We start from the raw sequence: 138,957 nt of genomic DNA, 5'->3' as shown, positions 1-138,957 counted from the left end.
GTTGTTTACATAAATGGTAACCCCACGCATACCACTCTGCAAACTGCTTCTCACTTTACAAACCGTCGTGGAGACCTAACCCCACTTGTTCCTACAGATCTGCATTATTCCTCCAAGGTATGAACGTACAGCGTAGTTACCTGTTCTACTGATGGACACTGAGTTCGTAACCCACTATCGCTTTCACAGAAACCCCAGCCAGCCCTCCTCGTGCACGCGGGAAGGTGTTTCTGGGGGGCAGACGGTTCAAGCAGAAACGTTCAGTCACAGCCACTTTGAAGGGTGATTTGGCAAAGGGCAGCAGAACGAAAGTGGCACATATCTATGATCTACAATTTCTACTTTTAATCAACTTTAATTAAAAAAGGAAAAAAAAAACCCAGAATTATCTGGCGGTCCAGTGGTGAGGACGTGGTGCTTCCACTGCAGGGGACACAGGTTCAGTCTCTGGTCAGGGAACTAACATCCCACAGGCCTCAAGGTGCAGTGAAAAAAAAAGAAATTCTGAGGATCAAAGCAGCGGGATGCTAATTTGAATGGCTCCTCCTCCATCTCCCTCCCAAACTGGGCAGCTGGAAATATCTGTGTGCAAACAGCCTTTTGTACTGGATTTTTTTTCTCAAGACATAATCCTAAAGAGAGCATCATTAGGACGTCCCTGACAGTCCGGTGGTTAGGACTCTGTGCTCCCAATGCAGGGGGCACCGGTTCGATCCCTGGTTGGGGCACTAAGACCCCGCATGCTGCCCGTCACGGCCACAAGCATCACTAGACAAGTGGTGAGTGCGGTGTCACAAACGGTGGCCGGCACGATCACACCACCCCAGCCGTCAAAGCCTATGGTCGCTCACCGCGAACCCAGTTTGGGACAAATCTCTTAACCCCAGTTTCCTGGTTTTAAACCTGGGGACTGAAGTCCCGACTGCAAAAAGATCAGCGAGATTCTCTACACCGGCAAACTGTACAGTGTTTGATGAGTCGCCGGCATGCATGTGAGCGTTTCCTCTGCGCTGTCCCAGTCAGAGAGCCAGGAGCGTCGTCTGTTCACTGCACGATGCTTCCTTTCTTTAGACACGGGTGTAGATTCTTTGCATCTTCTGGATAAAAACTGTTTTACTGATCAGTCATGCCCCCCCCCCCCCCATTATACGGATCCATTTTCAATTGTAGTCGTATGGGTTTTCACTATAAAATTTAAGTTTATGTTATCAAACCCATTAATTGCATCATGACTGTGATTTTCTGTTCAAGAATCTCAGAAGTGAATTGCATCTCAGATTTTTTTTAAACGTTCTTCCTTGACTCATGTGAAGTTTACTGTGACTCATCTTTCTCTGACTGTGTGTTTATTCCCACAGCATTAATCACGTAATGGCTCCATTTTCCATAATTCTGTTTTGTCCAGTGGGTTACGTATTGTCACACAATGAACAAGAAGGGTCTGCACGTGCTTTAAGGCCCTAACTCTGCTCCTGCTTTGATTCCTTCTTAAATCAGCATCGTGGGTTGGGCCCGAGGTGTCCTCTGAGGTGTGGCGGGGCAAGTCCCCGCCGTGACTGCCTTCTCCTGCTGTGTGTTTTTGCCCTTGCAATCAGCTTGCTCAGCCCGCCTCCTGCTCCCACTAAGAGCCCCCGCGCTGTCGTCGTGTAAGCCCCACCGCTCCACGGAGGAGGGTTTTAGGAAGGCCTTCCGCGCGCCTGTTACTACTTCTGAGTGCCTCAGAGAGAAGGCACGTCTCTAAGGGCTGTTTTGAAGATAAGATTTCAGCGGACAGATGAGCTGCGCTGCTGGAGATTATACTCACCCAGCCAGTATCAGGCCTTTTGTCTGCCAGAGTCCGAACAAAATCTGGGCCCTGTGGTAAGCAGATTGGGAGATGAAGACAAGGTGCGCTGGGCCTCCCCCGCCGGGGATGCCTGCATCTGGCACCGCGTCCGGGGCCCCGCACTTACTCGGGACGCGTCCAGAAGCTGCTCAATCTGCCGGTCCTTTCTGCTGTTTTCCTCTTCGAGGCGCCGGAGCTTCGTTCTCATCAGATCCACATCACTCTTTTGCATGTTTAACGACTGAAGGAAAGAAGGAACACACACACACACACACACACACCCCGTGCACAGACATCCGGGTGAAACACGCAGATGGAGAGGAGTGTTAAAAGCTGTCTGGCTCCCGAGCAGGGCGCTGTGTGTGCAGAGGGTGAGGACGGTCTGGACGTTACCGTGGACGTTACTGGGGCTGGGGGGCAGACACCCCGTTAGGTGCAGGGCGACCCAGGCAACCAGGAACCCCGCCCCCTAGAATGCCAACAGCGCCCCTGCCGCAGACGAACGCTGCTCCACAGATGACGCGGCCGGTGGCAGCTCTGGGGGCGCCGTGGGAGTGGTCTTCACGTCACAAACTGTCACAGGCTAACATCTACTCAAGACTCATCCTCACCTAAGGCTCAGCTGGCCAGAGCGCTGGTGCCCACACGTTTATCTGTGGGTGGATTTCCCACCCATCTGCGGTGAGTTTAGAAGGAAGACTATCAATTTTTCATAAAACTAAGTTTATTCACTTTTTACAACTATCCTGTATTTTGAAATGATGTCCTTCCTATTACGCCAGACACGTGTGGCCCTTTGAGGCAACGCTCACGGGAGGGGACTTCTAACAGCCTCACTTGAGGAAACTTTCTCCTGGTCTGTGGAACCCCATGGCTGGGAAAGTGTCAGGTTAACTCAGCGCATGTGAGCCTCGTCCAAAATGCCTACGGGGTCAGCCAGCACTGGAGCTGACCGGCTTCCAGCACAGCCTGCACCCGAATTAGCCAATCGTCTCGGAGACGTCCTGTCAAGGGGCTCTGAGCGTCAGAACAGACCCGGCCCGGCCGCTGGAGAGACAGTCGGGCGTCCGCCCACTGCGGGCAGCCGGGAAAGCTAGCCAGCGGCTGCAGCCGGCGAGAGAGATGCCTGGCCCTCGGGGCCCATTTCGTGAATTAGTCAGTTAACGCCCAGTCACTGGGAAAGATGAGAAACCCGATAACAGGAATTCTGCTCCCAGGAATACCCGCCCTGCTCAGCACAGCTAAGACCCCTGCGCTGACGCTCTCTCGTGGGTTACTGCCTCGAACCTTCACAACACCCCATGAAGCTGCACTTACGACCCTCCCCATTTCCAACAGGAAATTGAGACTCGCTTGCCAGAGAAAAACCACCCCATGCCCCTGCCCCCGGGGCAGCGGACTGCTGAAGATAAACCCTCCGCTCGGAAGGGAAGAGGAGGCCTGAGCGCTTGGAATCAGGCAGTGTGATTCCACCCAGGAGGAACCCAAGCAGCACTTCTGGCCCCAAGAAGGCTCCCCCGAGTGTCGCCGCGAGGACTCAGGGCTCTCAGTAACCTCTCCCGGTGAGGACTCTGCAGCTCCCACAAGAGGGCTGCCGTGTACGGGGACCCTCGCCCGGCGCCCCTCGGACAAGGTGGCTTCCAGGCTTGCGTGTGTTCTGGGCATGCCGGCCGCCAACACCCTGCCTGACCTCGTGACGGACAGGTCCCGGCTTTACTGGCAGTCGGGGGGAGGGAGGCAGCAGACTGTGAACAGGCGTCATGGACAGAAAGCGGCCCCACGAGTCTCCGGGCGGCACCAGGAGCCGTGCGGGGCACAGAGACGGCCGAGGCGTAGAGGGGACGAGGACACCGCTCATCTCGGGGCAGTCTGCGCTCCGGGGAGAGGCAGCGTGGGTTATGCAAACGGAGCCGCGGCCCCGGGAGGCAGACGACCTTCATGAACATTCTGGTTCTTCTACTGGTAAACCCTGGATAGACTACGAAGCTCTCTGAGCCTCAAGGCAATCACCTCTCTCATGGGGCGCATGTAGAGACAGAGCCACTGAGAGCAGGCCCGTGAAATGCCATGAATGCCAAAGGAAAACGCAAACGGGAAGTTACTGATCACAATGACAGCCAAAGACTCATCCTCACGCCAGGGCTCGGGGCACAAAAGGCCCTGAGCTGACCTCGTCCCCCGGGGAGACGCAGAGCTCTCTGGCTGACGGCTGTCCAGGCCCCTTCGCCACTGGCGGGTGGCCCTCCGGGAGCCAGCATCTCCCAGCTGCTCAGGCGCCCGGCCAGGGCTTAAACTCGGTGTCCCCCCCTACAACCCCTGCTCTTCCCATGGGACACACCCCGGCTCAGGTGCCGCCCCTGCCCGCGTTACCAAGGGCTCTCCCCACTTGACAGCCGCAGAGGACGGGCGGGAACTCTACCTTCTTCAGCTCAATGATCTCGTCATACATGTCCTCCTTCTCTCGGTAGATGAGGGTCCCCGGAACGTAACCTGCAGGGAGACACACAGCCTCTGAAAAGAAGGAACGCTAGACTATACCTTAAGGGAAACCTGGAGGTTAATAAAATTATCCTTTTTAAAAAAAAAAAAAAGAATAAAAAAGAGCAAATATATTTCAACATTTTTAACCTGATCATGGTCTTTCCCCAGAAGTAAGAAAACCCAAACAGGTATTGATCTGGAAAGAAGCAGCAAAAGAAAACTACAAGGAAAAGACTTATTTACACTCAGGATTAAAGGAGAGCTGTTGTTGCTAAGTTGCTAAGTCGTGTCCAGCTCTTTTGCGATCCCAAGGACTGTAGCCCGCCAGGCTCCTCTGTCCATGGGATTCTCCAAGTGAGAATACTGGAGTGGGCTGCCATGCCCTCCTCCAGGGGACCTTCCTGGTCGAACCTGGGCCTCCCGCGCTGGCAGGCAGGCTCTCTACCACTGAGCCGCCAGGGAAGCCCATGTGTTCATCTATAAAAGGATCAAAGGAGGGAGTCGGAAAGAAGAGCCGTGTCTTGAGACGTGACGCAGCAAACAAACTAACAGTCACAAACACACAGCCGCATCACCGTGCGGATGCTGCGCCCGCCCGGCGTCCGACGCTGCACAGGGCCCGCCGCTCTCTGGTTCAGTGCGGTCCCTAACGGGGACGGGACTCTAAAGCACGTAAGCCTGGAGCGGCAATGCCGGCCGGCAGAGCTGCGGGGACCATCCCAGGCGCCGGGACAAGGCTTCTCGGGGCTTCCCACGGGGCCGATGGGAAGGCAGGGGGTGCTGGGGAGGCGGCGTGTGGACTCGGGCAGGACAGGAGGACAGGAACGTGACACCAGCCCACCCTTCTCTGTGAGATTTGGGCTGTCTGTCATCCCTGCAGCTTTCATTCCTAAGATGGTTTATACAACCCGTTTCGCTACGACTCCAGGGAGGCACGCACCACGGAAGCCGGGGACGACGTCTCCCTCCACAGCAGGAGAGCCACCCTCCAGGAGGCAGCAGGGACCTTCAGGGTCACTGTCCTCAGGATGCTCGGCGGACGCCTGCCGGGAGGCCCACCCCTCACTCCGCAGAGCACCCCCAGTCCCCACGCCTGGCCTTGCAGCCGTCCTCAGTCGCGGCCATGTCACCGCGGCGAGCTCACCGTGGCTGGCAGAACGCCTGAGGTTTGACCTCTTCATTCTCAAGGCTTCGGTCACAAAGTCGGGGGCGCTGCTGGGGGGGTGGGTCCAGGCACGCTCCAAGGTGAGGTCTGAAGTCAGGGCTGGGGTCAGACTGCCTGGTTTGAACGTGCACGGTTTTAACGAGACAGGTGTGAGCAGACACAACAGACGGCCCTGCCTCTAGTAACCAGGCTCGGGGGGCTGAAGGAAGCTCACGGGACCCGTGGGGGGTGAGCAATGCTCAGCCACCGGCCCCAAGATCAGCAGAGCCCTCCCTGCGGCGCCTGCCCACTTCCAGGCTGTGCGTGTGCCCAGCACATCCCCTTCCAAGCTGCCGGCGTCGCCTCGAACGGCTCACACGGCTCCCAAAGCTGGGAGGAGCCGCCCTGGCCCACCACTGCCAGCCCCGCTCAGACAGGCCGAGACCCGCAGAGCAGACGTCGTGGCCACACACACGCGGAGTAAAAGCCTCAAGGCGCCGCGTCCTTGAGAAGGTCAGAAACGGTGTCGTTCAGACAAGGCATGTTCAAAGCTCTATGTCGTCAGCACCTGTGACATCCCAGGCGCTGCTCGTGAGCAGGAGGGGTCTATTTCCGAGGGGCGACTGCGTACCTTGCTTGGAGCTTCCCAGACACAGCTTCTGGGGGGTTAAGGACATCCGGCCCCCGAGAGGCATGCTCGCCACGGTCCTCAGAGATCTCCAGGAGGCCACCTTCCTCGGTTTAGAGTGATAAGGTGACTCTAGAAAGACAGCACACGGTTTTAGGGGTACAGAACACCGTGCTCCCCACAACACCTGTGCTTCAGAAAGACAAAGTATTCACAACCGCCCAGATGAACACATTCTGCCAAAAATAAGAAACACGATTATGTCTATATACTCAATTTGTTTATTAAATTTTATTATAAAGAAGTAACTGGAATTGATTTTAAAATATGAACCTAAAGTTGTACCCATATTACAGTATTTACTTTCCCATTCCCCCCACCCAGGGCATTTTTTGTCACCAAAACAAAGGAAAGGTTTTAAAATTATATTTTAATCTGGAATTTTGCTTCTTCATGTAAAATATAGATTGTGCAAATTTATGCAAAACCAAGTTGTTCATAAACCATGCTTATATTTTTTAAATACCAAAGCAATTTATATCTATAGAAGGTCCTGAGATTCTAAATCTAATACATTTAGTTTTTAAGATTTCTAAGATTTTTCCATGGCTTCAGAATTAATGGAAAATTCCCCTTTAACATTTAGGATGTGGGAATAAAGACACATTGGGCCCTGAGAGTTTCCATTCACCGGGGACCGCCGTGCTCACTCCCAGGGTATTCGGAAGGCCTTCCATTTATGCAGGTATATTAGTGATTGGAAAAAAACCCCACACACGACATTTCCCTCCTAACTGTATGAGGTTTATCAATAAATAGTGAGAATTCCACAATACGCATGCCCGTGGATAAGACTGCGAAGAAGAGGGACTCAGCTGGTGGAGACCCTGCAGGTGGCCGACGCTGCGGAAGCGGTGATCGGGGAGGGGCCGGGAACCTCGCCTCCTGGGAGCAGGGTGGAGACTGAGAACCTCAGCACGCGGGGAGCCACGAACGCTGTGGATCTGGAGTGGGCAGCTGCCGCCAAGTTGCCAAGTTGTGTCCGACTCTGAGACCACATGGACTGTAGCCTGCCAGGCTTCCCTCTCCTGGAGTTTGCTCAAATTCATGTCCACTGAGTCGGTGATGCTCTCTAACCATCTCATCTTCTGCCACCCCCTTCTCCACCTGCCCTCAACCTTTCCCAGCATCTGGTCTTTGCCCATGAGTCGGCTCTTGGTATCAGATGGCAGGTACTGGGCAGTAGAGACACATTTATGGAGTGAACAGGACAGCCCGGATTCCTGCTGTCATGGCTCGGAAATCAGACAGGCATACACCTGTTACGGGAGTGTTAGGAGCTTGGGATTGGGGGGGCCGGGGGAGGGGACACAGTGCACCCTGCAGTGAGCGGGGGTCTGGGATCAGCCCTGGTACCTGGACAGGTGTCCAGCGTGGCTGGGGGAGGGCCCGGGGGCTTGGGGGAGGGAGGCAGAGCCTCTGGGGGAAAGCACCTCTCTGGCAGTTTTGATGCTTTGGGGGTTCTGGCCATCCTAAATTATTCGAAACACAACTCTGACGTTTATAGGAATCAAGATAAAAAGCAATTTGATTATTAGTATTTTCAACACTTGAAATGCTTGACTTCCAGTAAGTAAGAATAATGAAAGATGATCTCACATTTGCCTTAGGTAGTGATGCCTTCTGGACAAAAGGATTTAAACAAAATAGTCTGAAAGAGAAGGTATAAAACACCAAGGCCCACACTTTCACTTGGCATCAATTCTCGATTTGCTCCACAGGAGGAGAGCCAGAATATTCAAAATCCAAATTGCTAGATGGTTTTTTTTAAATTAATTTTTATTAGCGCATAGCTGCCTTACACTGTTGTGTTGTTTCTGCTGCCAGCAAAGCGAATCAGCTATACTAGTGCTAAGTCACCTTGGGTGAGTCCGACTCTTTACGACCCCAGGGACTGCAGCATGCCAGGCTGCTCTGTCCATGGGATTCTCCAGGCAAGAATCCTGGAGTGAATTTCCACGCTCTCCTCCAGGGATCTTCCCACCCAGGGGTAGAATCCACCATCTCTCACGTCTCCCGCACTGGCAGGCGGGCCCTTTACCACCAGCGCCGCCTGGGAGGCCCTGGGCCGAGCCCCCTCTGCTGTGGGTCGGCTCTCACTAGGCCCAGTTTTGTTGTTTTTTTTTTTTCACTGGTCCCTGTTTTGCAAACAGCAGGGTGTTATGTCAGGCCCGACCTCCCGACTGACCCCGCCCCCCACCCTCCTCGGCATCCAAGTTTGTTCCCCGCATCCGTGTCTCCGTTTCTGCTTTGCAGTTAAGTTCGCTAGATGGTTCCTTTCTAATGCTTCTATTTATTTGTACTACAAAACATGCTTTCTTTTCTTTGCAGGAATTTATCTTTCTACGTATGTTTTTCTTGGGCTCATATGAAAGTTCGTTTGTATTCTCTGACCGTGTCATACTAAGACAGTATGTTTGACCGTATATATGTATGTAAGAGATGTAAATACATACACGAGTATATAATCAAGCCAAGCATGGCCACAGGCTTTTCGGCAGCAAAAGAAAGCTGGCCTAGGATCTGACTGGTCACAGAGACCTTGGGAAGCGTAAAATTCAGTACATCGCCCGGATGAGCTCTCTGTGTCTCAAGGAACAAACCGCGTGTTTCCCTCACTCCGGCGGCTTCGGAAGGAGAGCCCAGGAGGCCGTCAGGGTGCCCTGCGGCCGGGGGCTCAGCAGTGCAGGGAGGGCCCAGGACCTGCGCCCCGCGGGGCCTCCGCCCAGACCCGGGAGTGAGCCCCAGCACGAGATGGAGCCGGGGCAGAAGGGCGTGCCTCAGTGATCCTGAGTATTCAGAGAAGACAGACGCGGCTGAGCCTCCTCCAGGACACCTGGGAAGGAGGCCTTCAGAGAACCCCTTCCGAGGCAAGCTGGTCATACTTACTCAGGGATGTGGGTGGAGGTTTGTGGAAACTTTTCCTTTTTGCTTTCTGAAAGAAAGAAGAGATGGTTGAGCCTTCTCAGGCAGCCGGAACGGCCCCAACCACACAGCAGAGGAGTGCTCAGAATTAGGGGCACGGGGGGCGGTGGATTAAGCAGCCGACACCAAGAGGCCAAGCAGAGTTCAAGTGGGGGGCAGGGAGGCGCCCCCAGCACAGGAGTGGGCAGCCCGGGGGAGGCGCCCCGAGGACCCAGAGATGGAGGTGGGGGGACACCCACTGGTGGGACATGAGACGGGGACGTGGGGCAGCGCTGGCCCATCTGGAGGACCACTCCCCCGACAGCCCGGGCCAAACACGGAGCTGGGCCCCACCCAGGCTCGCCCCCGGGCCCCTTCCATGCCTCCACCCTCTGCTTCACTCCAGACAGGGAACCCCGCTCAGAACACTGAGATCCCAGGAGACTGGCTCGCATCCCTCTCCCTCCCAGGAGCATCTTGGCCACGTCCTGAGTGTCGGGGAGGGAACCCTCTGCAGAGGCCCCGCTCCTCAGACAGCGGACCGGACCGGGGTGCTCCCCCTGGAGTCCTCAGCGCTGCGGGGGCGGGAACGCGCTGGGCCCTCTGTCACACGTCCAGGGGGCTCTGCTCCCTCCCCTCCACGGCAGGACTGGGGGGCTGGGGGCAGGGGTGGGGGCGTGCAGGCCAAAACCAGACTGCAGGCTAAGAGCTTGTCATCAGCCTCAAACGCACTCTGCTCACAACTGACTTCTGTAGAAGTTGTAAAATTACCGTCTCAGTCGCTCAGACCCAGCTGAGGGCACCTGGAATCTGTGATCTGGCTCTGAACACACGTTTGTGGGGAGACCTGCTTTTGTGGGGAGACGCGCGGGAGTCAGGCGGGTGAGCGAAACGCCAGCCCCTCGACTGCACTCACCGTCTCAGAGTCAGAGTCAAAGGTGATTGCAGACAGACTGTCATCCCCCTGGAGGAAGAGAGGCAGACAGTGAGACGGTCGGGCGCGCTCACAAAGCGGGAACCGCTGGGCCGAGCTGCCGGGGAGAGCCCGCGTCCAGCAGGAGGGAACAGAACACTCGGTGTGGGCGGCGGCCGGGTGGTCCACCGCATCCGAAGGGACGGTGGGGACACGAAGCTCTGCTCTGCTGGCGGGGCAGCTCCAGGCCTGTCAGTCCAGCAACAGCATCGCCACAGAATCGACAGATCGTTCTTTTTTTAAAAATTTAATTGAAGTACAGTTGCTTTAAAAGATCTTTCTCCATTATAGGTTATTGCAAGATACTGAATGAGTGCCCCGTGCCATACATTTTTTTTCTGTTTTATAGACAGTTCAGTTCAGTCGCTCAGTTGTGTCCGACTCTTTGCGACCCCACAGCACGCCAGGCCTCCCTGTCCATCACCAACTCCCGGAGTCCACCCAAACCCATGTCCACTGAATCGGTGATGCCACCCAACCATCTCATCCTCTGTCGTCCCCTTCTCCTCCAGCCCCCAATCCTTCCCAGCATCAGGGTTTTTTCCAATGAGTCAGCTCTTCGCATCAGGTGGCCAAAGTATTGGAGTTTCAGCTTCAGCATCAGTCCTTCCAATAAACACCCAGGACTGATCTCCTTTAGGATGAACTGGTTGGATCTCCTTGCAGTCCAAGGGACTCTCAAGAGTCTTCTCCAACACCACAGTTCAAAAGCATCAATTCTTTGATGCTCAGCTTTCTTCACCGTCCAACTCACATCCATACATGACCACTGGAAAACCCACAGCCTTGACTAGGCGGACCTTTGTTGGCAAAGTAATGTCTCTGCTTTTTAATATACTATCCAGGTTGGTCATAACTTTCCTTCCAAGGAGTAAGCGTCTTTTAATTTCATGGCTGCAATCACCATCTGCAGTGATTTTGAAGCCCCCAAAAATAAAGTCTCACACTGTTTCCACTGTTTCCTCATCTATTTCCCATGAAGTGATGGGACCAGATGCCATGATCTTAGTTTTCTGAATGGTGAGCTTTAAGCCAACTTCTTCACTCTCCTCCTTCACGTCCATCCAGAAGCTTTTTAGTTCCTCTTCACTTTCTGCCATGAGGGTGGTGTCGTCTGCATATCTGAGGTTATTGATATTTCTCCTGGCAATCTTGATTCCAGTTTGTGCTTCTTCCAGCCCAGCGTTTCTCATGATGTACTCTGCATATAAGTTAAATAAGCAGGGTGACAATATACAGCCTTGACGTACTCTTTTTCCTATTTGGAACCAGTCTGTTGTTCCATGTCCAGTTCTAACTGGTGCTTCCTGACCTACATACAGGTTTCTCAGGAGGCAGGTCAGATGGTCTGGTATTCCCATCTCTTTAAGAATTTTCCACAGTTTATTGTGATCCACAGTCAAAGGCTTTGGTATAGTCAATAAAGCAGAAATAACTGTTTTTCTGGAACTCTCTTGCTTTTTCGATGATCCAGTGGATGTTGGCAATTTGATCTCTGGTTCCTCTGCCTTTTCTAAAACCAATTTGAACATCTGGAAGTTCACGGTTCACGTATTTCTGAAGCCTGGCTTGGAGAATTCTGAGCATTACTTTGCTAGCATGTGAGATGTGTGCAATTGAGCAGTAGTTTGAGCATTCTTTGGGACTGCCTTTGTTAGGGATTGGAATGAAAACTGATCTTTTCCAGTCCTGTGGCCACTGCTGAGTTTTCCAAATTTGCTGGCATATTGAGTGCAGCACTTTCACAGCATCATCTTTCAGGATTTGAAATAGCTCAACTGGAATTCCATCACATACACTAGCTTTGTTCACAGTGATGCTTTCTAAGGCCCACTTGACTTCACATTCCAGGATGTCTGGCTCTAGGTAAGTGATCACACCATCGTGATTATCTGGGTCGTGAAGATCTTTTTTGTACAGTTCTTCTGTGTATTCTTGCCACCTCTTCTTAATATCTTCTGCTTCTGTTAGGTCCATACCATTTCTGTCCTTTATTGTGCCCATCTTTGCATGAAATGTTCCCTTGGTATCTCTAATTTTCTTGAAGAGATCTCTAGTCTTTCCCATTCTGTTGTTTTCCTCTATTTCTTTGCATTGATCACTGAGGAAGGCTTTCTTTGCTCTTCTTTGGAACTCTGCATTCAGATGGGAATATCTTTCCTTTTCTCCTTTGCTTTCCATTCTCTTCTTTTCACAGCTATTTGTAAGGCCTCCTTAGACAGCCATTTTGCTTTTTTGCATTTCTTTTCCATGGGGATGGTCTTGATCCCTGTCTCCTGTACAATGTCACGAACCTCCATCCATAGTTCATCAGGCACTCTATCAGATCTAGTCCCATAAATCTATTTCTCACTTCCACTGTAAAATCATAAGGGATTTGATTTAGGTCATACCTAAATGGTCTAGTGGTTTTCCCTACTTTCTTCAATTTAAGTCTGAATTTGGCAATAAGGAGTTCATGAGTTATAGACGGTAGTGTCTGTTAATCTCACACTCCTAGTTTATCCCTCCCCCAGTGAACGGTTCTTGATAAAAGCATTCCATCTTTGCATCAGAGCATAAGGACCCTATAACTGCATCCTGGAGGGAGTGAATCAGCGTCACCCCGCATCACCAGTGCCTGTGTTGTCTTCGCGCACAGAGGTTCCTGCCTTCCGGTTCCAGCGATCTGACCTGGCGCAGGGAGCAGAATAAAATCTGTCCTATCATCAGAATAAAGGGAACTTGCCCAAGTGGATGATGTGTCTGTTAACACACTTAGGCTTACGTCCTGAAAAGACAGAAAGCAGAACGTTTCAAATCCATTCCCTATACTATTATTGTTGTTTAGTCGCTCAGTCGTGTCCAACTCCTTGCGACCCCAAGGACCGTAGCCCACCAGGCTCCTCTGTCCACGAGATTCTCCAGGCAAGGATACTGGAGTGGGTTGCCATTTCCTTCTCCAGGGGAGCTTCCCGACCCAGGGCTCAAACCCACGTCTCCTGCATCGGCAGGTGGATTCCGAAGTACAAACGGCAAATGACAAGCATACTGTATACACAGTGAATTCTACCCGGTGCTCTGTGGTGACCGAAACGGGAAGGACATCCAGAAAAGGGCACACGTGAACAGGTGTGGCTGACTCACTTCACCGCGCAGAAGAAAGCAACACAACAGGGGAATGGAGCCATATCCAGTAAAAACATTTGTAAAGTAGCAAATGACAGTTACAGACGGAAGTCTTCACGTAACAAACTGCAGGAGAATGATGTGGAAAACTAAGGCAGGGGCATCAGGGCGGCTGGGTGAAGGCCGCCTTAGCCCCCAGCGTCACAGCACGGGCCCGCCAGCCACCAGGGTGAGCTCTCAACAGCCCCACAGGAAAGCGACAACGCTTTCTCGTGTGAACACATGTCACAATTCTTCGTTCTGAATAAAACCTTGAAGACTTTTTAAGGGCCTGAAATTTCAACAAGGGAAGGAGGTTACCCGCGTGGTGAACAAAACCAGGTGGCCTCTGTCTCTATAGGAGGGCTCACCCACACCATCGCGTCCCCGCCGTCAGCCCCCCTCAGAGTCTGCTCCTCAGACTCTGCTCCTCCCCGTCCGCCGGTCAGAAGGAACTAAGCAAGGGAAATACTGCCAGTGTCTGCACTCGTCGAGCAGCCCAAGATCTATCCCTCCAGCAGGAGACCACGGACAGTATTGGAAAAACAAAAAACACATGAATGGTCAAGGTCAATTCATTCTTCCTCTGCAAGCAGGACCTGGGCCTGCGTGGATTCCTACAGACCGCACACAAACCTCGCGTGGGGGGACTCTGCGGGGCGGCGGCTGGCGGGCAGTGCCCCGGGGGGTCCCAAAAGGCCTGGGGCAGAAACGTGGCCCCGCGTCAGCTGTGCGATGCTGGTCGCGCCATGGACCCCTCCGCATCTCAGCTTCCTCGGTGACAAGGAGGACACGTTTTCCCGTCGGGATTTTAAAGCATTAAATCTATATTAACTAAGACACTGGGGGAAGAGACACAGTGTCCAGAACAAGATGCTGGAACATACAGGGCTTCGGTTCCTGGTGAACGGTGGGGTGGGGGGAGGCAGGGATGCCTTCACAGAGGGGGCATCTCCCAGGACGGTGCAGTGAGGAGCCTGGAAGGCCCGCTCCTCAACCAACAACCATCTAACAGAAGAAGCCACAAAGGCTATCAATCTTCATTGATTAGTGAAGATAATCAATGAATCTTGCAGTGCAGGAAATCTACTAAGTCAGGGAAGCGCCTCCAGAGTCACAGGCCCCTCGGCTCCCCAAGGACCTAAGTGATCCCAGAGCGAGGTCCTGCAGGCGGGCGGGTGCAGTCAAGACCACAGGGCTGGGTGCTGTGGGGTGTGAGCTCCTCCCCAGACATGGCAGGCTAAGACCCCCGTGTCTGTGGGGCGGGGGCTCCCTGCAGGGAGGGGCAGGAAGGAGCACCCCTCAGGGGAGACACCGCTGCCCTGCTGTGCCAGGGCCCAGGGCCCTTCTCCGGGAGAGGCAGGACGGCAGCTGTGCCCAGGGGAGTGACGGCACAGTTCCACCCGCCTGGCTCCTTTGCCAATGAAGGCAAAGTGGGGAGCGAGCCGGGGCCCCCAGCTCCAGGGTCATGGCGGCAGAAAGCTCACTGCAGAGCAGCCGCTAGTTGAAGAGCCCAGAAGCGCCTTCCTGGGGCGGCAGTCAAGCCTGAGGGTCAGGGAGGCTGGGGGCAAGGACGGGAGTGCAGCCTCGGGGCGGGCTTGGGCAGACTTGGAAGCCGCCCCCACCCGGCACCCAGGTCAACCAGCGGGTGTGAGCCCCCGTGGTGACCGAACCCCAGCGGAACAGGGGCCCCCCACCCCCGACCCGAGAGCAGACCCCAGGGAGCCAAGCTTAAACACCACTGACGGGGACTTCCCTGGCGGTCCAGGGCTGAAGACGGCGCGCTTCCCCTGCAGGGGGCACGGGTTCGACCCCTGGTTGGGGAACTAAGATCCTGTATGCTGCATGCCCGAAGCGTGGCCAAAAAAATAAAAAAGGAGTATGACGACAGACATCCCAGGAGGTCTGGAGGACCACGGCACATCCATGGCTGCACTCGGGAGAGACGGAGGGGGAAAACCACGCACGGGTTCCTGGCTGCACATGGGCAAAGATGTAAACCCCTGAACGGTGACAGCCGCCTGCACACACATGCACACACACGCACGCACACGCACGCAGGGGCACACACATGCAACGGTTAACGGCAAAGATCTGACTGACCCAGGGGGTGGAACAACCTCTGACCAACAAGTGGCCTCTGCTGACCCAAGGATAACCCCAAGGTAGTTGGGCTAAAGGACTTCAAAAGGAAAAAGTCTGAGCAGGAACAGGCTGCACAGTGTGGGGACAACAACTTCAGAGTCAGATCAGCCAGGTCCCTCCCCAGATAAACAAACTGGAGGGCGGGCGTGGGAGGAGCTGTAATGTATCATCTAAATGTCGGGGGGCGAGCTGCGGTAACATATCATCTAAATGTCGAGCTTTCAATAAAAAAACTAAGAGACAACGGAGGACCAGGAAAGTGCGACCAACATGTGGGGCAGAGCAGGCGGCAGAAGCTCCGTTCGCAGGGCCCCGCCGCGGGCTCGGCGGCCGCGGGCCTCGGAGCGGCCGCCTCTGCAAGCTCAGAGGAGGGCTGTCCTGAGGCTGGGAGGACGGTGAGGCAGGGCAACCCAGTGGTTGCGCGAGAGGTCTGGGGGGCGGGGGGCGCTAGAGCAGGTGACAGAGAACCTCGGGAGCAGGACACGCTCTGCCGATGCTCTTACCTTGTTCTGGAGCCTGGAAGCCCTTCACCGGGGACCAGGCTCAGGCTCCCCTCGCCCTGGGGCTCTGCCGGGGCCAGCGGGGCTGCTCCCCAGCACCGTACGTGCCCCCATGAAGTGCACGAGCAAGCCCAGAAGCGGCTCTGCTCCCGGCGCCTGCCCTCGAGAGGGTCTCGTCTGGTTGAGAACAGATGTCAGCTCAGCAGGGAAACCGCCAGTCAGCCGGGGCCAATGGCTGCGAGCCTCCTAGTGGAGGGCTGGGCGCTGGTCCCTCCCACGGGACTGCATTCCTGGGGACCAAGACACGCGGGCACCCGGGTGGCCTCGGAGCTGGTGTGTGTCAGGGGCTTGACAAACGCTTCTACGCCTAAGGACCTTTGGAGCAGCGGGGTTTCCAACAGCACAAGGTGAAAACAACCGAGGAAAAGCAAGGAAGTGTTATTTACTCAGTTGTGTCTGACTCTTTGCGACCCCATGGACTACATGTAGCCCACCAGGCTCCTCTGTCCAGGAGATTCTCCAGGCAAGAATACTGGAGTGGGTTGCTATTCCTTTCTCCTGGGGATCTTCCCAACCCAGGGATGGAACTCAGGTCTCCTATATTGTAGGCAGATTCTTTACTGTCTGAGCCAACAGGGAAGTCCAAAAGGAAGGAAGTGGAGAGTTAAAATACGAGTATCCTATTAGGTTAGAACTTCTTGATAAAAATGAAAGAGGAGAGTTGAAAAAGTTGGCTTAAAACTCAACATTCAGAAGATCATGGCATCTGGTCCCATCAGTTGATGGCAAATAGATGGGGAAACAATGGAAACAGTGAGAGACTTTATTTTTGGGGGGCTCCAAAATCATTGCAGATGGTGACTGTAGCCATGAAATTAAAAGACACTTGCTCTTTGGAAGAAAAGTTATGACCAACCTAGACAGCATATTAAAAAGCAGAGACATTACTTTGCCAACAAAGGTCCGTCTAGTCAAAGCTATGGTTTTTCCAGTAGTCATGTATGGATGTGAGCGTTGGACTATAAAGAAGCCTGAGTGCCAAAGAATTGATGCTTTTGAACTGTGGTGCTGGAGAAGACTCTTGAGAGTCCCTTGGCCTGCAAGGAGATCCAACCAGTCCATCCTAAAGGAAATCAGTCTTAAATATTCATTGGAAGGACTGATGCTAAAGCTGAAACTGCAATCCTTTGGCCACCTGATTCGAAGAACTGACTCATTTGAAAAGACCCTGATGCTGGGAGAGATTGAAGGCGGGAGGAGAAGGGGACAACAGAGGATGAGATGGCTGGATGGCATTACCGATTCAACGGACATGAGTTTGAGTAAGCTCCGGGAGTTGGTGATGGACAGGGAGGCCTGGCTTGCTGCAGTCCATGGGGTCGCAAAGAGTCGGACAAGACTGAGCGACTGAACTGAACTGATTAGGTTAGAGGTTTTACTTTTTAATTTTATTTTAAAAAATATTATCTTTCCATTTTTGCATGAATAATACTTGTGAAGATTTTTACACATACATTTACTTATTTTGGCTGTGCTGCAAGTCACATGGATCCTTAGTTTCCTGACCAGGGATCAAACCCGTGCCCCCTGCAGTGGAAGCTCAAGGGTCCTAACCACTGGACCGCCAGGGAATTTTCAAGTTAGAGTTTTTGTTTTTTCATTTTATTTATTTAAAAAATATTTCTTTCTTTCTTTGGCTGTGTTGGGTCTTAGTTGCAGCACACAGGATCTTTGATCTTCCTTGGGGCATGCGGAATCTTTTTAGTGGCGACACGTGGGATCTTTAGTTGTGGCATGTGAACCCTTAGTCCTGGCACTTGGAATCTAGTTCCCTGACCAGGGATTGAACCCAGACCTCTTGCATTGGGAGCGAAGAGCCTTAGCCACTGGACCCACCATGGAAGTCCCCCAAATTAAGAGTTTAAAAATTTTTTAAGTGAAGTATAATTGATTTACTATATTATAGTTTCAGGTGTACAATAAACTGATTCAGTTATATTATATACATATTTTTTTTCAGATTCTTTTCCATTATAGGTTATAAGATATTGAACGTAGTTCCTTGTGCTATACAGTCAGTCCTTGCTGTTTAGAATTCAGCTTTTTGAGATTCCATATATACGTGAGATCATACAGCATTTGTCATTATCTGTTTGATGTATTTCTCTTTCTCTTTTTTATGAGACTGACGCGCTGCCCACTGCACTAAGAAGGCTGACTCTCTTTCTCTTTTTTAAATGGAAGTACAGTTGATTTACAACGTTGCATTAGTTTTAGGTATACAACAAAGTGATTCAGTTATACATATATATATAAACTTAGTTTTTAAGATATGTTTTTGAAAACGTAGGTATGGGAAGATGCTAACAGTAAATTAAACGGCAAGAATTACAAAACAATATAAATAGGACCCCAAGTTTTAAAAGCCATATGGGAAGAAAAAATGCGTTGAAAAAATATCAGAAAGAAATATACCATGGAGAAGGAAATGGCAACCCACTCCAGTATTCTTGCCTGGAAAAGTCCATGGACAGAGGAGCCTGGCGGGCTGCAGTCCATGGGGTTACATGACTGAGCGTGTGTACACGAGGGTGGAGGGAGATGGGTTGGTAGCAATGAAGTGGTAGAACTTAAAAAAAAAAAAAAAGAAAGAAATATACCAAACATTAACTGTGGTTTTCTGTAGGCAGTTAGAGTACAGGTAATTGACTTTCTTTACTGGGCATGAATAACCTTTACAGTCACAGTATGAGGAGCTACTTTTTAAAGGTGAAGAAGCAGTAACGGAGACCAGAGCAGGCGGCAGGCCCTCCAGGGGAGGCCGGACTCGGTGCCTTGGGGGACAAGTGGCAGGAGCCCTGAGCCCCCACTTGGGGAGAGTGCCGGGCAGCCCTGCTGGGTTCTGCCATCTCCTCCCAGAGAAGGAAGCAACCGTGAGTCAAGTGCCCTCTGCCTGGAGCCCTCCAAACCCTTCCCACTGTGGCAGGAGTGAATTCAGACCGGGACCACTGCCTGCAAGGCTCTCCGCGGTCAGGTCCACGGCTCCCTTCCATCCACACAGGTCGCCCAGTGAGATCCCAGCAAGCTCTCTTTCGTGCCCTGGAACCCTGCACTTTCCCACCTCAGGACCTTTGCACCTGCTGGCCCCCGCGTCTCAGATCTTCACCCGGCTGCCTCCTTCTCATCGGGGACATCAGGGCACTCCAACTTCTCAGGGGCTGCTCCTGGCACCCAACCTAAAGCAGCCCACCACCCCGCCTCCCTTACATGGGCTGTTTTATTTTCTACAGGGCACTTTCTGACTTGATGGACACAATCCGTTTTGGGTTTTTTTTCCTTGCCTTGTTTTCCCTCACCCCCACCCCGGGTTCCGTCACCCCGCCACCGGAATGCAGTGTATTCACCCACAGTGGTATCTACAGTTGATGGCTGACGCCCCAGAAACACCGGGTGAAGGAAGAGTTGAGAACACGCTCGCTCTGACCCGGGGGAGCCACCCTGGGCGGGCGGCACCTCCTCCGGGAAACCTGCCCTGATCGGCGCCTGGGGTTCCTCCTTCACGCCCGGCACGGCTCGGGTCCCTCGCCCCGTCCGAGGCCCCCAGCCCGGGAATCGCCGGGTGGGCGGGCACTTACGCAGTGAGCTCCGTCACCCCGGCGGGCCGCGATCGCAGGCTCCGCTCAGGCCCGGCTTCGCAGGCGCCGAGCGGCGAGGGCGCAGCGTCCGGGAGGGCTTCCTGGAAGCGGCGGCCAGGGCAAGGACGAGTGGGGAACTAGAGGCGGCTGGAGGCTGGGCGAGGGGCGGCGGCCAGAGGTCCGCTCTTATGCGGTAACAATAATGGCTGCGGTCACCGGCGGCCGCTGGCCCTGCGCCCCTTCCCTCCGGCCCGCGCCTCGTCATGGGAGGCATCGAGGGCCCTCCCCGCCCCCGCCGTCCGCGCTTACCGTCTCCGAGGCCGGCTCCGCGGTGCCCAGCGACATGGCGGCGGCGCTGCCCGATCGCCCCCGGGTGCGGGGGGCGCGGCCGTCCGATTCTGGGGCTCCGCAGGCCACCCGGCTGCCCGCAGCCTCTCCGCCGACCCGCGCGCCCGCCGCGACCCCGCTTCCATGGCAACGGCGCCAGCCCGCCGAGCCCCGGATGTGGCGAGCCCGGCCGACTCTACCTGCACCCGGGGACACCCTCTGGCCGACCGGCTGCGCGCCCAGAGTGTGGGGCGGAGAGCGGGGCGGAGCTGGAACAGCATTCTGCCGCCGAGGCGGCACCGCGACCCTGCGCGCTAGTCACCAGAGCTGGTTATTAATAAATATTTAGTAGGTTAACGCTGAGAGGGACAGGGAGCCTGTGCCGTGTCCACAACCTGCTAGCTCTGAACGCCTGGCATTGAGAAAACCATCTTCCTAATCTCGGATCTTAGGCTCAAGGGTTATGATGTAAAAAAAAAAAAAAAAGAAAAAGTCACTCAGTCGTGTCTGACTCTTTGCAACCCCATGGACTATACAGTCCATGGAATTCTCCAGGCCAGAATACTGGAGGGGGTAGCCTTTCCCTTTTCAGGTGATCTTCCCAAACCAGGGATCAAACCCAGGTCTCCCACATGGCAGGTGGATTCTTTACCAGCTGAGCTACAAGGGAAGTCCAAGAATACTGGAGTGGGTAGCCTAAATCCTATGATGTAGTCACAGGACCAAAAAAAAAAAAAAGAAAAGAAAAGAAAGAAAGAAAGAGAAAGATCTTAGGCTCAAGGGTTATAATGCAGTCACAGGACAAGAAAAAAAAAAGAACAGAGTTTGCACTCACCGTATTCAGTGTGAATCATGAAGATCTTTGGGTGCGTTGGGCTGCAAGTTTCATTTAAACAATTAGCAAACATAATCTGCCCTTTCTCTTCTTACAGGCCTCCAAGGGCATTTACTCTGTCCCCCTGCCCTGCTGTATTTTTCCAGCCCCCTGACCTTTATTATCTACAAGAACTCCCCTTGTCTAGAATGCAAGCTCTCTGGGGCAAGGCCTTGTTTTGCTCCTGACTGTATCATCGTCCCTTGGAACAGTATCTGGCACACAACAGGTGATTAATCAGTAGGTATTTGGTGACCGGTGAGTGACAACTTCTCTGGGTTTGTGTCCTCTAATATAAAGGGAAGGAAAGAGCTTTTGTGAAGACCAGAGTGCCCAATGCTTTTGAACTGTGGTGTTGGAGAAGACTCTGGAGAGACCCTTGGACTGCAAGGAGATCCAGCCAGTCCATCCTAAAGGAGGTCAGTCCTGGGTGTTCATTGGAAGGACTGATGCTGGGAAAGACTGAAGGCGGGAGGAGAAGGGGACGACAGAGGAGATGGTTGGATGGCATCACTGACTCGATGGACGTGAGTTTCAGTAAACTCCGGGAGTTGGTGATGGACAGGGAGGCCTGACGTGCTGCAGTCCGTGGGGTCGCAAAGAGTCGGACACGACTGAGCGACGGAACTGAACTGAACTGAACCGAACCAAAAGTGCTTACAGCAGCTGCGGGTTCCAGAGTGTGCGCAGTGTGACACAGATGAAGGAGTCCGCACACTGGGCATGTGGTGTGGTAGGATGATGACGCTGGTGGGGCAGGGACAGTGTGTGCATTCTGAATTTAGTCAGGATGAAACCCCTCTGTGAATGGAGGAAGGTGTGCCTGCTGCGCGGCTAGCTTTTGGCTTCGGTGGCCCGCCCAGACACGTGGGCCTTTGGGCGGTGAGGCCACGCCCCTCACGTACAGCCACGCCCCTTCCGCCGAAAGCCACGCCTTCCAGGCGCAAAGAGTGCTGGGTTCCGGTGCACACACCTCTGAGCGCTCTGGTCGGGTGACGGGTCCGGGCAACGGGCTTGGCGGCGGCTTGTCCCGCTCCTCCTGAGCCCGTTCCCTGAGCTTGGGCCTTTGGGGCTCTCAGAGTGGCCTCCAGGGGCGTCCTCCCCGTCCTCGCCTCCTCCAGTCCCGGCAGGTCGCGCGGCCCGGGGTGGGGCCTGCGGCGGCTGAGGGAAGCGAAGCGGGTGAGGTGCGCACCCGGGGAGGGGTCGCGGTCACTGTGGAGGGCCCGGCGGGGTCGAGGTTAGGGGCCAGGGCCTCCCGGGCCGGAGAACCGCCTGGGGCCCGCGTGCGCGCCCCTGGACTGGGCCCCAGCACCACAGCAGCCGCCGGCCTGGCGTCCTCCGTGGGGTCCACAGGGAGGGCGCCTTTCTCAAGAACTTAGCCTGGCCAGGGATGACAGACGGACGCCCCAGGCTTGCTCTAGACCCCGGCAGACAGAGTCACTGTACACCCCCATCCTCCGCGAGAGCCCTCCCTGACCACAGGACCGACGGGCTCCCGGGCCCCCTCCCAGGCTAGACTCGCAGGTGCGCTTGCAGTCCCGGGAGGAACCGGCAGTGGGCAGAGCGCCTTCCCCTCCGCACACTGCTGGCTGCAGGGTTTTCACACTGACCCTGGGAGGGACTGACAGACAGACACCTCCCAGCTGGACTGAGACCCCGACAGCTCTGACTGACTAACCCGCTCAGCCTCCTACACGTGGCTGGCCCCAGAGCGCGCATGCGCCCCTGGCTCTGACAGGCCTGCAGCCTAGATCAATTTCAGGGTCATTTCCTCCCACCAGAGTCCAGAGTTGGCTGCCTTTGAGCTCCTGAGGCCGCATGGTTTACTCCATACTCCCGTCTCCACCGCCAGACTCGAGGGCTCCAGTTTGCTCTTGACAACCTCCAATCTCACCCCAGCTGAGGCTTCACCGCTGTCCTGGCAGCTGGGAGTTTCCCTCTGAAGAGTGATCACCTGGCCTGAGGTGAAAGTCCTGGGGCCTGGTGGGGCTGGGGGCTGCCTGTGACTCGGCGGGTGGGGTCTAGCCCTGCCTGACATCTCTGCAGGAACCCCAGCCCCATCATGGACCCAGAGTGCGCCCGGCTCCTCCCGGCTCTCTGTGCCATCCTGGCAGACCCCAGGCAGCCCGTGGCAGATGACACTTGTTTGGAGAAGCTGCTGGACTGGTTTAAAGCAGTCACTGAAGCAGGTAGGCTGAGGGCGGCTGCCGACTCTCCCCGGAGGCCAGAGGGTGCAGGGCTCCCCTGTGCTAGGTAGAGGCCCGTCTGTCCGGGGTCGTTCCCCTACATCTTAGAGATCCTCCCTTGCTTTTCATGATATTTCCTCACCCACAAATTAGGGTTAGGGTTAGAGTATATAGGCTTCCCTGGTGGCTCAGTAAAGTCCACCGGCCAATGCAGGAGACTCGGGTTCAATCCCTGGGTCAGAAAAATCCCCTGGAGAAGGAAATGGCAACCCACTCCAGTATTCTTGCCTGGAGAAGCCCAGGGACAGAGGAGCCTGGCAGGCTACAGTCCATGGGGTCACAAAGTCAGAAACGACTTAGTGACTAAACAGCAATAGGTGTGTGTGCACGCACACACACACACACACACACACACACACACACACACACACACACACACACACACTCTTTTTCAGAGTGTTTTCCATTATAGTTTATTACAAGATGTTGAATGTAATTCCCTGTGCTATACAGTAGGCCCTTGTTGTTTATTTTAAATATAGTAGTTTGTATCTGCTAATCTCAAACTCCTAATTTGTCCCCTCACCTTCCCCTTTGGGAACCATACGTTTGTTTTCTTTGTCTATGAATCTGTTTCTCTTTTGCAAATAAGTTAACCTGTATCATTTTTTTAGATGCCCCATGTAAGTGATATCAGACGATATTTGTCTGACTCACTTCACTTAGGACAACAATCTCTAGGCCCATCCATGTTGCTGCAGATGGCATTGTTTCGTTCCTTCTGTGATGAGTAGTATTCCATTGTGTGTATGCAGTGGAACCAGATCTTCTGTGTCTGTTCATCTGTTGATGGATGTTTCGGTTGCTTCCATGTCTTGGTTGTGAGTACTTCTGCTGTGGTGTGTAGACACTTCAGGTGCCGTGTCTGGAGGAGAACGCCTGTGCCCTGTGTGTCTTGCTTTAGTGCTCTCCATTTAAGAGAAAATTACCCACTGGAGAGGTGAAGATTGTCTGCTGCTCTTATTTGTGTCTTTTTTTCATAATCAGTGGGACAGAACATCTTTTCAGGTTTGCTGGCCGTTTGTATTTCCTGTCCAAGCCCCTTGCCTGTTGTTGAGGTGTCGTTGAATTAGAGTAACGAATCCTTTGAAGCAGTTGTTGCAGATGCTTCCTCCCGGTCGGACTGCTGAGCCTGACAGCCTGAGAGAGGGGGACTGGGAGTTGCCAGGAGGACGGTCCCTTTTGGAGGCAGGCACGGTGCCCTGGTAACGTGCTTGCCGGCTGGGCCTGTCCCCAGGGTCCAGTCTCCTGTTACTGCAGGAAAACCCCTGCCTGGTGGAGCTGCTCATCCATGTGCTGAAGCCCCAGGACCTGAGTTCCAGGATCCTGTCCTTCGCACTCCGCCTCGCAGGGACGTTTGCAGCCCAGGAGAACTGCTTCCAGTACCTTCAGGTACGCCTGGGCTCTCCCCCCTGTGTAACCCACTTTCTCCTGCAGCTGCACAGAGCCGGTGGCTGTCATGACCTCTGGTCTCTGAAACTCGCTTTGCCCCCGTACCTTGACGTGCTCCACGGGGTTTTCATTCCTGCATAGAGTCCTCCTTTGAAAAACTCACCAGGAACGGATTGGGGTGATGGGTGAACTTTTTGGAATCAGACAGAGCTGGGGTTGGGCCTCTGCAGCCTTCGTGGGCACCCCTCAGTTCAGCAGTGCAAGCTCCCGGGGCCTCGCCCACCCCAGCTAACTGTGGGGCAGACTTTCCAGGGTGTTCTGTACCGAAGCCTGTTGTAGGAAATGACTTCATGTCTGATCATCCTTCCGTACATACCTCAGCGTTTCCAGAATCACGTCCAGGTTATCCTGAGAGCCCCGGCCAGTAATCAGGTCAGGAGCCTTCACCTCTGTCTCCGGGCGAGGAGACAGCGATGGCTCGGTAGAGGAACCCCACAGAACCGGCAGGGCCCACAGCGGGCCCTGAGGAGTCAGGCTGGTGGCGTGGTCTGTCACACCATCTGCTTCTCCGAAAACAAATGCTCAGTCCCAATCATGTGGATATCCCCAGCTTCTCTGACTTCCTGGGTGCGCCCCGGTTCCCATCTCTTCTTCTCCACATCCTCTTTTTCCTTCCCATGGCCAACCGTGGCTGTGGAGGCTTCACAGTCCAGGGGCTGCCCTTCTCTCTGCTGGCGGGCCCCTGCACACGGGGACAAGGGACACGGCAGGTTTGGGCCCTGAGTTGCAGAGGGAGCTTGCCCTCTGCCCTGGGCCCCTGGCACTGGCTTGGGCTCCTGTTCGCTTTTCAGCTGCCCTTTCACAGAACCCCAGGGCGTCTAGCAGCCCCCAGGGCTGCTTGTCAGCGAGATGCTCAACACGGGCCCCATTGGGGCAGGGGGCATATGGACAGACGACGTGAGGCTGGGGGCTGGGCATTGGTGCCCTCCCACTGGCTGCAGGCTGCCCCCAGGAGTGCTGTAACTGGGAGGGCTATCTAGATGACGGGTGATCCCACAGAGGGCCTCCCTGTGGGCTGCCACCAGCAGCGGCGCCCTGTAAGGCCATCGTGGGGTCAGACTTATCCCCCAGTGACTGAAAGAGCGTCTCTTCGGCCCGGGGATCCCTCACCCGGAGTCTGGGATGATTAGAAGGATCCCGTCCCTCGAGGGTGGGGAACAGCATTTTATTGTCAAGATAGACAAGGCTCTGAGCAAGTCACGAGCCCAGGGAGGGGCTCCAGGGGAAAGAGGCAGCCCCCGAGTTTCCCACTCACCGCGCTGGGCCCCGTGGGGAACAGGAATCTCGGGCACATGGCGGGGGTCAGGGCGGCGTGCTGTTGTGCTGCAGGTGGGCACCCATGTGCGGAGGGGCAGTGAGTGGGGAGTCAGGCAGTGTCTGCTGCAGGCGTGGGGGGGGCAGGGGCCAGCTTCAGGGCCCGCGGGCCCGCAGCTGGGTCGGAAGGGCTTTGAGCAGGTGTACGTGCGGGGCAAGCCTGACACATGGGGTGTGCTGGGGAGTCTGGGGTGGGGGACATCTGGAGGAGGGCACCTGCCCCGCGTGCCAAGTGCAGAGCCTAGTGGGCTGTGGAGACCTGCGGGGGTCTTCGGGCACAGGATGTCGTGGTCAGAGGGATCCTTTGGCATTTCTGCCAGTGGGTATTGCGGGAGGGTCTTCTGGAGCGGTCTGTGACAGGATCGGAGCCTGAGTGTGACACCCAGCCCTTCCTTCCCAAGTTCTCTCCCCGGAAGGCCGAGCTGGCCTCACTCGGCTCCTTCCTCCTCTGCTTCCAGCAGGGGGAGCTGCTGCCTGGGCTCTTCGGGGAGCAGGGCCCCCTCGGGGCAGCGGCCTGGGCGGCCCCCACCGTGCGCAGCGGCTGGATTCAGGGCCTGCGCTCCCTGGCGCAGCACCCCAGCGCCCTGCTCTTCCTCGCCGACTCGGGTGAGTGCCCCGCCCACCCCGCCCGCACCTCTGCCCGCCCCGTCCCGCGCGGTGTGAGCCTCGCTGGGTTCTTCCTCTGAACAGGAGAGCGGCCATGGTGTCACAGGGCTGTTGAGAGGAACACTTGGTGTGATCACGTGTTGGGGGCCCCCTCTAGGCTGTGCGGTGTGCTCTGGTTTATGGGTCAGACTCAGCAGCTGGGGTGGCTCTGAGGCTGGTTAGAAGGCTCCAAAGTGGCCAGGGTTCTCAAGCCCCCGCCCCGTGAACCCCCAGCGGGTTCCAGCCTCCGAGCAGGGGAGGCTGGGCCTCCCACCCTGCCTCCCCAGTGGGTGGGATTCAGGCTCTGAGTCCCAGTGCTGGAGGCCCCTCGGCATCTCCAGCGTCCCTGCTGCCCCACGGCCGCACTCCCAGCTGAACCCTTCTCTCCCCCCCTTGCCCCGTTGTCCCCCCCAGGTGCTGTTGACACCATCTTCTCCCTGCAGGGAGACCCCAGCCTGTTCGTGGCCTCCGCCGCCGGGCAGCTGCTGGTGCACGTCCTGGACTTGGCCATGAGCAGCCCCACCGAGGGGCGCAGTCCCGCGGAGGGGCATGGCCGCCCGCAGGCCCGGGACTGGCCGGCGTGTGCCCGGAGGATCGTGTGTCACCTCGAAGACTGCCTGTGCTCTGAGGCCGCCCCGCGGGTCATGCAGGCCCTGCACGTGCTGACCACCGCGTTCGGGCACTGCCACGGCCTCTGGACGCAGGGCCTTTGGGTGCAGCTGAGCCCCCTCGTGGCCCGCCTGCTCGAGAAGGACCCCGTGCCGGCCCCCCACGCGCTCGTGGAGCTCCTCCTCAGCGTGGCCCGGTCAGGCCCCTGGGCGCGGCTGCAGGGTGGGCGGGGCGGGGGGCCACTGCTAGTTTTCCTCGAGGTCTCTGGGCGGCCATCACACCTGGGGCCGCGGCTCGTTGGCCCCCCAAGAAGGCTGCCTTGAGTCAGGGGAACCCCTCAGGGGGTCTGAGAGCCTGCACGCCGGGAACGACCTCCTGTCTTGGGCCGGGCACGCCCAGCACCGCTGGGCCTGGTGTGGGCTGGATGGAGGGGTGATGCTGTCTTCTGGGGCCTCTGCAGCTCTTCCGTGCCCAGCTCTGACCCTGGCCTGTGGGAGACTGCAGCACAGACCCTCAGCCGCCTGAGCCCCATGCAGGCAGGGCCTCTGGCTGCGGGGATCCTGAAAGTGCAGGACTGGTAAGGGCCAGGGTTTGTGTTGTGCGGGGCAGGCAGTGAGTCAGGGGCCTCCCAGGACCCCTGCCCCTGCTGGAGTGCCAGTAAGGAGGCTTACGGGGTTGCTGTCTCCCAGTCCCTGGCTCTGCCCCCTTGCCCCAGCCTCGCTGGGGGTGTCAGGAGGGCAGCCAGGGTGCCCGGGTCGGGCAGCCTCACCCTGTTCTGTCTTCAGTCCCCAGGCGCTGAGGACCCAGGCCTTCGGTGTCCTCCTCCGGCCCCTGGCCTGTGTCCTGGAAGCCGCTGCTCAGGCCCCTGGAACACCAGGTAGGCTGTTGGGGAAGGGCGGGCGGGTGTAGGAAGGCAGAACCCTGAGCGTGTCCTTGGGGCCGGGCCAGGCCGGTGGGCATCGTGGTGCCTGGCTCACCTCCCCACCCAAGAGTGAAGCTGGCAGGGCTGTGGGCGTTGTCTCGGCAGTGACTGGCTCGCGTGCCTGCCTAGTTCTTAGGGCAGCATCTCCCCCCAGCCCCGCCCCATGGCATCATCGAGGGGGCCCCAGAGCCACTGACCCTGCAGTCGGTGGTGGTTACTGGGGCCTTGGCCGCGTGGACCATTCCTGACCCACATTGGGCACCTGGGCCTGGCACTCATGCTCCCAGACCATCTGTTCTGTGACGGGAAAGTGGGTCTCCTCGACCGCAGCTCGTCTTGTTCAGTTGCATGACGGTTTGGGGGTTAGACATGGGGACCCCGCTGTGCCCAGTAGCCCCATGTCGAGGGAGAGAGAGGCCTTCTGACCAGCATAAGCCGGCCCCGGCACAGGCTGCTGGGAGAGTGGAACTCTGCTCAAGAGCCCTGCAGACAGGTTCAGACCACATGTCACCCAGCAGGCCCACTGCTCGGAGCTGCCCACCCGGTCTCTGGTGGGACTCGGTGACCGGTGGCCTTGCGGGAGGTGCCTGCTCACCGGGACCCATGTCTGGTCGCCCGCAGGCTTGCTGGAGGGGGCCGCAGGCGACCCGATGGCCATGGACATGCTCCCGCCCTCCAAGTCGGCGTGCGTGGGTCTCCTCTGCAGCACCCTGGCCCACCTGGAGCTGCTGCAGCCCCTGGTAGGTGTGGCCCGGCCCGCGTCCACCCTGGCGGCGGGACTTGCGGCTGGCACTGACACTCTCTCCCTGCCCCAGCCCCAGCGCCCCTCGCCCTGGCCCCAGGCACCCCTGCTTGCGGCTGCGGTGACGATACTGCGGTTCTGCAACGGCTCTGCAGCCCCCAGCTCCGAGGTGGGGGGCCGCCTGTGCGCGATGCTGGTGGGCTGTGTCCGCGTCCAGCGAGCTGCCCTGGATTTCCTGGGGGTCCTGTCTCAGGGGCTGGGTAAGTGAGAACGTGTTCTCTTGCACAGCTCGGGCATTGCTCAGCGGTGTCCCGAGACCGCTGTCATCTCCTGTCTCCTCCCGGGAGAGGTGGGATTCAGCTGACTGCGGGGGTCTGTGCCCCCGTTCTCCTTGGGTGACACCTCCGGGCGGGGGAGGCCCCAGGGTGGCAGGCTGGGTGCTTTACCCATGCACGTCCGTCTCAGGCCCCCGGGAGTTGGTGACGCAGGTGTTTGCCGTCCTGCTGGAGTACCTCGTGAGCCCTGACTCCAGCCCCACGGTACGGGCGGGGCGGGCGGGGGTGGGCAGGCAGCTGCTTGGGGCTCAGCCAGGGCCGGGCGCTGGTGGAGGTTGAGGGGGGGCCGCTGGGCCGTGGGAAGCGGGAGAGGGCCCAGTCTTCCCAGGAATTCTCTGAGAGACGGAGCCTGGATCCGGCTGGGCCTAACGCGCGGGGTCCAAGCTCCCTGAGGCTCCCCGCGAGCCTCCCCGTCCTCCCAGGGCTGCCACGCTGTGAGGGGCAGGGTCAGTGGCTTGTGCGCTGAGCAGGCGGCGGGGTGGGGGGAGTTAGACGGCAGGCCTTCAGGAAAAGGCCCTGGTGGTCCCGCCTGTCCCCGGAACCAGGGGTCCCAAGGAGAGCCGCCTTCTTCTCTGTCTCGTGTTGATGCCTGTCCACCTCCTCCAGAGGCTCCTGCCTCACAGAAGCTGGGCCCAGGCCCCCTCTCCCCCTACACGCCGTCCCCATCGCACACCCAAGGGCCGGGCGGGCGCAGAGGGCGCTGGGCGGGGCGGGGGCTGGCTCACCCCTGCCCGCCCTGCCGCCCCAGGTTCTGAAGAAGGCCTTCCAGGCCACACTCCGCTGGCTACTGAGCTCAGCCATGCCCCCCGGCTGCTGTGACCTGGAGCCCCGTGCCCAGCTGGTTCTCGGAGGTAACCCCTGCCCCCTGCCCCCCGGGGAGCCGAGGGGCATGCAGCAGTGGGGCGGGGCGTGCTGGGTGGTGACGGGGGTGGGGGGTGGGGGGGGTGGGGCCACAGGCAGACGGGGTGGGGGCTGGGCGGGGGGCCAGGGGGCCGCGGGGTGGGGGCTGGGCGGGGGTCGCTGTGAGGGGCTGGGGGGCGGTAGGTGGGCCCCTCTGAGCTGTCCCCCCGCCCCAGAGCTGCTGGCTGTGCTGCAGAAGCGCCTGTGCAGCCCCTGCTGGGAGGTGAGGGACTCGGGCCTTGAGTTCCTGACCCAGATGACCAGACGCTGGGGAGGTGAGCACAGGGTTTGGGGGCCGGCCTGGCCTTGGCACCCCACCGCCCCCAGGTCGTGGGAACCTTGGGGGAGCAAGGCGGGCCCGTGGACTCGGCACTTGGTCACTGCTGCTTGTGGCTGCTTGGACCCCCAGGGCAGGCCGGCTTCAGACAGGCGCTGCTGGCCTCGGAGGTGCCCAAGCTCGCCAGCCAGCTCCTGCAGGACCCCGAGAGCTACGTCCGTGCGAGTGCAGTGGCCGCCGCAGGGCAGCTGTCCAGCCAGGGGCTGCTCGCTGCCCCCTCCAGCCCTGAGCACCCGGCCGGCCCACAGGTAGGACACCGTGGGCCCCGTGGCCCCGCGGCCCGCCCCTGGCCAGCGCCCTGAGAGCCGGGGTAATGCAGGCCTGCCACGGGTGTGGGCAGGGCCCCTGAGTCTCCCGCTCGGCCTCCTGCACCCCTGTCACTTGGATATAGTCACCCCTGTTTGACAGGTGAGATAGTGGGGGGCCCAGGGGCACATGGCCTGAAGGAGGCAGAGCAGGCCAAGCTCCAGCGCTCCCGCGGGGGTCCCTCAGGGGTCTGCCCTGCCGCACCGGCGCCCAGCCCCCCCACCCTCCTCGCACTGTCTTCTAGAAGACCCCACTCGAGGAGCTTCTGCTCGTCCTGACCACGGACTCGGAGGGGTTCCCCCGGCGGGCCGCCATGCGGGTCTTCACGGAGTGGCTGCGGGACGGCCACGTGGCCGTGGCGGAGGACCAGGAGCGGTTCGTGGCCCGAGTGCTGCAGGCGGCGAGCGGGGACCTGGACTGGGAGGTGCGTGTCCAGGGCCTGGAGCTGGCGCTGGTGTTCCTACAGCAGCTGCTGGGCACCCGCGGCCCCGGGGAGGCCCCACCTGGCGCGATGGCCCAGGCCCTGCGGGCGCTCTGCCGGGTCCAGCTCTTCGAGTTCGCCTTCCGGTCCTTGTTTGACTGTGACCGCCCTGTGGCCCAGAAGTCCTGTGACCTCCTCCTCTTCCTGAGGGCCAAGGCTGCTCCCTCCGGCAGCCCGCAGGAGGCGGGGAACAGTCCCGACGTGGCCCCCGTGGAGGCCGCCCTGCGGAGGTGGCGGGCCGGTGAACAGGGTCAGCCCCTGGGGGAGCTGGCGCCCGAGGCCGTCCTGGCCGTGCTGAGGTCCATGGACCTAGAGGCCCTTCGGGACACCCTGGCCGAGAGCAGTGACCACGTGGAGAGGAGCCCCCAGTCCCTCCTGCAGGACATGCTGGCCACCGTGGGCGTCCTGGGAGATAACGAGGCCGACTGCTACTGACCGGCTGAGTGGCGCCTCCCCGGGACCCTGTGGCCCCACGGCCCTTCCTCAGGCCCTGCCCTGCTGGGGACCCTGGTCAGGCCGGGCGCACAGGGGACCCTCGAGGGGATCCAGGACCAGGCGAGCCCAGCAAGGTCAAAGAGTCCCCATTTTGGTGTATTATTGAAGAAATGGCTTATTTTCTACACAAAATAAATGTCCTGTGACAGTACCAGTGAGTCAGCACAGTTCCGAGATGGCCCAGGGGCAGCCCCAGGCCCCGTGGGGCTCGGAGACGCAGCCGGGGAGGGCCCTCTGCGCAGGGGCCACGTGCCTCCTTGGCCTGGGGCAGGGGTTCCTCTGCTTGGATCCCACCATGCCCCAGGGACACCCAGGGTCAGAGAGCCAACAGCTCAGGCTGGAGAGTGTGGCCTTGGCCCCGGGCCCTGAGGCTAGTGACCCCAGGCCCAACCAAGCCAGGTTTTCAGTCTCTGAACCCCCCGACCTTGTAGCGGTTCAGCGCTCACTGGCCAGGCAACAGAGTCACTTGTGACATCAGCTGAGTCTAGCTCCAGGCTGGTCCTCAGGACCGGGCAGAAGGTACCCCAGCCCAGCTCTGCCATCTCTCGGCCATGTGGCCCTTGGGTGAACCTGCTTCCTCATCTGTGAAATGGGGATTTTACTGTCTGCCTCCTGGAGGTGAGTCTCGGTGTTCTAAAGCACACTGCACAGTCAAGAAGTCTCAAGAGACACTTAAAACTATTTTTAGCTGGATGAAAATGAAATTATAGCTTATAAAAATTTATGGACTGCAGCAAAGCAGTGCTCAGAGGGATATTTATAGCATTGAATACATGTATGAGACAAGAAGAAAGATCTAAGATCAATAAACTAAGCTTCCACCTTAGGAAACCAGGAAAAGAACAAATTCAACTCAAAGTAAGGACAGGAAAAGAAATAAAGTTAGAGCAGAAATCAATGAAAGCAGGAAATTAATAGAGGAAATCGTGAAACCAACAACTGGTTCTTAGAAGAAATCAAGAAAGTCAGTAAGCCTCGAGTCAGGCTTCCCTAGTGGCTCATTGGTAAAGAACCCGCCTGCCAGTGCAGGAGATGAGGGTTTGATCCCTGGGTAGGGAAGATCCCCTGGAGAAGGAAGTGCAACCCACTCCAGAATTCTTGCCTGGGAAATCCCACGGACAGAGGAGCCTGGCGGGCTGCAGTCTACGGGGTCCAGAAAGAGTCAGACACAGCTTAGCGACTAAACAACAAAGGGCTCTAGCCAGGCTAAGAAAAAAAGAAGACACAAATTACTAGTTTTAGAAGTAAAAGCGTGGGCTTCCCTGGTGGTCCAGTGACTAAGAATCTACCTTGCAATGCAAAGGACAACGGTTCCAATCCCTGGTCATGAAAGATACCGCATGCCATGGGGTAACTAAGCCTGTGCGCCCCAACCACAGAGCCTTGTGCCCTGGAGCCCCTGCTCCACAGCAAGAGAAGCCCGCAGACCGCACCAGGGACCGAAAAGTCACTGCGGTGTCGACCTAGTAGGTGAGGAAACAATGAAAACAGTGAGAAATCACTGCAGATGGTGACTGCAGCCATGAAATTAAAAGACGCTCCTTGGAAGAAAAGCTATGACCAACCTAGACAGCATATTAAAAAGCAGAGACTTTGCTTTTTATGGACTTATGCTTAAAAAGCATAAAAAGCAGAGATAGACAAAGGTCCGTCTAGTCAAAGCTATGGTTTCTCCAGGGGTCATGTATGGATGTGAGAGTTGGACTATAAAGAAACCTGAGCACCGAAGAATTGATACTTTTGAACTGTGGTGTTGGAGGAGACTCTTGAGAGTCCCTTGGACTTCAAGGAGATCCAACCAGTCCATCCTAAAGGAAGTCAGTCCTGAATATTCATTGAAAGGACTGATGCTGAAGCTGAAACTCCAATACTTTGGCCACCTGATGGGAAAAACTGACTCATTAAAAAAGACCCTGATGCTGGGGAAGATTGAAGGCGCGAGGAGAAGGGGACAACAGGATGAGATGGTTAGATGGCATCACCGACTCGATGGACGTGAGTTTGAGTAAACTCCGGAGTTGGTGATGGACAGGGAGGCCTGGCGTGCTGCAGTCCATGGGGTCGCAAAGAGTCGGACACGACTGAGCGACTGAACTGAAAACTGAACTGACGTGCAGTTACCTGGGAAGTGGTGTTTGCAAACAGGTGTCCGAAGGGAGGGAAACAGGAAACTCTGCCCCAGCCAGGCTCTGTGGATACGCCCACCTGCTCCGGATACGCCCACCTGCTCCCACACATCACAGGGCCTGGGCGGCTCACCCCGCCTCTCCTAAGTGCTGTGGGCTCCAGGGAGGCGGCAGTGGTCCTCTCCATCCCCAGGCTTGGGCACGGGGCAGTCCATGGACAGCCCACACGCTCTGGTCTGTGCTGACTGCATGAGGCCCTTGGATGAGGGTGTGTCTGTTAGCTACCGCTGTGTAACAGGCAGTCTCAGGCCGGCAACTTAAAACCACGTTTTCTTGCATCTGAAGGGTCTCGAGGCCAGCCCGGCAGGACCGCTGCTCTGGGCTTGCTCCGTGGCGGGTTGGGGGGGGTGGGCTCAGCTAGGAGGCCCCGTGTCTCCTCACCTTGCTGCAGACCAGCCCAGGCCTGTTCTCGTGCTACCGCAGGAGCCCACGGGAGAGCAGGCAGAAGCACGCCGCCCTGCGGCTGGGACCTGGCAGGGTGTCACTGTCGCCGCGGATGGCCAAGGCCAGTTACGGGGCAGGTTCCCTCCGTCACAGGTGTTGCGGCACAGAGGCTGGCGGTTCAGGCAGGGGTGCAGGGTCAGGGTCGCGTTTGCAGTTGGTCTCCCAGCGGGTGGTGGTGGTGGGGAGGAGCTCGGCTTCCTCGCCCATGTGGGCAGAGGGTGGGTGGCCAGGCCTTGGTGCTCGGGGACCACTGACCTGTGGAATGGGCCTTCAGCCAGATGCTGGGATGACAGTCCGGCCTCAGGGCACAACCACGAGCCCCCATGAGCCAGGCCCATGCCTCAGGTGGCTGTGCAGCCGGCATACGGGGTTTGTTGAACGACTGAGTGACCTTCGCCCTGGAGCGTGTAGCCCAGAAGTTCCAGAGCCACCTCCTCAGGTGCCAGCCTCAGCCAGGCTGGGGCAGGGGTGGCCTCTCCACCTCAGGGAGCGCCTGCCTTGCTTGCCAGTGGAGCTGGTGGATGCGGAGACCTCAAGGCTCGTCCCCTCCATGGAGGCCGTCTTCCCTGCTCCCAGCCGAGCTGAGATGTGTTGCCATGGAAACTGCTTGGCAAACACGCCGGCAGGCAGAGGCGGCAAACAGCAGCTCAGGCGCCTGTCGGAGTGAGGGTGGCGGGGACGGTGTGAGCAAGCATGCTCGACTGTGTGTGTGCCCGTGTGTGCGCAGTGTGAGCGCCCTGTGTGTGGAGGGGCATGTGTGCATCACGCTGGGAGTGAGTGCAAGCATGCATGCGCGTGCATGTGTGTGCCTGGAGGCCAGCATGTCCGTGTGGACATGCTCAGAGAGCCGTGCGTGGCAGGGACGCGGGGTGTGTGCAGGGGTGTGCATGCCGGGCTGCGACGCGTGGCAGCGTGCCCACCTGGGCTGAGCGCTCACTATGGGCTGGGCGTTGCACTAGCCGCTCAGGGGAACACGCAACCCCCAGCGTGCTCTCGCGGCCGAAGACAGACACTGACCAGGTAATCGTGCGTCGGTGGCAGTGCGTGTCAGGAGGGCACCTGGGAGGAAGTAGCCGTGGGGCCTGACACTTAAGTGAGGGGTGGGGGTCCTCCCTGAGAGGGGGAGGGGGCAGGGCTGCAGGCAGAGACCCAGAGGTGAGACCGGGCGGGAGAGAAGGGGCTGGGGCAGATGGGGGGCGCCGCTAGGAGTGGCGGCCAGGGCTCCGTGGCACCCCACCAGGTCGGGGCTCACCCTGACTCGGGAATCCCTGCTGGGGTTGCAGGGTGCTGGGTGCCTTGTAGGCAGAGGGACCCCAGAGGGAGAAAGAGGGTGGTGTCTGGGTCAGACAGAGCCAGCAAGCCTGGGACGTGGCGGGCTGGGTGGCCAGGACACTCACGGCTCGTGGGGAAGGCTGAGCTTCATCCTCAGGTCACAAGGAGTCCTTGAAAGGCTCTGTGGCCATGTGGCTTCATCTGGCTCTGGGTGTGTGGCTGGATGGGCCCCGGGAGGCCTGGCCTGGGGCCGGGGGCCATGAAAGGGTGTCCTGGAGGTCGACCAGATGCAGCCTGGCCTCCTCAGGCTGCCTCTGCCTTCACCTGGGACCTTCCCCTAATTGCCTTCCCCAGCCACCCCTGCCCCTCCTGTGCCTGCCTGGAGAAGCTTCTGGACCATGGGCTCTGAGGACTCAAACTGGCCACAAAGCTGGGACCCCCTTAGGCAGGGCTCCATGTGTCCAGGGCCACGGGTCCCCACAGGCCGGCCCGGGGACCCCACGGCCTCAAGGTCTTCTACTGGACGCTGGGCCTCCCGCGTCTCCCTGTGGGGCAGCGGGGCTCAGGTCATCTCTGGGGGTGGGGACACCCCAAATCCCAGGGGGTGGCCTCAGGCAGGGCCCCTGGCCAGATCCCCACACCCCGAGCCCCCTTTGTCCACCAAATATGCGCTGGGCAGCTTGCGCTGGGCAGGGGTCTCAGGTCAGAAACCATCAGAGTGTGGTTGGCGTTCTCTGCAATGCCCACATCCCGGCTGCTCCATCAGCCCTTGGACCACCCAGGTGGGGGTCGGATGTCTGCGTCCTCGGTGAGGACCTGGTGGGTGGGGGGCGCGGAAGGGAGGCCGCCGTCTGCTCTCCCGGCTGAGCAGGATGTGGCCTTGGTCCTGGGAGCCCCCGCGCCTGCCCTGCCCTGGGCACCCAGGACGGAGCTGTCGTTCTTGGGGACCAAACACAGGGGCTGAACTTGCCCAGAGCCCGCACAGGCGACATTCAGATCCGAGGGAAGCACTGCCCGGTGTCCGGAGTCCAGACTGGCCTGCCGGGACCATGTCGCCAGGCGGGGGGCGGCTTCCGAGGGAGCGCGCGTGCTCCGTCCCCTGCTCCACTTCTGTGGGGTGCCTCTGTGCCCCCCGCCCACAGGGACCTCCGATGGGCGAGGAGGTGGGGGTTGGGGGCAAGAGGCCTAGGAGGAGGGGCAGACGCAGACATGGGGTGGGGGTCTGCCCTCTGGAGGCCAAGGACCCCCACGGTCTTCCCTAGCCTTTGCTGAGTCTGTGGATGCTGGGAAGGGACCGCTGCTGCCACCAGGAGGGGCGGGGTCACTGGTGTGTGTATATGTGTATGTACATGTCTGTGTGTGTGAGTGTGTGTGTATGCATGTGTGTGAGTGTATATATGTGTGTACGTGCGTGTGTGTATGTGTATGTATGCATTTGTGTATGTGTGTATGCGTGTATGTGTGTACATGTGTGTATCTATATGTACGCATGTGTATGTGTATGTGAGTGTGTATATGTGTGTGCATGTGTGTGAGTGTATGTGTGTGTGTATATGTATGTGTGTATATGTCTGTGTGTGTGTATCTGTATAAGTGTGAATTTGTATGTGTGTATGAGTATGTCAGTGTATGTTTGTGTGTGTGTATCTGTATGTATAAGTGTGTATGTGTGAGTGTGTATCTGTAAATTTGTATGTGTGTGTGTGTACGTGTATTGTGTGTGCATGTGTGTATGTGTGTGTACGTGTATTGTGTGTGCATGTGTGTATGTGTGTGTATATGGTGTATGTGTGTGTGAGTATATGTGTGTGTCTGTGTGACTGTGTATCTGTATGTATAAGTGTATGTGTGTGAGTGTGTACATGTGTGTATGTGTGTGTACGTGTGTGTATATGGTGTATGTGTATGAGTGTGTATGCGTGTGTGTATGCATGTGTGTATGTGTGTATGTGCATTCATGTGTGTGTACGTGTGTGTACATGTGTATATGTGTGTGTGTGAGTGTCTATGCATATGTATGTGTGTGTATATGGTGTATATGTGTATGCGTGTGTGAGTGTATGTGTGAGTGTGAATGTGTGTGTATGAGTGTGTGTGTGTGTGTATGTGTGTGTGTATGTGTGTGTGAGTGTGTATGTGTATGCGTGTGTATGTGTATGCGTGTGTGTATGTGTATGCATGTGTGTGAGTGTGAGTGTGTGTGTGTGCGAGTGTGTATGTGTGTGTGTGTATGCATGTGAGTGTGTGTTGGGGTACCTGAGGTGAGACCATCCTGCAGCCCAGCTGGCCCGGCTGCTCCCTGCGGGACACGGGATTCCAGACCTGGGCACCCCGAGCGAATGCTGACCCTGAGCTCCGAGGGCGTCCTCACAGGCAGGGTGCGAGGGCTGGAGGCCCTGCCCGCTCTGCCCCGCCACACCCACGGGGACCTTCCTGGCCTGGGCTGCAGGTCAGGTCCACTCACCCTGCTTCTAATGCGGGGGACCTCTGAGTCCCCCAAGCTGCGGGGAGCCCCATCCAGCCCTGAGCTCTGGGGGGAGGTCGCAGGGCGCCCCATGTGGACTGGCACGGGGTGTGTACTCAGGAAACAGTCGCTTTAGCATGGCCACTGGGTGCTTCCCCAGGAGGCCTGGGGAAACTGAGGCCCGAGTAGGGCGCCCACCACCCGGAGGAGGTGGGTACCACATCCCTGCTCCCCATTCAGGCGGGCCTCAAGTCCCCCAGGCCCGAGGTGCTCCCCACATCCCCCGGCCTGGACCCTGACTCAGCCCCCATTGCCGCCCACCTGGACATCACCTGCCTACCCCTCCCAAACCACACCCGGAGCCCTAGTGAGACCCTCATTCCAGGTCCCTGCCCCTCACCCTCCCGGCTCTCACCTCCCCACATAGCTCCACCCCCTGGATCCCACCTGCTTTACTCCAAACCACCAAGACCCCACTCCCCAAAGGCCCTGCCTGCCCTGACGTCCAGGCCTTGGCCCGTGCTGTCCCTCTGGCCGGCAGGACCCTGTCTCAGCTCATCTTGCCCATCCCACATGGCACAAGCCCCTCAGCCCCTCCGTCCCTGTCTGTGCCCACCAACGTCCGCCTTCGCCCTTGTCTACTGCCCAGGGACAGAGGGAAGCACACGGTCCCCGCCCCCCAAAGCACAGCAGGTGTCCACGCCTTGGCCAGACGAGTGCTGTAAGGAGCCACTAAGTGCCGAGAGCATTCTGGAAGTTTTCCTGACCTTCCAACAACCATGGGAACCATCTTATTCTCCAATTCCATTCGTTTCCTACGGCGTGGTGGTAAAGAATCCTCCCGCCAATGTAAGAGACATGGGTTCAGTCCCTGGGTCAGGAAGATACCCTGGAGGAGGGCATGGCAACCCCCTTCAGTGTTCTTGCCTGGAGAATCCCGTGGACAGAGGAGCCTGGCGAGCTACCGTCTCTGGGGTTGCAGAGTCGGACACGACAGTGCGCTCACACACACGTTCCTTTCCCGAGGCCGCTGTAACGAATGACCATAAACAGGGCCACGTGGGGTCTTCCCTGGTGGTCCAGTGGTTAAGAATCTGCCTTGCAGTGCAGAGGAAGGGGCTCGATCATTGGTCAGGGAACTAAGAGCCCATGTGTCATGGGGCGACTAAGCCAGCGTGCCACAACGAGAGAGTCCATGCAGTTCAATAAAGGAGCCTCCGGGAAGCCAAATAAATGTTTGAAAAATAGCAGAAATTAATTTTCTTAAATGGAGGTCCAAAGTCAAGGCATGGGTAGGGCCTCCTTCCAGAGGCTTTGGGTAGGGGGGCGGGACCTTCCTGGCTCTTCCAGGTTCAGGCGGCTTTGGGGCCCCTGGTTCATGGCCTCATCCTTCATCTCTGCCTCTGGTGTCACTGGCCTTCTTCCCTCTGTGTCTCTCCTCTTCTGTCTCTTAGGAGGATTCCTGCCACTGGGTTTATTATTTACTTTCGTATGTTTAAACTTGTATCTTTTAAAACAATTTTATTGAAGTGTAGTTGATTTATAGTGTTCTGATTTCTGCTGTGCAGCAAATGAGCCAGTTATACATATAAATTCTTTTTCACATCCTTTCCCATCAATGGTTTATCAGAATATTGAATAGAGTTCCCCGGGCTATACAAGAGGACCTCGTTTACCATCCTGTATATAATAGTCTGCATCCGCTAATCCCGAACTCCCGCTCCTTCCCTCTCCCACTCCCACTTCCACTTGGCAACCACAAGCCTATTCTCTATGTTTGTGTGTCTGTTTTTGTTTCGTAGATAAGTTCATTTGGGCCATATTTTAGATTCCACGTATAAGTGATATCCTACGGAGTTTGACCTTCTGACTGACTGCACTTCGTATGATATGTCTGGCTGTGTCCCTGTTGCTGGGGATGGCGTTATGTCATCCTTTTCACGGCTGGGTAGTATCCCATTGTACGCATGTACCGCATCTACGGTACCTGCTCATCTGTCAACGGACACTTAGCTCTTCTCCACGTTTCATCTATTGGGAATTGTGCTGCTGTGAACATAGGGGTGCGTGTGTCTTTCTGGATTAGAGTTTCGTCTGGATCTGTTTTCGGGAGTGGGATTGCTGGATCACACGGCAACTCTTCGTTTGTTGGGGGGAAAAAGTGAAAGTTTTAGCTGCTCAGTCATGTCCGACTCTTTGCAGTCCCATCAACTGTACCCTGCCAGGTTCCTCTGTCCATGGGATTTTCCAGCCAACAATACTAGAGTGGGTTGCCATTCACTTCTCCAGGGATCTTCCCGACCCAGGGATTGAACCCTGGTCTCCTGCATTGCGGCAGATTCTTTACCATCTGAGCCACCTTTAGTTTTTTGAGGAAGCTCTGATTTCTGGCAGTTGACAGGGAAAGGTATCATGTGATAAAGCCTCCAGCAGAGCAAAATATGCAGAGTGCATTCCTTAAAAATTCTGTGTAAATGCTGAGAGAAAAATTATTTGAAGGATGTCTAACAGAAAGTTAAGAGAAGTCACCTCTTGATGGTTGGATTATGGGGTCTTTTCTGTTTCTTAAATTTTTTAGAACTTTCCAAATCTTCTACAATGGATGTCTATTGTTGTAGGATCGTTTCTTAAGGCTTAAACAAAATTCCCCAGCAATGCTGGGGATGACGGTGACACAGCCCTCAGCCTCGCGTGGGGCATTTCTCCAGAATGAGGCCGGGCAGGCGGGAGTGGGCGGGCTGCCGGGAAGTCCTGGGAGCTGGCAGTCCAGAGCCGGGGCAACATTCGCCTCAAAGGAAGCCCTTATCGTAAACATTTCCAGAGATAAAGGGCAGCGGGAGGGAGCATCTCCCCCTTGGGGCCGGGGCCAGGCTCCTCCCTGTCCGGGGGGTCCTCTCCCACCTTGGGGTGGTGGCCCCAGGCAGCTCTGGGGACTGGGCAGGGGGCCGCTGGCCACCACGATGGCCCGGAGACGGCACAGACGGCCGCCCTCACTCACGGTGCATGTCCTGCAGCCCGAGGCCCCCCCTCGGGGGCCCGCCCCCGGAGGTGGGACCCTTGTGGGGACAGAGGCTCTATGGAAGCTGGGCAAGGCGGCTCCTCGCCTCCCAAAATGCAGTGGGAAGCTTCTCCAGGAGGCCACCCAGGTTACCTGCGGATGACACGGGGTGCCCTGCCTCTCAGCCCCCAGGACAAACACCCCCGGGACCTTGTCGGGGGCCCACGGCGCGCACACTGTAAATGGGCACTGAACACAGAGCCCGGGCTGCTGGCCGGGTGCCCCCCCACCGCTGGGGCTGCTCGGCCTGCTGCCCTGCCCCCTGGGTGGGCCTGACCCTTCCCCTGCCCTCCCCTCAGGTTTTTTTTTTTTCTCAGTTTTTCATCTATAAAATGGAGACAAAAAGGATAGTTATCTCACAGACCGAGATAATACATTTAAAGCATTTAGTATAGATATTATGCCTGGCATATATATACTAAAAAAAATCATTATTACATCTTAACAGGGAGGCCGCCGGACAAGGTTCCTGGGCTGGGTGGGGGGCAGTGAGGGGCTAGGCTGTGAGTCACTGTTTGGAGCCATGGCCTAGCAGCGCTGGCTCCCTGGTGCCAGCACCTCACCTGCGCAGGCCGGGCTTACCTGTCTCACCGGGGCGCACCTGGGCAGGTCTGGCTTACCCCTCTCACCTCTGTGGCCCTAAGATCTCAGGCCCCGCCCCGCCTCCGCTGTTTCTGCAAGTGGCGGGGCGTCCCTGGCGGGCTCCACGGGCATCAGCAGAGGGCAGCGCCTGCAAGCGCACTCTGAGGCCCAGGGGCCCCTGCCAGCACCCTGCCCACTGTGGCCCGCGCGTGATGCCCCAGCGCGGCGGGAGGGGAGCGGCACCCACGGCGGCCCCTCCGTGCTGACGTCACGAGGCCTCCCTCCCCATTCCGGTGGCCCACGCGCCCTCAGCCGGGCCGGCAGCGAGGTAGGGGCGCGGCGGGAGGACCCCGCGCCGGACTGCGAGGTCAGGGCGCGGCGGGGAGCCCGAGGACCGAGAGGAGACCGCCGGGGCGGGCGGGAGCGCGCAGCGCCGGGCCCAGCCGCGCAAGCCCCGAGGACGGCCTGGCGGCGGCGGGCGCGCTCCTGCGCGGGGTCCGCGGGGCCCGCGGGAGGTGAGGCGCGGACCGGGGCGCCCAGGAGGGTTTGGCGCAGTGCTGCGCTCTGTGCTCCGCGCCTGCCTGGGAACTTTCCGGCCTGGTCCCGGCAGAGGGGAGCCGGTGGAAAGAAGGGGCTTGGGGTGCCCCTCCCGGCCTTCCCCTCCCTGGGGGAGGGCGACCCGCGGGCGGTCTTCCATCCTGGTGATGGGGGCTCACAGGCTGTGGGAGAGCCCGGGGCCAGGCACGGGAAGAGGGCACTGCCTGGCCGGCCCACGTGGGCATGGAGTGCCTCCCTGAGCCTGGGGGTGCGGGGAGAGGCCCCCTAAACCGAGCGGTGTTGGTGGGGAGGAGGCTCAGTGGCTGCTCCCCAGGAAATCAGGCAACACCTCCTGCCGGAAAAGTGGGGCATGGGGTCCCACGGAGATGCCGAACTGGGGAATGCCACCGGCCCGGAGGGGGAGGACAGGTCCTGCCCGCCCGTCACAGGGAGGAAGCCGTCAGCCTGGTGGCCAGGTGGTTGGGAGGTGGGGGCTTCCGCAGGAAGCAGGGGTCTACCGCCTAGCCGGGCCCCTGTGGTCAAAGCCCTCGGCGCCCCTTTGAGCAGGCGGGAGCCTCTGAGAAGTGTGAAACCCCAAAGCCTTTACATGGCTCCAGCGCGGGGCTGCTCGGAAGGCAGACGGTGATGAATAGCTCACTGCAGCTGCCGGGATGTTTTGCAAAGCGTATTCAGAATAGCAAGAACCAGAGCGTGCTTTCTTGCCTCTGACTCTGAGGCATTGCCTGGTTGGGGGCGGGGGGAGTGGGTGCTGGGCCGAGGGCGTTGGGGCAGACCCTCCTCTGGGAGTGGAACCAACATACGTCCTTCCCTGGCCTCTGAGCAGGACCGCGGACAGGTGAGGGGGACGTGGGCGCCCCAGGGAGAGGGGAGGCGGGCTGAGAAGTGTGGCCACCGTCCCAGTGTTAACAGGGGCCGGGCAGAGACATCCCACCGTGTTGATGGTTAAGAGTTCTGGCTCTTTCCTAAGTTTGCTGATTTGAGCATGTTACTTTTTAAAATTAAAGGTCATTGACTTGGGGTTTAAAAAAAAAAAAAAGAGTTTCAGCTCCAGTGTGAAGCATGGCTCTGAAATCGCACCTGGCCTCAGTTTCCCCATCTGAGACATGGGCACCATAACAGCACCCCCGGCGGCCCCGGGTTGTGCAGCTTGAGTGAGATGGATGCGGGCGGGGCTCAGGCATGTGGCTGGGGTCCGGTGCGACGGTGTATACAGAGGAGAGCCTTGGATGTTGCAGAGCAGGAAAGACAGCCGGTGTTTCTGGAGGTCTGCCTTCCAGAATGTTCACTGTTGCCAAGATTAACGGGGTGCAGGTAGCGGGGAGGGCGGGGAAGCACCTGCTCTGATGGGGCTCCCTCTGTTGATGCCCTGCATCTCTGCCCACGCCCAGCTTCTGCCTCTGCACGAGGGGTGGTCTTATGCAGAGATGACCCGGCAGGACTGAAGAGTCCCACGAGGGTTTCCCTTAGTGGCCCAGGAAGGGAATGTGGCCGCCCGGGGCTCTTGAGAGGAAGCGCTGTCTGGGCAGATGATGGCTGGACCTCAGAGAGAGTCGGACCCAAGTGGTGGATAGGATCTCACACACCCTGGGGCCCGACCTGGAGCCTCCTGTCCCCTGGACCCCCCAGCCCACACTGGTCCGCAGCTAAGGGGCCGTTTCTTCCAGGCTCTTCTACGTGGCTGGCGGGCCAGCGGCTCTGCCGTGGGGTGTGTTGTGGGGGTGTCTCTGGCCCATGTCAGGCCCGGTTTTCACATGTGGATGCTCCAGGCACAGGCGTGCCCACCTGGTTCTTATGGGTTGTGATCAGCTGTCCCGGGGAGAGAATTCACAGTGAACCAGTGGTTCTCAAAGTGCATTCCGGGGACCCTGCGGGGGACCCTCAGGTCAAAACCGTCTTCACGACAGTGCAGAGGTGTGTCAGATGTGCGCTGCCGATGGAGGCAGGACGCTGCGTTCCTGTATTTGACAAGGTTCTTGGTTTTAAGTTCAGACGCAGAAGATGGTTGATGTGACCGCATGAGCCAACCTTCTCGGGATCCCCCGCGGGGTGTGATGGTGTAGCCGGTTCCTGGGGAAACTCCGCTTGTGCCTCGGGTCGCTGTGGGCCACACGACCTGGCCCCCTCTGCACACCTGGGAGGGGCCTGGGCTTTACAGTGTGGGCCCAGGTCGTTCCCAGCCCTTGACCTTCTGGTGAAAAGCAGGCGGTTTCCACTTCCTGAGGCTTTGCGGAGTTCCCTGGCACCGAAGCCCCCAAGTGGGGTGTGCGGATGGTGATGGGCAGTGGGTGCTGCAGGAAAGACCCTTCAGGGGAGGTGGTCCTGCCAGGGAGGCCTGGAGTGACAGGGGCAATATTTATTGCCTTTTATTGTCTGCCTTACATCTCTATCGGAGTCTGGAGCGCCGTGTCTTATGAACTGTGCAACCCTGGGCACTTAAGTAGCCTCCCCTCTCTGAGCCTCTGTCTCCTCGCCCATAAACCGTGTGACTACTAATAGCTCCGTTTCAGGAAGCAGTGGGTTCAGAAGAGGTGTTGTGTCCAGAAGTGACCTTGGGGTTTGCAGGACGGTGGAGCTGCGAGGAGGGGTGTCCTCTGTTGGGGGCTTTCGTCCCGTTTTCACTTCTGTGGGGAGGCTGAGACGCAGACCCTCCGGGCATCTGGAAGGCTCCCGCGGCCCTCGGGAGGATTTATAGTCACTCTCATTTACAGAAAGCGTAGTTCTGAACGGCCTGTGACACCAGGGAACGGTCAGCGGTGGAGCCTCCCGCCCACTGCAGCTCGCTGCGTGTGGGTACTGGTGAGCGGAGGGTCTGGGGAGAGCCCGGAGCAGCTGTGCGGGGCCCGCGGCCCGCATCCAGAAGCCAGAACAGGTCAGTGAGGTGCATGCGGTGTCAGATGCTCTGGGCTGACCCTGGACACGAGCCGGCACCTCCTCCTCTCTGCCCGGTCCAGCCTCGCTCTGGGCAAGGGAGGCAAGTGGGACCAGGCCTGTGTGCCTGTGAGGAAATGAGGCCCAGTGGCGCTGAAGGTCTGAGGGTCAAGTTCAGGCCAGAGCCCTGCTGGCCTTCAGAGCGCTTCCTCCTCAGGGTTTCTTGAGCTCCCCTGTGTGCCCGGCCCAGAGTCCTGGACAGCCAGGAGCCCGTGGCCCACTGACCACGCCTAAAGCTTCCTGGAGTGTCATTCCCCACCCTCAGGACACAGGGGCGGAGGGCTTCCTGCAGCCCAGCTTGCAGCCCCCGGGAGTCGGGGGCTGGGGGGAGGCCAGAGCTCTGGGGGCAGCCTTGAGGCTGCCCCACGTGACCCCACCCCACACGGAGCGGGGTCAGGGCAGGGGTCCGCAGAAGGTGGCGCTCTGCAGCTTCGGGTAACAGGCACTGTGGTCCTTGAAGACGGGTGCATCCCAGTCTTACCTCTGATTCTTGTGAGCAGTGTGGCTTTGCTTGCTTGCTTGTTCAAGCTCAATTCCTCAGTGTCCAACTCTTTGCAGCCCAGTGGGCTGTAGCCCGCCAGGCGCTTCTGTCCATGGGGTTCTCCAGGCAAGAATACTGGAGTGGGTTGCCATTTCTTCCTCCACGGTATCTTCCCGACCCAGGGATTGAACCTGGGTCTCTTGCACTGGCAGATGGATTCTTTACCAGGGCGCCACTTCTGAAGCCCGTGGCTTCGGTTGCTAGTTTTAACCTTATTCTGCTTCAGTTTTACCTTCTTGAAAATGAGGGTAACTGTCCCCACTCCCCTGTCTGGAACAGAGCGGGGGATTTAGCGCTGTTGGTAATAGTTTTTATTTGCTGCCGACTAAAGAGTCGGACATGACTGAGCGACTTCACTTCACTTAGAAACTTGGTGGGCGATGGGGTTGCAAACTGGCGTGACCTTTCTGGAAAACAGTTTGGCGATACAAATTGAGAGTCCTTAAACATCCACACACAAGCATCTGCGGGAACCGCTCCTGAGGAAATGGAGACAGACTCATGCACAAATTGTGGAGTTTTTAGCCAGTCATTAAAATGACATTTTAAAAAAATAGGCTGTTTAAGGATTTGGGAAAGCACTCATCATATACTAAGTCAAGAGGATTTAAGATTGCACACACACAATTGGATGTTACATTTGTAAAATATATGTGCAAAGAGAAATACGTAACGCTGTCTACTGACAGGGATCTCAGGAAGCCTTCAGTCCTGGCTCCCTTCCCCTCATCTAAGCCAGCAAGTAACTCTGAAAAAAATACACCCCTGTGTGTAAGTATGTGTGTATATATGCACATATGTGTATAACATCCCTGGAAAAAGTCATACATATATAATTTTCCAGACAAAGATTTATAAATTATATACACACCTAGTTTTCCTCTCTATGTGAATACATGTGTATATATTTATTTGTACATATACGCACACACACGTATATGCATATACGAGTGGATACAGGTGAGTTTATTTTTTGGATCAACGCTTTAACCCGGGGTTGACAAGCTGGGTGGGCGTCCCAGGTGGCTCCGTGATAAAGAATCCATCTGCCGGTGCAGGAGGTGGAGGAGACAACCCCGGGAGGGGGGGAAGATCCCCCAGAGGAGGAGACAGCAACCCCCTCCAGGATTCCTGCCTGGAGCATCCCAGGGACAGAGGAGCCTGGCGGGCTGCAGTCCACGGGGTCGCCCAGTATGGGGCACGACTGAGCGCGCACACACAGTAAAGTGATGGCAGGCTCCTTTCTTCCTTCTTCCCACAAAAGCAAGGCGGCTGCTGCTTCTCCAGCGCGGGCTGGGAGGCCTCGCCACTGTGCTCTGTAGAGAAGGGTTTGCGGGTTTGCCTAGCTGCCTGACTTTCTAAATCAGGGATCCGCCGTTCTGGCCTCGGTCCCGATCTGTTCTCTGCGCGTCTCCTCCGGCTCGTTCTCTCCGTCACCTCCCCCTCCATCTCTGTCGGCGAGGCTCCCCCCGCCCCACCCCTGTGTCTCTGGGGAGACTCAGTCAAGCCCGGACGGCCGGGCCCTTCCTGGCCGCTCTGCAGGGTATGCGGTGGAGGGGGCGGTGTTCCAATCCACACGAAGGTGCCGGCCTGCGCCTCTGGTCTGGGGGAAACCCTCTCAGTGCGGTGACCGGTCACCGGCCTCCCCGCCGCCCGTCCCCCGGGCCTCCCCAGCGGCTCAGGGCCTCCCTCCCCCTGCGGGGGGCCCCCCTGCTGGCGTGGTGCTGGGGAACTTCCGGGGGCTCAGTGGAGCCCGTCCCTGTCCCTGCAGGTGCCGACAGGCCGGGAGGCCCAGCGCCAGGTGGAGCCGGGCCTCGCGGGTCCTCGACTCCCGGTCCGTGTGTGGGGAGCCCGTGTGGCCGCCACGCTTGGCCCCCAGGAAGGCTGCGGACGAGCCGGTGGCCGGGCCCTGGGTGGTGCATGGGCCGCCCCGGCGAGGCCAGGCCCGTCATGCTGCAGTGCCGGCCGGCCGAGGAGTTCAGCTTCGGGCCCCGGGCCCTGAAGGACGCTCTGCTGTCCACCGACCCCGCCCTGCGGCAGCTCTACACAGCCACCTTCTCCCCGGCTGAGAGGCTCTTCCTGGCCGAGGCCTACAACCCCCAGAGGACGCTCTTTGGCACACTGCTCATCCGAACGGCCTTCGACTGGCTCCTCAGCCGCCCTGAGGCCCCCGAGGACTTCCAGACCTTCCATGCCGCCCTGCCGCCCCGGAAGCAGAGCCTCGCTCGGAAGCACATTTACCTGCAGCCCATAGGTACCTGCGCCCGTGGGAACCTGCGCCCATGGGAACCTGTGCCCCCTGGGAACCTGCGGCCCATGAGAACCTGCGGCCCCTGGGTACCTGCGACCGTGGGAACCTGCGGCCCCTGGGTACCTGTGACCGTGGGAACCTGCGCCCGTGGGAACCTGCAACCCCTGGGTACCTGTGGCCGCTTTCTCGCAGGTCTCCTGGCTCCCACCCTGCGTCACTGTCCCGGGTGGGGGCTCCGAGGAGGGGGCAAGGGGCTGAGCGGGGCTGACAGTGCTGCTCTGCCCCCAGATCTGAGCGAGGGGCCGGCGGGCAGCGCACTTCTGGACCAGCTGCGGAGCTGCACGGAGGCCTTCTTCCTGGGCCTGCAGGTCAGATGCCTGCCCTCGGTGGCAGCCACCTCCATCCACTGCTCATCCCGCCCCAGTCAGGACCCCGACAGGCTCCAGCTCCACACCGGTGAGTGCGTGTGGCGCGCGCGGGCAGACCCCCGCCGCCCGGCTTGTTCCGCCGTCTTCTAGGGGCACGTGGGGCCGCTTGCAGCTGGAGTCCAGGGTGGGTGCCACCCCGAGGGGCATGTTCCTTTCTGTGTTCCGGCTGCAGCTTCAGCCCCTTCCTGGGCACAGCCTTCCCCTGCCCCCGAGGGTCTGAGTGGGGCCTGCGGAGCACTGACCGACCTTGGCCCAGCCTCTCCCTGCCCCATACGACGTCATTACGCCTGCGGCTGCTTCTGCCCCACTCGGGGGGAACCCAGCATCCACCCACTTGCCCCAGGGGCCTTGGAGACCCCAGCATCGAGATGCAGGGGGCCCAGGGGTCCGCCCTCTGCTTGGTGAACAGACCGCCCCCAGCCCCACACTGCACGGACCGCAGGGAACGAAGGGGACCCGAGAAGGCTCGGGGCAGGTGGGGCGCGGAGCTTGTGAGGGGTTGAACTCCTGTGGTCAGATTCCGTGGTTTCACGGCTGCGTTCGTTTCCTGGGGACGCGGCGATGAAGCACAGCACTGGGGGGCTTAGAACAGCAGCTCTGCATCATCTCAGGGCCTGGAGGCCAGAATCCTGGCCTGGGTCGGCGGGTCCTGCCCCCTCTGACAGCTCCAGGACCACCCCTGCCTGCTCACCCCCGGTGGTGGCTGCAGTCCCGGGGTCCCTCGCCTGAAGCTGCCTCACGGCCTCTGTGTGTCTGTCTCTCCTCATCTAATAAGGACCCGGGGCAAACTGCATCAGACTCACCCTGCTGACTTCTCCTTAACTTGATCACGTCCGCAAACCCAGGGCCCAGATAAAGTCACGTTTCAGGCACCGGGCGTGAGGACTTCCACATCATGTTCTGGGGGTCACAGCTCAACCTCTAAGAGGCATCACCGTCAGCACCACCCTGAGACCTGACATCCCTCGGTCTCTCCTCCAAGGCCTCAGCCACTCGTCCCAGGTCACCCCTGGACCTGGGCGGTCCGGACAGCGGCTGCCGGCCACGTGTAGCTGCTGAGCAGACAGACGCACACCTGCATTGACGACTCGGTGTGAAAAACAACATAAACGGTCTAAGGTTTTAGTCTTTGATATATTCAATTTTTGGATATGTTAGGTTAAAATCCCTATGCTAGAATCCATTTGATCTTTTATTTTTTAAAGGTTTATTTCATTTTTTTGGCATTGCTGGGTCTTCACTGCCGTGTGCAGGCTTTCTCTAGTCCTGGCGAGTGAGGGCTGCTCTCTCCGTGTGGAGTACGGGCTCTGGGCGCGTGGGCATCAGTATTTGCAGCACTTGGGCTTGGTAGTTGGAGCACACGGGCTCCCTTGCACTGAAGCATCCTGGATCTTGCTGGATCAGGGATCGAACCGGCGTCCCTTGTATTGCAAGGTGGATTCTTAACCGCCGGACCACCAGGGAAGCCCTGATCAACTTTTTTTTTTTTTTTTTTCCTGATCAACTTTAAAATTAGTAAAACGTTAAGTCTTAGCTACACGTTCAGCTCACACTGTTTCTAGGGACAGCGCTGGGCTAGGCCTCGCAGGACTGACAGCAGGGTCGTCTCTGTAGCTGGGGCTGCAAGCAGCCCCCTCGCAGCGCCTCCGCCGGCGTTCCCCGCTCTGTGTGTCCCGTTGCCTGGCTAACGGGTCCCAGGTTGTCAGGCCCAGCCCGCTGCTCCGTGCCCCTCTCTGGCTGTCGAGATCTGCCTCCCACGCTCAGTCCATCCCCCCGCCCAGCCCCCCGGCCTGTCCACACGAGTGTGACTCCCGCTCCTATCTCCTGGCAGCTGAACGGACTGAAGGAAAGACCCTGCTTGCGTGGCCCCCTCGAAACACGGGACTGTGAGCCCGGGGCCCTCACCTCTCCGCCTTCCTCTTCTTTCTGACTTTGCTTCTCGGGCGGAGGAAATGCAGGCAGAGGGGAACTTTCACGCCCCTTCGGCACAGCTGCTCACCCGCGGGCCTCGAGCCCCCTGTCCACGGGTGGACGCCCAGCTCCACATCACGGCCCTGCCCAAGCCCTCCGCCCACTCCCAGACAGGAGCTGCTGCTACTTATCCTGTTGACACACCACTGACCCCCTTCTCTGCCCCTTTTTATAGCCACACCTCTTGAAAAGGGTCTTTCTCTCCTTCTCCCTCCGATCACTCCGAGACCCTCTCCTAGTTGTAGACTCGCCGCCGCTCTGCCCGATGTCTCTGGGCTCCTCCATGTTCCCGCCGGTCCCGGCTCCATCCCTGGCGTCTCGTCTGTCTACACCCGCTGTGGGCAGTTACTCAGCAATAATTTAACAGCTTAAATGACACTCATTCTCTTAACAGCTCCAAGGATCAGAGTCTCCCTGAATTAAAATCAAGGTCAGCTTCATCACCCTGCAGCCCCTCCCGGTCTCTCTCTGACCTTCCTGCTGCTCCCGTGAGGACCCTGGTGCTTACATCGGGTCCAGGTGGATAATCTAGGATCACCTTCCCACTGGGAGACCTTTCATTTAATCACATCAGCCAAGTTCCTTCTGCCACATGAGGGCCACGCGCACTGGCCGCGGGGGCGAGAGGTGGCATCTCTGGGGCCATCCGTCAGCTGCACGGGGCTGCCGCGGCTCTTCCTGTGAAGCACTTTTGAGAACAGAGACCCTGAGTGCTCTCTTGTCCCCAAGGAGGCCAGGCCCCTGGCCCCTTTCACGTCGTGGAGCTTGGCTGCCCTGAGCTCTGACAGTTCCTCACGGGATGTCACTGGCATGTCTGACTTTGGGATGAGCTGGTTCCAGGCAGGGGAAGAAGGGAACACACCGGGGGCAGGGGGCACCTAGTGGCCGCCTCACTGTGTCCTTTGGCCCTGTCCCCACAGACGGCATCCTGTCCTTCCTGAAGAGCAGCAAGCCGGGGGACGCGCTGTGTGTGCTGGGCCTCACGCTGTCCGACCTGTACCCCCGCGAGGCCTGGACATTCACCTTCGGCACGTTCCTTCCGGGGCACGGTGAGCCAGCGCCCAGGGACCCTGCCCCCGCCCTGGGGCTTGGGCACAGGCCTGGGGCGCCCAGGGACGCCGGCCCCTCGCTGTGGCTCCCAGGGCCCTCCCGGGGCAGGGGTGTCTGCCCCAGGCCGCCTTCATGGGGACACCTGGCAGGGCGGGGCCTTCAGGACCTGTGCACCCTGGGGGGCGGGGCTTTGCCCGTGGGCTCTCTGAGCTGAGGCCACGCCTGGTGCCCCCGCCTCTCTGCCTTCCCCCAGAAGTGGGCGTCTGCAGCTTTGCCCGGTTCTCAGGGGAGTTCCTGCCGCGGGGGCCCAGCACGCCTGACCTGCCGGAGGTGGAGGTGGCCGCAGGTGGCTCCGAGGCGCCCCTGCAGGATGGGGGCCAGGCCGTGTGCTTCAGCGCCCTGGGGATGGTCCAGTGCTGCAAGGTGGGTGTGGAGGCCGGGGTTCCGGGTGCCGCTCGGGTGGTGGGAGAAGACGGGGGGCGGGACGGGGGAAGCGCTGGGGGCTTGGGCAAGCTCCCGGGAGAGGCTGGGAGGTGGGGTTGGACAGCAGGACATGGGTGGACGGTCAGTTATACTGTCCAGTCCGGACAATGTGGTGACCACCCATCACTTTAGGGAGTATGGACACTGAGGCCCAGAGACGCCAAGTGCTCTGTCCATGGTCACACAGCTCTCAAGAGGCGGGACTGGGACTTGAACCCTTGTCTCTCTTGTATCCAAACCTCCATTCTGCCAGGCCCCCAAAGCTGGGCCTTTCTGCCTGGAGCCTGGCGTGTCCCCCTCTCCAGGGTCCCGGGGTTCTGGTGGGCGGCGGGCTCCAGGCTGCAAGGCGGTGGCCCCGTCTCCCTCAGGTCACGTGCCACGAGCTCTGTCACCTCCTGGGCCTGGGGAACTGCCGCTGGCTCCGCTGCCTCATGCAGGGCGCGCTGCGCGTGGACGAGGCCCTGCGCCGGCCCCTGGACCTCTGCCCCATCTGCCTGCGCAAGCTGCAGCACCTGCTAGGCTTCAGGCTGGTGGACAGGTACAAGGTGAGTGGGCGGGGCCTGGGCGGGCACGAGGTGAGTGGGCGGGGAGGGTGATTATGAGTGGGCGGGGCATGGGCGGAAACAAACGTGAGTGGGCGGGGCCGGGCGGGTAGGAGGTGAGTGGGCGTGGCTAGGGCGGGTACGAAGTGAGTGGGCGGGGCTGGGTACAAGATGAGTGGGCGGGGTCTGGGCGGGTACGAAGTGAGTGGGCGGGGCTGGGTACAAGGCGAGTGGGCGGGGTCTGGGCGGGCAAGAGGTGAGTGGGCGGGGCCTGGGCGGGTACGAGGTGAGTGGGCGGGGCCTGGGGCGGGTACGCGGTGAGGGGGCAGGGCGCAGTGTGGACGCCCGCGCTGTCACTCCGGGGACTCTCGGGATCGGGCTGAGTCCTCGGCCCGGCGCCTGGCCGGGTGCTGGTGGCTGTCCCGCGGCGGAGGGGGCTCCTCTGTTTCGCAGCAACCCTAATTAGAGCCAGCCTCTACCCGGCACTGACCGCGTGCTAGACCTGTCCTAGCGCGGCTGTCCGCGGGCGGCGCCGGCCTCACCGAGGGGCCGCGCAGCATCGCTTTCTCCGTTTGGGCCTCGGCCCCTTGGGAGGAGACCGGAGTGGAGAAAGCCAGAGCAGCCGTGGAGGGGCGGGCAGCGGGTAATCCCGCCCGCCCGGGCAGGGGCCGAGCCGGCGGCCGATGCTGCCCTCTGCCGCCCGCGCGAGGAGCCGCGGGGAGCAGGGCCGGGAGGGGCCCAGGGAGCCAGGTCCATCGGCCCCACTGCAGACCCGGGGACGGGCTCAGAGTTCACAGGTCACAGGCAGGTGGCGGTTCCTTTTCTTTCTCTCCTCTTTTATTGAAGTATAGTTTATTTACAAGGTTAATTTCTGAGTCACAGAGTGATTCAGTTGTATACATATGTACACTTTTTCATATTCTTTTCCATTAGGCTTTATCCCAGGACACTGACCAGCAGGGCCTTTCTTATCCATTCTATATATAGTTGGATCTGCTGATCCCAAACCCCCATTCCTTCCCTCCCCCACCCTCTACCCCTTGGCAGTGGAAAATCTGTTCTCTGTGAGTCCGTTTCATAGATAGGCTCACTAGTGCCATATTTTAGAGTCCACATACAAGTGATATCATATGGTATCTGTCCTTTCTCTTTCTGACTTCACTTAGTGTGATAATCTAATTGCATCCATGTTGCTACAAATGGCATTCTTTTTTTAATGGCTGAGTAATATTCCACTGTATGAGTAATATTCCATTGTATATATGTGCCACATCCTTATCTTCATGAAAACCATGAATAATATGTCAGGCTTGCAAAGCTCCTGCAAGTTTGCTGTCTATAGAGCTTCTAGTCTGACATCTGCCTGGGGTCATGGGCATGGTGGGGTCTCCTCGAGTGGGTGGCTGGGTCTCCTGGCAGCTCCCTGGTGAGGGACGTGGCCGATCAGGCCGGCTCAGCCTGTGTCTCTCCCTCATAGAGACTCTATGCCTGGATACAAGCAGCGGCAGGGACACAGCCGGGCCCAGCGGCGGCGGGGGAGCCGTCCGTGTCGGAGGACACCCTGCCCTGCAGCGCAGACTCGGGGCTGTGTTGTGAGAGCGACTCGGAGCCGGGCAGCAGCCTGTCGGAGCCCCTGTCGCCTGACGCCTGGAGCCAAGCCTTCCCCGCGGGCCTCGAGCTGGAGCCCGAGGACGGGCTGGGCTCCCTGGCAGCCACAGAGGGTCCAGGGGAGGTCCTGGCAGAGCACGGCCGCTGGCTGGCGGCCTGCATCCAGGCCCTGGAGAGGGACGTGAGCGAGGGGGAGCTGGAGCAGGTGGACGGCGCTGTGGATGCGCTGGCCCCCTGGGACCTGTTCACGGGGCAGCTCCCGGCCCCCCGGCAGGACCTGCCCTGTGGCCGCGATGGCGTGGGGCTGCGCAGGGTCCTGGGGGACACGTTCTCCTCCCTCCGGAGGAAGCTGAGTGCTCGCAGGCCGTCCAGGGCCGAGTCGTCTCCCCGGCGCCAGAAGGCGGAGGACGACTAGCAGGGCCGGTGTGACCCATCCAGCGCCAGCCTGTCCCCAGACACCAGCTGCCCGGCCTCCGGGGCACCTCGGGGTGCAGGGGCAGGAGGGACAGTGTCTCGGGAAGCAGAGGGTGACGCAGCTGCACCCCCGGTCCTGACCGTGGCCTTGCAACGTGGCCGGCGGGGAGGGCGTCCCAGGCACCCGGAAGGCCGTCTTCGGGCCCTCCCGATGTAGGTGGTGGGGCAGGTGCCCGCTTCTCCTGCAGCCCGGGGTCTCCGCTACTGCAAACTCAGCTTCCAGAGCCCACACGCGGGGTCTCCACTCAGAGGGCAAGTCACAGCGGTTGTGTTTCTCTCTACCATGAGCCCCATAGAAAGGGTCCTCTGCTGTGGTCCAACTGCATCCTGACCCTTGGGACTTGCCGCAGGCATCTCCCTGAAGCTTGGGGTGGTCACCACCTCTATGGGACCATGTGCCCACAGACCTGCCGTTTCCCCTGACGACTCTTGGGTGGGGGAGGTCACAGGTGCGGCGGGACAGTGCGGCCCCGCTGGGGCCTGCAGAGGTGAGAGCAGACCACAGCTCCCTCCTCGGGACAGCTGGACGCAGGAGGGCTGGACCCCATATTCACGAGGGCAGGGGGGTTAGGGTTTTGTTCAGAACATCCATGTCTGATTTTTGGTCTAGTTCTGCCAGCTGCTGAGAGAACAAGTGATTTAGATGTTAAAACACCCACCACCCCAGTAGAAGCATCTGTCTGTCTTTAACTCTGTCAGATTTTGCTCTCGGCTTTTCGAGGCTCCTTCATGTACACACACGTTTGATATGTTTTCATGACAGATTGACCCTGTTTTCCTTCTCACACGCCCTGGGCTGTGGCTCATGAGTCCTGCAGAGATGCTTCTGGTCCTGACAGCAGGGGTCTTGTGGTGTGATGGGTAGAGGGGAGTGCTGGGGGGCCCGGAGGGCCAGGGCAGCTATCTTCCCGTCTGGGGAGAGACGAGAACGGGGCAGCTCCTACATTTTTCACAGAGCTTAGTTTGGGGAAGCCTTCCAAGAACAATGGTACAAAATACAAATACAGAATCAGGAGGGTGGTCCCACAAGCACAGAATCCCGAAGCCTCTTTGTAACCTGACCAGGCAAGTCCCAGACCAGGGAGACATAAGAGGGGTGAGACCATCGTGCAAGCAGAGCAGCAACGCCGCAGCTCTTCAGACCCCCATTCTGTTTTGCACAAGGACCTGGAGGCTCCTGATGGGGAGACAGGATGAGCCGGGCTCGCGGGAAGTGAGCTGGGGCGGACCCCGCAGACAGCACGGCACAAGAACAGTGAGCAGACCACTCACACCCGAGGGCTTAAAGCCCCAACAGCTGTCCGCTCAGGAGGCTCGGTGTGGGCAGAGAGCTGGGAAGGTGTGCCCTGGTCCTGGGCTGGAGAGTCCGGCTTGAGGATGGCCCACTTGGCGGGGCGGTGCGGGGAGCTGCCTCGTGTCAGCTGAGGGCCAGGGCTGGGGTCCCTGTGGCCTGGCGGCTGGCTGTCAAAGGCGGGACTTCCTGGTGCCCTGTGGGACAGGTGTGTCCTCTCAGGACAGCCGGGTCCAATAGGGCTCATGCCTCTTCACGGGGGAGTGGCCAGGTTCTGGAGGAGCATGGGCGGTGGGAAAACACTTGTGGAAACCTGTCGCTGTAAGCACGCACGGCCCGGATCAGCCGTCACACCCACCACACAATCTCACCTGCTTTCCTTCTGCAGGGGGTTACAGCTGGAGGGACTTCCCTAGTCTTCCACTGGTTAAGAATCCGCCTTGCAATGCAATGCCTTCTCTGGTGGCTCAGAGGGTAAAGCATCTGCCTACAATGAGGGAGACCGGGGTTCGATCCCTGGGTCGGGAAGATCCCCTGGAGAAGGAAATGGCAACCCACTCCAGCATTCTTGCCTGGAGAATTCTGGGGATGGAGGAGCCTAGTAGGCTACAGTCCATGCGGTCGCAAAGAGTCGGAAATGACTGAGCTACTTCACTTTCACTCTTTGCAATGCAGGGGACGCGGGTTTGCTCCCTGGTCGGGGAACTAAGATCCCACCTGCCACAGGGCAACTAAGCTCGAGTGCTCTAGAACCCACAACTAGAGTCTGAGTGCTGTGATGAAAACTCCCCCATGACGCAACAAATGTCCCGTGTGCCGCAGCAGAGTCCTGACGAAGCTTCACACACACAAAAATAACGACTGGAGTGACGTAAGAACACACGCGACTGATGAAGAGAGAAGAGCCTGGCTAAGACTGGGGCGGGGGCTCAGGGGGGTCATTACCAAGTTCTCAGCACCGTCTGTCAGCACCCGTGGCCTCTGGCTCCCAGCTGTGATCAGTGGCCCCATAAAGCATCCTGAGACGGGGAGGGACAAGCCACTTCCTTCTCGGCCTGCGCCAGCTGCAGACAGAGTACACTTTGAAAATAGCAGCTGGGAGGGACGTTTTGAAAATAAAAAACTTCTAGGAGCAGAGATTACAGCTTCCTTCCTCTGCTCCAGTATCAGCGCAGGTCCTGCCCCTGTGGGGAGTGGGGAGCAGCTGGGGACGGCCCCCAGGGAGTGGCTTTGGTGGGGGAGGGGCATAACCAGCCCCATCTCTTGAATCAGAGTCTTGGGTCGCCAAGTCCAGGCTTGAGACGCTGGACGGCTGGGCACCTTAACGGGCTGAGTTGAAACAGCCACAGATAATGGTTTCCGAGAAACGAGGGCCCTGGCTTTTATTTCTGCTGATGCATGAAGTCAGTGTCATCTCCTTATCTGTCAAAGGCCCTGTGAGTCAGAGGAGAGGGTCTGAGCTTTCCCACGGACCCTCTCCGAGCGTCCCCCCCCATGAGCCCAGGTGGAGGGGCTCAATGGAGCTGAAGATACGTCAGGGTCGTGACGTTACGTGCGTGTCACCGCTCCTGTGGGACACAGGGTGGGGTGTCCACACTTGCCTTCAGCAGTAGCCTCAGCTCATGCAGGCACCCTGTCCTGGTGGAGGGGGACGAGAGGGGTGGCAGGCCCCTCGTCCTTTTGGAAGCTCAGGCTCGTCATCAGGTGAGGGACCCAAGAGTCGTCTTGACCTCCCTCCTCCCCCTACCACGAGCCCCTCCGTGGTCCCCGTGATTCCAAAGCATGTTAATACCGTCCCGCAGGACGTCTGATTCAGACCTTTCTGGGAGGGAGGCAATCTCTGAAAGGGCTTAAGAAAATAAACACACAATAGCTTAGCCAAGCAGCTAATATTAAAGCAAAGATTCCAAATTTAGATCCCACCAAGTTCAAAGGAGCGGCTGTAGCATTCCAGGGGTGCACGCGCGCGCACACACACACACACACGTACACACACACATACACACATGTGCACACACACACACGTACACACACACACATACACACACACTCTACTGGCAGGGCCACAAGGAGCTGATCTCCAACGCACAGACACACACACCACCAGCGGGGCCACGAATTGCTCTGTAGGCCTGCTGGGCAGGGCCGGGTAGACCCACATCCCTTTGGGGAAAGCCAGGCAACTCGTCCCTGCAGATAACCCCCTCTTTGAGCCGGCCCTTGTGGGCACCAGGGGATTCCTTCGTCCTGCGAGGCAGATACTCAGATTGCATCTGAAGGTTTAGGGAGTGGAGAGGTGTGTGTGGTCACTGCCTGAGGCCGCAAAGCTGGGGCTGAAATTCTGACCAGGTCTGCTCTGACCTGACCCTCCGTGTCCCAGGGCATTCCCAGGAAAGTCTGCGCAGGAAGAGTTGGGAAGGAAGCAAAGGGCAGGGGAGCTGCGCCTGGACTCCTACCCATGCGGTGGCAGCCCTTGCTCCGCCGCCCCGAGTTCTAAGACGACCCGGAAGCCGTCTGACAGCCGCAGCCCTTCAGGGCGGGTAGCGGCCTGGGTGGGTGGCTGGCTCTCTTGGGCAAAGATGCCAACTTAAACAAAGCCCAGAGTCCCAGGGCCTCGCTGACTTGTTTGTACAGAGAGGGTGAGGCCCTGCAGGAGTATTTTTACCCTGGTGAAGGCCGGGAGGACCAGGGCTCCTCTGGGCCGCTCCTGACCTGAGCTGGAGCCCGTGTGCCAGGGCGGTGGACAGAGGCCTCATCCAGGCCGGCTCCGGCCGCCGTGGCCTGGCTGCAGAGGGCAGCAGGCGCCGGGGACCCCCGCCCGCTCCCAGGGTCTCCAGCGGGAACTGCCCCGTCCTGACAGCTATGGGGTGACTGCATAGAGGACCCCAGGAGCCCCAGGAAACCGTGGGTTTAGGGCCCCAGAACAATAGGCTGTGAACACCATGCTGTGGGGAGGGGCCCCGGGGGGAGCCCCCCAGCGCCTTGCCTTCTCCGGCACCTCCGTTGTCGGGGAGAACCCAGAATAACCGAGGTTTATTTTTGAACTCGGCTTCTTGGGTCAAAAGGCAAATGAAAACAAGCTTATGTCAGGGGTTTATTTTAAAAAGCAATTTCCAAGAAGTGTCCTGGGGCCACGGCGTGTTCGGTCCAGTCCCCGCACCTCAGTGACGACCCAGGGCGACCAAGGACATGCTGGGCAAAGAGGCAAGGGGACGCAGCGGCCCCCCACCCCCTGGGCCGCCAGAGAGGACCCTCAGGGTCGGTCCACCTTGCACGGCCTCCCGGACGAGCCCAGCTCTCAACAGACTGGCCAGAAACGAAGCCAGGCCCCACATGAGGCCTCTGCAGATGCCGCGAGCCCGCGCATCCATCAGCGCTCTCTCTGTGCCAGGCCTGGGCCGCCTGAGAGCGTCCGCCCTGCCCCGCACAGCTGCCCCGTCCCGCCCCCACCCCGCACAGCCACCGCCGCAGCATAGCTGGAAGGCCCCTCAGGCCCCCGTGGCTTCCCCAGGGGCCCCTGATAGTCCAGCGACACTACGCGCTGTTCTTTGTGACTCTCTGCAGTCACCAGGGGTACGTCTGAGGGCCTCTCACTGGCCTGTGGCCTTTGGGGAACCAGTCAGGCCCCCACTCACCCGCCGCGTGGACGGGGCAGGGGTCCCCCAGCGGGAGGCCCCAGAGCGGCTGGAGCCCCCTCCCCGTCTCTTTCCCTCCTGTGGCCTTTGAGCCACAAAAGGAGGTTTCTTTACCCTGTGTCTCCCAACACCTGTCCACAGTAAGAGTGGATTTCAAATGGGGGTCACCGACCGTCTACACTGGGTGGCCTTTCCGAAGCGGGCGGTAGGGGGCGGGCGGGGAGAGCGGGGCTGTGTCTGCCCCCATCCTGCGGTCTATCTTGGCGGTCAGCGGGGACGCGGACACCCCTGGGGAGGCTCTGCCGCTGGGACAGCCCTCCTGCCCTCGTGGTTAAAGGGGGTTCGCAGCTGGTGGCAAAGGGGTTCCTTGAAGGAGAGGGGGAGCCCCATGGGGCCACGGGTGTGGGAAGGAGCTCCTCCGAGGTCAGCACTCCTGACACAGGCAGGAAGTGGGGAGATGCGTCCACCTGGGCCAGCAGCAGCCCGGGCAGAGAGGGGCCCCACCAGCCGGAAAAGGTGCGGAGCCGTCGTCCATCCGTGCCCCGTGGGAAGGACCAGGGCCGTTACCTTGAACGTTCGTTTGGGGAGTCCCCTTCAGTGGAGGGTCCCCGTGAGCTTTAGTCACAACTTGGTCAAACAACTTGATCAGCCTTGTGTAGAGAGGCCAAGTGGAAATACAGCTACAAGTAGACCTCTTCACTGGGGCTTCCCTGATAGCTCAGTTGGTGAAGAATCTGCCTGCAATGCAGGAGACCCCGGTTCGTTTCCTGAGTTGGGAAGATCCCCTGTAGAAGGGAATGGCTACCCACTCCAGTATTCTGGCCTGGAGAATTCCATGGACTGTATAGTCCATGGGGTCGTGGAGTTGGACAAGACTGAGCCACTTTCACTTTCTTTCAGGCATCTTCACAGGGAGATTACAGATGGCTTTGATGTGCAGAGTAAGTTCTGTGTCATTCACGTTTTTAATGCTTACACATCACATTTTCATTCTCCAAATTAACACTATACAATCTGAATCTCCAGGGGAGAGGATGCAATTCCAGAAGTCTAACTGAAAAGAATCTGTCACTTGAATGTGATAAGAAGTTCCCTCCCACTGGGAATGATGCTCAGCGCCCGTGGGGATCTACTGATTAGAAAAGTTGCCAGCGCTTTCTAGAAATGGGACGTCCTACTCTCCTCAGAAGGGTTTCCTCTCTGGAGACCTGGACTGTCGTTGATAAGGACAGACCGCAAGTCTTTATTTATTCATGCACGACACGTCCACCCAACACACACCCACGAGATACCTTCTGTTCCGTCGCTCTGCCCAAAGTTAAAAGAAACCTCATCCACCACCTGGGTTACCTCATAGATGCTTGTTCCCCATGTCCACGCCTCCCAGGGTCACGGCTAATGCTTCTGATGTGATATAATGAAAAGGTTTTTTTTGGGGGGGGGGGTCATTATTTCTATTTGTACTAACACGACCTAGACGTTTTCTCTGCTGTGACTGCAGTTCTGACCTGGCTGTGTGCACAGTGTAGGGTGTGGGGTCCCCGCCCGGGAGGGGCATTGAACGGGGGGGGGCACGTTGGGGATGGGACGGGGGAGCACAGCCTGAGGCCCAGACCCCGCAACCCTCTCCCGCCGGGGCCCCCGCAGAGCCGGGGCGGGGCTGCACCCAGGAGGCCCGCAGGCGAGACTCTGCACTCAAGACCAAGGACCTGGGGCCTCGCTCACCGCGGCAGAGACGAGACATACCAGGAGAAGGTCGTTTAAGGCGAATTTTAATCGTTTTATAAAAGTCATATATACAAAACATGTTCAACTACCCACCGTGGCTGTACAGTACACTTTTTACACTGCGCCGCGTGTTTCTCAAGCCGGGACACAGCGTGAGCAGAGGCCTGTCCCCACCGCTGGGGCCGGGAGGGGGGGGGGGGGGGCGCGGGGGGCGGGGGGGGCGTGGAGCTCAGCGCCAGCCCAGGGAGAGCCCTGACCCCGTGAAATTTCCTTTCCGAGTGTGAAGACCCTGGAAGAGCTCGGGGCTCCGTCCCCGGGGACGCTGAGCCGGGCACTGTCCTGGCCTGGCCTCTGTGGGGTCCACTGTGGAGGCTGAGCCGAGGACGGGGCGGAGGGCGTGGCGGGGGGCGGGCGCACGACAGGAACCTCCTGGCTGCTCTCGTGTCAGCAGAGACCACCACACCGGCCCGTTTTCAGCTGGCTCGAATGGACCGAAGAAAAAGACATTCGGAATGTTTTCTGATTTGTGTTAACAGGTCGAAAGGTAATGCCATAAGATTTCAGAGACTCAACAGAGATCTATTTTAAATTTCTCGATACCGAGGCCGGTGGAAGAGTCTGACAGTTAAGGAGACGGGGGGTGGCCCGGCATCACAGGCTGCCCTCACGCCCTCGGCTCCGGCTTCCAGACTCGCCGCAGGCTCCAGCCACCTGCCTGCAGGTGAACCTGGAAAAGATGCCCAGGCTCAGCAGGCGGCTGGGGTGGGCGGGGAAGCGTGGAGGATGGGCTTGGTCAACCTGGCTGTTGGGTCAAGCCTGTGATCCGAATTCTCTCCACCTGGGTGACAGCCCTCTGCCCACTGTGGGTGCCAAACTCTTCCAGGGCACCTTGACAGCCGGGGGTGGGGAGACCTTCTGGATCACCCCAAGGCGGCGGGAGGCTTCCCTGGGGGCCAGGCACTGAACAGAGTGGGTGGGGCCCCCACCTGTCCCCGGTCAGGGCTGAGGCTGCACACTGCAGAACGGGCACCGCGCGCCCAGTCTCCGCCCGAGCAGCGGGATTCTGGAGCCAGCTGGAGGGAGGAGCGCCTGCACGGCCCCGGGAGCACCAGGGCAGGGAGGGGAGGGCCTGTCTACCCCGACCCGGGGTTGCACTGTCAGCCGCCCCAACGTGGACTCCTGTCGGCTCCCGGGGGCACACGCAGCCCACACCCCCGTGGTCCTGAAGGATGCCTCCTAGACTGAATAGCTGGGCTGTGCTCACTGCAGGGATTGGCTTTTGAAAGCACAAGAGAAGGGGCATCCACGGCTGATAAAAGGGCACCCGAGTGACAAGCCTGGAACCGATGGATAGACCAGGACGGCAGGAACCCGTGCGGCTCAGGCCAGCCGCTCGCTGCCGGCCCAGAGGAGATGCAGACCGGCTCAGTAGCCCAGAAGCTGCCCCAGCGTGTCACTCGGGTGTTACCCTCCCCAGCCCCCCACAAGAAAACCCGCACCTCCCTAACCCGCTCAGAGGCAGGGCCGCCAGTTCCAGGTGGAACCAGGCATGCGCTTCCATGAGGCGAGCCACGAGCCGCAGCCTTTGGGTCCCTATAGGAAGAGTCCCACGCCCCAGTCAGCCGGGGAGGGCCCTGCCGCCCCGCGAGGGCTGTTTCGGGGCAGGGATCTTGTGGTCTGGGTCGCCCCACTTTCCCGCCCCTGCTACACTCAGACACGGACTCCTTGGAAGGTCCTTCCTGCTGGGATACCCGAGGACTCCCGAGTTCTGGTGACACCGTGCTCCTCCTGCTATCTCGGGGCCGGGAGCCTTCACACGGGGAGCCCCCACGTGGAGCAGGGCCGTGGGGTGTCCAGGCTCAGGACCACCGTCAGGGTCGGCAGGCCGAGGCAGGCACCGCGGGTGCTTCAGGCAGTATGCAACCTGTGTCCCTCGAAGCAGGTCTTCATCTGAGAGACACCAGCACAGCGTGGACACCAGGGCCACGTGGAGCCCCCCGCGAACACGCAGCCCACGGCAGGCCCAGCATCAACCTCGCAGCAGGGCCCTATCTTTTCCTTCGCATGGAGCTCCCCGAACTTCCAGGCATCACTCAGGAGCAAGGCTGCAGAGCGCATCTGACGGACCTCAGGGAGAAGCTGGTGCCAAAGAGACGGGGAGAGCTGTCAGCCCCGCCAGACTCCTGGACCACATGCAGCACCTGCGGCACCGTCCTCCCAAGGCGGCTGACGGGCACAGTGAGCGTGGGCCTGGGGGGCCTCCACGGCTCTGCTCCCTGGCTCACGACCCCAGCTGCAGAGAGACCACCCAGGAATCCAGGGCTGCGGACCCAGGGCGCCTGCGTCACCCTGCGGTCCAACCTCTACACACGGGGAAACCGGGACCCAAAGCGCCAGGCCCCCAGGCACGTGGTGAGGAGCGCACGCTTCTCTGCAGGGGCGGGCAGGGGGCTGCCTTGCCCACCGCGGGCCGCTGAGGCCCCATGCATGGATGCACACAGCGCCTCGCCGGGCGACGGCCACGGACACTGCGCACGTTCCTTTTCTGGAAAAGAATCCGGGTGCCGCGAGTTGTGCTCACTCTGTGTCGCTGGATTCCCGTTTCCTGGCGGCACGCTGACCCCACAGGGTCCAGAGAAGGAGCTGCACCTTCCCTGGGCTCCTCCGGCCTCCCGTCTCCGGGCACGTCCACATCCATCCCAGGTCTCCGCCGGCAGGTGGGCTCAGGGCCTCCCTCGCACACACGCATGTGTGTGTTCCTGCCGCGCCCCCCGTCCTGACGTCGGGCTCCACAGGCGTCCACACAGAACCACGTTGGTGACAGCTCTCCTGGTCGCCTCGTGTCCCAAGCGTGGAAACAAGAACTGTGGTCAACAGGTAACGAACCTTCAAGGACCGTCCGGGCTCGTTATCCACGGGCTCTGAACTTGGGGACTGAAAAATTTCATGTTGGCTTTGAATGCCGAGTGATATTTTCCATTAACAAAAACTAAGGATTTATTTTAATAAATATCCAGAGATTGAAGGTGGTCAGATCGTCAAACCAGCCCCTCCTGCTGATGCTAAAATGCCGTGCGTGGCGCAAGCCATGAGCAGTTCATTCCGACCACTCTTGTCCCGACATTGCTTTTGCCCATGGTGTCAAGTCAGCAAGCGTCTGTTCCCAGGATGCCCGAGTTAGTCGGTCAGAACTAAGGATCTTGTTTCAAGATGATTTCCTGATCTTAAGAATTGAAATAACCTGACTCATTTTTATCAAAGAAGTAAAAAAAATTACAAGATTAAGGAGTCTAGAGATCTCTATAAATTACAAAGCTATAATGCAGTATCTTTGAGACAATTTCTCTACAAACTGAAGTTAAAAAAAAAATAGTAAAAAAATGCACATGTGTCCTTACGTGTGAACAGTGTGACTACGAGAAGAAAGTCTTAGTTCGAGGAAGTTTATTGTTACATTTTTGCAATAATAGATGAGGCAGACTATCCCCTGCTGCTCCAACATCTCAAAATAAAAGACAGCAAATCACGGATAACAGTGAGATTAAAACAATACAAAGGCCTAAGGTTTGGGAGAGAAGTGACTATAACCTATGTGTGGAAAGACTGCAGATGGTTTTAGCTGAGCCTGCGGAGCCGTCCGTGTCTCTGACGAGCACGGATCCTGGAATGGAGGGCAGAGTGCCGTCACGCCTGCTCGGCTCAGCACAAGGACGGCTCCTGGCTGCAGGGGAGGAAGTGGGTCGGGTCTGGGCCGGGCCCTGGCTGCCAGGCCACTCAGTACAGTCACGGCTCCTCAATACGAACTCGCTCTCGGGTCTGAGAGTGAGCCGGCAGCCACGACAGATGGTCTGAAGGACAAACCGTGCTCGCTGACCGGGTGGACTCCAACTCGCCAGCAAGCCGTTCACAGACCCTGCACCAGCCACACCGACCTCGGGGGCCGCCGCCTCTGCCAGCGCGAGGGGTTTCCAGGTTGGCGGGAAGAGCATGGATCCGGACACGCGTGTGTGACGGGAGCCTGTGGGCGAGGGGCGTGAGGCCCGAGGACAGCGGGGTCTCAGGATGCCCGGATGCAGTCCATCCAGAGGGTTCTGTCTCCTTTAAACCTTGGTCACTGGCCCCGATCCTGGGCACGTCCTCTCGGTTTTCGAAGAGCCACAGGAAGCAGGACAAAAACAGCAACTTTTCTCCAGCCAAAGAGCCCAAACCCCAGCAAACATGGACAGGAAGTCTTGAGGGCCCAGAGAGAAACAGGACTTCATGCTGTCTCCTCATTAGACACTGGTATAACACGGATGACTCAGAAGTGGGTTTGCCCTCCCCTTCCTCCTGGGCCAGCATCTGCCGCGAGTGAGATCAGTGTTTGTCTGCTGGTGAAGGTGAGCAGGACCCCTGCGGAGACATGGGCCGGGAACACGGGGCCTGGGGATGGGCCCTGAACCACAGGCGCGTGCTGGGCCCCTGGCAGAGGAAGGCTTTTCCCCTTTCAAACGCCGGACGGGTCCTCAACGCGCTGGACACCGGTGAGCAGAGCCACACACGGCGGGGACTGGCTTGGAATGTGATGTGTTTTTAAACCCAGTGAGAGACACCTGGACAGGGCAGCCGGACACGCTCACCGACGGTTGGGTTCGCCGGCGCCCGTCACCACTCACAGCCTCCGCAGCGGCCCCCGGAGAAGGCCGCGCCCAACAGTGCTTTCTGCTAGGTGTGCGTGTTAGTGGGAGCGAGGGGCCGTGATGGGCGCCTGGCGTCTAGGGAGGCAGGAGAGCCTGGGGTGTTAAGGCAGGTGCTGCGGGCCCCGCCGTCCGCTCTCAGCGGGCCCTGAGAGGAGGGGGTGCTTGGCCTCCTCCAGAGACGGCAGGCTCCCTGAGCCGACCACAGGCTCCCCGAGCTGACCACACATGTGGGAGACGACTGGGAGGGGGAGGGCAGTCCGCGAGGCCAGCTGGTGTGAGGGCTCTGCTGAGGGGCGGGGTGGGCACAGGGCAAGCAAGCACCACCCGCCTCCCCGTGCAGAGGGGAGGGGGAATCAAGGCAGCGCCCAGCCCACACCTCCCACCACGGGCCGTGGCCGATCGGATGGGCGGAAGGCACAGGTGTGGGGGCGTTAAGGCAGGTCCCCCCATGGGCGCTCACTCCCACCCTCTAACCTGACAGCCGGGGCCTCTTGGGAAGTTGGCACCAGAGACTGAAAAGGCCATGCGCTCCCTCGGGGAGGTAGTGGTGGGGTCCCCCTGAACTCAGCCCGCACTTCCCCACCTCCAAACCCCCAGGACCCCACCAGGCAGCGCCCCCGCCGAGGACTCACAAGCTGGAGAGAAGAGCCACCCTCAGAGACGTCAGCGTTTGCGTCTCAGTCACTAAAAACAGAGTGTGCGTGCACACACACACAGTCCCCGACTAAACTGTGTCAGAAAAGGAACAGTTTCTGAAAAAGAGAAAGCTGTGTTATCAGGCGTCACACGTTAACGTCAAAGTGACCGCTGGACTTTCAGTAGTTTCACGAGTCCCCGGGATTCAGTAGCTACGTCCACATGTCCCGTCCCGCGGCCGAGCGCAGGCCTGGCGGGCCTCGCACCCCGAGCCGGGCGTCCAGGGCTCGGGGTAGGGAACACACACAGGTGGGCAGGCCTGGCCCGCGGCCGGCAGGAGCAAGGGTGGCCCCGTCACTGCAGCATGATGTCCTTCAGGTTTTCCTGCAGGATGGTGTCCTTCACGGCGTGGAACACAAAGCGGATGTTCTCGGTGTCGATGGCGGTGGTGAAGTGGTGGAAGAGAGGCTTGCTGCGGTTCCGTCTCTTCCGGTCGAAACACTGGACCAGGAAGCGCTGGACGTCCTCCAGCCTGTGCGGGTCGCCCTTGAAGTCGGGGAAGTGCTTCTTGATGCTGACGGTCTTCACCTTCTCCACCAGCAGGTCCATCTTGTTGAGGAACAGGATGATGGAGACGTTGAAGAAGAGCTTGTTGTTGACGATGGTCTCAAAGATGTTCATGGACTCCAGCAGGCGGTTGGTGCGCCTGTCCTCCATGAGGACCTGGTCGTACTCGCTGGACGAGACCATGAACAGGATGGACGTGATCCCGTCGAAGCACTGGAACCACTTCTGGCGCTGGGACCGCTGGCCGCCCACGTCCACCATCTTGAAGGGGATCTTCTTGATGACGAAGTCGTGCTCCACGATGCCCTTGGTGGCCTTCCTTGCCAGCAGGATGTCCTGCTTGCTCGGGAAGTAGTTCTGTAAGATAAGGTCAGGAGGCGTTGGGGAGAAGGGCGTGAGAAGACGGGGATGAACAGACGCAGTGGAAGGAAAGTTACGGGGACTTCTGCAAGAAGTTGAACCAGATACCAGAACCAACTTTCACTTACAAGAATGTAAATTCGCCATGAAACAGAGTGAAGGAACCAAGTGGCTCATTTCAGAATGAAGCGGGGGCTCCCCAGGCTGAGGAAGAATGAGCTGGACCCTCAGGTCAGGCCCCAACCTGAGATCTCGTCTCCTTTCCTCTCCATGCGAAACGACCACCGCTTTTCCTCCTGCATCTTAGCTACCTTTCTATTTTTCTAACTTCCAGGGCACATGCATTCCAAACCCTGACTCTGAACTGACTTAACTTAGGTTTTGCAATGCTGCTTAAATTTAGCCTGCAATATATTTAGTATGTTATTCTTGGAGAAACCTTTTAAGTCTTCAGCAGCACACGGGCAACGGCGGTCACTGGAAGCCCTTTGATGCCGCCCTGGTCCAATCCTCCGCTCCTACACACCAGCTCCCAGGCAGCCCCTTTGCCAGAAACCCCAGCAGGGAGGCAGCCTCTCGGCCCAACGACCCATCCACAAGGTAAATGGGGGAGAGGGGAACGTCTCCAACAGCGCTGGAGACGGGAGAAGCCCCACAGGGGAGATGCTCCAACCAGCCCAACAGACAGGCTGAAAGCAACAAACAGATGGAAGGAGAAAGCTCCGGGTTAAAAGAAGGCCAAGTGCTGTGGACCGGCTGCGCCGGATGGACTCGAGACAGCTAAAGTACAGCAGCATCCGCAAGAGAACCTTAGTGGGACGACGGGGAAGGTCTTGAAACCGCCTGGACGCTGGCTGATGTTAAGGAATGAGCGCGGTAACGGTGCTGTGGTCTCTGGACACCAGGCAGGGCTTGGGAGGGCAGCGGGAGCCCTTGCCCCGGGGGCTGCTCTGGGCCGCAGTCATGGGTCACAGGCTCTGGGCATGGGGGTCTCACTCACCAGTTGGCCAATCCGGTCCAAGTTGTCCAGGAAGTACTTCACCGATTCGCCCTGTCGTGGAGGAGAGAAAAGTCACGGCTCAGTCTGGACTGAGGACCCTGAAGTGGTGAACGGGAGAACTCAATCAGGTGACGTGTGTGATGCTCTGCCTGCGTGTAGACAGGAAGGCCAACTGAAAAGACTAACAGCGTGGATGTGTTTTCCAAAACAAAAAACAAATTAAAAGCATTTTAAAAATGCAGTTTCTCTAGCTCTGATGCCCTGGTTCAAATTCAGACTGTGTTTTTCTTTTTCTTTTCCCCAGATTTTTTTTTTTCAAAGCTATGGCGAGAATGCGGACTCTCTGACCAGGTGGGTCCCTCCCTTTGCAGACGGGAGCCAGCTGTGAGACTCGGCTCCTGTGGGTGGTTTTGCTCCCGGCAGGGCCGGCCTGGTGCGCTTCAGGCTCATCTGTTATTTGAGAAGCTGCACACGACAGAACACGTTCCAGCTTCTAGAAACAAGCTGAAGTTCTGTTATGACGTCACGTCAGCACCACCTGACTTACGGGGCAGGACCAGGAGCCTCTGGGCTGGATTTCCGTGGATGGATGGCCAGTCTTTCTCCAGCCCCTGGGCATTTCTCTGGACTGCACGTCGACACAAACTGACCGATCGCTAGCTAAAAGTGACCGTGCAAATCGGTCACTGTCCTGTTCTCGGAGGAGTGAGCTAGCTGACACTGCGGCTCTCTGGGCGTAAGGAAGGTTCAGAGGACCTCCAGTGTCGATTAAACGAAGCAAACAGAGGAAGTGGTGAGTGAACGGGCGAAAACTCCCCATATAAAGTGGGACGCTGACAGTTACACCCCGCGTGCCCAGAGGACTCAACTTCCTGCAGGATTCACCCTGCGCCCCACTGTGCAGACAGGGCCTACCCAGGATGGCCGGGGCGGGGCCCTCCCGGGGAAGCCACGCCAGCCGCGCTCCTGACAGCGGGCGCGCGCGCGCGCGCGCACGTGCACGGCGCAGACATCCTGGACTCGGAAGGAGGAAGCTCATAGGAAAGGCTCCGGACGAGAGCGTGAGCTGGTATGGCGTCATGTGGAAGCCCCTGGGCCCTCCCCCACCACGGTCTCCGACGGTAAAAGGAAGGAACGGGGGTGGACTTCCTCTAGTGAAGAACCCACCTCTGGTTTCGAGGAGGCCTGTGGCCACGTGGAGTAGAGCACGTGTTTAAGGGACGGACGCTTCTCCAAGGGCAGCACAGACCGGGACTCGAGGCAGCTCCGCCCCTGGCGTCATGGCTGCCGGGGCACAGGCAGGCTCTGCCCGGGAGCCGGGGTGGGCACCCATGCGCCAGCCCGGCCCCACCTCCCCCATACACGGCTCCTCCTCGGGGGCAGGCCGGGCACCCCTTCGCCGAGCGAGCTCCTGCTCCGTCTGCACGTCCCACCTCCTCCCGGCAGACAGGAAGCAGCCGGAGCGAGAGCTGACGGCCCGCGCACCTGGTCCAGGGCGCCTTCCTCCCTGAAACCCCCGTTTCTCTCCTCCTGCCACTGCTCACTCGGGGCCTCGGGGCGCGACGAGAGTCCCCCAGCCCGCATCCGTCCAGGCGGGGCGGCGGGGCGGCTCACGGTGCAGCCGCTCCTGCCTGAGTCAGGCCGGGGTCGGGGTGTCTCAGCCTGCCTGGCCACAAAGCGTCCTGGCAACACCGATGCCCCGGGAAGCTGTGATGTGGGTGCAAGGGCGGAGCCCCAACACAGGGGTGCGACGTGGAAACGCGCTCATGAGTAAGCATGTGCTAAGGAAGAAAGGGAATCACTCCCCTAGTCTGACTTTGAACATTTCCAACTACTGAGCTTGAAATCAGGGTCATCTCAACGGACCTTACAACACACCGAACGCTAATATAAAAGGACCTTTATGGCTTCTTTTCCCACCAGGATGGTCGGCTTGATCCTCTTGGCAGCTTGTCTCACTGCCTCAAAGGGAGCGACTGTTCACGCCTGTGAACCACAGGACGAACGGACTAGGATGAGCACCTTTATGGGAACAGTGTTAGGTGAGGCGGGAGGGCGCCAGGCCTTCTCTGGATGGCTGCTGGGGTAACGTGAGCTAACAAAAAGGAATAAATGGCAAGTGGGCTTTTCACAACCCCTCTGTCTGCCCGTGATCTGACCCAGTCTCCCACGCTTGGCTGAGTTCTGGTCTTTTCCGTCAGGATCACAGGAGAGGTGTGTGCACGGAAGAGGGCCCCCCGGGGTCAAGAACTGCTGGCAGAGGCTGTGCAGGGCGCAGAGCGAGGGCGGGGAGGGTGGGCTAGGCGGGGTACAGGCATGAAGGTGGAGGCCGTGGGAAGCAAGCCACACGTGGTCACCAGGGGAACGGCCACCAACGTCCACTTCGGGCCAGGCGGCTCTCCAGTCCCCGGTCCTCTGTCCACACCCGAGCCGTTCCTATGCTCCTGTACTCGGCGGAATTAATTCTTAAATTCTAACACAGGGCTTGTCAATGGTGAGTGTGAGGATTCGAAAATTTAGCTCATTCATTTAGACACAAATGGGAAAGACAAAATTTTAAAACAGCTGAATATTAAAAACAACCTCATGTGACTGCAGCCTGCCAGGCTCCTCTGTCCACGGGATTCTCCAGGCCAGTATACTGGAGTGGGGGGCCATGCCCTCTTCCAGGGGATCTTCCTGACCCAGGGATCAGACCTGCGTCTCTTAAGTCTCCTGCGTCGGCAGGCAGGTTCTTTAACCACTGAGCCACCTGGGAATGACGCATAAAAACAACTATTCTAAAGGTCAGATTTTCATTTCTGTTACTTAACAGACACTGAATTTAAGACTTAACTTCCATTTAATGGAACATGGCTGCCTATCGCCTTTCTACATTTTGGGGAATTCACATCAGGACTGTAGCCTCTGCAACGCAGCAGCCAGAACCCAAATCCCAAGTCTCAGCGGGGCCATGAGACGCGCATGTGAAGAAGGTACAAGCAGAGCAGGATGAACACCTAGACGCCCGTCGCCAACATCCGGTCCACCTGCTGTGTGCCCTGCTCTCTTCCTCCCAGTTCACGGCTGAGCCCTGAACAATGTGGGTCTGAAAGGCATGGGTCCACTGACACGCGTTTTTTTTTAAAACAAACACCTACTGCATGCTCTGAGTTCGGCTGACTGTAAAGGTACACCTGGATCTTCGACTGTGTGGGGTCAGCGCCTCAACCTCCAAGCTGTTCAAGGGTTACCTGCATATACTTCTTTTTTAAAACCACTTGAGAGGAGGCTGTCCATTTACCCCAAAGCTTCAGCGGACACGCCCCAGCAGCAGGGCACCTGCGTCCATGCCCACGGCAACCCAGCAGCCCGTCCTCCTCCAGCACCGGCTTCAGTCTGGAATCGAGGGCTGCATGTAGCTGTCCGCTCTCCCACCTCCTTTAATCTGAAACACTGATCTTTCTGAAGAACGCAGTGGCTCCCCTCAGGAGGCGGCCTTTGTGACATTTCCAATCTTTACCAAAATGGTTTTCCAGTCAGCACAGCAACCACTGGTCTAGCGGACGTTCTACTGTAAAGGAGAGCCCTCCCTTCTCCCCTGTTTATCTGTTACCCACAGGGACTCACAGATGCTTTTATTTCTCAAGGTTTGCAATCTGCAAAGTCATAAGGACTGTTTGAATTTGCAGATCATAGAACTGCACACAAAGTCCTCAAGAATCTATAAAAAAAGCTAACACTTGAGTCAAGAAATGAGTTCAGAAAATTCACAAGATACGAGGTCAACATACAAAACCAAGTGTATTTTATATGCGAGCCTTAAATAAGTGGAATTTAAAATGTAAAAAAAATTTCATTTGGTATTAACATATTTAAGAAAATTTTTTTGTTTTGTGTTGCAGGGTATGTTTTGTATGTTGAAATAACCACAGACGCACAGAAGTTGCAAAGATGGCAGAGAGGTCTGGTGCACCCGTCATCCCGTTTCCCGTGGCTCCCCTTATGTCATTACAACACAGCCCAGTCAGGGACTGACACGGGTTCACGCGTGTGCGTGTGGTTCTGTGCACAGCTGTGGATTCCCGTGATGCCCCAACCACCTCGCCCTGCTCCCCCCAATCCAGACAGAGATCTGATCCACCAACACAGAGGTGCCCCTCCCCTCCTCTGCCAGTCCTCATCGCTGGCAGACACTCAGATCTCAGGTCATCTCCACGGTTTACAGTCATTGGCTTGTTTTCCGTATAGTTTTGCCTTTTCTAGAATGTACTTTAAGTGGAATCAGGCAGCAAGTGACCTTTTGAAGTGTGGTTTTGTTTTGTTTTTTAAACTCAGCAAAATGCCTGGAGATCCAACCAGCTGCTGTGTGTATCGACAGTCTGTCTTCTTTACTCCTGAGCAGTGACGTCTGGTATGGATGAGCCATGGCTTATTTAACCACTCACGGATCTGGAGACATTTTGGTTGTTTCCACATTTTGGGAATTACAAATGAAGATGCTGTCGACATTCACGCACAGATGTGTGGACACAGTTCTCATTTCTCTGGGATGAATGCCCAGGATCGGGCTCTCTGGGTTTACAGTAAGTATAGTTTTTTTTTTTTAAAGAAACTCCCAAACTCTTTTCCAGCATGGCTGTATCACTGTACATTCCCATCAGTGATGTACAGGGGTCTAGTTTCTCCACACTCTCACTAGCCTTCGGTATTGATGCTGGTGTTCCTCTTCTAAGAGCTGTCTCAACAAGGTTTTATCAGTAATTTGTGTGTCCCTTACTCTGCGATGATCCAGTGGGTCATGATGTTGAATGTCTCTTCATGTGCTTGTTTGCCATCTGAATTTCCTCTTAGATGAAATTTCTTTGTATCTTTTGTCCATTTTCTACTTGGATTGTTTTATTCCTATTAATTGTAAGCATTCCTTAGACACTCCAGATATGAGTCCTCTGTTAGATATGTGGTTGGTGAGTACCTTCTCTCATCTGTAGCTTGTCTTTCCATCCTTGTAAGAGGGCCTTTTGCAGAGCAAAAGTTTTGGATTTTGATAAAACCAAAATTGATTGTGGTGTCATATCTATGAATGCTTCAACCAACAGGATCTGTCTTGGGGGACATACAGATGGCAGGCAAGCACACGAAGAGACATTTCACATTAGGGCCACTCGGCTAGAGGAGCACGCGGCCATGCTGTGAGAGGAGAGGGCCGCGCGGCCGGGAGCTGAGGGCAGTCCTGGGAGCTGGGTGCGGTCCCCGGCCAACTAGCAAAAAAAATATCACGGTCCAGCGGCTGTGAGGAAATGCAGCCTGCCAGATACGGGGGGAGAGGAGGCAGCGGCCCCCACTCTGGTGCTCTCGCCCGGAAAACCCCTGGACGGAGGAGCCTGGTGGGCTGCAGTCCATGGGGCTGCGGAGAGTCGGACACGACTTCACTTTCACTTTTCCTTTCATGCACTGGAGAAGGAAATGGCAACCCACTCCAGTGTTCTTGCCTGGAGAATCCCAGGGACGGGGGAGCCTGGTGGGCTGCCGTCTATGGGGTCGCACAGAGTTGGATATGACTGAAGCGACTTAGCAGCAGCAGCAGAGATGGGGGAGCTAGGAACAGCTGAGGAGCTCAGAGGAGGCTGCGGCCCCACCGACTCCTGAGCTCAGCCTGGTGAGACCTGAGTAGAGGCCCTGTGTGCTCCGGGCGGCAGGGGTCCTGCTGCACACTCGTGAGACAGTGCGTGGGTGCTGTTGTCTGAAGCTGCTGCACTGTAACCATTTGTCACCCAGCAGGTAAACCATTAATGATTCATTTCTTCGGGCAAAGCCCCGTAAGCCATCAGAGGGAAGGCCACATCCCCAGTGGGTATGCTTGCATTAGCAGGTACTGAATGCCTGCTGGTGAAGGAAGATGTGCATTTTTTCAAAGCTGAGACCTAACATGAGCTTAAACATTATTTCCTTTAAAAACTCAGTGCATTCCTGACCTCTGTCTACTATCGAGGGCCTACAGAAAAGCCTGCTCCTCCCTCCCCCACCATCAGGATGGCACTACTAAGAAATGACTTCTCCTTCTCCTTGCAATGGAGCTGCCTCATCAACATAAAATAGAAGCATTAAAAACCTAATACATGTCTGAAAAATCTCTTGCTTAGGCATTAGTCCTTAGCTAACTCAAAACAAATGAGATGAGTCAGAATCTGGTTTCTTCAGGCTTTTTATGGAAAGCCCTGTATTTTCACTAACTTATTCAAATAACCCAAAGGAAAAAAGCCTCCAAAACACAATAGCTCCCAAACCACCGATATTTACCATAGTAGAAATTAAACCTGAGAGAACTTAAAAATACAAAGACATGGGAGCACCCACCCGGTGAGCCGCCGTGACGACTGTCACAGCGTCACCAGGCCTCTGGAGAACCCTGCCCCACACCCTGGGAGAAGCAGGGTGAGAAAGGCGAGTCACGTCTCAGGATTACCATGAAGGAGGCTTTGACCTCGTGGAGCCCTTGGAGGGACCCCGGGCCACACTGAGAGCCGGGGCCCTAAAGCCCTGGTGCGGTGTACCAGCCACGGTGCTCTCAGGCACAGTCGCCAACGCCGCAGACAACCCCAGGTCGCGCACGCAAACCGCAGCACCGTGAAAGGAGAGAAACCCCGGGAGAATCGGCAGGAACGGACCACCGCCATGGGCCTCAGCACGGTGAATCTCCAGACGAGACGGGGCGAGGAGACGAGTCGCTCACGTGGAGTGTGAACACAGGCGTCGCTGCACACCACACAGCCGTCGCGGCAGCGGGGAAGCAGCGGGGAACGAGGCTGGGAGGCAGCACGGGGGGAGGCCCGTGTGTTTCCTGAGGGGCCGTCCCTGCTCTTCCCTGCGGTCTGTGCTCTGCCCCGAGAACCCTTGAGAGATGACTAGGACGATAGTAAATGGTGAATCAGTCAGGATTTCCTAGTAAAAGAGACGTCACTTTTACCCACATCATCCAGGTTCACCTCTGAGTGGTGCTGCCTTTTGTGACATCCCCGAACGCCAGGGAAGCCTGGTGTGCTGCGGTCCACGGGGCCGCAGAGTCGGACGCGACTGGACTGGACTGAAACATCCCTGGTCAAGCCCAGCTCTGCTGGCACACAATGGGACTCGAGCTGAGCCTCGGAGTGCTTATCAGCACACGTTCGCTGAAAAATCTAATCCTGTGGGGAATCAATCCTATCGGTCTTTCCCAGACATGATGGGAAGCACAAGAGCTTCTCCACCCAGAAGTCCACACTGATTTTCCTCACTTCTCTGCTCCAGAGACAGCCCTCTGCCGTGATGGCAGGTGGGTGACCACGCTCACAGATGCCATGTGAGAGCCTGGGAAGGGCCCTCCCAGCACACACGTCCCACGAGTCCCCCGGAATCATCTTTCAGAGCCCGACACTGTCCCTTTAAGTCTTCCCAACCCCCCTCCTCCAAATCCATCTCCACTTCCTTCTACCGGCAGCTTATCCAGGGAGCTAAGTTTAGCTACCAAATGCTAATCTTTCCTCCAGGGACAGCCCATGTCTTTGCAGGAGGGGCGGCCCTGGCAGCCCAGCACTCGCTTTGGGAAGAATCAAAAGGGAGCAGCTGCCAGATCCTGGTAGAAAGTGGGGCTGGGAGGGAGGGGGCATCTTCTGGCCAAACTGCCCCTCACTCCGGCTTGTCCCACCACGTCCACGGTCTCAACAGGCTTAGCCCAGGCAGTCCTCATGGTTCACGTCTCGTCTCGGGACAACTTCTCAGTTTCGACTCAAAGCTATAAAATTCAGATGGAGTCACAGTGCAGCACAGACCTCACGAGACCCAACTGGCTTCCCCCATCACCTGGATATCAACCGTGGGAATCCTTTCCGAGCTCTGCTTCGGGAAGGAAAGAAAGAGTACCTGCTCACGAGTTCACGTGAAGTTCAGGCCCCCAGGAGCAGTCCCCTGGCAGAGCCCAGCCCCCCGCCCCCGCAGCCCTGCAGGACGGCTGAGCTGGTGACAGGTGAGACTTCACAGGAGTGGGAGCAAAGGAGAGAGCCCAGCGAGCTTTCCTGTCTGATGGTGCTCAGGCTGCAGAGAAAGGGGGGGCTTAAAGGGCTGCATGCCCCCCTCAGCTAATGGAAGTGACCGTGCGACTCCCCGGGATCATCTAACTCCTAAGGACAGACGATCCCCACTCTACAGCGCGTGTGCTTCCGAGACAAGCCTGTCGATCCGAAACCCAAATCAAACTTCACTTGATTTACAATCTGGATACTATTGGTTCTTCTTTCCTGTTTACATAAATTTGCTTAGAAAAAAAAAATCATGGATAGCTGCCAAAATGGACTTCTGGAAAACAAACCACCAGCAGGGTTGTGATAAAAATGTGATCAGACAGCAGCTAGGACTGCATGCACACTTTCTGGAGTGGTTGGTACCGACCAGCTCTTCACTTCGGTTCAGTTGCTCGGTCATGGCCGGACGACCACTTAAAATTCAGCTCCAACTGAGTCCACCTCGTCCCATCTGTCAGCCGACAAAGTGCCGGGACGTGAGAGCAACAGGGGCCGTCCAGCTGCCAGCAGTGTGGCCACTCCCGGAGCCCGCGCCACTGACCGCCTCACCCTCCTGCGAGGAGCTGGGCCTGCCCTCACCCCACCACCCTAACGACAAAGGGAAAGCAGCGGAGAAACCCAGGAAATCCAGACCTGCCAAAAAATTGATTTGGGCACCACAGAGCTGTGCTCTGAACAGAGCATCCACTCCTGGGAGGAGCCCCAGGGCCTGCGTGGTGCTGGCTAACACGGCTCACGGGTGTTTGGCGTGTCGGCCGTCGCAGACAGGCAGGTGGCTGGATCGGCACAAACCGCTCACCCAGCTGGACCTCAAGGCTGGTAAGAGGCCCTCGGTGCCTGTGCGTATCAGCACCTATGATCTGATGCAAAACAGCAGCATTACCCCATTCTCCAGGCGAAGAAACCGAAGCTCTGAGATTAACTTGCTCGAAATCAGAGCAGCCGCTCAGCCCCCAGGCCGGGCTGTCTCCTGCACGAGGCAGTGCTGTAACTGACCAGCCTGCGGGGCTGAGCTCAAGTGCACTTGCCACGAATCAAGTTAACACAGGGATGGGAATCCCACTCCCAACACGAACGCTGGGGAGATGGAGGCAGGGCAGAGGGGACGACGTCATGTGGATGCCCCTGGCCCCCGCGCCGGGGTCAGGGCGCCTGCAGCTGGACACTCGCATCCTCCCCCTCCTCGGTGGAACAAAAGGGGAAGAGAAGGGCTCAAAGCAGCCCTCTGTCTGCCAAAGCCTGACTCACCCGTGGGCTCGCCGCTTGGCACTGGGAAGCAGGAAAAGGCAAGCTCTGCGCAGGGAGCCGGGGCTGCGGCCGGCAGGGAGGCCAGGAGGCCAGAGGCAAGGAGCCCCGGACGCTCCTGGGCCGCCCAGCTCCTCACAAGGGGCCATTGTGCCCCATCGGTGGCCGGCAGGTCTGGCCCCGGGACCCTGACTCTGCAGGTCGTCTGGACTGGAGCTCCTGGGGGCCACCTCTCTGCCCTCAGCCGAGCCTCTAGCTTTCTGCTGAGCAGAAGCGAGCAGCATCTCGGGAGAGACGCCCCCCTCTGATCACACAGAGCGGCCCAAGTGCCAAAGGAGGTTCACAGGAGAGACGCGGCCTGCAACGCGGGACAGGATGGGACCGCGGGACGGGAACCGTGGGGGTGTGCCCTGCTCGGCTTGATGACGGGGGCCCGGTCAGCGTGCGCGCATCACCTACGTTTATGTGCTTTCTCTGGCAGAGAACACGCGGTGTCCAGCACAGGGAGCCCACGAGGGCTTCTCCCTTTGGCCGGGCCGACTGTCTGAGCAAACGCCTCGTCTGGAACAGCTTCTCTGCACTCCCTCGGCTGTGGAGTGGGGTGATGCTCTGCAGACGTGCGCTTTCTCTTCAACCCTACGTGGACCCGTGACCTAAAGCTAGCTCGACACAGAGGACTGCTCCCAGACACCTGGAGACGGCTGCCACAAAAACATGTGCGTTTCCCAAAGAGAAGTGTCATAAAGAAGATTCTGGAAGCGGGCCCTGACTGCTCCTGTGATGTAGTTATTACTGGGTCATGTCGTGATACTTCAAAATTCAGCACTTTGACTAACTACTCTTAACCTAAAAAAAAAACAAAAACTGCATCGGTAAACCTCTGACGTTAAAAAGGTTATGTTACAAAACAAATCAGGCTGAATCAATGATCTTGTTTTATTCAGGTTCTGGTGAATGATTCAGAGGAGATGATTCAATACCAGATCAGCCTGTCAAAACCACCTATGAAGTGACGTGCAGTTTAAGACAGAGGCCGAGTCTTCAGACACTCCGTTGTGAGCCGATCCGCCGGGCGCGGTGGAGACCCACCCTTGGCCCGCACCGGGCGGCGGTCACTGTCGGTTGCTTCCCGGTCGGCTCCCGCCTCTTTCCCCTGCGGTGGGAACTGGGATGTGAACCAGACGTCCAGTTGGCTCTCTTCCCTCCAGAACCGGAGCCGGCCAGGGAGAGCTTCGACCCAGGGCCCCCATGAGCCAAGTGCCACGTCCCAGAGGGTGCTGCCGTGGGGCGGCCACGAAGGTGTGGAAACCCCAGTCCCGGCCGCTCTCGGGGTTCCTCCTTAGAACAACATCGGGGATTTGCTCAGGAGCAGAGCCAAACGAAACGTAAGCCACCCGCAGCCTGGGCAAGCGGGGACCTCCTGGACAAAGGGGACATTTGAAAGGTGTCAATAAATTGCTTCTCAAAACAACATGTTTTCCAGCGTCTCAAACGGGGAATTTTGCTTGATATTTCCAAAAAAAAAAAAAATTTTTTTTTTTTTTAAACTCAGTAAATAAGAGGGTGAATTGTAGGTTATTTCAAAATCTTGCTTCTTGGAACCTGGGGAAGACACATTTTATCACGTTCGGCACCAAGGGTGAGCAGACCTAGTGCCTTTTTAAGAGGCAATATTTATCGAGAAGCCAACGGAGAGATCTGTATGGCCTGCCCGCAACACGGGGACGAAGAGGTGTTCCAGCCTCAGTGGGGCCACGGCGACCAGCAATGAGAGCAGGGGGACGCCTCCGACACGGGGTCACTGCCGTGACGCGCAGCGCTGCTCAGTTTACTGGGAAAGACAGACTCACTCTGCCCTTCCACCAGAGGAATCATCGAGCTCATCATCATTAACAGAGCCTCCTAACGTCTTACGTAATGTTGGGTAAGAAGGAAAGATGGGAGACAAAAATGAAATATCACTTTCTGTGAAAATCGCCCCAAGAGAGCCAAATTTCCTCCCTCTTGTAAGTAGCATATGTTTATTTTTCCTTGGTATATTTATATTTCCTTTAAGACTTCAATGCAGGGCACCCAGGTTTGATCCCTGTGTCGAGAAGGTACCCCTGGAGAAGGGAATGGCAACTCACTCCAGTATTCCTGCCTGGAGAAACCCCATGGACAGAGGAGCCTGGCGGGCCACAGTCCATGAGGTCGCAAAGAGTTGGACATGACTGAGCGACTAACACGAAGAATGATGCATAAGAACGTTCACAGAAGCATTATTCTCAGAGCCAAAGAGAGGAAACAACTCAAATGCCCATCACACAACTGATGAACAGATCAAGGGAACGCTCACCTACATGCCGGAACACTGCTCAATGACAACACCCACGGAAATGCTGATACATGTACACTATGAAGGAATTCTCTTGCTTTTTCTCAGACTGTCTTCTAAACTGGGGGCCCCAGTCTACAACCATCCCTGGCACCCAGCACTGGGCTATAGGAGAGCTCCGGTCACTCCATGTGGAGTGACTTGATTCTTGGAACTATCAATGTCTCAGTTTCTGAAATCTGGTGAGTGTACAATGTCATTTCCTTTTCTCAGAAATGCCTTTTCAAGCCGGGGGCCCAGTTTTCTATTGAATTGCCTATTTCTTACAGGTGTAGAGGTTCTATAAATATTCTGGACACGATTTTTTTTTTCTTGCAGGTTAGAGGTGGTGAAGATGTTCTCTGGATGAACAAACTTCTTCACCAGATGATAGTCAAAGTCTTCATCTTTTCCTTTGGCATTGTTAATGACTTCAGTTCTTCCCTACCCCCAAGATCATGAAGATTTTTCTATGTTGCCTCCTAAAAGAGACACAGCTTTGCTTTTTGCATGCAGGTCTCTAACCCAGTTACAACTGGGTGTGTATACAAGGATCACCATCACTGTTCTCTGTGTGGTTCCACCAATTTACTCATCTTATTGGATTTGACAATTCAATAGAAAAATGGGCCCAAAGTTTGAAACAGCATTTATGAGAAGAGGAAATATTACATGCTCACCAGATTTCAGAAACTAAGACATTTGACAGTTGCAGGAATTCACAATATCTTATTCTATACCAGTACCTCCACTGTAATGGTTGTTAAATTGTTTTAAAAAATAAAGCTTAGTATCTGTTTTGTTAGTGAAAGTCAAAAGTATTAGTTGCTCAGTCATGCCCGACTCTGTGACCTCATGGCTCCTCTGTTCATGGAATTCTCCAGGCAAGAATACTGAAGTGGGTTGTCATTCCCTTCATAAGGGGATATTTCTGACCCAGGGATCAGACCTGGGTCTCCCACAATGCAGGTGGATTCTTTACCATCTGAGCCCCTAGGGAAGCCCATTTTATTAGAGAAGGGGTTAACAAACCTTTTCTGTAAAGATTCAGGTGGTAAATGTCTTAGGTTATAGGGACTTTATACAGTCATCTTTACTGAATATTCTTCTTCTTTAAATGCAAAACAAACAAAAGTTAAACTAGGGGTCCAAATAAAAATAAGACAAAAGAAAGTCAGCCTGTGGGCAGTAGCCTGCTGATCTCCATGAAGAACAAGTCCGTCCCACTTTACTCTTCTTCCAAAGTGGTCTGACATCACCCGTCCTCAGGAGAAAGCAAACCAAAACCACAACGAGAAAAACGAAACAAGGCTGCGGGACTCACGCTTCCAGATTTCAGAGCCCGCCACAAAGCTACAGCAGTCAAAACGGTGTGTTACTGGCATAGGACAGACACACAGGCCAATGGAGCAGAACCGAGGAGCCAGACACGCACGACCAGCTGACATTCGTCAGGGGTGCCAAGGCCACTCGGTGGGGAAAGAACAGAGGTTCAGAGAGCGGTGTTGGAACGACGAACGTCCACGTGCAGGAGGAGGCTGGCCTTGTGTCTCACTCCACATGCAGACACTCACCCGGAATGCACCGACGCCTCAGTGTGTCCAACAACCTAAACACAGGAAGCAAACACGGGGGTGAGCCCTCCGGATCTTGGATTTGGCAGCGAGTTCTTGGATTTGATGCCAAACATATGACCGAAAAAAGGAAAAACTGGACAAGTTAGTCTCCGTTGTTTCTTAGGTTTCCGCCCTCCATCTGGGATCCCTTCCCTCTTGCTTGTTCAGTTCAGTTCAGTCACTCAGCTGTGCCCAACTCTTTGCGACCCCATGGACTGCAGCACGCCAGTCCTCCCTGTCCATCACCAACTCCCGGAGTTTACTCAAACTCATGTCCATCGCTTTGGTGATGCCATTCAAGCATCTCATCCTCTGTCATCCTCTTCTCCTCTCACCTTCAATCTTTCCCAGCATCAGGGTCTTTTCCAATGAGTCAGCTCTTCGCATCAGGTGGCCAAAGCATTGGAGTTTCAGCTTCAGCATCAGTCCTTCCAGTGAATATTCAAGACTGAATTCCTTTAGGATGGACTGGTTTGATCTCTGGGCAGTCCAAGGGACTCTCAAGAGTCTTCTCCACCACCACAGTTCTTGCTTGTAGTCTACAGTTCCTTTAGAGTGGATTTGCTGATGATAAACTTCATCTGAAAGGGTCCCTTTTCCACCCTCAATTTTACAGAATTCTGGATTAGGAGTTGTGTTTTCTCATAGGCACCACCTCAGAGCATCGTTTACTCTTTCTGGCTTCTGTTGTAACTTTGAGGAAGAAATTTGTCAGAATGTCACTCGTTGAAAGCTATCTCTACCTTTTTCTGTAGTTACTTTTAAGATTTTTCTGCCTTTGGTTTTCTGCAGTTCTGTTATGATTTATCTACTTATGGGCTTTACTATTAATCTTGCTTGGGATTCACTGGAATTCTTGACCTTTTGATCAAGGAGGTACTTTGTCAGCCGTTACCTGTTTCGATGCCGTCTCTGCCCCAGCCTTCTTTCAGTACGTCCTGCTTAAATGGAGAGCAGACCTTCTCACTCCATCCTCCCTACCTCTCAACCTCTTTCGTGTTTTCCCTGTTTTTGTCTCTCTCTTCTACATTCTGATCTGTTTCTGGGCCCAAGAGGCAAATGGAAATCCTCTCTGGAAAAGATCCTCTAACCCTAAGCTTTTTCCAATATTTCTTCTACACTATTAATACTCTTTTATGGGGTACAAACTGCCAAGTTTTTATTTTTGCTTTCTGTATTTTTCAATGCTACAAGTTCTAGTTTGCTCTTTTTTAGTAAGTTTCCAGTTTTTCCTGGATTTTATACACATATAAAGTTATATATGCAGAAAGAATAGCTGTTTATACACATACTTTATACACACAACTTTACGGGGGTATGAAGTACAGCTGCTTCACAATCTGTGTGTGGCGAGTTTAAGGCCTGAAGATGGTGGGTCTGTTTCTGCTATCTGTCTTCTCTTCTGGTTCCAGGAATTGCGGGCTGTTTCCTTGCGACTCTGGCTGGCTCCATGAGGCCTGCTGTCCTTAAAAACGTCATTTGTGGGGCATCTCCAAGGCTTAGGATTAGGCTGTCTTTTCCAGAGAGAGTTTCCACATGCTCCTTGGGCACAAGACCTGTCTGGAGGCCTTTGAACCTGCATCCAGAGCACCGGGGTTCCGGGTGGACACGGGGATCGTTTCGCCCCTTCCCTGCTCTGGCTCGGCAGCCCAGCCCAGCTCTCTCCTCTCCCCTCCTTCTGTGGGTTTACTCTGGCCTCCCCTCTGGGGTCCCAGCTTATGATGGAAGAGGCTCCTATAGACTCCTCAGTGTTGGCAGTCTTACGTCTCTACCTCAGGGTGAGACCCTGAGAAGTCTGCCAAACGTCACAGCATGGGCTGGCCGTTTAGATCCCCAGCGCTCTTGGGGAGAAACCGCTGCTCAGGGCGGCTTATCTCTCAAGGTTCAACTGTCTTAGGGTTTGGCCTGGTCATTCTTCATGGTCTTGTCAGCGCTTAGATGCTTTCATAAAGTTATTTTTAACATTTTATCTAGGATTTTAAATTATTTTCAGCAGAAGTCTCTAGATAACTAGTCCACTGTAATTAGAAGCCGGAAATCTTGCAATTACTGCTTTAGGATAAATTCCCTGGGAGCTGAACTACTGCTGGAGGGTTCAGCGCTTTACGTTTCAACACACACACCAAGAAGCTGAGTCACTTTATACTCCCGTCCCCTGTGTGTGAGTGACAGGACCTACTTCCTGAGACCCCAGTCAACCAGGACACTATTAATCACTGCCGATCTGACCAAAGTTACCCTGTCCCTGCTTCTCTTTGCATTTCCGTGGTTAGTAGCAAGGCTGGTAATCCTATGTCTTCCTTCGCTTGGTCTTCTGTCGACAAACAAGAGCTTGCTCACACAGGCTGACGCTGTTTGATGCGCTCAACATATAAAAAACACCTTTGTTTTATGCTGAGGATTGTTTTTCTTCTAATTTGTCATTTGCCTTTTGCCTTACTTTATGCTGACTTTTCCCATACGAAAGTTAAAAATGTTTACTTAGTCAAAACCATTATTCTTTTCCTTTGGGGTTTCTGGCCTTGTTATCATGCAGCATCTTGCATTTTTAAATCTACTGTGGATCGCATTTCCATCCTGGCCTGTTACGTCACTGGCTTACAGACCCTCCAGAAATACGGCTTATAGCAACATCTTTCACAAAGACCTATATTAAAAGAGGTTTTCTGAGGTCTGTAAGTATATAATACTCATTGTGATGAATGAGACGGAGGGGAAAGGCCAGCGTCACAAGCAGGAACACGAAGTTTCTCACCAGCACAGGATCCAAGAATAGCAAATACCCCTGCTTGCCGCTTCTGCGCCCTCAGCCCTGAGCCACCCCAGAAGGAAAATTAAGAGTGCCACCCTCCCCGGAGCTGGGACCAGGACCTGAACACACCACCAACGCGTCCTAACCTTGGCTGGGCCGCTCATCAGCTTCAACCCCCAGGCCGTGACTGTTGCAGTATCTAATAGGATTTGGTGAGAGGATTTCTCAAGTTCTGCTGACTTTAACAGTAAGTTTTAGGAAGGCTGAGATTTCCCCATATAGATCGTGCTGGCAAAACTAATTTAGCGTGAAAGGTGGAAAAACTCACAGGCACGTCAAAGTGGAAGCCGCTCAGTTGTGTCCCACTGTTTGCGACTGCATGGACTATACAGTCCATGGGACTCTCCAGCCAGAATACTGGAGTGGGTAGCCTATTCCTTCTCCAGTGGATCTTTCCAACCCAGGAATCGAACCAGGGTCTCTTGCATGGCAGGTGGATTCTTTAACAGCTGAGCTATCAGGGAAGCAACACACACATGCACAGTATCAAACCAAAACTAAGAAAGTAATCTCTGATAATTCCACCTTCTCAAGAAATTATTCACTAACTTCTGACATTTCTGACTGTGTAAGATAAAAAATGATGCATCGATTCATTTCTTCATGTCTATGCATATATACGTGTGCTAAGTCACTTCAGTTGTGTCCAACTCTGTGTGACCCCATGGACTGTAGCCCACCAGGCTCCTCTGTCCATGGGATTCTTCAGGCAAGAATACTGGAGTGGGTGGCCATGCCCTCCTCTAGGGGATCTTCCTGGCCCAGGATGGAACCCACATTTCTTGTCTCCTGCATTAACAGGCAGGTTCTACCACTAGTGCCACCTGGGAAGCCCGTATATCTGTACATCTGAGTATAATTAGATGAAGAAGCTATGGCACCTCCACATCATGGAGTGCGACTCAGAAATGAAAAGATGTCTGCTGACCCGGGAGCAGCCTGGGCGGAGCTCAGCGGCATTAGGATAAGCGGCCAGTGTCAGCCTCAAAAGGTCACATTCTGTACAATTCCATTTGTACGATACTCCCCAAATAACATTTTAGAGACAGGACAAATAGGTGGTTCCCAGGGGTGAGGGACGGTGGGGAAGGAGGGTGACTCTGGGGGCAGCAGGAAGCTCATCTCCGTGGGGACGGGGAGATGCATCTTGACCGTGGTTGGTGCTTACGCCAGCCCTTTGTGTGACACATAGCATGACTGAGCCACGCACACTTGCTGTTCAGATATCAGACCGCAGTCACGCAAGAGGTAACCGGACCGTTAGGGGAGTCTGGGTGAAGGAGGCGGGGACCTCTTTGTACTGTCATGTCCTGTGAATCTGTAATTACTTCAAAACAAACCAAAAAAAGTGTTAGAAAAAATGAGCATCTAGTGGGAGACTGGTACAAACCAAGAGAACGCTGCGTCCAACAGGAAAAAAGAAGCAAAGGATGGGCAGCAACTCACCAGTGAATGAACACACACGGCTAATAGACACCTGGCTTCCCTGGGGCTCAGACGGCAAAGAATCCGCCTGCAGGGCAGGAGACCTGGGTTTGATCCCTGGGTAGGGAAGGTCCCCTGGAGAAGGGGATGGCAGCCCACTCCAGCATGCTTGCCTGGGAAATCCCATGGATGGAGAAGCCTGGTGGGCTACAGTCCATGGGGTCGCAACTACGCTGGACACGACTGAGTGACTGAGCACATGAAAAGAACCAGTAATCCTGGGAACTCTCCCTCATCAGGCTGGGTAAAATTGAGAAGAGAACATAGACACGAGGGTGTGGAAGAACACCCTCTCAGCACTGGAGACGGCGCGGCTGGCCGGATGGGAAACCGACCGGTGCGCTGACTTCGCTTTTCACCAGTCAGACACTAACCAACCAGTTCCCGGAGCCTGAGAACTCAGCCAGTCCCCTCGAGGCACACGACGGGGCGGACCCCCCAGGGAGGGCGTGGGGCCCCCGAGGTGCTCTAACTCTGCCCCGCTCAGCTCCAGCAGGCCTGGCGCTCCTCAAGGGAAGGCCCAAGGAAGTGAAGGGTAACTGGTCTTCGCAGAACGACTGGGTCACTCAGTCCAACACCCGTGTCCTGGCAGAGAGCTCGGACCTTGAGAAGGCTCCTGACGTGTCCTGACGGGTGGGGATGCACATGCTTTGTGCTCGGAGGGCTGGTCCAGACTTGAGCAGCAGCCTGGGAGCCACTCACAGAGGAAGACGTGCTCTCCACCGGAGTCCTGAATGCGAAGGAGAAAATACAGCGCCAGGCTTGTGAGGCTCACCATTACCGTCAGGCCTGACAGAGAGGGTGGACAGTGAGACTAGGTGACCTGCACATTCCTCTCCAGGTCTGAGGTGCTCACCCCTCGTCACCCCCAACACCCGTCACCGAGATCCCCAAAAAACCCTCAGTCGGGCCTCCCTGTCGTATCATCCACACAGGGACCCGACTAAAATGGAATCAAGCCGTCCCACTCCTCTGCCCCAAGTCCTTCCAGCGGCCCCCTGCAAGGCCTCCATAAGCCCCTCTACCCTGCAGACCCGCCCCCCGCCCCGTCTGTGCACCCTGGGACACATGGCAGCTCCCACCCCAGGGCCTTTGCACTTGCTCCTCTCCTGGGCTAGAACACGCTCCCCTCACCCCAGGGCGTGCTTTCCTGTCTTCTTCAGAGGGGCCTCAAACGCCCCTTGGGGTGCTCCATCAGCTCGGACCATGAGCCGAGGCACAGAGGCTTAAACAGTGTGGCTGTGGGCCCTGGCCACGCAGTGTATGTTGCATCCTCTGTGGTTGGCGCTGACCGTCTGGGTTCTCGACGCTGATGGCTTGTTGGAAGGAGAGGCCCGGGCGGACTGCCTGGTCACTCAGACGGCCAGTCTCAGACCTTGTTTCCATGGCGACATCCAACCAGGACGAGCAGGACTTGCAGCCTGGCTGTGGCCACACGCTCAGCTCGGCCAGCACGACGGAAGGGAAAACGAGAGGTGGGGAGGACCGAGAGCCCCCATGGAAACGCCCCGTGACCCCTGCTTCTCCCCCGAGGCCCCTCCACATTCTCCCCCTGCTCTGTTTTCTCCTAATACACGCAACAGGTAAGCTCGTGCATGGGTGCACACACACGCACATCGCCTATCACGGACGTATTTACTGTCTGCCTCCCCTTGTCAGAAAGTCAGCTCCACACGCTCTGGGATCTTCCTGCTTGTTCGCTGTGCTTTCCCAGGATTTATGAGGGCCTGACGCGTGGTGGCGGCTCCACAACAATGTGCTGAATGAATGAATTCCATGAAACTAAAATAGACGCACACGACTGGAGGCACGGCTGCGAGGCGGGGCCCGCGTGTAATGCCGCGAGAACAGCCCCCCGCCTCGGCCTTCCCTGCGGCCCACGCTGCGCACCAGCCCCCCGCCGCCAGCATCCCAGAGGGAGAAGGTCCCCAAGGGGCTCGGCCGCCTCCCCAGGGGGTGGCCTCTGAGGGGGAGACGGGGTGGACGGAGCCTGCGTCGTGTCCTGCGAGGAGCGGCTGGGCTCCCCTCCGCCCCCTCTGCCCGCTCCTGCCTGGCGGCCACGTCTGAGGTCAGGAGCCACACGGCAGGTCAGGGCAAGGGTCTGGACAGACACCCGCCCTGCCAGCCCTTCCTTCAGGTGACAGATAAAGGGAGAGTCCCTGCTGCTCCGGCTTCAGGGGAACAGTGCAGACACCCAGGAGTCTCGGGCCTGCCACGGACAGCAGGGCCCACCACCGTTCCGAAGTGGGAAAGATTCTCTGAGATGTTCCGCACGGTACCACGGGCGACTCCAGGGAAAAGGCACGGCCCCCCACGGCACTTTCTGGGGGTTCTCTTGTCTTCCTCTGATGTAAACCTTAGATTACAGCATTAAGAAAAACATCGAGCAGGCAGGGTATCTTGACAGCAGAGAAAAGAGGAAGAGGCAGAGGGGGGCCCGGGGGACGGCTGAGTCTGGCAGAGAGACCCCTGGACTCCACCCCTTCAGAGGAGCCGAGAAACAGCCCCGAAGAGCCTGCACGCATCGCTTGCCACTCAAACAAGCTGCGACTTCGGGACTTCTTTCTTTCTCTTTTGTCTTTATTGAATTGATTACAACATTGTTTCTGTTCTGTTTTGGTTTGGTTTTTTTGGCCGGAGGCATGTGGGATCTCAGCTCCCAGACCAGGATCGAACCCACACCTCCCACCCATCACTGGAAGGCTAAGTCTTAACCACTGGACCACCAGTTCCCAGGACTTTTTCCCAATCAACCAGCTACCATGACACTGTTCCTCAAGTGGTTGAAAGTAACCGCCGAACCGTGATAGAGTGGATTTCTTTCCTAGAAGGATAAGGTACTGAGCGCAGAAAACGCTCCAAACTGCCCATTCAGTATACGTCACTTTGCTTCATGTGGCCTCAGAGTTACAGAAAGTTAGCGTGGCTACAAATCAAATCACCTCATCTTCCATTTACTCTCATCCTCCAGTGCCTCAAAAGCCTGCTTCCTAAGAAAGCTCAGGGAAAGAATTCTGAAACCCAATTAAAATCACACCAGCAAAAGCATATTGAGTGTGGCACTTTAACAGCATCATCTTTTAGGATTTCAAACAGCTCAGATGGAATTCCATCACCTCCACTAGCTTTGTTTTTAGTGATGCTTCCTAAGGCCCACTTGACTTCAGACTCCAGGATGTCTGGCTCTAGGTGAGTGATCACACCATCATGGTTATCTGGGTCACTAAGATCTTTTTTGTATAATTCTTCTGTGTATTTTTGCCACCTCTTCTTAGTATCTTCTTCTTCTGTTAGGTCCCTACCATTTCTGTCCTTTATTGTGCCCATCTTTGCACAAAATGTTCCCTTGATCTAATTTTCTTGAAGAGATCTCCAGTCGTTCCCATTCTATTGTTTTCCTCTGTTTCTTTGCATTTATCACTGAGGAAGGCTTTCTTATCTCCTCTTGTTATTCTTGGGAACTCTGCATTCAGATGGGTATATGTTTCCTTTCCTCCTCTGTCTTCAGATTCTCTTCTTTTCTCAGCTATTTGTAAGGCCTCCTCACAAAGACAACCATTTACCTTTCTGTATTTCTTCTTCTTGAGGATGATCTTGATCCCTGCCTCCTGTACAATGTCATGAACCTCCGTCCATAGTTCTTCAGGCACTCTATCAGTGTGCCTGTATTAATCCTTTGAATCTACTTGCCACTTCCACCGTATAATTGTAAGGGATTTGATTCAGGTCATACCTGAATGGTCTAGTGGTTTTCCCCACTTTCTTCAGTTTAACTCTGAATTTGGCAATAAGAAGTTCATGATTTGAGCCACAGTCAGCTCCCAGTCTTATTTTTGCTGACTGTATAGAGCTTCTCTATCTTTGACTGCAAAGAAAATAATCAATCTGATTTCGGTATTGACCATCTGGTGATGTCCATGTGTAGAGGTGTGATCCGTTGGATCAAAGAAAAAGAGAGTTCCAGAAAAACATCTACTTCTGCTTCATTGACTACACTAAAGCCTCTCAATGTGTGGATCACAACAAACTGGAAAATTCTTAAAGAGATGGGAATACTAGACCACCTTACCTGCCTCCTGAGAATCTATATGCAGGTCAGGAAGCAACAGTTAGAACCGGACATGGAACAACAGACTGGTTCCAAATCGGGAAAGGAATACATCAAGGCTGTATATTGTTACCCTGCTTATTTAACTTACATGCAGAGGACATCATGCAAAATGCTAGGCTGGATGAAGCACAAGCTAGAATCAAGATTGCTGGGAAAAATATCGATAACCTCAGATATGCAGATGACACCACCCTTATGGCAGAAAGCAAAGAGGAACTGAGGAGCCTCTTGATGAAAGTGAAAGAGAGTGAAAAAGCTGGCTTACAACTCAACATTCAGAAAACTAAGATCATGGCATTTGGTCCCATCACCTCATGGGAAATAGATGGGGAAACAATGGAAACAGTAAGACTTTATTTTCTTGGTCTCCAAAATCACTGCAGACGGTGACTGCAGCCATGAAATTAAAAAACGCTTGGATCCTTGGAAGAAAAGCTAAGACCAACATAGAGAGCATATTAAAAAGCAGAGACATTACTTTGCCAAGAAAGGTCCATCTAGTCAAAGCTATGGTTTTTCCAGTAGTCATGTACAGATGTGAGAGTTGGACCATAAGGAAAGCTGAGCGCCGAAGAATTGATGCTTTTGAACTGTGGTGCTGGAGAAGACTCTTGGGTCCCTTGAACTGCAAGGAGATCCAGCCAGTCCATCCTAAAGGAAATCAGTCCTGGGTGTTCACTGCAAGGACTGATGCTGAAGCTGAAACTCCAATACTTGGGCCACCTGATGCAAAGAATTGATTCATTTGAAAAGACCCTGATGCTGGGAAAGGTTGAAGGTGGGAGAAGAAGGGGACGACAGAGGATGAGATGGTTGGATGGCATCACTGACTCGATGGACAGGAGTTTGAGCGAGCTCCGGGAGTTGGTGATGGACAGGGAGGCCTGGCGGGCTGCGGTCCATGGGGTTGCAAAGTTGCACATGACTGAGTGACTGAACTAAGCAAACGCACAGGCATCTTTCCAAGGGAACAGCAACCGTGGGGTCAAGCCCTTCTGCAAAGTGACTGGTTTTTCTAAAAAGATGTAACCACCACACAGCACAAGCTGATGTCTGTTTCAGGGATGCAAAGGAGAATTCTGGGCACTGCTTTAATCCCAGAGCCTCACCAAGTAAGTGCTCTAAGCCTGAGAACTCCAAATCATGTTTCTCTGGCCCTTACAGAGTATATCCATAGGGTGAGGGGTGGGCGAGGACCACGGGGGCCCTGTGCGCTGAAGCAGTGACCCTGGGGTAATCGAAGCCCCAGATGTCACAAAACCTGAGCACAACACATGTGGACTTTATGTCAGAAGTGAGACAGGTGATTCGATTCTTCTTATACTCAGCATGTTCCTCACTCAGCCACAGAGTAATTTCCCTCCTAAAACCTCATACCCGTCTGCTTCTAAGGCAGCAGCATCCACACACACAACGGAGATGCACCCCCTACTCTCCTCTCACTCTACAATTCAGCCCCAGAGGGGGCCTTTTCTAGCAAGCCATCACTCACTGACAAGGTTACAAAGACTCAATTCTAAACAGGACAGGAAAAAAAAAAGTCTGTAATTAGCAGAATCACTTGACTTTCAGAAATTAAGAAACAGACTTCCCTCCCCTGAACTGAATCTCCAATTCCATCTTCCAAAGCTGAAGAGATGAAGACATTTTCAAGGAAGCACCATGCCCTGCCACTGTGAAACAGGAAATGGAAGAAGGAAAAAAAATGATTCATAATACAGTGAACTTTTTTTTTTTTTTAAAACATCCAAGAGTGTGAAGCAAAAGGCATCAGAGAGAAGAGCCCACGGTCTCCGTGTGTGCTGGACATTCGGCCGTGTAAAGCCCCCCAGACGTCTGAACGAGTAAACGTCGGGGTCAGAGTCGGTCAAGAGGATTCTGGTGAGGACTCCAGCAGAGGTACCAAACTGCCCCGCAGCTGCCCAGCCCTCTAAGAAAAGAAGCACCGAACCCATCGGAACAGCAGGAATATGCAGCTCGCGGGCTGTGATCTCAGGAGCTCAGCTGATAAAAGCAAAAACTGGTTCCGTTCATTGGGGCAGTTTTGCCTACTGATTTTCCCGGCTCACACGCACCTTTAGAGGGCAGATGATGATGAAGAGGGCGACTAACTGGACAATGAGCAAAGAGTTATGCAAAAACCCAGTGGTGCTAACACTGGGGCCAGGAATCAGAACCCTCCTGCCACGGTTCACGTTCGCCGTCTCCTAGCGACTTCTTCTACAGGAGCCCCCACGGCCTGGGCCTCCCGTCTGCTCCCCTTCGGCCCGTCCGACGCCCGGCACTGCTGACTTCTGGAGACACGCCTGCTTGCCACACCTCAGTGGCTCCTCGGGGACACGGAGCAGAGCTGCTGGTGTGGCCACAGCGAGTGCCCGGGCCACCCTCACCCCCGCCCCCACTGTGCCACCTGCGGATGGCTCGCCGCCCCCGTCCCCGGGCAGAGCGCACGGGCTGGCCGTCACCCAGGCTGCAGGCACCCCGCTGCAGCCTTGTGTGGGGGAAGCCGGGCCAGAACTGACCCAGCGCCGAGGGAGGGGGCAGACCAGAGCAGCAGTGCCAGCCACACGCAGAGCGCCCTCCACCCCCCGAACTTCGTTCTGAGCCAGCTGAGTTCCTTTACCAGTACGGCAGCTGGAGGCGGGACCGGTGGCCTGCACATGGAGCCCCCAAGTGGGGCAGCCTCTGCTGCGGCAGCGGTGCCTCTCTGGCCCCCCTCCGCCCGCCCGCGCAGGCCCACACTCTTGTAGAGGACCCCCCCCTCCACCTAACAGGGCCCAGTTCATCCCCCTTCATCCTGAGACAGTCTGCCCCCAAACACCTCCCCGCGCCGTCCGGCCGGGTGGAACCGCTTACCTTCTCCCTTTATGCACAGTGTAGCTAGATGCTCCTCAGTCACACTTCTCAGCATATTTTATGGCGATTACTTGCTTGGGTATCAGTCTTACCAGCTTTTTGAGGAAGCCAAACTTGACCTCAGCCGAGTGCCCAGCTCACAGGAGAGGCTCAGGGAAAGAAAGCCCACCAGAGTGCCCGGCGAGGAGGACGGACAGGAGCCTGACAAGCCACCCCACCACACCCACACCCTGGATGGAGCACTTGTTAAACGCTGCTTGTAGGTACTCAGCTCTGCAGTTCATATTTCCTTCTGGGGTAAATTCTCAATTGCTAATGGCGATTTCCACCCACGCTCTGAAGAGACTATTCTGTCCCAGACCATTTCAGTTTGTGGGTTTATGTGGGGGGGAGCCTCAGGGCTTCCCAGGGGGCACAGTGGTCAAGAACCTACCTGCCAATGCAGGAGACGCAAGAGACACAGGTTTGACCTCTGGGTTGGGAAGATCCCCTGGAGAAGGAAGAGGCAACCCACTCCAGTATTCTTGCCTGGAGAATTCACGGACAGAGGAGCCTGGCGGGCTACAGTCCACAGGGTCGCAAAGAGTTGGACACGACGAGCACACTCACATGGTGGGGGACCTAAACCCCACACTTAAGAGTTTGTGCATTCTCCAGCTGTTTCTGATAGTCACGCCCTTTAGAATATTAACAATTCTTTTCTACGGCAGCTGTATCTCCTAGTTCATCTGACTGTTTCACTTTAATCTTTAAACTTGAGAATGAATGTGGAAATGAAAGTTATACAAATGCCATCCCTCAGATCAACGATGGATATTAAAATCCGTGGGTGAAAGCCTGAAGAGAAACAGGATATTTGCAAAGTTGCAAAGCGCCTCCCCCCAATATTTATTAGTAACAGAGGACAGCAGTGATCTCACAGTGGAGACACGTGGCAAACAGCCCGCTGACCGAGCAATCAAGGCCCCCGCCACCAGGAACCGGACACATCGCTAGCTCATACCTCCGACAGGATGCTCAGAGGACACCGCGTGACTTCAGTGGTTTTCTTGCCAAAAAGGAAGAGGTTTTCTTGCTCATCCTAATGATGAGAAAACACCAGACAGACCCAAAGACGGATGTTCTACAAAATGACTGACCAGTGCTCTCTCACAGTGTCGAGGCCCTGAAGACCCAGGAGAGACCAAGAGGCTGTCCCTGATGCAGACCCAGGAGACGCGAGGGCTAAGTACAGCTGGGCTCCGGGGCCCGATCCTGGCACGTGAGGAGGACATTTGAGGAAAAGCAGTTGAATCTGAGTGAGGTCTCCAGTTTAATTCAGAGCAGTGTGCCACTATCAACTTCCCAGCTGTGCCAAGACGTAGACGATTGTGTAAGATGAGAGGGTGGGGGTGGGGGGGATCAGATGAAAAGCACACGGACGCTGAACTGAAAGGATTATCCGGCATACTGTGCAGAACACCTCAAATACAGGAGGAAGATGCACAGAACTCACTAGCAAAAAACTAGCACGAGACATAAACGGGCATTTCCCGGGAAAGGAAGCACATAGAGCCGATAGTTCAGGGAGGTGTCAGCTAAGCCCGAGACACTATGGGAAAACAGTGTGCCTCATCTCCCCCGGCTAAGGGGGTTCTGACGTGCCTCTGAAGTCAGTCGGACAGCACCTAAGGCAGAACGACGGGGGCTTCTGCTGCTGACACAGGCACAGCCGGTGCAGCTGCTCCGGACGACGACTGGACACACTGTCTGTCCGTCTGCAGGCACAGACGCCCTACCACCGGCCAGTTCCCCTCCTCGGTGCACGTCCTGGAGACCCCTGGACATGGGCACCTGGGGACGCACGGGAGAGGTCGAGGGGCATTCGTTTCTAACAGCAAAACACCCCAAAGTACACCCACGAGGGAACGGGTGCATCCGGTACACCCACGCGGTGGAAGAGAAGACGGCCGTGAACGAACAAGGACCACAGCCACGCACGCCGCCTAAATACATGTCACAACACTGCAGGAGTCAGAAGAATACACATAGCAAGAAACCGCTTATGTGAAGGGTGAAAATGGGGAAAACTCAAGACTCTGTTTTTAAAATATTAAGTACATATTATGGCAACACCACAGGGACAGGCAAGGGACCGGTGATGCGAAACTTGGGATCCCGGTTCTCAGGGGGCAGAGGGGTGTGGAGGGCAGTGAGACTTCCAGACACCCCAGGGAGGGGGCGTTCCCATCAGCTGGTGTTCCAGTTAGAGGAGAAATCTCAGACCCATCTCTGTAGGCAGTTAACGTTGAAGGAAACTTAGGAAAAAAACGGGAATGCAAACAGGCTAAACACCCCACACTTTCTGTTTACAGACTCACATCCTAGATGAAGCTAAGTGACGAAGAAGACTAGGCTTTCTGAAACTTTCAGCTTTAAGATGAGAGGGAAGAACCCAGGGGGACAGCCTGAAGGGTTCACGCGGGCTTCCCAGGCACAGATCTGGGCCATTCACGGTCCGCCGGGCAGGACCCATACAGCACAGCTGGGATGTTCTCTTAAGGAGGCGTTGATTTCGTACGGAGAACGATACTTAGAAAATTTGAGCTCCTTGAATTACGCCAACACTTAGTATTTTAAAAATCCTTCACATTCCTTGAACAGAAACATTTATCTAGCCTGAATGAATTAATATTGTTCCTTCTTGAGCCATTTACATGGCTTAATTAGCACTGGGTATTTCTGATCTTCAGTATCAGGATTTAGAGCAATTTACGGTTCGTTTGTGCTTTCTGGGTTTGTAAAGGGGAATCCCACGAGGTCTAAGCCTGTGCGGCCAAGGAGAGGGCTCACTCACCAGCTGGAACTCGCTCCTGCGGCTGAACGCCTCCCTGATGCCGGAGTCCCCCCAGAGCGCGCTCAGGGCAGGCACGTAGAGCTGGAAGGTGGCGGGGTCCACGGGCAGCCCTGCCTTGTTCTCGAAAGCCATGAGGAACATGCCGTGCTTCTCATTCTCAGAGTACTGCCAGGGGATACCGAGCTTGTCTCGTGCATCGACCAGAACCCGCGCGCCCTGGGAAAGAAAAGAAATAAGATTTTCAGAGCACTGCTGAGGAATACTGAGCTTGTCTCGTGCATCGACCAGAGCCCTCGAGCCCTGGGAATGGAAAGAAATAACACAGAGGGTTCACGGTGCTGCGAAGGCTGAGCTGAGGCGGAGAACACGGCGTGGGCACAGACGGTCGTAGCACAGGAGGCTCAAGAGCCGTCAGGCCTGCAGCCAGCGTTTGTCCCTGCGCTCCCGCGACGCGACTCTCAAGCTGGAGGCTTGCACAGACCACATCGCAGGTCACTCATTTGAAAAGGCCCCGGGAGGGAGCCGACAGGTCGGGGGAGCAGCGGCCACAAACACGCCAGGTGACGTGTGAAAACAGCACGAGCCGCGGCGCCGGAAGAGCCCGGTTTGAGGACAGCTCCAGCTGCAGCCCCACTGCCCTGTCACCGCTGGGCCCTGGCAGCTCCTCCACCCAGAGGACGCCCTGCCCGGCCCGCCCGGCCCGCCCGGCCGGAGGAGTAAACACACAGGGGTCAGAGCCAGGAGACTGAATGGGGAGCGGGCGGGAGCGGGTCACGCTTCAGACGTGCCTGGGAGGACGGGAACCGGTCTCATTGTTGTGCTGATTTCCTCCAGGTTAAAAATAAAGTCGGGATTTCCCGCTTTTTCCTCACCTCACTGACAGAGTCCAGGAGGTGCAGAAACGGCCTGAACTAAAACAGGATGAGGGAGGGCGGCCAAACGGGAAGTATTGCTGCGGTGAGAACGCCTCCTGGGCGGGAAGCAGGCCCGTCCATCACCCTCAGCTCCGCATGATCTACGGCTCGGCATGATCTACGGGAGCTTCTGGGCTCTGCTGGGGGACCCGCTGAACGCTCCCTGCAGCAGCAGCACTGGTGAGCCTGGGGGCGGCAGCACGGTCACCCTCACCCCCACCCCGCCATCGGGAAAGGCCTTGGCTGGCTCAGAGCGGTCTGGGGGACCCGGGACCCAGCACAGAGGACAGCAGGACATCACTGCCCAGCTGGCACTTACTTTTCTGAGAAAAGAACAGCTTTACTGGAGCACAGGTCACATAACATACAATCCCCCACTGACTGTGCAGAGCTCAGCGGCTTTCACCTGGCAGTTATCCTAAAAACCTGGGGCAAAGGAGACAATGAGTTCTGCCTTCTGCAGATCTCTGCTGGAGCATCTGCTGTGAGCCACAGAGGCGAAAGGTAACCAAAGGTGAGGTGAGAGGTGAAGGGGAACGGTGACTCAGAGCGCAGCTGCAGCCTCCCCTCCAGACCCGGTGCCCAGCACTGCCGGGCTAGAAACGCCCCTGCGGGCTCCTGCCTCGGGGTCCACGCCCAGTCTCTCTGACCCACAAATGCGTTTAATGCTTACTGGGGGCAGAGCATGAGGTACACACTGCAGGAAAACAAAACGCTGACGAAGCAGTGCCTGAGCTCCTGAAACTCAGAAGCTGGCCCGGGAGACACAGACATGTGGATTTAAACAATTAACACCCATTAATAAGAAAACTAGGGCTTCTCTCGTGGTTCAGATGGTAAAGAATCTGCCTGCAATGCAGGAGACCCAGGTTTGATCCTTGGGTTGGGGGTGGGGGTGGAGAGATCCCCTGAAGAAGGGAATGGCAATCCGCTCCTGTATTATTTCCTGGAGAATCCTGTGGACAGAGGAACCTGGCGGGCTACAGTCCATGGGGTTGCAAAGAGTTGGACATGACTGAGCAATTATCAATAATACAAACTGTCAGAAAACTAGGAATAGAGAATCCTTTAACTTGATAAGGAACACTGACAAAAACCTCTGCAGCGAACACCAAAAATCAATGGTAGAAGACTGAGTGCTTCAGGTAAGAGCGGGAACAAGACCAGACCATCCCCTTTCATCACTGCTGTTCAACATGGCTCCACGGTGAGGTGAAGGAAAGAAACGCAAGGTGCGTGATTAGACAGAAAAAAATCAAACTAAGCCTATTTGCAGATGAGACAGTGGTCTATGTACAAAATCCCAAGGAATCTATCAAAGAAAACCTCCTAGAATTCAAGTGAATTCAGCAAGGTTGCTGGATATGAAAACTGACAAAAGTAAAATGTCTTTCTATATACTAGAAATTTACATGTGGAAACTGAAACCTAAAATTGTAAAATCTTTAGACGTGCCTTGCTGCATGCAGGACCTCAGTTCCGTGACCAGGGGTCAAACCTGCACCCCCTGCAGTGGAAGCATGGAGTCTTAGCTCCTGGACTGTCCCAGAAGCTGAAATTTAAAATGCAATACTTACTATTAACAATCACAAGCACAGAAAGTAAACACTTAGGTATAAATCTAATAAAACATGCATAGGACTTGTATGCTGAAAACTATAAAATGTTGATGAAAGAAATCAAAGATCTAATAAATGGTGGGGCATACCATGTTCATGGATTGGAAGTGTCAACATAATAATGACATGCTCTCTAAACCAATATACAGGTTGAACAATTTCTATAAAATCCCAGCAAGATCTTTTATGGATATAGATAGAACTATTATAAAATTTATATGGAAAGCACTAGATTAACTAAAACAATTTTCAAACAGAAAAATTAAGTGGGAGAAATCTAATTTCCAGACTTATTATTACATAGCTACCATAAGCAAGACTGTGTGGTACTGGCGATGGACTAGGCACAGAGATCAACGGGACATAACAGAAAACCCAGACATAAGTACTATGGTCAACTCCTTTTTTTCTGGAAGATCCAAAAGCAATTAAGTAGAGGAAGAATAGCCTTTTTAATAAATGATATTGAAGCAACTGGACATCCATAGGCAAAGAAAAAACAAAATCAAAACAAAACCTTGATCTAAACCTCACACCTTATACAGAACTGACTCAAAACATAAAAGTACAGCATAGTAGAAAATCTTCAGGGTCCACAACTTGGTGAACAGTCCTTAGACATGACACAAAATGCGTGGTTCATAAAAGAAAAATGGCTTTTCCCTGGTGGCTCGGATGGTAAACAATCTGCCCGCAATGCAGGAGACCTCGGTTTGACCCCTGGGTTGGGAAGATCCCTTGAAGGAGGGCATGGCAACCCACTCCAGTGTTCCTGCCTGGAGAATCCCCATGGACAGAGGAGCCTGGTGGGCTGCAGTACGTGGGGTCACAAAGAGTCGGACACGACTGACTCACACACACAGCATACATTGATAAACTGGACTTCATGAAAGTTAAAGCTTTTGCTCTCCAAAAGACTTTAAGAGAATAGGAAGACAAGCTTGGAACTGGTAGAAAATATTTGCCAACCACATAACTGACAAACGACTCATATTTAGAATATACAAAGAATGCTCATGGGAAATAGATGGGGAAACAGTGGAAACAGTGTCAGACTTTATTTTTTGGGCTCCAAAATCACTGCAGATGGTGACTGCAGCCATGAAATTAAAAGATGCTTACTCCTTGGAAGGGAAGTTATGACCAACCTAGACAGCATATTAAAAAGCAGAGACATTACTTTGCCAACAAAGGCCCATCTAGTCAAGGATATGGTTTTTCCAGTGGTCATGTATATATGTGAGAGTTGGACTGTGAAGAAAGCTGAGCACTGAAAGATTGATGCTTTTGAACTGTGGTGTTGGAGAAGACTCTTGAGAGTCCCTTGGACTGCAAGGAGATTCAACCAGTCCATCCTAAAGGAGATCAGTCCTGGGTGTTCACTGGAAGGACTGATGCTGAAGCTGAAACTCTAATACTTTGGTCACCTCATGCGAAGAGTTGACTCATTGGAAAAGACCCTGATGCTGGGAGGGATTGGGGGCAGGAGGAGAAGGGGACGACAGAGGATGAGATGGCTGGATGGCATCACCGACTCGATGGACATGAGTTTGAGTAAACTCCGGGAGTTGGTGATGGACAGGGAGGCCCGGCGTGCTGCGGTTCATGGGGTCGCAAAGAGTCGGACACGACTGAGCGACTGAACTGAACTGAACTGAACTGAAGACTGCTCAAAACTCAACAGTTTAAAGAAACAAAACATTCCAGTTGGGAAGTGGGCGAAGATGTGGAGAGCTGTTTCACCAGTGAGCACACAGACAGCAAGTAACAGAGACAAGGTGTCCAAGTCCACCGGCCACCAGGGAGCAGCAGACCAAGGCTCTGATAGCAAGACCTCACTACACATCTATGAAAACAGCAAAAACAAAAAAATCAGCGACTACGCTAAATGGCGATGAGGAGGCAGAGATATGCGATATCTAATACACTCACTGTTGGTGGGGATGTAAAATGAGACAGTCACTCTGGAAAAGTTTTTCAGTTTCTTAAAAAAATACAAAAGAAAAATTAAGCCTACACTTAACATACAATGCAGCATACCATACAATCTCACTCCTGGACATTTATTCCAGAGAAATGAAAATTTACGTCCACACAAAACCCTCTGCAGGAATGTTCATAGCAGCTTTGTTCACAACAACCACAAACTAGAAACAACCTATTAGGTGTGTTGATACTTTAATAAACAAATTGTTCAACTGCTCCACCTCCGTACCACGGAATACGATTTAAGGATGAAAAGAACGTGCCACTAATGTGTGCAACTTAGACGGATCTCAAAAGAGCATACTATGTGATTCTGTTCATATAACATTCTTGAAATGATAAAATCACAGGGATGGAAGACAAACTAGGGCTCCTGGGGGCGAGGACCGGTAGAGGAAGGGGGTGGCTGGGACTGCGTCGCGCAGCGGCAGGGAGTTCCCTGTGGCTTGGGGGCAGGCCTCTGTCCTGAGGACACAGGTGATCCTATGTGTCAGTCACACACACACACTGGACGAACCTCAGTCTCCTGGTGTTGATGCTGCCCTGTAGTTAAACAAAATGTAAGCCCCTGGGGAAACCCAAAGGAGATACCTCTCTGTGCAGTCTCTGCAATTTCCTGCGAATCTGTATTTAAAAATAAAAGTAAAGGAAAAAAGTTAACCAGCAATTAGAGCAATATATGTTCCAATTACACAGCGTCAGAAGGGAAGGTTACTAGAGGCCAAAGGAGGAGGTGAGGTTGGAAAACACTAACCTGGGATGAGCTTCTGAAGCCCCGGTTCTTTCAACTAGTGCCCTCAGCTCATCTGAGCCCACTCATCCAGAGGGGGGACAGGACTCAGGCCCCCACTGGCCTTTCTGCCTGCCCCGTTCCTGCACTCTCTGAGACGTCACCCAAACTCCCCACCGCCTGCGGAGACATAGACGCTTCATAGCTACAGCAAGCACCTGAGCGGGGAGCAGGATTTCACTGGTGAGGTTCCAGGCAAAGGGTCAGGCTCCTCGGGGGTGAGTCAGAGAACGCCTCTCCCAGGCCGGCAACAGGCTGGGTCAGGACCGCAGCCCCCACCCACCCCGAGCCAGGCGGCCACGCCGCCCACCGCCCCTGATGGCCCTGCCCACACGACTCCCACGCGGCACATGCGCTCTGACCACGAGGTGTCTGCTCGGGGCTCCGACTCCCCGAGGAGCACGGCCCCACTCGCGGGTTCAACGGCGCCTCTGCTCCCTCGGGAGCTGATGTCGGAGGTGAAGGCAGGGAAGCAGACAGGCCTCAGAAGCCCGAGGGCTCCTTTACCAAGACTGCTTTCAGCGCTGCGCAGACCAGGCCTGCCCTAATTATCGGGGTGAACGCAGGTTTGGCTTTAAAAAAAACCTGGTGTATCCAAAAGCGGCCTGTGTTCCCACTGCACGCTGCCACCCAGGCAAGCTGGAACCGGTCCAAATTAACTTCACCCAAACTCGAAGAAAAGGCCCCTTATTTCTCTTTTTAGAAATCCAGGGAAATTGGCAAAACTGCCGACAAACTTAGAATGCTACCAGTGAGCTATAGTCCATTTTCTGTATCTTATTCACTTCATTTGGAGGGGAAAGACATCAAGGGGGAAAACAAAAAAAGACAGATTTCTTTTGTTCTTATTTTGAATTATTCCAGTCAAAAACCACTCTACTAACTTTGTTCTGAATCTGCAAAACCAAGCTCTAGGGAAATTTTCTACTGTGGGACATCTGCTTAAAATCTGAGTCCAGTTTTCCTTCCTTTTTAGTAAGAGCTTAGGGCCTTTGGAAATGTTATATACACTCTATTTTGCAGAAATGATAATTTTATATATATGTATGTATCTCCCTGTCATGACATAGAGGTGCTAAGTCTTAAAAGACACTAATAGAGCAGGCATAACTGAATATAAAATATCTTGCCCTAACCTTCTCCAGTAAAAGGCCAAGTTTCCTAAAACACAAAGGCTAGGACAATTCTAAAACCTATGTACACTCACAACCAAAAAACAAGGCAGAAGACAATTTAATTGAGTCTCATTACTGGCTACTTAAGAAGTTCTTCTTTCAGTAACAGTGTTACTGAAGTATTAATTTGTTCAATAACCATGCATTTTATTCACTCACCCAAATATAAACAGTTAAAGTCCTAAGCAGATTGATGACTTCATCTCAATACTATATGACACTTTAAGCTGTTCAAAGAACACATTTTTAAAACAACTTATAAATCCAGCAATTTCAGCTTCTAGTCAAAGAACAGCTCCCCTGTCTGCTGGAGATGTAGATTTGGGGGGCGGGGTTCGGTTTTACTGGAAGAAGACCAAAAATCGCAAATCCTGTTATCTTGTTTCAAAATAGATTTTGTTAGTTTAGCTCCTAATCAAACCAAATCTTTTTAGATTAGTCATTCCTTACTAAAATCTTCCCACAATAAATACTAAAGCTCAGAAAGACATTAAACGCTAGTAGATCCAATGAGCTTTCTCTATGGGATAAAGCTACATGAAGAAAATGTGAAGGTTTTGCACGTTCGCCCAACTAGGAAGCAGCGTAAGTACTTGCAAAGCTCTATTTTTGTGTTGTTGTTTTTTTAAACCCACTGGGCAGAGTTGTTTGCCTTTGGCCAGCATCCAAATAAAAGAAACGCTGCCAGCAATGTAAACAGGATGAATTTCTTTAAGTTAATGAGCCCAGCAAGCAGAGGCAGATGGCTCCTCTTAGCCTTCTCTGAGGCTGGAGTGGAGGCTACCTTCTAATTTAGAGGTCAGAGAAGACGCGAGGGAGGGGAGGGGCGTGCAGGCAGCGGGTCATCAGAGCGCCCTCAGCCCCAGACACAGAGCTGGCGGACCTCTGGGGCCAGGCCCCGTCCCCACCACACCCGTCCTCCCGTGAGCTCTGGGAACGAACCCGCTGCCCTCATGGCCTGGCCTGTCCCTCGCCATGGTCCTACCTCAGGAGGGCTGCCCGGCAGAGAGCCGTGCCAGGGAACGGGGACAGGCCAGAAGGGCGCTCCGTGCGGTGCCTGCCCAAGCTCGCAGCACGGTCACAGAAGTGGGCCAGAGGTCACCTCCACCATCAGGGGGAGAGAAGGGCTGCAGGACAGTCACGGCAGCGAGGGGAGCAGGTTAAGCCAGACTGCGGCGAGTTTTAAGACATCTGGAATTTTCCCTGGAGACACTGGGAGCAATCAAGGCTCTGGGAAGGAGCGGGACAAGCTCAGGGCTCTGCCTCCAGACTCCAGACTCGGAGAAGGGAAGGAGCAAGTGCAGGTGCGGAGGGCGGTCAGGAGGGGTGGCCAGGCTCTCCTGCGTGGAGATGACACAGTGAGATGTGTTCCAAAGGCAGAGAGCACGGACAGCTCAGGAGGGGTGAGGTTTGGGCAAGTTTACAACAAATTAAATTTAACAGGGCAGTGGGAAATCCAAGACCACGTTTTCAGGAAATAGATGAATTGTAAGGAAAACTCCAGGTGTAGGAAGTACACAGAGAAGTAAATTAGCACCATCAGCTTTTTTTTTTTTTTGCTGCCTATAAAAGGCTGGTTCCTCTGTAAGTTTAAACAAAGAAAAGAAAAAGAAAGTAATTCCACATCAGTGCAGAATACCGTTGATCTTCTAAATTGGAATGTGAAAAGCCATGCTAAATCTCAGACCTCAGGATGTAAGGGGTTGTGAAATCGACTCCTGGAGCCACACGCCGACCACTGGCCACTGTGTCTCGTCCACTCGTCCAGGCGTGTGAGCCAGAAGCTACTCAACCAAACGTCTCACTAAACGTTACAAAGACAAGCAGAGGGGTGCGGCGGGGAGTGAAGCCTTCTTGCTGAGGGCAGAAAATATTAAATAAACTTAAGACTAAATAAATACTAAATGTCATTCCAAGAGGAAAAAGGCCTGTAAACATTACAAACAGGTAACATGGCTTAATATGCTGTGTTCAGGGTTATCTAGAGTCAAGTTGGGACTCAACACTGTGGATGGAATGATTTAGTGAGAATTTTAAAAATAACAATAGAGTGGTAAATACCTGAATAAATTGTACACAGGAAAGGTAAATGCTTCATAGAATCCCAAGTTCAGTCAGGACAGATGTGCGTATATACGGAGAGACACACGGATGGGTATGTGTGTGAGCTCATTTCATCTTCGTGACAGTGGGAGGTGAGCAGGATTGTGCCCACTTTACAGACGGGAGAATGGAAGCTCAACCACCCCGCCGTCGAGGGTGACTCACGGGCTCTAAAGCGCGTTTTTTCACCTCTGTTCTCTTCCTCTGTGGTGTGTCCGGGGAGATAAGGGCGCAAAAGAGGCACGACGGAGAAGCTGCTTCTGCTCGTTGCCTGTCTTTCACGCAGCTGACAGCAGGCGCCAAGGCCAGAACCATCTGAATTGACCTTCCATGACCCAGCGTTTCTGGTGCTCTCCAGAATTTTGTTTTTTTTAAAGCCATAATTAAGCTAGAAGCATGGGATATGCTACATGCCTGGGTAAATTAGAGGACACTGAGTAAATTCAGATTCTCCTTTAATCTCTAAACAGTGAAAACCCTCACACACACTGTCCTGGCAGCACACACTCGGAGCAGCCTGGGGCCGTCCCGCCCAACGCGGGCGCCCCCCAGGCATCCGTGGCCGCTGAGCAGAGGGTCGTGGCCAGTCTGAACTGAGGTGTGTTAGTTCAGAGACTGGACTTCAGAGACTCACTACGAAAGATACATGTATTTTGTCTTTTAATCCTGATTTCACATTGAAATTATACAGCTGGAAGTTACGAACCTCCTGAAATTGTAACATTTTGGATAGTTCAAGTTATTAAAGTGCTACTGTGAGATTACTCCTGTGTTTCTTTACCTTCCTTACCTGGCTAATCTAGAGCACACGCGTGCGCGTGGTTCGTGTCACAGTTGTTGGGCAGCACTGTCTGTGGGCGCGCGCTGGGACTAAGCTGATCTGCACTCCACGTTCACGCGCCTCCTTCTCCCTCATGCAGACATGGGCAGGGCCCGCCGTGGCCTCTGACACGGTGCAGAGAGCGCGCGCGGCGGCACAGACCGTAGCAGACTTGGCGGGACGCAGGCTCTGCCAGCTCGGTGCCTTTGAAAAGTGGCTTCAGTTCCCTCTGAGGGGCCGAGGCTGGGACTAAGAGACCGGCCTGCCCCCGGAGCCCGCGCCTCCCCCTGCAGGCTGGTACCCGCCCCAGTAGGCCCACATTCACAAGGGGTCCAGAGGGGGCACACTGGACAAGCTGGAACCCCGGCCTCCAGCGGGAGGAATAAACACCCGCCCCGCTGTCAGCAGGCGCCCTGGTGCTGCCTTCAAAACAGGCCCACACCCCCACCGCTTCCTGCCACTCCCTCGGCGATGGCTCCGGTCCAGCTGCCAGCATCTCTCACCTGGATCACGGCAAACCTTCTGACTGGTCCTCACGTCTACTCGTGTCCCCATCAGTCTCTTCTCAAAATAAGGTCACGGCGCCCTCTGCCCCAACCTCATGGGGCCCTTTCTTATCACAGGAAAAGCCCAGAAGGCCCGACCCCTCTTCCTCCTGTTCCACGCCACACGGCCTGAGCACCTCTGGGTCTCGATGCCCGAGACCCTCCTGCCCCAGACACGCGCAGCGCCCGCTCCTGTCTTCTCCGAGCCTCTACTCAGGGGTCAGCTCAGCGAGGCCGTCCCCGGCTGCCTTAACCACCGCCTGCAGCCACCCGGCACCCACCCTTCCCTGCTTTCTCTTTCTCGAGCGCTCACGGCTGCCCGGCGAACGGGCCGACAGTCACTCGAGCGCTCACGGCTGCCCGGCGAACGGGCCGACAGTCACTCGCCATCTGGTCCGCTCCGTCTCCCTCGCTGGAACGAGCAGCCCCCGAGGACAGGCCCCTCTCTCTGGTTCGCTCACCCCGAAGCCCCAGGCTGCACACAGATTACGGCTGTCGACGGGATGAGCTCAGCAGTCTCGGGCTCCTCGCCTGCTAAACCAGGATGCCAACCATTCCTACCTCTCAGGCTGCAGCAAGGAGTACCTGAGGCAACAGATACTGGATGCCAACAATCAGATTCGCCTTGTGCCAAAGCTGGTCTAAAAACGATGCAACCGGAACGTCACTAGTCATTCTAAGTCGTTTCTCACTGGAAATCTCACACGTGAGCAATCAACATTGAGGTTAATAAATTAATATTGGCCCATTCTTTATTTGAAAGCAATTTAGTTACAAAATGGGTCTGGAAAGTTCCTTTTAAAACTATCTCCTTTTGGTACGTCAAAGATAAAAAGAAAAGCCTGTTTAGTGGAAAAGTTCAACCAAAGCAACAGCCTAAAAGACTGTAACAAGTCAATGAAATCCGCAGAGTGACAGTTTAAATAGAAGCACACGTTTCACCCGTGTATCACCTTTCTTAAAAGCGCATGGACGCTGTTATGATAAGGCACAAGCAAGTCTCTAAAAGCTCACTGGATCTGGAGCAGCCTCCAGCACGAGGCCAGCTCCCTCAGCAGGCGCGATGAACAGCATCCCGTCCTTGCAGGGAGACGTTCTAACCTCAGAAAGGGACCAACTCCCAGAAGTGGAGGGGATCCCTCGTGAAACACGGAGCTTACAATTTCAGGGTCTGCTGCGAAGGTCAAACGGAAGAAGTGATAATAATAACCAGGTCACCTCCTTTAAGAAGAGCCTGGTTCAGGGTCCTGTGGAGAATAAGAAGAATCTGCAGCTGACGATCACTAGAAAGATAGTAAGGAAAAAATAAAAAAAACCGGGGCGGCGGGCCTGGAGGATGTCACGCACGGGGACACGGGGCAGCAGCTCAGCCTGCGCCAACAGCAGGTGCAGAACTGGAGAGGCGGGCTGCTCGTGCAGGCAAGGGAGGGCTCCCCGCCCCACAGCCGCAGGAGGTCAGAACTGGAGGAGGGTGCAGCCCGAGTCCCCGGGCCGGGGGTACCGATGGACCTTGAAAGGGGGGCCCAGCTCCCACAGGCGTTGCGTTCTGTCCCCCAGCCCCACAGGGCCGGGCCTGTGCTCAGGGGTGAATCACACACCCTTCAGGGACACAGCCTGGGCCCCCATTCAGCACTCAAGGGCAGCTTCACAGCGCTCAAGCTACAGACGACTGTGAAGAGTGACAATTACCAGGCTTCCGTTTACTACACAGACTTCTTAAGACGCCATTTGAGACGAGACCTCCAACCACAGTGCACGTACCTGAATGTGTGCTGCCCAGACTCCACCTTCTAAAGAAACAAAGAAGACTGTAAACTGAGGCTTCACTTCTTTTGATGGGCTCCCAAGGAGCCACACTTGACTCAATTCTGTTCCGCCAGCCCTCACCGAGGGCTGCAACGCTGGCGTCTAACTCTGGTCAAAAAAGTACACGCACAAAACAGGTGCTCTGTCACGGGGACTCTGCTAACGGTTCAAAGACAGTCCTGCAGGTCACACAGACACCAGGGCCCACTTCCTAAAAAGCGCCTTCCTTGCAGAACCAGGTGACATCACATTTTGCTTCCATATGAAAAAGCAAAGGAGATCTGACGTTTAACCCCTAGAGCACCGGTTACTTAGAGTGGGACGGAACCTCCAGGAAGTTTCCCCAGCAGTGCGACACCTCCATTTTGTGAGAAAACAAAGGCTCCCGAGCACCCAAGAGGACCAGCACTTCGGAGCATTCTTTGCCAGAAACCTGCAAGCTGAGTCAATAATCCCTCTGTTACTAATTCTGGGAAAAAACCTATTTTCAGTTTTCAAGGAAGAATACTTCCTTAAGGACCCACATCTGCTTTTCCTCAGAATTACGATAAATCATTCAGACGGTGTTTTTCTTAGCTTACTTTCTTTTTCGTGTAAAGCTGCTTAGATACTATAAGAGAGTCTTCAGACCTCGGTAACTGGCAAAGACCAGGGAACCTCATGCCCCCGATCAGTCACTCCCAGTGTCGACCGCCTCCACTGAAGTCACACGAACGTCCAGGCATTTATCATGAGCGTCAAGCTCCACCCTGATCATGTGCGGGGAGGACAGAGAAAGACAAACACCCACAAAATCTCTCCTCTTGACGAATGGCAAAGTTGGCAAACGAAGCAGTCACTCAACATTTTTACGTGGGTTTAAGGATAAATAACATGCATAAAAATCAAAAGAACTTAGTACCTTTACAGTGTAACTGTGATGGCCAGTAAACATGTGAAAAGATGCTCAACATTGCTCGTTACAATCAAAACTACAGGGAGGTATCACCTCACACCAACCAGAACGGCCATTGTTGAAAAACAAGAGAGACTTCCCTGGCGGTCCAGCGGTTAAGAAACTGCCTTGCAATGCAGGTTCCATCCCTGGTGGGGACTAAGGTCCCTCCCACACGCCTCGGAGCAACACGGCCCTAGTGCCGTGGCTGAGCCCGTCGCCGTAACTGGGGAGTTCCTACACCGCGAGGGAAGCGCCCACGTGAGGCCACAAATGTCCCTCCTGCCACAACTGTGACCCAGAGCAGCCAAATAAAGAAAGATGAAAGAGAAACTACGAACAGTAAGTGCTGGACGAGGTGTGGAGAAATGGGAATCCCACCGCGCCGTAGGTAGGGATGCAAACTCAGTACTGCCACCGTGGAGAACAGTATGGAGACTCTTTAACAAGCTCGGAATAAACCTGTCACGCGACCCAGCAGTCCGACGGCTGGGCACATACCCGCGTGCACCACGATCCAGACAGACACACGCATCCCGGCGTTCACTGCGGCACCATTTAACAGCTAGGACACGGAAGCAACCTAGATGTCCATTGACAGATGAGTGGGTCAAGAAGGCAGGGAACGTGTGTACGACGGAACAGTACCCGGCTATGAAAGGAACACATCTGAGTCAGCTGTAGTGAGGTGGATGAACCTAGGGCCCCTTATACTGAGTGAATTTAGTCAGAAAGAGAAAGACAAATACTGTATATTAATGCATCTATATGGAATCTAGAAATAGGACTGATAAACCTATTTACAGTGAAGAAATGGAGACACAGACGTAGAGAAGTCCGGTGGACGCAGCCGGGCAAGGAGATGGTGGGACGGACTGAGCAGCGGGGACATCTGTATACGACCGCGTGTCAACGGCTAGCAAGTGGGCGCCGCTGTAGAACACAGGGGGCCGGGTCTGCCGCGCTGTGACGACCGAACGGGGTGGGATGGCGGGGCGGGAAGGAGGCGCGAGGGAGGAGATGCATACATATAATTATGACCCATTTACACTGGTGGACGGCAGAAACCAACACAGCACTGTAAAGCGATTGTACTCCAATTAAAAAAACCAAAACAACAAAAAATGTATAATTGCTTCGTCCCAAGTAAGAAGAGGGTACAGCTCTAAGATGAAACGAGGTTTTAAAGTTACAAAGATTTACCAGCTTTGGTGAAAAAGAACGCCCTTGTTCAACAGGATGACGCTTTATATTGCAGAGGACACGGCTGCCCTGGTCCGCGAAGCGTGCTGACGGTCACAGGCACCAAGGAGCCCCCGGTCAGGTGCACACGGAGCACGCGGGTCCCAGAGACCAACGGGCCTGCTGCACCTGCAGAGAACCCGGCTGGATGGAGAGACCGTGGAGGCAGAGGTGGGCGGGCCAGGCGGGCAGATGGAGCCTGGCGGTGGCGCAGAGCTGGAGAACTGGACATGGAGGGGAGGCAGTCGATCCGGGGGCGAGGCCCTGGCTGCCCCTGCCCATCCACGGACTCCTCGGCTGGAAAGTGGGGGACAGTGGCTGGGAGCGGGCCTGAGGGGGGCACCCAGGCTGGCGGTGAGCCTGCGCTCAGAACGCACGGACCGGCAGCTCCCTCTGCGGCACCGAGCGTGAGCCAGCGCTCAGCTTCAGGAGCCCCGCGTTCCTGCGTTAAAGACGATCCGCGGTGCAGAAGAAAGACCTCTCACGACTGGGTCCAGGTTCACAAGTAAGAAGCTTCAGAAGTTACAGCCTGAAGCTTCCAGGGGACTTCTTCTGCAAACAGAAAGTCTTTTTAATACCCAAGGGTCACCTTCCCAGTGAGGCCTCCCTCGACCACTCTGCTCAGAAGCACAGCGCCCACCGCAAAACTCAATTCCTTTTCCTGCCGCTTTCATGGTCCCAAATTTCAGGGTCGGAGCTGGAACAAACTCAGGGGGCTGCATCGGGCACCCTGCAGACGCGCTGCCCTTGTGATGAACAGCCTTCCAGCCCCACGTGGTCGTCAGGCTGTGTGACACGCTTTCGGGAGGGGTCCCCGACTCACCCTTCCTGTGTCCCTGAGGGGACTCAGCCGCACCTCAGGCGGCCCCGGGAGGCTGAACACAGCCCATGACTCCGTGACTTTTTACTTCTGGAGCCGAACACCCAGTGAACACCCTGCCCTCCGCCAGGAAAGCTGAAGCAGGCCCGTCGGCCCCATTCAGTTCATCCCGAGACACTGGGTGCCCACACCGCGGGGGTGACTGAGGACACGGCGGAGACGGGACGGCTGGCCCCGCCTGTGTGAGGCGTCCTGTGAGCCGAGGAGTCTCCCAAAACGCTTCCCGCAGAAAGAGAAGTGAAAACACCCTGCCATCTGGGCTCTAAAGGAAAGAAATTCTCCATGGAGGGAAGGGGAAGGAGGCTGTGTCAGCCGGGTCGATGGGGAAGGCAGCTGAGGAGCCATGTATGCTGACCTGATCACAGGGATGGGCCGGCCACTCGCTAAGCAGCAGGGTGAGCGTGCCGAGTGGACGGGACGCGGGGGCCCTGAGCGGCGCAGTTTTGAGAAACTGGACATCAAAGGGACGCGGAGCGTGGTGAGCGAGGGGCAGGGTGGGGCCGAGGGGGTTAGGTCCGTTGTGAGCGGGGCAGGGAGGCTTCATGGGGGTCGCCTGGGTTGGGTTTTTTCCTTGACTACAGTTTGATTATAAAATATAGTTCAGAAGCAGGAGAATTTAATGTCCGAGTGTAACTTTTTATCAAACAATCTTTGAAAATCTGCCAGGGTCAACTCGAAAATGGCCTGTCTGGGACTGTGGTTTTCTGGGTGGTTAGTTCACCCATGCTTAAAGGCAAGGCTCCGTCACAGTCGGTCAAGAAGAAAACAGCCCGGAGGACTCTGCTAACACGCACCTCATCACGCAGCAGAGAGAGCAGACAGACTTCAGAAAACTGTTCGTACCTGCTGGCAAACGAAGCGCTCCGGCGTTCACCTTTATCCGAGGCCCCTGGGGCCTCCTGGGAGACGCACTCTGGAGAGCAGCCTGCGTGTCACAGGACCGAGGGGTGAGACCACAGCTCCTCCTGCGTCTGAGTCACTGGCGGAGGCACTGCTGCCCGGCCCGGGTGCAGACCCTGGCCCGGGGCAGGACCAGGCAGACACCCGGCCTGCATGTCTGTGCGAGGTGGGGGACGTGGGGGCAGGTCAGCACATTAAGGCCTGCAGCCCAGATCCGTCCTGTCTCCTGACCGTGTCTGGCCTGTGAGCTAAGTGTGGCTCTCAGAGACGAGTATCTGCATTTGATTCAATGGTGAGAACACAACTCTGAACCCCTATAAAGTGAAATGTATCCCCCACAAAGGAATCTCATTCTTTTCAACAGTTAACCTGTGTTGTAAGAATTATACTCGACCGTCACTGTTCTAGGACTGTGAGATTATCAGCGACATCTGTGGACGCCCGTTCTCGCTGCGCGGGTACCTACGTGACGTCCCTGGCCGTGACCCGGGGGCTCCAGTCTCTGGCCAACTCCTCTGGCTTTGGTGCCCGGCCCCCAAGGCCCTGCGTCTGACGCTGAGAACCGAGCGGGGATCAGAGTCCTCCCTCCCACACCACTGCTTCTCGGGCTCACCTGTTGTCCGTCACCCGGGGCCCACGCACGTCCTGATGCCCAGGCTGGTCCCACCCCTGCACTCAGGGCCTCCGGGGAGGAGCCCGACGTGGCACCTCTGAAGGCCCCGCTGCAGGCTGCCGGCCTGAGTGGGGAGGGGCGCCCAGGTGCGCCGTCTCGGCACGCCCAGTCCCCGCTGGATGACTTCTCGTGTCGCCCACGTCTCCTACCTTCTGCATGGCGGTGCTCTGACACCTCGGGGGCTGTGCTGATGCTGGAGAGACCGCCCCTCCCGGGTGAACCCAGACAAATCCAGCAGCTCGGGACCAGCTCCCCCTCCGCTCCTACCCTCCAGGCGGCAGGGGCCCTCTGGTCTGGACTGGTTCCGAGCAGGACGGCCCACCGTGGGCGCCCGGCACACCCTCCAGCCAAGGCTGCTGCCCTGCCCTGCCCCCTTCTTCCCGCAGAGCCCTGCAGAGGCTCCCCCAGGCTTCTCCTGCTCTCTCCCCCTCCGGATGGACCCCGGTGCTCCCCGGACCCCGGGCAGAGCCCCCTGCTCCTGGGGGTGTGTCAGGACAGACATCTTCCTTCACAGCGGTGGTTCTTTAGATTCCTGATTAAAGCAAACCCTGGGCGTGTGCCTCTCACGCCTCTGCTCCCATCTGCGGCACGCACTCAATGGGTCCCACTAACCCGTCTACTCAGACACACACGGCGGTTTGTCATTGTCTGAAGTAAAGACCACAGTTTCCCGGTTCAGGAAGACTTCCAGTGAAAAGCAATACTGGACACATTTGAGAAGCAACGCTCCAGTAACGCTGGGATAAATGAAGTCCAGCAGGGAAGCGTGTGAGTGACCCCACAAGTCCACACCCAAGCACACAGTCCGGCTGCTGGGCACTGCTGACGCGGGCCAGACGGGCATTGCCAGTCGCGGTGAAAACAAGAAACCACCGAGCGTGCGCTAGGAGGGGGCGGGCTACAGACCACGGTCATGACTGCGAGGGTTGCAGTGAACCAGCTGGACGTGTCGGTGCCAACACGCACAGAACCCGCCAACATGCTACGGAGCAAGCCAGTGTTTTCAACGATACACCCAAAAATGGCACCGTTTAAATAGACTCTTAAACACATGAACTCTATATACTCATTATGGATATAAACACAGGTAGTAAAACGATAAAACCACAGATTAAACACATACGAAATTCACAACAACGGCTGCCTCAGGAGAAAGGCGGCAACAGCCGTTGAGGCAAAACCGGGGCGAGTGTGAGCTGAGCCCTGACTGCGCTGGGCACAAACCTGGTGGGCACCCAGCCTCCGGGCCTTATGACAACTGTGAGCTGGCACAACTGCCTCCCCTTCACGGAGCTGAGGGCCAAGGCTGGTCAGATGACAAAGAGCCACGCCCACCTCGTCAGACACCCGACAGGACATGCTGGATGCCTGCGGTCCTCCGGGGACCCCTGCTCCCACTCTAGCTCACCCCCTCCGCCCCAGCCCCGACCGTGTTCGCACGCGGCCCCAGAGCCAGCCTCCTACAGCCTTGAGCTGGATGGTTTTGCCTCTCACTGCACACCCTCAGCACGGCCGACAGCACGTGGTGACATCGCCCCCTCCCTGCTGCCCCGCCCACGCTGACCTGGGCACACCCCAGCCTCGGGGCCCCAGGTCTGGCTCCCTCTGCCGCAGCGCTCTCTCCCCGGATGGCCGGGGGGGGGGGGGGTGGCGCGCTTCCTCTGGGGGTCTCTGCCAGCTGCTTCATGTCCAGGCCTGCTCCCACGCTTAGTGGTGATCTCCCGGTGGGGGGGGCCACCATGGCCTCTTCCTTACAACTTTATAAAGAGGGAGTCGTAGGCACATTTTAATCCACACAGACAAAACCCCATGGGGCCCACTCGCATTCTACAGAAACATCACGTAAGTGAAGGATGCTGATCGACTCTCTGAGTAACAGTCCGTTTATGGTAGGCTTGAGAATTTTTGTGAAGATTCTTAGATTACGGAAGTTCTGCAAGGACAGGCTGAAAAATGAATGATCACTCCACTGTGTTTCAGAGAAGAGACTCTCTTTGACAGCGGGAAACCCGCTGCTTCCAGGGAGGGGTGTGTGTGTGTGTGTGTGTATGTGTGTGCGCCGCCTCCAGGCAGGACAATCACATGAATGTGTGTGTGTGTGTGTGTGTGTGTGTGCACCGCCTCCAGGCAGGACAATCAGGAGAGAGAGAGAGAGAGAGAGAGAGGGGGAGTGTGTGTGGGTGGGTGTGTGTGTGTGTGTGTGGGGGCGCGCGCGCACCGCCTCCAGGCAGGACAATCAGGTGTGTGTGTGTGTGTGTGTGTGTGTGTGCGCGCACCGCCTCCAGGCAGGACAATCAGGTGAGTGTGTGTGTGTGTGCGCGCTGCCTCCAGGCAGAACAATCACATGAATGAACCAACCAACCAGCCAGCTCGGCCATAAACACGGCAGGGTGAGAAAATGGGAGTCAGGCTCCAGCTGAGCCCGGGAGAAGTCAGGGCGCACGTGTTTCCAGTTACAGAGAAGAATGACTGGAGACCTGCTCCCCGTGGAACTCCCAGATTGTGTGAATGACTCCACACAAGGAAACAGTGTTGCAACTCCTGACTGCCTCACTGGGTGGCGGGAGCAGGACCATTCACCCCAAAGCACCTCCCCTGCGGAGAGTGGCAAGTCCTCCAACTACTCTATTTCCTGAGCCCTCTGCTCCACCTTGGCACCAGGTGGCCTATCTGTCTTCCCCTGGCACGCCTCCTGGCCCGGGGATGGGTGCCAGGAAACACAGGGTTAGATTATCTTCCTGCTCAGGAGAATCCTGACCTTCCTGTTCTTAGAACATGAAAAACCTTTTGTTTTATAAGATCATCAAAATTAACATTTAGTTTCCAGGTTCTTTTAGACGTTTTTCCTGTTAAAGGGCCTATATCTGAAAGCCTACTATGCGCCAGTGCTATGCCCGGCCTGAGAGCGAGCCTGGGTCCCCGCACGCCTTGTACAAATGGAACACACACGGGAAGACTCACACTGACACCAAGATTTCCCAACTTAGTTTAAAAAGGTTAGAATGCATTCACTCAGCTTTCCTGTTCTCTGTTCTGAGGACCCTGTACTTAAAGGACGAATTCTGAAGCTACTTCTCCTTCGAGATGTTCTCCTACGTGGGCTTGTTTCCGTCCCAGATTCCACTGGGACAACATTCTCAGAATTCAGGCAATCCACCTGCCCAACCAGCACCTGCAGGGTGTCCAGGAGCCAAGAGTGTAATTCTGAATCACGGGGACTGAGCCCTGCCTGGCACCCTCTACCTCCCGAGTCCAGGAATATACCTTAGGAAGCCCCTTTCTCGGACCCTAGTGAAGATCAGAGATAGAGACTTGCCAAGGAGCGGAGCAAAACATTCTTAATCTTCTTAACCTCTAAGGTGGTCTGCTAAAGATATTCCTGAAGGCTTGGACTTAAAGGATGCTACAGGAATTTATCATCAGGGCTCCTAATGTCCATTTCCTGACCTCGTATTTACCTGAATTTAATGCGGTTTAAGAGATTAAAAACGACATGCCTTTAAGGAATACTGCTGTTGCACATCATTGCTATAAATCCTAACTAATTCTTATGGACTACTCATACACACTTCTAACAACAACAACTCGGGTCTGAGGCATCCACAGCAGGCGTTGTTGGAGCGGCCTCTCCCACACAGCCCAGAGGCAGCCCCACACGTGGATGGGCCCTCCCCCTCCCCCAACCACACACAACACACAGTCAACCCCAAGGGACCCGCCTTCCTACAACTATGCAGAGACAAGAGGGAACTGTTTACATACAAGGCTACTTATCTAACTGAAATACTGGCAGCAGTAAGGGCAAAAGTGAGTTCTGCGATTACAGCTTCTACGAGCTCAGACTGGGAACTTTCTGATGGTCCAAGAGGGACTGTATCTGGGAAGGGAACAGAAGCAGAGAACACGACGAAGATGACACGGAACTTGAAAGACAGACATTCCTGGTGTTTCGGTCGTGCTAATGATCAATCTCTGCAGGCTTAGCGCGGGGAAACTGTGTTGGAGGAGGCCCAGTCACTGTTCGAAAAAATCAGAACAACTTAATAAGACTCAGGAAGCATCTGCTACAAGATGGAGCAGAGAGAAACCAAAATGAATCCTGGCCTTCAAAGGATCTTGTGTTCTCACTGACTGGACATACAATTAACTAAAAGGACACAGTGAAGAGGCATTTTGTGGACATAGTAAAGTACAAACTGTATATTATTAACTATGAAATGCAGTGCAAATGAATGATCTTGATGGAATAAAGGACATGCAGTAAAACCAGACAGAGAAACAGGGAAAAGTTTTTATTTTATATAAAAGTCGTGTACGTGTTTACATAAGTAGGAAAAATAAAAATAAATCCCCTTTAATTAGAGATAAGTGCTTATTACATTTTGGTGAAAATCATTACCATGCCCCTGACCCCATTTATTGTTTTATACTCAAAATTTGGATCTAAAACCAAAATCAAACTTACTTCTTTTTCAATTAAACACAGGACAACCATGTTTCCAGGTCTCAGAAATATTACTTTCAACATGAGTATCCTCCGAGCATTTCCAGACTCGGACATCCTGGTCTCCCTCCAGTGGGGGCACCAGGAACCCCAAGTGTCCAGGTAAGCAGGGTCACTGCAGCCCCAGACGGAGCCCAAGTCCCAGCTTCTAACCTCCGGCAGAGCCCTGGTTCCTGGAGCCCCTCCCTGGGAAGTGCTGGCCCGAGCGGCCCCCTCCTCCACTCGGGCGCCACCTGACAGCCAGCTGTCCCCTCCCTCGCCTCCCCTCCCTCTGCCGCTTCTCTTTCCCACGGGCACTGCGCACCCTCTGATGTTTTGGAGAAGCCACCCCACCTGTCTGTTTCCCACATAGAAGGCAAGCTCTGGCAGGACGAGAGGGTCTCTGAGCAGCTGCATGCGGGAGGGTGGGCTCTGGACCTCAGCCGATCCTGGCCGTGAGCTGCCCACCACTGCTGCCACTCAGCTGCAGGCTGTCAGGGTGCTGGCAACACCAAGAACCACACTGTGATGCCTGCCCTCACTATTCAGAGTCTGACCTGTGCCACACCACCACCCCCTCCCCGGGGCTGATCAGAAATGCACAATCCCAGGCCCCTCTGGCCTACTGAGCCGGCATCCGCAATCTCCCACGGCTGCCAGGCACTTCGGCACACACGGGGAGGGGGTCTGGACCAGGAGGCTATGGCCAGCGAGCCCAGCACACGCCCAGGAGGCTACCCCCACCTCGGGGCACTGGAGCCGCGCCTGCCCCTGCCGGGGGCAGGGGCTCTCATGACCACCTTCAGTCACTGGGCAGCCCTCCGCAGAGAGAGCACGCCCTAAGTCAACCCCGTGCCCGAAAGGAGACACGCAGGCGCCCCTGGGTCAGGGGCGCAGACCAAGGAGAGCACAAACAGCCTGGTCTCAGCAGAGGTCAGGGCACAAAGCCTGCCTTGCCACCGCCCCCTACCACCCTCATCAGAGGGCGGGGCGAGGAGGGCGTCAGGGGGCGGGGCGAGGAGGGGTCAGGGGGCGGGGCGAGGAGGGCGCGTGTGGGCCCTCTGCCCCAGCGGGCGGCGTTTTCACTCTGTGTGATGGTATTCAGATGCCAGGTGGGGAGGAACGTAAAACACGACTTAAGGTACCCCTCTCAGCAGTAGCGGGAGGGCTCTGGGCCAACACACAGCCGTGGTGGTCCCTCCTGGCTTGGAGATCATTTGATCTGGAGGGGAGATTAAAGCTGGATGACGAAAAACATCTTATGGGAAAATGGCTGAGATACCTTCAGCTGGAGTCACGGGTAGGACGCAGGGGAGGAAACGCGGAAGGCAGAGAAACCAGCACCAGGGCTGCTGACGACAGCCGGAAGGAACCGGACTTCTGAGGTTCTGTCATTCCAACGTCACGTTCTCAACATGCTCTTGAAAAATCTTTGAAAATCACTGGTATTTGCAATTCTCTGACATCTGCGTGGCAAAAACGGTCATTAGCCCTCATAGGATCATTATAAAAACTAAGATGAATCCTCACATAGGTTTGATTATAAACAGGAAGAAGTCAAGAAGTCAAAAGAAAGAGCTTCACCAGACACAGAACAATAGCAACGAATAAACACAAGAAAAAGATCTTCAGGCCATCAGGACATTCACACTCAAACCACGGTGGCCATAAAAGAAACAAAAAGGCAACAGCAAGTGCCGCTCAGGGTGCCCTGAAGCTGGAGCCCTCATAGGCTGCTGGTGGGAACACAGTTTCTCATGATAACTATCCCAAACAGTGCGTTTTCTCAGAATTGTATTACTTATCATCACACATTTACTCATCACACAAACCTCAGCATGGCTCTGTCAAGTTCCAAGAAAAACAAATAGGGATTTGACTGGTTGTGTTCAATTCCTAAATTGGCATTTTTACAACAGCAACAATCCCTACCCCCACCAAAAGAAGCAACTTTTCCAGAATTTTTACCTTCTTCAGTGAAGTTTTAGGACTCTCTCCATATAGACTGTGTGTGAGCACGTCTTGCTTATTCCTAGGTGTGTCATCCTTTTCGCTGGCGTTAGGAATGGGATATTTTTCTATTACAGGAAAGCACCTACGTGTACACACAGTTCACCCACGGACATTTATTTTGTGTCCAGTCACTCCTGTAACTATTTTTAATTCTAGTAACTTTTTGGATGATCTTTTGGATCTACTATTTCTAATGTTAATTTTGTTCCTTCCTTTCCAGTAGATATACCTACTTTCTTTTGTCTTTTAACTGACTAGAATCTCCAGAACACCACCGAGTTATTAGATTAGCTGCTGGCAGTCTCGGCTCAATCTAGTCTGAAATTAGAATGTCTCTTCACAGAGGATAACTTTTCCTCAGTCCCCCAGACAAATTCAGGCACTCTAACTGCTAGGTATTTGTCCTGTTATCTATAACAGAGCACTAAATGATGTCCTCTTCACGTCATTTATATAGTCAGATGACAGGACCAACGTCAAAACCATTTGGGGGAGAAAAGGTGCCATTCAAGGAAACGGCTGCCTGAGTAGTAATTATAAAAACAACAACAAAATAATTTAGGTATATTTATTATATCACTAACTTCCAACATTGGACGAAGTTGTTTTAGAAGGTTCAAGATTTAAGTCTTTAAAGATGTGATACGTATATACAATGGAATATTCCTCAACCATGAGAAAGAATGACATGCCATTTACAGGTACAGAGACGGACCTAGAGATTATCATACCAAGGGAAGTAAGTCAGAAGGAGAAAGACAAATTAATACCCATGATGTCACTTATATGTGGAATGTAAAATATGACACAAATGAACTTATCTGTGAAGCAGACTCACAGAAATAGAGGACAGACATGCAGTTGCCAGGGTGGGGGGGTGGTGAGGCAGGGGAGGGGTGGGGTGGGAGGTTGGGATGAGTAGACGCCAACTATCATACACAGGACAGATGAGTGCCAAGGTTCTGCTGGGTATAGCACAGGGAATGCCATTCAGTATCCTGTGATAAACCATAATGGAAAAGAGTATGAAAAGGAATATATACACACACACATATATATAGAATCAATTTGCTGAGCACCAGAAATTAACACATTGTAATCAACTCTATGTCAATAAAATAAAGACCTGTCTTTTAATCTCCTTCAAAAACGCCTACATTTACAACATTCTCCTTATTTCCAATACTTTATTTAGAAATGTTATTATTCAAAAATTCGTGAAAGACTAGGAAAGGGTAATTTACTGTCACAAGAGTTTTAATTTGTACTAGATAAAAGAGAGCTCAGGCAACCTGGTGGCTCTTTTCCTAAAATTACGAAGAATTAGGAAACAAGTTCCCACTTAAAATGCTACAGACGCCGTGGTCTCCTCAGCAAATATTTACACATTGTGAAAATATTCAAGATTACAAAAATTCTAAAGCAAGATTCAAACCACAAATTAAGTTTAAAAAAAAAAAAACCAAAAACACACCTACAATTTAAAATGAAAACGTCATGGTAATTGCAGAAAAGTATATAAGAAGGCATTAAACCATCACTCCTGGACTGTTAAATCATATTTCTAAGGACTCGTAAAATGACTATTACCAAGGCAGCCTCTAAAATAACATTTACTATAGAAAGTATTTTTTTTTAAGTTCATGTTTCATAGAAATAAGCGCTTATTTTGCCATGCTCCTGGTGTATGTTACGGTACTGTCTGACGGTGTGAGCGTGTGAGGGAGCCCGCCTCCCTCCGAGCTCTGCACCTCGTCCCCCGTGAGAGGCAGCGTGGCCGGGCTCTCCTGCGCCAGTCACTGCTCCGCTGGCCAAGTTCCCACAGGAGAAACTGGGGACGTCATCGCCCCGTAAGCAGCACTGCCCTCTCTTAAGACTGTGAGCCTGAGCACCCCGCCCGGCCTGGAAGCAGTCACTATGGTTACACGTGGCGAGGAGGAGGCCTAGAATCTTCTCTTTTTGTCCGTGGCTGAAGTGTTTCTGAAATTTCAGGGGGGACCGTATAAAACCTGCCATTTTTGTTAGTCAAAAAGGGACAAGTATCAGAACTTCACACAGCTCAACCTACACATGGAATAGTGTTCTTTCTCCTTCCTTGATGACTTCTCCTGAACGTTTTTTACACTCATGTGTAAGGTTATTTTTAAAACACATATGTATACACAGCTATCCCACGAGGGGATGGGAGAAGGTCCTCTGACCCTGCTCTAACATATTTCCCCAGATGGAACTTTTAAAAACGGAGATCAAGGCAATCCTCTGCTGGAAGCCCTTCAATCCTGTCTCCTGCTGCCACTGGAATCACCTGGGCCTGATCAGGGTCACTCTCCCACCTCCCCGCCCACCCTTCTCCCCACTGGGACGCGCCTTCTCGCCTGCTCAGGACTCTGAAAGCCCTCAGTTGCAGGTTACGAATCACCCCACTAGGACCCGACAGGGGCTGATGGCAGCTCTCCCCGCGGGGATGCCGAAGTCTCACTCTATCGGTCCCTGCTGACTAAATGAACTCACTCAAGGAAGGTGAACTAATCCCTGCAGAAAGAGGCCTGTATTTCGTGTTGCTCCATAGACCGTGGTGTCAAGGGGGTCCCAGGGTGTCCGTCTCCTAAACACCTGAGTCACTGAAGCATCTTCTGGGAGGCGAGTTCCCCGACGTGAGGTGTGCGAGGTTAGAAACGCAGCTTCTCCTCCGTCTGTCAAATTCTAACTCCTCACATAAACCAGGGATCCCAGCGAGCGTCTACCAGGAAACGGAAAGTGATGGTGTCCTTCTGGTACAGTGACATTTCTTCCTAAAGTAACGATCACTTTGCTATTTCCCCAAACGGACACACGGACAAGGGAGTTTCAGCCCAGCGGGTGACCCTGGACAAGCGCACACTCGGTGAGCCTGTCTCTCTTCCGCTCTCAAGTCCAGAATCAGCATGGAGATCAAAACAGGAGTCAGATAGATAGGTGGAGATCAAAAACACCGGCCCTGTTACTAATAAAAGCCAGATGGGAGAGTCTGGCTTGCGATTTGCAGCCAAGTAGGTTCTGCTCCCTGGCACAGCTGGACAAACACAGGCGGGGCCACGCCTGCAGCCCAGGGCCCGGCCCGCTGGGGCAGCAGGCTCGAGCCCCACGTCTCTCCTCCTCGGAGGCGGTGGGGGTGGGGGGGGGAATGGCGAGAGGACAACTCCGGCAGGAAAATGAAAGTCCCTCCCATCGGAGAAGCAGCCCAGCGAGGCTACTGAGGGTTCAGTGAGGTCACAGCGACAGCGCCGCAAACAGAGAACAGAAGCTCCCCACACGGAGAAGCCTCCGGGCGGAGACGGCATCCGGCACAGAAACACACGCTGAGGATTTGTTGACGTGGCTGCCCTAGCTGATCACTCTTAATGAGACGTCGGCTTTAACGAGTGTGTCCCGGGAGCGCCGGCCTGTTTGTTTAACAACACAGCCCCATCACTTTATAGCTGCATCAGATATGTACTGATAAGCAGGTGGACGGCCAGCCTGCCACTGCGCTGTTCTCACTGGCTCACCTCGGGAGTCTCCCCAGCCCCCCACCCTGGGTCCCACGTCACTGCGCACTTCTAACACAGCTTTCAAACTCCATCGGTCTAATCGACTCATCAGACTCCTGGGGAAAACATTTCCTTTCCCCAGCCTAAAATTATGGAACTTCATTTCCTTGAAGAAAAAACAACAGCAACACATTAAGTGGCCACAAAAAATATAAATAGTTCTGGGGTCATTGCGTGGGTGCCGACAGCTGTAGATGGACAACTGAGTGTCAGTGGAAAACACAGATTAAAAATCCCGCTGATCGGCATTATCAAAACCCCAAAATCGAAGCCCCAAGGCAGCTGTCCTTTGTCACCTGTGACAGAAGCCAGCAGTAAGGTGAGACTTTAAATAATCACTCCGTTTCCTTTCTTGGTAAATGTCAAGTCTTTTGCTTGTAAAACTGTACAGAGAGGCACAAAAATTTACCTTGGAAATGAGTGCGACTGGGTCGCAGGTGTGCGTGGGTGGCCGGGGCTTGCTGCAGCATGTCTGTGGTCTAAGTCACCCGCATGGCATCAGGATGCTTCCCACCACACTCGTGCAGACGAATCTCATCACATGATCTGCAGCTGGTCCCGGCGGCCTCCTCCACCCGGCCTGGGGCTCCAGGTCCTTCCCGGGACTTGAGAAGCGATGTCCCCTCTCCTGACCTGCCCTCCCCTGGGATTCCCATCTCCCCAGATGCCAACCAGGTAGAGAAACACCATGAAAGGAGGACTCGCCGTCAGGCACGTGGCACGGCGCAAAGGGCTTGGCCTGGAGTGACGGGTGTGGGCTTCCCATGGTCCACACCTCTGACCTCACCTACCCAGACCCAGCAGGAACCTCCACTGGCGGCCCCTGACAGCACTCTAGGGCTTGGCAGAATCTGCACTACGCACCATCACCACGACACTCCGGTAATGACAGCATTAGCACAAATTCTCGAGTCTGCGTGGTTCTGTGGCTTAGAGCTTCCGCTCAGGGTTACCCAGTCATTTGACCACCTACAGCCTGGTGCGCTGATGACTCCTCGAGGCCGGTGTTCACTGCTGAGTCTAACGGGGCCACTGGACAGAGCTGGGGCCGTGTCGCTCAGACTGGACAGTAAAGCAGATGCCCGGGGGTGGAGAAAGGGGCTGTCTGCTTTACCCGCACTCCCCGAACAGAGTGAGGCTGGGAACACTTCCTGCCCTTGGCGCCCGGGCCAGGGGCGGGGCTGCTCCCTGCTCCCTTCGGTCCGGTCCGCCTGCAAGCACTCTCAGGACCGACAACTGTTCCTTCACGGCCCTCTGACGCCACACCTCCAGAGCACGCGTTCCAACGCTTCCGTTCACCACGACAACACAGAAGCAACGGCTTCTCTACCTGATACGCTGAGGCAGGATGCAAACTGTCTTCCGTTCCATAGACCAGGGTAGCTGGACCTACCGAACACGTGTCCCCATGTGAGAAAGACATCTTAGTGCAGAAAAGACAGACTCAGAAAGACGCATCTCTCGCATGCAGCACCTGCTCTTCGCGTCCTGCTCCTCTAAGAGGGTGAAGCATTGACACTAGGCAGCTGTTGGTCCAGCACTCTCTGTGATCCGATTCTTTGCGACCCCGTGGACTGCAGCACGCCAGGCTTCCTTGTCCTTCACTCTCTCCGGGAGTTGGCTCAGATTCACGTCCACTGAGTCAGTAACGCCATCCATCTCATCCTCTGCGACCCCCTTCTCCAGCACACTTGACAAGATGCGAAGAGGGCTGGGTTGCTTTTGTTTAACTGCAAACTATAGTAGTTACAACATGAACTCAACCAGCCTGTCTTTAAGGGACGGCACCTCCCTTCAGGTAACGAGAGTGAAGCGTCACGTCCATTACACAACATTAGCCTCTTTGAAGATCACCCTATAATTAGATCTCGAGGTAAGGCTTCAGTTTAGATCTTCGGTTCCATATAAAACCGATAAGATCCACGTCCCTGCTCTCAACTACAACAACAAAAAATCATGACGAGCTGCCGACAGAACGCGATCTGGCACAAGTACGGCTGTCTCCCAAACCACACATATCTGATGGCTGAAGCTCAGACACTGCGTCCTGAAAACAGGAGGGCAAAAGCCACTGTCCACGTGCTCTGAAGCCTCCGACAATGCCAGGGGGCATCTCTGGATTTCTTTTTTACCCATGGAGAAAGATGTTGCTGTTTTTGTTTTTTTGACATTGCTAAAGGACCAACCATGTGTGTCCACACGCAGCAGTAAACGTCCTTACTTAAGCGCAGTCTGCCAACTAAGCAATAAACCACCTGCTCCCCCAGAGCCCAGACGCACATCCGTGCCCCCGCTCTCACACGGACCCGCTGCAGCTGCAAGCCCGAGGGGTGCTTCTAAAGCCGGGAGGCAGGCACTGCAGGCCCGGAGTTTCGAAGAGCTTAAAAACACAGGAGAGCAGTGGAGGCTTCTTCAGAGTCCCATCGGCCCGAACAGAAAGGTAAAGATGACACAGCAGACCTTCTAATAATAGAAATAAAGAGAAAAGATTTACAAAGCTTAATGTACCCTTGGTATGCAGTCTACAGCAGAAGTTCTTAACCTGCCGTCCACAGAGCAAACGCCGACCCAGGACCGGGACCTGCCGCGTGCAGAGGGCTCCCTGAAGCTGTATGCACACACAGGAGTTCTCCAGCAAGAAGGCTTAGCGCCCAGCCACCGCGGGACCCCAGGTCTCCAGCGAGCCAGCCTCGTGACCGTCCTCGGCACCAGCAGGTTCTGTCTCGCTGCCACACGCGTGCTTTACCAGCTCGCCTTCCCAGAGCCCCCTCTTGACCCACGGACACACGGAGCGCTCGCGGACAGCCTCGGCGGTGAGCTCTCCCGCTGCGGGGACCCCGCAGGGCTCTCAGGGGCCGCTCACATCACGCCTCCGTGGCAGGCTTTCCCGACACCGCAGCCGGAGTTCACCTGCCCTGTTCACCGCGGGGCCGCCTCCCACCTGTGCCTCGGACTCCACGCCAGTCACGAGCGCACCGCCTCCCCAGCTCTCAAGGGGGCCTGCAGGGTGGGGGCCGCGCACACTGGACGTTCCCTTCCCACCAGCGCAGGGCACACACCCTCGACACAGCCCAAACCACTGGCTGAACCGGATTCTCCTGTATCAGTGCCAACAAAAGACCACAGGTTCTAATAACCCCCTTCTTCAGAAGGTTTTAAAACTATCAATACATAAATATACAAGAAAGGTCCACTCTGCGCAGTTCAATGATATGCCCACGTCTTTCTGTGTGTGATTCCCAGGCCACGGAACAAAGGATCTTCACACAGCTAACACACTGTATTCACCTCTAGCTGCACGTGAAAGCTAGCAGTTAAAAACGGCTCCTGAAGTCACAGATGCGGGGGTGGAAAGCACGGTGACATAAAGCCATGCTGGTCTGGGGCGTCCACACACTCACCGAGGCACGCACCAGCACCAGAGGCGTGCCTGCACAGTTTCTGAAACACTAATGACGTGAACTTTTAGGACAGCCCACTTGGGAAGTGACAGATTGGCATCTTAAAGATTATAAAAATAACAAGAAAGATTAGGAAGTCTTACGTGTAGTATTTACAGAAGTCAAAGCAACTAGTAGGTTCAGATCATCCACTGCCCCGTAGCATGGGAACAGGGACCAAATTCAGGCACAGCTGTGATGCCAAGGAAGAGCCCTGAGCCTGGCATCGGAAGACCAGGAGGATGCAGACTCCGGCTCGGCCAAGACAGAGACACTCTGCTCCCCTCAGGCCCTCTCCATTACACGCAAGAAACACTCTAGATGCGACACAAGAAATCAAACACAGGAAAGAGGGTGGGAAGGAGGCGGCAGGCTGCCTGGGGCCCCAGACTTGAGGAGGGACGCAGCAGGGAGCCCCAGGTGTCCCGACTGTCCCCACCCATCCAGGACAGGGAGCTGCAGGCGCCTCCAAGCTGGAAAAGCTAAGAGGCAGATGGGGAGAGCTCCATGGGCAGCCACGTGACCGGACAGAGGGCCAGGAAGAGGGTAGTCTTACAGCAGAAGACACCCACTTGACTCCAGGCAGAAACCAACAGAAAAACTGCATACGTCCTCCTCGGGGGTTTCAGTGAGGTTGAGAGGGAAGCGACCTTCCACATCCCCTTCCAGTTCCTGGGAACCAGGCGAACATTCCAGGCAGCCACCAGGAAGAGTGGCTGGTGGGGCCAAGGCGGGACCTCACCCCCCGGCCCTGCCGAGACACCCAGGAGGTGCTCTGATCCCCGCCCGCTCAGGGCAGTGCTGGTAGGGAGCTAAGCTTCCACCCCAACCAGTTCCCGTGGGGAGCTGGGCCGATGGCCATTACTGACCCCCGCTTCCCCGGTGTCAGCCAGGTCTAGGGAGAGGTGAGGTCAGAACCCCACTCCACAGGGCAGAAGGGCCTCAGGGACCTGGTGGTCAGGAATGAGGGCTAACACACCTATCCCCACAGTCCCAGAGGGAAGGGGAAAAAACAGCAAGACTGCAAAAGTATGTGAAGAAATAATGATGATAAACAACCCAATTTTGGCAAAAGACATAAATATACAGATTCAAGCAGCTGGAAGCATCAGTCGTTCCAACTGATCGTGTCCAACTCTTCATCACCCCATGGACTGTAGTCCACCAGGCTCCTGTGTTTATGGGATTCTCCAGACAAGAATACTGGAGTGGGTTGCCATTTCCTTCTTCAGGGGATTTTCCCAGCCCGGGGATCAAACCCGGGTCTCCTGCATTGCAGAAAGATTCTTTACCCACTGAGCCACCAGGGAAGCCCTAAGAAGCTGAGCATACCCTAAATACAATAAGCTGAAAGAACCTATGTCCAGACAAATCATAGTTAAACTTCTGGAAACCAGAGACAAAGAAAAAATCTTAAAATGGTCTGGAGAGTCGTGAGGCGTGTACCGACAGGGGAACAGCAACCTGAAAGACTTGACTTCTCATCTGAAACCATGGAAGCCAGAAGAATGTGGCAAATTTTTCAAGTACCAAGAAAATAAGTGTCAGCTGTGAATCCAATTGCCGCAAAGACATTCTTCAAGATTAAAGGTGAAATAGAGACATTCTTGGACAAAGAAAGCTGAGAGACTTTGTTGCAGGCAAATCCACGCTTACAGAATGGCTAAAGGAAATTTCTCCAAACAGAAAGGAGAGGGTAACAGGAGAAGGCTTAGGAGACTTCAGCAAGGCAAGAACACACAACAGGTAAAAACAAGTGTAAATATAACAAACTCTACTTCTCGCGAGTTTCTTCAATCATACCTGATGAAGTAAAACCATCTGATGAGGTACCCAAAGTACAAGAAACGCTTAAGAAGACAGATATCCTACAAGGGGGAGGGCAGAGGGATCTAAACGGGAATGAAGTTCCCACACTTCACTTACGGCTGTAGAGCAGAGTCCAGTAGACTAGGGTAAGCTGCATATTGTAAGCTTAGAGCAACCACCAAGAAAGCAATAGCAATACAAAACTGATACACTCAAAAATCAACTAGGACGGAATCCTAACACATATTTAAATAACTCACAGGAAGGCAAGAAACGGCAAAACAAAACCCAAAATATAAAAGGGTAGGTTTAAAGGACGGAAGGGCTTCCCGGGTGGTGCTAGTGGTAAAGAATCCACCTGCCAATGCAGGAGCTACAAGAGATGCGGGTTCGATCCCTGGGTTGGAAGATCCCCTGGAGCAGGAAACGGCAACCCACTCTAGTATTCTTGCCTGGAGAATCCCATGGACAAAGAAGCCTGGCGGGCTACAGTCCATGGGGTCACAAAGAGTCAGTCATGATCAAGCAACACAAGCAAAAGGTTGGAAAACACATACCATGAGAGCATTCATTAAAGAGAGTGGCTACGTTAAAACAGCTGCTGAAGCAGACTGCGGAGCGAAGAAAATTACTGGAGACCAAGAGGGCCCTTACACAACAGGAAGACCAGTCCACCAGGAGGACACAGCAATCCTAAATGTCTACACACCACACAAGAGAGTCTCAAAACACAGGACGCAAAAACCAACAGAACTAAAAGAGAAACGGACAACGACAGCTCGCGACTTGCACGCCTCACTCTCTGCAAGGACAGAACCACTAAAAAGAAACATCAGCAACGATCCAGAGTTCAACAGCGCATCAGCCAACCGAGCCACCAACACGCGCAGAAAACTCCACACCGCAGCGCACGCTGCGCTCCCAGGGACCCGCGGGCTGCTCACCGACAAGCGCCGGCAGAACGTGCACCAGGACAGACCAAGTTCTGGGTCATAAAACGAACCTCGACAAACTTACAAGAGCCGAAACCATCCAAGGCACGTTCTCTGACCATTACGGAGTCACAGAGATCAGGACAGAAAGCTGACAGGAAAATCTCCAAACTCTTGGAAACTAACACACTTCTAAACAACTTGTGGGCCGAAGAAGCTATCCCCAAAAGAGGAAAAATACACATGAAACTGAATAAAAATTAAAAAACCACATATCAGACTACGTGGATACAGCTAACGCAGTGCTGAGGGAGACATGTATAGCACTTAAAATGTTTACATTAGCAGAGAGGAGCAGTCTCAAATAATCTAAATCTGTACAAGAAAATTTTAAAAAAGGGCGAAATAAAATCAAAGGAAGTAGAAGAAAAAAATACTAAAAAGCAGAAATAAATGAGGTTGGAAACAGAAGAAAAATCAATGGCAAAAAGCTGGTTCTTTGGAGGAAAAATGAATTGGTAAAAGTGATAAGCCTCTAGACAGAAGACTGACAAAAATAAAGAGAAGACACAAATCACCAATATCAGGAAAGAAATGGAAGCTATGACTACCCTTACCTCTTTTGAAGTTCTAGCCACTGCAGTAAGGCAAGAAAAAGAAATAAAGGCATACCGATAGGGAAAGAAGAAATAAGTACCCCTATTTGCAGATAACTTGCAGATCTACATGGAAAATTCCAAATAAAAAGCTCTTAGAATCACTAAGTGTATTTAACAAGTCACGGGACACACAATTGAGACGAAAATCAATCCTACTCTATATACTAACAGTGAGCATGTGGAAATTGAAAAGCACAGTATCACTTACAACAGCTCTAAAGAAAATGAAATACTTAAGTATAAAGGTTAACAAAACATGTATAGGACATGTCTGTCGATAAGTGCAAAACACTGATGAAAAAAAATCAAAGACAACCTAAATAAATGAGGACGTAACATGTTCATTAATTGAAAGACTCAATACAGGAGACGTGTCAATTCTCCCCGAACTGATGCATGGTTCAATGCAAATGAGATAAAAATCACAGCAAGGTTTTATTGTTGTTTTTTTTTAATAGACATAGGAAAGCTTACTCCAGAATTATAGGAAAGGCACACATCCTGGAACAGCTCAAACAATCTTGAAAAAAATGAGGTGGGAGAAATCGTTTTGATATTCAGTCTTCTATACAGCTACTGCCATCAGCATGGAGTGATGCTGGGAGAAGAGGCGCTACACAGATCAATGGGATAGAACGGAAAACCCAGAAACAGACCCACACAAAATGCCTATGTGATTTTTCACAGGGGAGCAAAAGCAACTCAGTGGAGGAGGGCAGACAGTCTTATCAACAGACAATCCCAGAACAACTGAACATCCACAGAGAAAAGAACAAAGAGCAAAAAAACCTCAATCTAAACCTCAATCTTATACCAAAATTAACTCAAAATGGATCAGGGACTTAAAAGTAAAATGTACAATTACAAAATTTAAAAAAAAAAAAGGAGAAAATCTTTGGGACCTAGGGTTAGGCAAAGAGTTCTTAGACTTGACACCAAAAGCATGATCCATAAATGGGAAAAATTGATAAGCTGGACCTCATGAAAATTAAAAGCTTTTACTCTGTGAAAAGTGTAAGTGTTAGTCACTCAGTCATGGCCGACTTTTTGGCGACCCCATGGACTGTAGCCCACCAGGCTCCTCTGTCCATGGAACTCTCCAGACAAGACTACTGGAGTGGGTTGTCATTTCCTCCTCCAGGGGATCTTCCCAACCCAGGGATTGAACCCAGGTCTCCTGCACTGCAGACAGACTCTTTACTGACTGAGCCACCAGGGGATCCCTTTTACTCTGTGAAGAAAGAAAGGAAAAGAAAGTGAAGTCGCTCAGTCGTGTCCGAATCTTTACGACCCCGTGGACTGTAGCCTGCCAGGCTCCTCTGTCCATGGGATTCTCCAGGCAAGAATACTGGAGTGGGTTACCATTTCCTTCTCCAGGAGATCTTCCCAACCCAGGGATCGAACCCGGGTCTCCCGCAGTGGAGGCAGACGCTTTAACCTCTGAGTCACCAGGGAAGCCCCAGACCTTGTTAAAAAGGATGAAAGGACAAGCTACAGACTGGGAGAAACTTTACAAACCACATATTTCACAAAGGAGTAGTATCCAGAATACAAAAAGAACTCTCAAAACTCAACCATAAAGAAACAAGTAACCTAATTACAAAACGGTGGCTCAGCAGTAAAGAATCTGCCTACCAATGCAAGAAATGCAGGTTCCATCTCTGGGTTGGAAAGACCCCCGGAGGAGGAAATGGCAACCCATTTGAGTATTCCTGCCTGGGAAATCCCATGGACAGAGGAGCCTGGCGGGCTACAGTCCATCCGGTCACAAAAGAGTCGGACACAATGGGGCGAGTAAACACCAATGACAAAAAAGCACGAAGAGACATTTCACCAGAGAGAATACACAGAGGCAAACGAGCACACGAAAGGTGTTCAACACCGTTAGCCAGCAGGGAAACGCAAATTAAAACGACAGCTATACAGCCCTCACACACCTATTACAGCGGCGGAAACAAGAAGTAACCACAACACCAAACGCTGGCAAGGGTGCAGAAGAACTGGCTCAGTCTCTCACACACTGCTGGTGGGGACACGAAACAACCCGGCCAGTTCAGAAACGGTTTGGCAGTTTCTTATAAAACTAAACATGCAACTACCACACAGCTGAGCAACTGCACTCTTGGGCATTTATCCCAGATACATGAAAATTTATGCTTACAAAAAACATGTATACGAATGTCCACAGAAGATTTATTCATAATAGGCAGAAACTGGAAACAACCCAAATGTCCTCCAAAGGGCAGATGGTCAAATGGTGAACGGTGGTAAATCCTCACCATGAATGCGGGCCTGCTCATTCGTGTCTGACTCTTTGCAACCCCCGTGGACTGTAGCCCGCCAGGCCCCTCTGTCCATGGGATCTCCCAGGCAAGAATACTGGAGTGGATTGTCATTTCCTTCTCCAGGCGATCTTTCTGAAACAGGGATCGAACCGGTATCTCCTGTGTCTCCTGCACTGGCAGGCGGGTTCTTTATCCATAGCAATCAAAAGGCAGAGACTATAACTTGTGGACGCACACCAACTCTAGGGAATTATGCTGAGTGATAAAAGACAATTCCAAAAGGTCACGTCTTGCAAGATTCCATTTATATCATATTCTTGAAATAATGAAATCACAGAATTGGAGAAAAGATCAGTTGTTGCCAGGTCAGGGAGAAGGTGAAGGGTGGCAGTGGCTAGAACAGACAACATGAGGAAGATTTACTGTGATGGGAACGTTCTGCATCTTCCCTTTCTCAACATCGGTTTCTCGGCTGTGCTATTATTGTACTGGTTCTACAAAACCTCACCATTTGGGGGAGCTGGTTAAAGGGTTATGCAGGAGCTCTCTATTATTGACGGGACACTGCAATTATCTCAGTATTAAAAGTTTAATTTAAAAAAGACAGGGTTCAGTTCCCAGCTCTGCCACCTGTTAATTAGGTACCCAAATTCATGTAGACTTCAAACTCTGTTTTCAGTTTCCCCACTGGCTAAATGGACAATGCCATTTGAAGCATTATGAAAATTAAAAGCCATATATGAGAAGGCCCAGCACATGGCTAGTGCCTTAAAAATAGCCTGCTAACATGAACTCTATTTGTAGACACAAATATTATTCTGAAGAGTTATCATTCAAATATCTGCTACTAGAGCCTCTACAAAGCAATTTATTTAAAAAGTCCCTTCGCAATGTGATCTGTCCAAATAAAAATGGGGGGGAGGTAGTGGTAATTACTGGTTTTAGAGTGAAAGATGAATTGCTAACTACTTACTGAAATGGTCAAAACAGATGAAGTGAGTTTAATGTGGAACTACAATTAGAAAAAAACTTGACAAGGAAAACAGGATACTGCTTAACAAATCTTGTTTCTTGTTGATAAGGAAGTCAGTAAAAGTTAGTGTTTATATGTAGTGGGAAAAGCTAAAGCTGAGTTTTCTAAAAGACACTTAACACACCGATTCAGATTTTAAGATTCTATGTTTCTAAGCAGTTTCTCTGCCTCCCGAGAGAAACCGGGAGTCGATCAGCCAAATCTTATAACCTACTTGGTTCAGAGGTCTGAGGAACCACAGAAGTAAAATCAAGCTCTGTGACAAAGACAATCAAGTGCACTTTACCCCAGAAGATGAGGAGAATTTTAAACACAGTTAATCCCCTGAATCATACTGGGCACCTAGCCTTTAAAGTTTATGAAGTATTGGGCCAGAGCTCTGACTCACAGAGAGGCTTTTGAAAGAGGTGAAAAGGAGAGGCATGTTTTATCATTCAAATGACTCTCTTCCCGGCAGGACCCTAAAAGAGCTATTTCTATCCACAAGAGAAGTTTTACTAACAAATCCATCACGTGGGAACACTGGTGTGAGATCACTGATGCGGGCCTGGAGGCGTGGAGCCCCGGGTTCCAGGGCTCGGTTTGGAGTCACTCATCCCCAAGGCCCGGAGTGTCCTCGTGGGTGAAGTGAAAGATGTGTGCCAATGGGTTGGTTCTACAGTTCTCTGCTAAATTTAGAGCCCGGCGTCTCCAGGGAGGATTCTGGGACGAGTTTCCCTCTACCTCTGTTTTGAGACAACTTTCCTCATACCTGTGATTTGGTTTTCCCAAAATGGGCCGGGGAACCGGTAGGCCGAGGGGCAAAAAGAGGGTAGAGTAAGAAACTATGAGGGAAAAAAAAAAAAGGAAATGACCTATTCTAGGCACAGGAGAGACTACTTTCCCTTTGTCATCAGTTTTCTTCAGAATTCCTTCGGGGCCTTGAGTACAGGCTCACACAGAACACAAACTAGAATGGGAAACTTGGTCAACTGTACACTCCCCCCCTCCCCCCCAAACGGATAGCAATCGATAAAAATGCAGCAAGGGACAGAAGCACCTAGAGATGAAACACCACCTGTGAGATGTCTTAATAACTGTAAGGCAAGGATTTAACTTACATCCTCATACAAACACAACACTTCTGTGGTAATGTAGGATATCTGCATACAGGCTGGATATCTGACCATATTGAATTTTTACTTTTTAGTTCGATAAAACACTATTAAAAAAAAGAAAAAAACAAACACAACCACCGGATGCTTGTCTGAGCTCTGTCAACAAACCTTTTCTAATGAACCTACACAATGTCTGGGATTTGCTTCAAAATCAACGGGGTGGGGTGGGGGTGGGGCAACAGGTGAAACCAGGAGGGGCCCTGACCCATCGACATTGCTCAAGTTCTGAGGAGGGGGCCTGGGGACTCACTGTTCCTCCTATTTTTCTCTACGCTATATATATGTTGGAAATTTTCCTAATAAACAGTCTAAAATGAGAGACTTGCGGCGGTTTCCTGCCCCGTCTACACCGCTCTTCTGAACTGAACTGGGAAGGCGGGGCAAGGATGGCACCCCGAGCCCACGAAAGGCCCTCCCCGCTTCTGAAGCCCTCGCCCCTCCGACGCCCCACAAGGAGTCCGGCTTTCCCCTTTCAAGAGCCCCCGAACCCCCCACCCCAGGAGAGCAGAGGCGAAGGCCCCCGGGCCGTCAGGGAGACGCGGCGCGCATCCCCGGCCGGCGCCCCAGAAGCTGGGGGCCGCGGGCGGCCGGGGCCGGGGTCCCCGCCCGGGCGCCGAGGCCCGGGGGCCGCGCAGGCGCGCACCTGGGCGCAGGTGTGCGGGCGGGGAGCGCGCACCTTGAGGATGTTGTCGAAGATGGTGTCGCGGAACTCGAGCAGCGCCTTCTGGTCGAACTCGCGGCCGTGGATGATGCGCATCTGCTTGAGGAAGGTGGACTTGCCGCTCTCGCCCGCGCCCAGCAGCAGGATCTTGACGAGGCGCCGCACGGCGCGCCGCTCGCGGGCCAGCCCCGCGTCGATGTCCCGGCTGCGCCGCCGCGCTTCGCGCTCCGCGTCGCGGGCCCCGCCGCCGCCCGCCCTGCGCTCGCGGGCCCCGCCGGCCTCGGCCGGCAGCAGGCAGCGGCTGAGGGTCCGCACCACGCCGGACATGGCCGCTCAGGCCATGGACCCCGCGGCGGGCGAGGCGGCAGCCGGCCGCTCCCTCAGGCCGCGTCCGCCGCCGCCGCCGCCCCGAGGCCCGCTCTCGCCCGCCGCTCGGCCCGGCGGAGGGGCGGGACGACGCGGCCCGAGGCCCGGGGATTGGGCCGGCTGCCGTCCGTCCGGACGGGCGCGCCTCCCGATTGGACTGCGGCGCGCCGAAAGGCGGGCATCTCCCGGCCCTGGGGGCGGGGCCGGCGCCCAAAGAGGCGGGACCTTTGGGGTGGGGGCGCTTCTCATTGGGCTCCCGGGACCGAGGTTCTTTCTTTCAGAATGAAAGGGAGGCGGGGTCGTCGGGGGGGGCGGAGCGGCGGCCCGACATGGCCAATTAGAACTGCTCTGGGGCCACGTCAATCACGAAGAATTGGCTTAGGATTGGCGGTGTCGCGAAATGGGGCGGGACCAGAAGTGCCAGGTGTACAGAGGGAGTGTGTCTTGGGTTCCCAGACTGGGTCAACCTGTGAGACCCAGACGCTCGCGAAGCGGGCTCGGCGTTGCCCGAAAGCTGGGGAATGTCGATAAGACGTCCAGCTGCTCGTCTTAGGTTTAGAGAGAAGGTTATGCATTCCAGAAACACTGGGGGGGGGGGCGGGGAGGAGGATGGGCCAAACTTTGCAAACAGATGGCATCTTTTAAATAGTGTCGTGGGCCTCGGGGCGGCTTTTTCCACAACAGGCTGATCATCAAAATCCCCAGGAACGCGCCCACCCACCCCAAAAAAGCCATGTAGTACAGTGATGGGGCCTGGAATTGCTGGGTCTGAGATGGAATCTCCTGTCGACCCATTACTAGTTACATAACATTTTAGGCAGCTTCGCCCCCCCCCCCCCCCGCCCTCCATTTTTAGCTTTAATTTCTTCCTCTATAAAATAGGGTCCTTAAATAGCAACTATCTCGGGTGATTGTGAAGATGTAAGCTGAGAACTTGAACTTGTAAAGCACTTAGCACCGTGGCTGGACCCAGGCAAGTTCTTGCTAACTGTTAGCTGATCTTATTACTAATTCTTACCTGTCCCAGAGCTACTGTGAGTCAAACCTCCAGGAAGGAGCTCAGGTATTTCTTGATCTCCAGGTGATTGGTGGGCTTTGGGAGCCATGATTTGTTAAAAAGTAAATGAAGGCATATTAAAAAAAAATTGAGAGGATTTGAGCAAAAGTCGATTCTAATAGGGCTGTGTCAACCCAGTGGGGGGCACTCTGCAGAAGGGAGCCAGGGGAAACATAGAAAGTGGGAAGCAAAGAAATTGTTTGATTGGCTACAGCTTAAAGTCTAGTTAGCTGTTCGTAATTGGTTGTCTTTAGCTTATGGTACCCAGTTGGGGTGAACTTCCCAGGTGGTGCTAGCATTAAAGAACCTGCCCTCCAATGCAGGAGACATAAGAGACAGTGGGTTGGATCCCTGGGTTGGGAAGATCCCCTGGAGAAGAAAATCACAACCCACTCCAGTATTCTCACCTGAAGAATCCCATGGACAGAGGAACCTGACAGGCTATGGTCCATAGGGTCCCAAAGAGTTGAACACAACTGAAGCAATTTAGCACGCACACACTCAGTTGGGGATTTGATGAGATGAGATGGTTAGGTAGCATCACCAAGTCAACGGACATGAATCTGACAAAACTCTGGGAGACAGTGAAGGGTAAGTGAGCCTGGTGTGCTGCAGTCCATGGAGCCGCAAAGAATTGGACATGACTTAGCAGCTGAGCACCAACAGCAGCAATAAGAGAATATTAAAAATGTTTGGGCAGGTGTGAAAAAGAACCAAATGAAACATCTAAAAATAAAAAATATAATGACTTAAATAGGTACTTAGTAGATAAGTTGCAGATTAAGAAATAGATGAAGAGAATAAACTGGAATATAGATCTGAGAAAATTACCTGGGCGCCGGTGTGCGGGCGGGGAGCGCGCACCTTGAGGATGTTGTCGAAGATGGTGTCGCGGAACTCGAGCAGCGCCTTCTGGTCGAACTCGCGCCCGTGGATGATGCGCATCTGCTTGAGGAAGGTGGACTTGCCGCTCTCGCCCGCGCCCAGGAGCAGGATCTTGACGAGGTGCCGCACAGCGCGCCGCTCGCGGGCTTGCCTCGGCTGTGGTGGTAGGAGCTCTTTCCAAGTCACATGGCCTTGGTCTTTTCCCGTGGCCTCTGCAGCCACCGAAAAAGCAGCTGAGCTTCTAAAATGGCAGCCCAGGACTCCAAAAGCACAAGATACAGAGGATAAGAGAGAAACAAGAAAGACAGAAGAAGAATATCGAATATGTACCTAACTAGAGTCCCGGAAGGGGATAGAGAGAGGAAGAGGCAGTATTTAAAGAGATAATGGCTGAGAATTTTAAATTGACACATGCCATGAAATGCTTAGCTTGATAAAAAGAAATCCAGACCAAGATACACCATCATGAATTCAATTCAAGGATATCAGAGACAAAGAGAAGATTTTGAAGGCTTCCAGAAAGTTATAATAGCTACTTTTTTTCTTGACTCCACCACGTGACTCCAGCATTCTTGCCTGGAAAATCCTATGGACAAGGAGCCTGGTGGGCTGCAGTCCATGGGGTCACAAAGAGTCGGGCACGACTGAGCAAATAACCCTTACTTACCTTACGTGACTTGCAGGATCTCAGTTCCCAGACTAAGGATTGAACCCGGGCCCTCAGCAATGAAAGTGCGGAGTCCCAACCACTGGACTACCTGGGAATTCCCAATAGCTACTATTTATATACTAGTTACCAGGGGCCAGGCACTGTTCTAAGCACTTTGCATGTACTATCTCTTGGAATCTTCACAGAAACAACATAAATGAAGAGCTGATACCTCAGGACCTAAGTGAAAGTCCCATGGGAAAAAATATCTTAAAAACATTGAGGGGAAAAAAAAATAACCATTAACCTAGAATTGCAAAGCCAGTAAAAATAGGTTTTGAGAAAGTGGAGACAATAAGCGCATTTCAAACAAATAAAAGTAGACTATTTTGTACTGCAAATGGATGCTGTGGGCTGAATTGTGTCTCTTCCCTGAAATACACATGTTGAGATTCTGACCCTCAGGACCTCAGAAGCTGGCTGCACTTGGAGATGGGGCCTGAAAGAGTGATTAGGTTACAATGATGTCCTTAGGGTGGGCCTTGATCCAACATGGCTGAGGGCCTTGTAAGACGAGGAAACTTGGAAGCAAACCACAGGAAGGCACCGGAAGGAGATGGCCATTTACAAGCCAGGCAGACAGGTCTGGGAGAAACCAGCTCTGCCGACACCTTGATTTCAGGCTTCTGGCCGCCAGAATTTTGAGAAAATTCATTTCTGTTGTCAAGCCCTCTTGTCTGTGGTATTTTATTATGGCAGCCCTGGTGATCTGATACGATGTGCTTCAGGAAGAAGCAAACATGACCCCCAAAGGAAGGACTGCCATATGAAAAGAAACAGGGGGGTGGCTCAGTCGTAAAGAATCCACCTGCCAGGAGACGCAGGAGACACAGGTTTGATCCCTGGTCCAGGAGGATCCGACACCCCTCAGAGCAACTAAGCCTGTGTGAAACAACTACTGAGCCTGCGCTCTAGAGCCCGGGAGCCCCAGCTACTGAAGCCCGAGCACCCTCGGGCCAGAGCTCCCCGGCTAGAGAAGCCACCGCAATGCGAGACCCATGCACTGCAACTAGAGAGTGGCCCCTGCTCGTCGCAACAAAGACTCAGCACAGCCCCAAGAAGTACACACATAAATAAAAATTATTTTCAAAATGTTGCAAAGAAATGCACAGCCTCAAACATGTAAGGGAAAAAATTGACCAAATCTCAAGGAGAAACTGAGGAATCCACCATGATTGCTGAGATGCGGGTGTGGGTTAAATAGGCCTCTTTTAGTAATTGATGGTTGAAGCAGCTGAAGAATACAGTTGTGGTAATCTGTTGTATTGTGTGTGTGTTAGTCACTCAGTTGTATCCAGCTCTTTGTGACCCATAGACTAGCCCACCAGGCTCCTCTGTCCATGGGGATTCTCCAGGCAAGAATACTAGAGTGGGTTGCCATTCCCTTCTCCAGGGGATCTTCCCAACCCAGGGATTGAACCCAGGTCTCCCTCATTGCAGGCAGATGCTTTACCCTCTGAGCCAACAGGGAAGCCTGACTACCACATTAGTAGCCCCTAATGAACTGCTTCTCTTGGTTCTTCTTCCACTTGAATCTCGTTTGGCAGAGGTGGTAGCCCACCAGTTCCAGGGTTAAGCCTCAAGACAGCCTTCTGTCCTTGTGCTTTTGGAGTCCTGGGCTGCCATTTTAGAAGCTCAGCTGCTTTTTCGGTGGCTGCAGAGGCCACGGGAAAAGACCAAGGCCATGCGACTTGGAAAGAGCTCCTACCACCACAGCCGAGGCAAGCCCTCAGTAGCGTGCAGCTGAGTCCGGCCATTGGAAGGACAAGGAGGACTGCCCAGCTGAGACCCGCCCAGGCTGCAAAATCACAACCAAATAAAATGTGCTAATCCTCTAAGTTGTGGAGTGCCTTGTTATACACCATTAGATCATTGAAGCAACAAGGAACCAGTCTGACCTAAAAAAATTATATGTACATACATCTACATATGGGCTTTCCAGGTGGCAATAGTGGTAAAGACCCACCTTCCAATGCAGGAGACATAAGAGAAGCAG

The 138,957-nt window shown here is 55.0% G+C and overlaps 5 protein-coding genes across 37 annotated transcripts in view; 3 read left to right on the top strand and 2 right to left on the bottom strand.

Moving 5' to 3' along the window:
* Positions 1–19,993, bottom strand: part of IQCE (IQ motif containing E) — a 41,067-nt gene extending 21,074 nt beyond the window's left edge. For 6 of the 11 annotated variants that reach the window (XM_043915418.1, XM_043915420.1, XM_043915421.1 and 3 more), the window contains exons 1-8: positions 19,752–19,993; positions 9,959–10,006; positions 9,028–9,073; positions 6,082–6,210; positions 5,451–5,585; positions 4,245–4,315; positions 1,953–2,066; positions 1,805–1,855 (exon numbers count right to left, since the gene is read on the bottom strand). In XM_043915418.1, coding sequence (XP_043771353.1) covers positions 1,805–1,855; positions 1,953–2,066; positions 4,245–4,315; positions 5,451–5,585; positions 6,082–6,210; positions 9,028–9,073; positions 9,959–10,006; positions 19,752–19,787 — 630 coding nt within the window. In that variant the 5' untranslated portion in view covers positions 19,788–19,993. Of the gene's footprint in view, positions 1–1,804; positions 1,856–1,952; positions 2,067–4,244; positions 4,316–5,450; positions 5,586–6,081; positions 6,211–9,027; positions 9,074–9,813; positions 9,890–9,958; positions 10,007–19,751 lie in introns of those variants that run through there. The other 5 variants (XM_043915423.1, XM_043915426.1, XM_043915425.1 and 2 more) reach the window with 5 other exon arrangements.
* A 1,595-nt stretch (positions 19,994–21,588) lies between these two features.
* Positions 21,589–31,578, top strand: BRAT1 (BRCA1 associated ATM activator 1). Of its 10 annotated transcripts, none has more exons than XM_043915413.1 (15): positions 21,589–21,822; positions 22,496–22,607; positions 22,690–22,832; positions 24,127–24,281; positions 26,114–26,261; positions 26,715–27,105; positions 27,370–27,486; positions 27,695–27,786; positions 28,453–28,571; positions 28,647–28,833; positions 29,039–29,112; positions 29,657–29,759; positions 29,985–30,083; positions 30,218–30,393; positions 30,696–31,578. In XM_043915413.1, the coding sequence occupies exons 3-15, from the start codon at positions 22,706–22,708 to the stop codon at positions 31,365–31,367; spliced, it is 2,460 nt and encodes an 819-aa protein (XP_043771348.1). In that variant the 5' UTR covers positions 21,589–21,822; positions 22,496–22,607; positions 22,690–22,705; the 3' UTR covers positions 31,368–31,578. The 10 variants fall into 10 exon arrangements, with proteins under 10 accessions (XP_043771348.1, XP_043771351.1, XP_043771344.1 ...); XM_043915416.1 differs by having other exon boundaries at positions 22,425–22,607; positions 30,699–31,578; XM_043915409.1 differs by having other exon boundaries at positions 22,425–22,607.
* Positions 31,579–34,751: 3,173 nt separating this feature from the next.
* Positions 34,752–54,818, top strand: AMZ1 (archaelysin family metallopeptidase 1). Of its 7 annotated transcripts, none has more exons than XM_043915401.1 (8): positions 34,752–35,077; positions 44,700–44,860; positions 47,232–47,714; positions 48,000–48,167; positions 51,031–51,159; positions 51,414–51,583; positions 52,012–52,188; positions 53,663–54,818. In XM_043915401.1, the coding sequence occupies exons 1-8, from the start codon at positions 34,857–34,859 to the stop codon at positions 54,206–54,208; spliced, it is 2,055 nt and encodes a 684-aa protein (XP_043771336.1). In that variant the 5' UTR covers positions 34,752–34,856; the 3' UTR covers positions 54,209–54,818. The 7 variants fall into 7 exon arrangements, with proteins under 7 accessions (XP_043771336.1, XP_043771340.1, XP_043771339.1 ...); XM_043915406.1 differs by lacking the exon at positions 34,752–35,077 and adding an exon at positions 41,780–41,948; XM_043915407.1 differs by lacking the exon at positions 34,752–35,077 and adding an exon at positions 42,686–42,826.
* A 6,130-nt stretch (positions 54,819–60,948) lies between these two features.
* On the bottom strand, positions 60,949–134,386 carry GNA12 (G protein subunit alpha 12). Of its 2 annotated transcripts, none has more exons than XM_043915398.1 (4): positions 133,927–134,386; positions 95,517–95,732; positions 68,164–68,214; positions 60,949–67,160 (listed from the first exon to the last, which is right to left on the bottom strand). In XM_043915398.1, the coding sequence occupies exons 1-4, from the start codon at positions 134,269–134,271 to the stop codon at positions 66,591–66,593; spliced, it is 1,182 nt and encodes a 393-aa protein (XP_043771333.1). In that variant the 5' UTR covers positions 134,272–134,386; the 3' UTR covers positions 60,949–66,590. The 2 variants fall into 2 exon arrangements, with proteins under 2 accessions (XP_043771333.1, XP_043771334.1); XM_043915399.1 differs by having other exon boundaries at positions 133,960–134,385.
* On the top strand, positions 67,532–80,591 carry LOC122701942. Of its 7 annotated transcripts, none has more exons than XR_006343154.1 (4): positions 67,532–67,763; positions 72,048–72,107; positions 72,548–72,728; positions 78,389–78,915. XR_006343154.1 is itself a non-coding variant. In XM_043915400.1 (2 exons), the coding sequence occupies exon 1, from the start codon at positions 76,244–76,246 to the stop codon at positions 77,192–77,194; it is 951 nt and encodes a 316-aa protein (XP_043771335.1). In that variant the 5' UTR covers positions 74,884–76,243; the 3' UTR covers positions 77,195–78,160; positions 78,389–78,915. The 7 variants fall into 7 exon arrangements, 1 of the variants encoding a protein (XP_043771335.1); XR_006343153.1 differs by having other exon boundaries at positions 72,481–72,728; XR_006343155.1 differs by lacking the exon at positions 72,048–72,107.
* Positions 134,387–138,957: the final 4,571 nt, after the last annotated feature.

Source organism: Cervus elaphus, chromosome 10 (genome assembly GCF_910594005.1).
Source record: "Cervus elaphus chromosome 10, mCerEla1.1, whole genome shotgun sequence".
Taxonomy (NCBI): domain Eukaryota; kingdom Metazoa; phylum Chordata; class Mammalia; order Artiodactyla; family Cervidae; genus Cervus; species Cervus elaphus.
The sequence above is the reverse complement of the archived record's forward strand: the minus strand, read 5'-3'. Positions and strand labels throughout refer to the sequence as shown.

Bases quoted from the DNA above. Each gene is read 5' to 3' on its own strand.
- AMZ1 (XM_043915401.1), top strand. From the start codon at position 34,857: ATGTGTGTGCCTGGAGGCCAGCATGTCCGTGTGGACATGCTCAGAGAG. The intron at 47,715-47,999 runs GTACCTGCGCCC...CTCTGCCCCCAG, and splicing joins CATTTACCTGCAGCCCATAG to ATCTGAGCGAGGGGCCGGCG. The intron at 52,189-53,662 runs GTGAGTGGGCGG...TCTCCCTCATAG, and splicing joins GGCTGGTGGACAGGTACAAG to AGACTCTATGCCTGGATACA.
- GNA12 (XM_043915398.1), bottom strand. From the start codon at position 134,271: ATGTCCGGCGTGGTGCGGACCCTCAGCCGCTGCCTGCTGCCGGCCGAG. The intron at 95,733-133,926 runs GTGCGCGCCTGC...TTTCTTTCCCAG, and splicing joins GCCCGCACACCTGCGCCCAG to GGCGCGCGGGTTCTGGTCGA. The intron at 68,215-95,516 runs GTGAGTGAGCCC...CCTCCACGACAG, and splicing joins GCAGGAGCGAGTTCCAGCTG to GGCGAATCGGTGAAGTACTT.
- LOC122701942 (XM_043915400.1), top strand. From the start codon at position 76,244: ATGCCCCCCTCAGCTAATGGAAGTGACCGTGCGACTCCCCGGGATCAT.
- BRAT1 (XM_043915413.1), top strand. From the start codon at position 22,706: ATGGACCCAGAGTGCGCCCGGCTCCTCCCGGCTCTCTGTGCCATCCTG. The intron at 29,113-29,656 runs GTACGGGCGGGG...CTGCCGCCCCAG, and splicing joins GCCCTGACTCCAGCCCCACG to GTTCTGAAGAAGGCCTTCCA. The intron at 29,760-29,984 runs GTAACCCCTGCC...CCCCCGCCCCAG, and splicing joins TGCCCAGCTGGTTCTCGGAG to AGCTGCTGGCTGTGCTGCAG.